At 44.9% G+C, this 121,896-nt stretch overlaps 35 protein-coding genes across 35 annotated transcripts in view; 14 read left to right on the top strand and 21 right to left on the bottom strand.

The window, feature by feature from the left end:
* Nucleotides 1-7,962: 7,962 nt before the first annotated feature.
* On the top strand, nucleotides 7,963-8,412 carry SERLADRAFT_402094 (uncharacterized protein; the record flags this gene model as incomplete). The annotated part of the gene is made up of 2 exons (XM_007323668.1): nucleotides 7,963-8,069; nucleotides 8,146-8,412. A coding segment is annotated over one exon (185 nt), but the record flags the coding sequence as incomplete, so codon positions are not given.
* A 6,921-nt stretch (nucleotides 8,413-15,333) lies between these two features.
* SERLADRAFT_402092 (uncharacterized protein) lies at nucleotides 15,334-16,187 on the bottom strand (the record flags this gene model as incomplete). Its single annotated transcript, XM_007323667.1, has 6 exons — nucleotides 15,334-15,420; nucleotides 15,486-15,497; nucleotides 15,574-15,706; nucleotides 15,763-15,920; nucleotides 15,970-16,061; nucleotides 16,121-16,187. 2 exons carry the CDS (start codon nucleotides 15,880-15,882, stop codon nucleotides 15,647-15,649), a joined length of 180 nt encoding a protein of 59 aa, XP_007323729.1.
* A 31-nt stretch (nucleotides 16,188-16,218) lies between these two features.
* Nucleotides 16,219-16,419, top strand: SERLADRAFT_402091 (uncharacterized protein; the record flags this gene model as incomplete). The annotated part of the gene is made up of 1 exon (XM_007323666.1): nucleotides 16,219-16,419. A coding segment is annotated over one exon (201 nt), but the record flags the coding sequence as incomplete, so codon positions are not given.
* Nucleotides 16,420-17,017: 598 nt separating this feature from the next.
* On the top strand, nucleotides 17,018-17,777 carry SERLADRAFT_443064 (uncharacterized protein; the record flags this gene model as incomplete). Its single annotated transcript, XM_007323665.1, has 4 exons — nucleotides 17,018-17,150; nucleotides 17,233-17,424; nucleotides 17,464-17,598; nucleotides 17,653-17,777. 4 exons carry the CDS (start codon nucleotides 17,018-17,020, stop codon nucleotides 17,775-17,777), a joined length of 585 nt encoding a protein of 194 aa, XP_007323727.1.
* A 60-nt stretch (nucleotides 17,778-17,837) lies between these two features.
* SERLADRAFT_402088 (uncharacterized protein) lies at nucleotides 17,838-18,748 on the bottom strand (the record flags this gene model as incomplete). The annotated part of the gene is made up of 1 exon (XM_007323664.1): nucleotides 17,838-18,748. One exon carries the CDS (start codon nucleotides 18,535-18,537, stop codon nucleotides 18,037-18,039), a length of 501 nt encoding a protein of 166 aa, XP_007323726.1.
* Nucleotides 18,749-21,180: 2,432 nt separating this feature from the next.
* SERLADRAFT_402086 (uncharacterized protein) lies at nucleotides 21,181-21,524 on the top strand (the record flags this gene model as incomplete). Its single annotated transcript, XM_007323663.1, has 1 exon — nucleotides 21,181-21,524. A coding segment is annotated over one exon (344 nt), but the record flags the coding sequence as incomplete, so codon positions are not given.
* A 1,483-nt stretch (nucleotides 21,525-23,007) lies between these two features.
* SERLADRAFT_479162 (uncharacterized protein) lies at nucleotides 23,008-24,873 on the top strand (the record flags this gene model as incomplete). The annotated part of the gene is made up of 9 exons (XM_007323662.1): nucleotides 23,008-23,198; nucleotides 23,275-23,285; nucleotides 23,359-23,420; nucleotides 23,521-23,646; nucleotides 23,712-23,746; nucleotides 23,811-23,935; nucleotides 23,996-24,177; nucleotides 24,238-24,420; nucleotides 24,499-24,873. 9 exons carry the CDS (start codon nucleotides 23,111-23,113, stop codon nucleotides 24,566-24,568), a joined length of 882 nt encoding a protein of 293 aa, XP_007323724.1.
* A 376-nt stretch (nucleotides 24,874-25,249) lies between these two features.
* Nucleotides 25,250-27,333, bottom strand: SERLADRAFT_358506 (uncharacterized protein; the record flags this gene model as incomplete). Its single annotated transcript, XM_007323661.1, has 5 exons — nucleotides 25,250-25,677; nucleotides 25,958-26,033; nucleotides 26,109-26,257; nucleotides 26,376-26,456; nucleotides 26,603-27,333. The coding sequence occupies 5 exons, from the start codon at nucleotides 27,236-27,238 to the stop codon at nucleotides 25,486-25,488; spliced, it is 1,134 nt and encodes a 377-aa protein (XP_007323723.1).
* Nucleotides 27,334-27,421: 88 nt separating this feature from the next.
* Nucleotides 27,422-29,359, bottom strand: SERLADRAFT_479158 (uncharacterized protein; the record flags this gene model as incomplete). The annotated part of the gene is made up of 6 exons (XM_007323660.1): nucleotides 27,422-28,104; nucleotides 28,170-28,544; nucleotides 28,602-28,712; nucleotides 28,829-28,930; nucleotides 28,992-29,074; nucleotides 29,129-29,359. 6 exons carry the CDS (start codon nucleotides 29,274-29,276, stop codon nucleotides 27,796-27,798), a joined length of 1,128 nt encoding a protein of 375 aa, XP_007323722.1.
* Nucleotides 29,360-35,565: 6,206 nt separating this feature from the next.
* SERLADRAFT_443058 (uncharacterized protein) lies at nucleotides 35,566-35,952 on the bottom strand (the record flags this gene model as incomplete). The annotated part of the gene is made up of 1 exon (XM_007323659.1): nucleotides 35,566-35,952. One exon carries the CDS (start codon nucleotides 35,950-35,952, stop codon nucleotides 35,566-35,568), a length of 387 nt encoding a protein of 128 aa, XP_007323721.1.
* Nucleotides 35,953-39,437: 3,485 nt separating this feature from the next.
* SERLADRAFT_453535 (uncharacterized protein) lies at nucleotides 39,438-42,645 on the bottom strand (the record flags this gene model as incomplete). Its single annotated transcript, XM_007323658.1, has 13 exons — nucleotides 39,438-39,757; nucleotides 39,814-40,458; nucleotides 40,513-40,564; nucleotides 40,625-40,679; nucleotides 40,743-41,044; nucleotides 41,108-41,236; nucleotides 41,291-41,317; nucleotides 41,377-41,446; nucleotides 41,508-41,557; nucleotides 41,630-42,079; nucleotides 42,162-42,326; nucleotides 42,390-42,472; nucleotides 42,549-42,645. 13 exons carry the CDS (start codon nucleotides 42,643-42,645, stop codon nucleotides 39,480-39,482), a joined length of 2,403 nt encoding a protein of 800 aa, XP_007323720.1.
* A 1,760-nt stretch (nucleotides 42,646-44,405) lies between these two features.
* Nucleotides 44,406-45,561, top strand: SERLADRAFT_402072 (uncharacterized protein; the record flags this gene model as incomplete). Its single annotated transcript, XM_007323657.1, has 3 exons — nucleotides 44,406-44,455; nucleotides 44,517-44,544; nucleotides 44,604-45,561. The coding sequence occupies one exon, from the start codon at nucleotides 44,861-44,863 to the stop codon at nucleotides 45,269-45,271; it is 411 nt and encodes a 136-aa protein (XP_007323719.1).
* Nucleotides 45,562-50,258: 4,697 nt separating this feature from the next.
* On the bottom strand, nucleotides 50,259-51,075 carry SERLADRAFT_374299 (uncharacterized protein; the record flags this gene model as incomplete). Its single annotated transcript, XM_007323656.1, has 2 exons — nucleotides 50,259-50,925; nucleotides 50,996-51,075. The coding sequence occupies 2 exons, from the start codon at nucleotides 51,073-51,075 to the stop codon at nucleotides 50,259-50,261; spliced, it is 747 nt and encodes a 248-aa protein (XP_007323718.1).
* A 1,607-nt stretch (nucleotides 51,076-52,682) lies between these two features.
* Nucleotides 52,683-53,558, top strand: SERLADRAFT_453531 (uncharacterized protein; the record flags this gene model as incomplete). Its single annotated transcript, XM_007323655.1, has 3 exons — nucleotides 52,683-52,735; nucleotides 52,791-53,386; nucleotides 53,435-53,558. The coding sequence occupies 3 exons, from the start codon at nucleotides 52,683-52,685 to the stop codon at nucleotides 53,515-53,517; spliced, it is 732 nt and encodes a 243-aa protein (XP_007323717.1).
* A 159-nt stretch (nucleotides 53,559-53,717) lies between these two features.
* Nucleotides 53,718-54,328, bottom strand: SERLADRAFT_479150 (uncharacterized protein; the record flags this gene model as incomplete). The annotated part of the gene is made up of 5 exons (XM_007323654.1): nucleotides 53,718-53,823; nucleotides 53,875-53,973; nucleotides 54,026-54,090; nucleotides 54,147-54,251; nucleotides 54,305-54,328. 5 exons carry the CDS (start codon nucleotides 54,306-54,308, stop codon nucleotides 53,806-53,808), a joined length of 291 nt encoding a protein of 96 aa, XP_007323716.1.
* Nucleotides 54,329-54,483: 155 nt separating this feature from the next.
* SERLADRAFT_443052 (uncharacterized protein) lies at nucleotides 54,484-55,009 on the bottom strand (the record flags this gene model as incomplete). The annotated part of the gene is made up of 3 exons (XM_007323653.1): nucleotides 54,484-54,655; nucleotides 54,712-54,835; nucleotides 54,898-55,009. 3 exons carry the CDS (start codon nucleotides 55,007-55,009, stop codon nucleotides 54,484-54,486), a joined length of 408 nt encoding a protein of 135 aa, XP_007323715.1.
* A 3,327-nt stretch (nucleotides 55,010-58,336) lies between these two features.
* Nucleotides 58,337-58,561, bottom strand: SERLADRAFT_402065 (uncharacterized protein; the record flags this gene model as incomplete). Its single annotated transcript, XM_007323652.1, has 1 exon — nucleotides 58,337-58,561. A coding segment is annotated over one exon (225 nt), but the record flags the coding sequence as incomplete, so codon positions are not given.
* An 817-nt stretch (nucleotides 58,562-59,378) lies between these two features.
* SERLADRAFT_443048 (uncharacterized protein) lies at nucleotides 59,379-59,768 on the bottom strand (the record flags this gene model as incomplete). The annotated part of the gene is made up of 1 exon (XM_007323651.1): nucleotides 59,379-59,768. One exon carries the CDS (start codon nucleotides 59,766-59,768, stop codon nucleotides 59,379-59,381), a length of 390 nt encoding a protein of 129 aa, XP_007323713.1.
* A 45-nt stretch (nucleotides 59,769-59,813) lies between these two features.
* SERLADRAFT_443047 (uncharacterized protein) lies at nucleotides 59,814-60,197 on the bottom strand (the record flags this gene model as incomplete). Its single annotated transcript, XM_007323650.1, has 1 exon — nucleotides 59,814-60,197. One exon carries the CDS (start codon nucleotides 60,195-60,197, stop codon nucleotides 59,814-59,816), a length of 384 nt encoding a protein of 127 aa, XP_007323712.1.
* Nucleotides 60,198-61,153: 956 nt separating this feature from the next.
* On the bottom strand, nucleotides 61,154-62,179 carry SERLADRAFT_479149 (uncharacterized protein; the record flags this gene model as incomplete). The annotated part of the gene is made up of 1 exon (XM_007323649.1): nucleotides 61,154-62,179. The coding sequence occupies one exon, from the start codon at nucleotides 62,123-62,125 to the stop codon at nucleotides 61,607-61,609; it is 519 nt and encodes a 172-aa protein (XP_007323711.1).
* A 1,383-nt stretch (nucleotides 62,180-63,562) lies between these two features.
* On the bottom strand, nucleotides 63,563-64,332 carry SERLADRAFT_402063 (uncharacterized protein; the record flags this gene model as incomplete). The annotated part of the gene is made up of 6 exons (XM_007323648.1): nucleotides 63,563-63,691; nucleotides 63,746-63,773; nucleotides 63,853-63,881; nucleotides 63,928-64,031; nucleotides 64,086-64,214; nucleotides 64,274-64,332. The coding sequence occupies 3 exons, from the start codon at nucleotides 64,206-64,208 to the stop codon at nucleotides 63,854-63,856; spliced, it is 255 nt and encodes an 84-aa protein (XP_007323710.1).
* Nucleotides 64,333-65,044: 712 nt separating this feature from the next.
* On the top strand, nucleotides 65,045-65,791 carry SERLADRAFT_479147 (uncharacterized protein; the record flags this gene model as incomplete). Its single annotated transcript, XM_007323647.1, has 3 exons — nucleotides 65,045-65,269; nucleotides 65,325-65,426; nucleotides 65,480-65,791. The coding sequence occupies 3 exons, from the start codon at nucleotides 65,110-65,112 to the stop codon at nucleotides 65,560-65,562; spliced, it is 345 nt and encodes a 114-aa protein (XP_007323709.1).
* A 132-nt stretch (nucleotides 65,792-65,923) lies between these two features.
* SERLADRAFT_418377 (uncharacterized protein) lies at nucleotides 65,924-69,124 on the bottom strand (the record flags this gene model as incomplete). The annotated part of the gene is made up of 5 exons (XM_007323646.1): nucleotides 65,924-66,467; nucleotides 66,524-66,601; nucleotides 66,656-66,763; nucleotides 66,822-68,866; nucleotides 68,922-69,124. The coding sequence occupies 4 exons, from the start codon at nucleotides 68,717-68,719 to the stop codon at nucleotides 66,407-66,409; spliced, it is 2,145 nt and encodes a 714-aa protein (XP_007323708.1).
* Nucleotides 69,125-69,776: 652 nt separating this feature from the next.
* SERLADRAFT_443044 (uncharacterized protein) lies at nucleotides 69,777-72,931 on the bottom strand (the record flags this gene model as incomplete). Its single annotated transcript, XM_007323645.1, has 7 exons — nucleotides 69,777-70,415; nucleotides 70,486-70,619; nucleotides 70,679-70,903; nucleotides 70,955-71,092; nucleotides 71,150-71,347; nucleotides 71,412-72,383; nucleotides 72,433-72,931. The coding sequence occupies 7 exons, from the start codon at nucleotides 72,929-72,931 to the stop codon at nucleotides 69,777-69,779; spliced, it is 2,805 nt and encodes a 934-aa protein (XP_007323707.1).
* Nucleotides 72,932-73,600: 669 nt separating this feature from the next.
* Nucleotides 73,601-75,046, top strand: SERLADRAFT_479136 (uncharacterized protein; the record flags this gene model as incomplete). The annotated part of the gene is made up of 7 exons (XM_007323644.1): nucleotides 73,601-73,812; nucleotides 73,877-73,955; nucleotides 74,017-74,105; nucleotides 74,160-74,362; nucleotides 74,422-74,679; nucleotides 74,745-74,813; nucleotides 74,896-75,046. 6 exons carry the CDS (start codon nucleotides 73,654-73,656, stop codon nucleotides 74,794-74,796), a joined length of 840 nt encoding a protein of 279 aa, XP_007323706.1.
* Nucleotides 75,047-78,912: 3,866 nt separating this feature from the next.
* Nucleotides 78,913-80,650, bottom strand: SERLADRAFT_443041 (uncharacterized protein; the record flags this gene model as incomplete). The annotated part of the gene is made up of 2 exons (XM_007323643.1): nucleotides 78,913-80,538; nucleotides 80,600-80,650. The coding sequence occupies 2 exons, from the start codon at nucleotides 80,648-80,650 to the stop codon at nucleotides 78,913-78,915; spliced, it is 1,677 nt and encodes a 558-aa protein (XP_007323705.1).
* A 2,441-nt stretch (nucleotides 80,651-83,091) lies between these two features.
* On the bottom strand, nucleotides 83,092-84,839 carry SERLADRAFT_418374 (uncharacterized protein; the record flags this gene model as incomplete). Its single annotated transcript, XM_007323642.1, has 2 exons — nucleotides 83,092-84,744; nucleotides 84,795-84,839. The coding sequence occupies 2 exons, from the start codon at nucleotides 84,837-84,839 to the stop codon at nucleotides 83,134-83,136; spliced, it is 1,656 nt and encodes a 551-aa protein (XP_007323704.1).
* A 1,484-nt stretch (nucleotides 84,840-86,323) lies between these two features.
* Nucleotides 86,324-88,132, bottom strand: SERLADRAFT_479133 (uncharacterized protein; the record flags this gene model as incomplete). Its single annotated transcript, XM_007323641.1, has 7 exons — nucleotides 86,324-86,895; nucleotides 86,964-87,023; nucleotides 87,082-87,146; nucleotides 87,211-87,255; nucleotides 87,310-87,378; nucleotides 87,432-87,513; nucleotides 87,567-88,132. 7 exons carry the CDS (start codon nucleotides 87,805-87,807, stop codon nucleotides 86,477-86,479), a joined length of 981 nt encoding a protein of 326 aa, XP_007323703.1.
* A 3,396-nt stretch (nucleotides 88,133-91,528) lies between these two features.
* Nucleotides 91,529-92,810, top strand: SERLADRAFT_411592 (uncharacterized protein; the record flags this gene model as incomplete). Its single annotated transcript, XM_007323640.1, has 7 exons — nucleotides 91,529-91,676; nucleotides 91,828-91,961; nucleotides 92,012-92,182; nucleotides 92,234-92,386; nucleotides 92,438-92,514; nucleotides 92,587-92,658; nucleotides 92,717-92,810. The coding sequence occupies 7 exons, from the start codon at nucleotides 91,529-91,531 to the stop codon at nucleotides 92,808-92,810; spliced, it is 849 nt and encodes a 282-aa protein (XP_007323702.1).
* A 1,135-nt stretch (nucleotides 92,811-93,945) lies between these two features.
* Nucleotides 93,946-96,934, bottom strand: SERLADRAFT_411591 (uncharacterized protein; the record flags this gene model as incomplete). Its single annotated transcript, XM_007323639.1, has 10 exons — nucleotides 93,946-94,854; nucleotides 94,908-95,030; nucleotides 95,144-95,279; nucleotides 95,445-95,509; nucleotides 95,742-95,910; nucleotides 95,979-96,022; nucleotides 96,132-96,196; nucleotides 96,280-96,325; nucleotides 96,411-96,533; nucleotides 96,725-96,934. The coding sequence occupies 10 exons, from the start codon at nucleotides 96,932-96,934 to the stop codon at nucleotides 93,946-93,948; spliced, it is 1,890 nt and encodes a 629-aa protein (XP_007323701.1).
* A 2,063-nt stretch (nucleotides 96,935-98,997) lies between these two features.
* On the top strand, nucleotides 98,998-100,133 carry SERLADRAFT_443035 (uncharacterized protein; the record flags this gene model as incomplete). Its single annotated transcript, XM_007323638.1, has 4 exons — nucleotides 98,998-99,158; nucleotides 99,214-99,383; nucleotides 99,444-99,562; nucleotides 99,849-100,133. The coding sequence occupies 4 exons, from the start codon at nucleotides 98,998-99,000 to the stop codon at nucleotides 100,131-100,133; spliced, it is 735 nt and encodes a 244-aa protein (XP_007323700.1).
* A 14,110-nt stretch (nucleotides 100,134-114,243) lies between these two features.
* SERLADRAFT_443031 (uncharacterized protein) lies at nucleotides 114,244-115,093 on the top strand (the record flags this gene model as incomplete). The annotated part of the gene is made up of 5 exons (XM_007323637.1): nucleotides 114,244-114,326; nucleotides 114,378-114,405; nucleotides 114,464-114,649; nucleotides 114,705-114,860; nucleotides 114,917-115,093. 5 exons carry the CDS (start codon nucleotides 114,244-114,246, stop codon nucleotides 115,091-115,093), a joined length of 630 nt encoding a protein of 209 aa, XP_007323699.1.
* Nucleotides 115,094-117,595: 2,502 nt separating this feature from the next.
* On the top strand, nucleotides 117,596-119,629 carry SERLADRAFT_479131 (uncharacterized protein; the record flags this gene model as incomplete). Its single annotated transcript, XM_007323636.1, has 3 exons — nucleotides 117,596-117,993; nucleotides 118,057-118,438; nucleotides 118,497-119,629. 3 exons carry the CDS (start codon nucleotides 117,754-117,756, stop codon nucleotides 119,345-119,347), a joined length of 1,473 nt encoding a protein of 490 aa, XP_007323698.1.
* Nucleotides 119,630-120,404: 775 nt separating this feature from the next.
* On the top strand, nucleotides 120,405-121,134 carry SERLADRAFT_402039 (uncharacterized protein; the record flags this gene model as incomplete). The annotated part of the gene is made up of 2 exons (XM_007323635.1): nucleotides 120,405-120,757; nucleotides 120,847-121,134. Coding segments are annotated over 2 exons (205 nt in total), but the record flags the coding sequence as incomplete, so codon positions are not given.
* A 624-nt stretch (nucleotides 121,135-121,758) lies between these two features.
* SERLADRAFT_479123 (uncharacterized protein) overlaps nucleotides 121,759-121,896 on the bottom strand; it is a gene marked incomplete at both ends in the record, with an annotated part of 1,251 nt that continues 1,113 nt past the window's right edge. Inside the window, one exon of the mRNA XM_007323634.1 lies at nucleotides 121,759-121,896. This exon is cut by the window's right edge and continues 118 nt beyond it.

Raw genomic sequence — 121,896 nt, 5'->3', positions numbered from 1 at the left:
CTATCACACAGAGAGGTTAAATGTTCTGTTCCACCGTTTTGTGAGCATGCAGATTTGTCTATTATAGTGATCAAGAATATGGTGATCAGGTCATCCACCATTTTCTGAGCTGGCAGTGATTACTGCCTGGTTGTCAGATAGGATAGAGGCTGGGAATAATTTATCCTGTTCTGTTAGTAAGGGCTAGTGTCAGTCCTACTACCTCTGCTTCAAAGATATATGCTTTTAAGACTAGCAGTGAAGTAGGGGTTTTCAGGTATTACAGTGCATCAAAGGTATACCTAAAGTTTCACATGTTTTAATTGCATAAATGTTGGACTGAAATCAATTGGATCCAATCTAGATAAGATAAAAGCTATACTAATAATCAGTTAGGTATTTGAAGGGGGGAAATATAATGGTTTTATCTTAGAACTCATAGATGAGTGTGAGGTGCTACATGGCAACCGGGCCATTTTATAAGTAAGACAGAACCAGAAATATTACTAATGGGATATATTAATGCACAGGCCATCTCAACTTATATGCCTTCCTTTCTAGGTGCTTTGTGGCTGCTTGCTTCAATCCTCTATCCTTTATGTTGATCCTCTACATCCAACACTCCCCCTTAAGCTGCATGGAGGCCAAGCTCTTGTGCAAGATACTTTGCCTTCAACAATGGCAGTGCTTTTGTTACAATCAAGGCTTTAACATGATCGTAATTTGACTCTCATTGGTATTGCCACCATCAGTTCCTGTCTTCTATTATTCCCAGGGATTATAGATAGAAGATCCTTCCCCACGACTGAGGATTGTTGTCAGGGTCAAAGATGTAGCTGCTTAGATAATAGGGCTGAGCACTCCCTTCATGATGGTAGCAAGAAAATATAGAGTAGATTCAACTTGTCCTATCCTACTGTTATACAGGGGTTTATATACTAAGTAGGTGGTGAATCTAAGCTCCTCTCTAAGCTGGGTTTATAAGTAGGAGCCAATAGCATAAAGACCTCCAGGGTCTAGGGCAAGGGTTGTAGTCCAAAAGAAGTATCCTAGGGGAAATAGTAATAATAGATCAAGAATATATGTCCATAATATAACTATAAGAAGTATCCTTGGAAGAACCATCTGTCATGGGGTATGGGGCTAAGGCTGTGTTGTCCAAGAAAGAAAGAGGAAAGATAAGATAATAGTACAAGGTTTGGAAGATAAGAGATAAGATGAGAAGATAGTGGGGGAGGATATGACAGTGATAGGGGATAATCATTGGATAAGGAAATGTAGTCCAATAAGTAGAAAGGAAATGTGAAGGAAATAAGAGGTTATGGAAATTCATAAAAGCTTGATCTTTCCTTCTTTGACTGTATAGTGTATAAATTGCAAGCATATATAAATGTTTTTGTCTGTGCATGATGCTGGCTGTCCTTGGATAGGGCTATAATCGACTGGTTATTGCAATAGGATGTGGTCGCAGGTGTTACAATTTCATCTACACCTTTTATTTCATTTCTTTCATCTTATCTTTTCTTATCTTTTACCTTCCTATTATCTTATCTTGCATTGCTATACAGACATTCTATCTTTAGATCTTCTATCCCATTGGACACTATCGTCTTATCAGCTATCTTTAGCTATTCTCCAAGGATTCTCCTATCAATATTTTTCTTAGATCATATGACCACCCATTGACCTATCTTTAGCTATTTCTCCTAGGATTCTCCTTATAGCTCATCATATGACTATATTGGCCCATTATGTTACCTCTTTTGTATTTACCCATTTCCTGTTAAACTTATCTACAAGCTGTAACAACCAAGAGTTAGTTACTCTGGCACACACAGAAACACACTATAAGGAAGATGATGAGGGAGTGGTTACCCCTTAGGCTGCAGAGAGTTTGTTGGTTAACAACAGGAGGACTCGCTGAGGAGTCTCCTGGATCTATTGGGGTATATATACTACTACAGGGTTGTTTGTACTTGTGTACTATACAGTTGATAGAAACAGTGGCTGATGATACCATGGGGCCTAGCCCGCATGGCCAGCTCCACTGTGTGAGAGAGTTGTGTCTAAAATAAGAAGAAAGGCAACACGGCGCAAGAAAGAGGGGTTTGGACAAAAGGGGAAGTGCCGCGTGGCACCATGTGCTAAAGTACAAGGTTAAAGCGGCGAAATGAAAATAAAGGAAAGGTCCGAAATTGTGTTTATCGTAACACAAGCCTCCCCTGAAGTAGACTAACAGTATATATACTGCATGTATGTAGCATAGTTCTGCATCATGAATCTACCTCATTATACCCAGTAATGCCTTGCATGAGCTAGCTCCCATATTACCTCTAGAATCCCTGACAGCTAGTGGAAGACCAACTTCTCTTCCCCAAAATGGCGCCATACACGCTTATCATCAGCTGGAAAGCGCAAGAACCTGATGCAGGCACGGGTCACATGGAGGTTCGTAACAGCAGGTGAGCCACTTATAAATACTTTGTTGACGAATATCTTTGCCCACAGGATTTCTTTTATTGCATGCATTGCAGCAATGTACTTGGCTTCTGTGGTTGATAAGGCCACAAGCTCCTGCTATTTGAAGTACCAAGATACTGACCCTCCATTCAGCATCACAGTATAACCTGAGATCACCCCACAATTCTTGTTTATGCTGCCATCAGCGCCACTATAGTCTATAAGGTTGGTTTGCTCAGGTCCATATGTTAGCCAGAGCCTGTTACATTACACAATTTTTGGACCTTCAAATTTCATTCTCCACTTTAACTTTTTTTATTTATAGTTTTCACACATTATGCCATGCGACACTTTCCATTTTATTCAAACTCCACTTTCTTGCGCTGCACTGCTTTTCTTTATTCTTAGCTATAAGCCTTTTATGCAGTGGAGCTGGTCACACAGGCTGTGTAATAATCCACAGTGGACTCAGAGAGTACAGAAAAGCAAATTGGACCAGCTGGTGATTGAACCCAGGACCTCCTGCCTATATATAGCGGTGCTCTAACCAACTGAGCTACCAGCCCTTGGATATCAACACTCAATTGCACAATGTTGTCTAACAAGGCCCAGGCTTTGACCTTGACAATTCCAACAGGCTGCGTCCAATGACATCATCAACCACTGCCTTTATCAAGCTGTATAATACACATATACAAATAGTCTGTAGTAGTATAAATACCCCAATAGATCAAGGAGACTCCTCAGCAAGTCCTCCTGTTGTTTACCCACAACAAACTTGGTCCCATCTAAAGGGGTAACCACTCTCACTCACTTCACTTTAGCTTGTCTGAGTTGTGCGCCAGAGTATACAAACTCTTGGTTGTTACAGAGCCCATGGGTCTCCTTTAGGTATTGGATTATCTACTTTATGACCTCCCAATGGGCCCTACCAGGGTTTTTTGAGACCTATCAGGAAGTAATTGCAACAGAGTAATATCAGATTGTGTCCCAATTGCAGCATACATAAGTGAGCTGACTGCTTCGTGACATGGTATATCCCTCATCTCTGTGTATTCTTCTGGGGTTTTTGGTTCTTAATCTTTGCTTAAGTACATGTTTGTGATTATAGTTATAGCTAATGTTTTCCCCTCCTCTAGGTTGAATCAAGCAATGATGGAGTTGATGTACTGTATATTTGCTGGGATAAGCTGATGGTGTGAGCATCTTAATCCCACTTTATTTCAATCCCTAACATCTAGTGTAAGTTGCCCCAATTGTTCACTTTAAAGAGGGAGCCAAGGTCAGCCTTCAAATGGGTCATTGAGGCTGTGGATGGTGTGACAAGAGTTATACCATCAACATGAACAGCTATGATGGTGGGTGTGTTATGTTCCCATCTATAGAAGACTGCATTTTGTTTGTCTCTAATTGTTTGAGGCCTATTCCCATTAGGCCATTACACAGCATTTTCTACCAGCATCTATCTGTGACAACACCAACAAGACACAGTCTTGGGGCACTGGAGCACAATGAAAACAGCACTCAAAAGAAGAGGAAGAGGTGGGAGTAGTTACCCATTTGGTAGGAACAAGTTAGTTGTTGGTAGACAACAGAAGGACTCGCTGAGTCCTTCCCCATGTATTGCTCCTGTATATATACTAAAATACATGAGGTACTGTACAGTTATAAATAAAGTTTAAAGTCCGATGTTTAGCATGTGACCGGTCACATGATGAGTCTAGACATTGGTCAGGTGTTGTGTCACATGACTGGTCATGTGACTATGAAAAAGTCGAAAATGTAAAGCGAAGTAAATGGTCACATAACTGGTCATGTGACTTGGAGAAATAAAAGTAAAAGTACGAAAAAGGTGAAGTGTACTGGTACATCAATTGTAACACTACCAGCTTGTTTCAAACCATACAAAGTCTTATTGAGCTGTAGCACCTAGGATTCTTTCCTTGGGGGAGTGTATCCAAGGGGGTGTTGCATGTATATTACTTCATTTTCTTCTAACTCCTCATTTAGATAAGCACTCTTTACATGCATCTGATGGAGTTCCCACTTATTTTGGGCAGCCATAGCCAAGATGATGTGGAGTGAGGCCATCTTCACGACTGGGGTGTATGTGTTGAAGTAGTTGATTCCTTCAACTTGGCTAAAATCTTGAGCAACTAATCTTGCTTTGTATTTGTCAACAGTTCCAAACACAGTCTTCTTGACTTTGAAGACCCATCAACTGCCAATAATGTTAATGCCTTTTGGTTTCTCAATGTATGTTTACATTCTAGCCTTATGTAGCCTTGTTAACTCCTTTTGAATAGCATCTTCCCACTTATTGTAATAACCAAAGTTTGAATACTCTGGCACACAACAAGAACAAGCAGAGAAGAGTAAATGAAGGAGAGGATAATCTCCCTTAGGGTAGGACCAAGTGTATTGTGGGTAAACAACAGGAGGACTTGCTGAGGAGTCTCCTGGATCTATTGCGGTATTTATACTACTGCAGGTTATTTGTATATATTGTACTATACAGTTGATAAAGCAGTGGCCAATGATGTCATAGGGCACAGCCCATGTGACCAGCTCCACTGCATGAGAAAGTTGTATCTAAAAATCAAGGAAAGCAGTGCAGCACAAGAAAGTGGAGTTTGAACAAAAGCAAAGTGCCGCATGGCACTGTGTGTGAAAATCAAGAAGGAAAGTTAAAGCGGAGAATGAAAATTGTTACGATACACAATTGTCAGACTTTTAATTTTCATTCTCCTCTTTAACCTTTTTCTGTAGTTTTCACATACTGTGCCATGCAGCACTTTCCCTTTTGTTCAAACTCCACTTTTTCTCGTGCTGTGCTGCCTTCCTTCTTATTTTAGCTACAAGTATCTCACGCAGTGGAGCTGGTCACACGGGCTGTGCCCATGACATCATCAGCCACTGCCTTCATCAAACTGTATAGAATATATGTACAAACAAACCTGTAGTAGTATAAATATCCCAATAGATCAAGGAGACTCCTCAATAAGTCCTCCTGTTGTATCCTCACAACTAACTTGTTGAAGCCTAAAGGGTAACCACTCCCTCATCATCCTCTCTATAGCTTGTCTGAGTTGTGTGCCAGAGTAACAAACTCTTGGTTGTTACAAAAATTAAAGGTCTGAAAAGTATGCATTGTAACACTTATTCCAATCAGGGCATCTCTGTGCCTCCCTATGGTCCGTGATTCTACACCATTAAAGCCAGCCATGTGTGCCACCATGGTAACATCTTGGGCTAGGTCCCTCAAGGCCTCTTCATCCCTCTCTTTTTCATCCATACCCTAAGGATCATTAACACCAAGCTAGATGCCTCTGGATAGGAGAAGTCCTTGATCAGTTCCAGATACTGACCCTCTCCCTTGCACATACTGTGTTGGTTGTCTGAGACAAGTGCTTTGACAAGGGGCCACTGGAGGTTGAATAGGTTGAGGTTGGTTGTTTCAGGGATCAGATGGATCAATGGGTTCTTGAGGATCAGCTGGATCATAAGGTGCATCATCTAAAATTTCAACAATCTGACTCTCTTTTAGGGCTTGATCATAGGTATTTTCCCCCTCAAGCTCAAGAGGGGTCATATTGTTTGACATTGGGGTGAGCATTGAGTCATCAAAGATGACAGTGCTCAACTATCACAGATCAATGTTCTAGTCAGTAAATCTTGTGCCCTTTGCTTTTGCTGTCAAAACCCATCCAGTGACCTTTACAAACTTATGCTTCAAGCTTAGATCCATTTGGTGAGTGTACCCATACAACCCCACTCTTTCAGGTTAGAAAGGTTAGGTTTGACACTATAGGCAGCCTTGTGGGGTGTTAGTCTATTGAGGGCCTTTCTTTGTTGTTGTGCAGTTTTTGAGCCAGACAGTGTGGCATATAGCTTCTCCCCTCAGGTACTTTGGCATTCCACTGCCATAAAGTATTGCACAGACTTGCTCAAGTAGTGTGCAATTCAGCCATTCAGCAACCCCATTCTGCTCAGGAGTATCATGAACAGTAAGTTTATCAATGATACCCTTGTCCTGTAGGTAAGCATCAAATTCAGTGCTCATGTATCAGCCACCCCAGTCACTATGAAGTATTTTTATAGCCGCTTTCACGTGGTTTCCAATCATGCATTATAGGCACAAAACTTTGCAAAGGTTTTGCTTTTCTCATGCAGGAGATGCAGGTGAGTTTCTCTGGTCTTGTCATCAGTAAATGCTACTATGTAGCATTTTCCTCCTAATGTCTCAACTGACACAGGCCCCACAGATCAGTATGCACCTCTTTGCCAAATTCCTTGGCTTGTTTGCCAGTTTTGACCTTTGGGATGGATTAGTGTATTATCTTTGCATATATGAAAGAGCAGGTGTGTGACTTGTTTGTAGATGGCATGAGTTTAATTCCATTGATCATCCCTTGGTCAACCATTTATTTTGCAGCTTCTGGGGAAATATGGCCCATTCTTCTATGAAAATCCATTACAGTGAGTTGTTCTCAGCTAATCCTTGAGACATGTAGATGCCCCCACATTTGGGATCTGTCCAATAATCCTACTGGTGGGATTTTCTATGGTTCACTCTCCTTTGTTGAAAGTTGCCTTGCATCCAGCCTGATCAATGCCAGCAATAAATGCAAGGGTGTGAGCAAGGGCTGGGGTATACAGTACGTCCCAGAGGGTAATCCTTATGGGCTTATTATTGTTACAATGGACATACCAGCACCTACTTACACTTCACTTTTTGTACTTTTGCTTTTACTTTTTCCAAGTCACATGACTAGTCATGTGACCATTTACATTACATTACATTTTCGGACTTTTAATAGTCACATGACCAGTCATGTGATACATCACCTGACCAGTGTCTAGGCTCACCATGTGACTGGTCACATGCTAAACATCAGACTTTAAACTTTATTTACAACTGTACAGTACCTCATGTATTTTAGTATATATACAGGAGCAATACATGGGGAAGGACTCAGCGAGTCCTCCTGTTGTCTACCAATAACCAACTCGGTCCTACCAAATGGGTAACCACTCCCACCTCTTCCTCTTCTTCTGAGTGTTATTTTCATTGTGCTCCAGTGCCTCAAGACTGTGTCTTGTTAGTGGGCATGCATCAGATTCAAAATCTTCGTCCTACTGGCTTCTCATTGTCTGAATTGGACTATGAATTGACATGCATGGCCATGATTAGGGCACTTCCTGATCAATATGCCCACTTCACTTCATCTCTACTACTTCTGGGCACCTTGGACAAGACCCAGCTCAGGGATGCTTTCCTTGCTGAAGAGGTCAATCACCGTTGTCGTGCTGAAGTTGATTCTGCCTTGCATTCTTCGTCTATCACTACCAATAGCACCTGCACCCATCCTAACTGCCATCATTGCAACCAATCCACCACCTCTACTCGCGTCCAGTGTGATTTCTGTGGTTTACTTGGTCATACCCAAGACAAATGCCACAGATACATTGCTAGTCGCCGACAGGCAGTGGAGGGTGCTAAGAATCGCTACAAGTGTGGCAATAAGGCTCAGGCAGGCTCCAGCAACTCTCAGAATACCTCTCAGCAGCCCAAATCTTCGCCCAACAATGCCAATTCATCTACTGTGGTCACTGAATCAGCTGGAAATGCAAGTCTTTGTTCCATTCATCCCTCTGATCCTCATTGCCCTCTCCAACTTGATGCTGACATTGATTGGAATGCAGACACAGGCGCCACTTCTCATATGACACCTCATCATCATTGGGTGTACCACTATACCCCATATCGTGTGCCAATCAAGCTGGCTGATCACACTGTTGTCTATTCAGCTGGTGTTGGTACTGTGGTGTTTAATCCTGTGATGAATGGCAAAGTGGCTAGGGCTGTGGAATTCTCTAGAGTGCTCCATGTACCAGATCTTCGAAATAATCTCCTCTCAGTCTTGTATTTAACTCGTCAAAGTGGTTTCAATGTCACTATTTCGTCTCATTCCATGTCCTTTATGCGTGACAACACTCTCTTGTTCACTGCAACTATCAATGACAACAATGCAGCATTCCTTGATGGATCTACTGCTGCTTGTGTTGAATTGGGATATTTTACTGCAACTATACCACTTGATTTGATGCTCTGGCATCGCAGATTGGCTCACCACCATCATGCTGATCTCAAGAGACTGATACAGAGAGATCTGGTCACTGGGCTTACGCTGGAATCCAAGGCTGCTCCTGATCCTGTCTGTGAACCGTGCTTGTCTGGCAAGATGCATGCCAATCCATTCCCCTCATCTGATACTCGCTCTGCTCATCCTTTGGACCTCATCCATTCTGATGTACACCAAGTCTCTTCCCCCACATTCTCTGGTTATCGCTACTGGGTCACCTTCATTGACGATCACAGTCGATTCCGTGTTGTTGTGCCTCTCAAGGCCAAGTCAGATGTCTTTGATGCTTTCAAGAGATTCAAGGCTTATGCTGAGACTCAATTGGAGCGTAAAATCAAGGCTCTGCGCGATGACAAAGGGGGAGAGTACATGTCCAAGGAATTTGAGCAATTCACAGATGACCATGGGATTGTCAGACAGCATACCACCAGGAATCGTCCTCAGCAGAATGGTGTGGCAGAGCGAGCAAACAGACTTCTGACTGAGCGTATCACTGCCATGTTATCAGAATCTGCATTGCCTAACAGCTTCTGGGGTGAATGTCTGTCCGCTTTGGTGCATGTCTGGAACAGGTGTCCCACTGATGCAGTGGCCCATGCCACTCCATTTGAGTTGTGGTATGGACGCAAGCCTGACATGTCTCACCTTCGTGTTTGGGGCTGCACTGCCTATGTGCATGTGCAAAAGGACAAAAGAGGCGTTTTTGGCTCTCATATGGAGAAATGTGTGTTCATTGGTTACCCTGAGGGGTACAAGGGATGGAAATTCTACAATCCTACCACCAAGTGCACTGTTATCTCTGAGAGAGCTGATTTTGATGAGCGCTACTTCCCTGGCTTGAAGAGGTCCTCTGACAATGTCCCGCCTCCACCTCCCACTCCACCTTCGCTATCCATGCCATTGGGCCTGATTGAGGATGTCCCTGCACCAGGTCCAGGGGGAGATATGGGCCCACCAGCTGCGCTTCAGCAGCCTCAGCCATTGCCTGACAATGGGCCTCATTTAGACCTTGATGCAAAACTATCTGTGAATCAACCTCCTGAGCTTCCAAATCACCCTCGTCATCGCTCACCTTCTCCTGACTTGCCTATTGCACTGAGACGCCCTGTAAGGGCTAGGAGACCACCTAGACCATGGTGGCTTCAACACAGACAACCTACTCCTGCCATTGAGAGTGATGACAGTGATTCTGAGGCAGTTGATGATGAAGTGGCACACTTTGGAGACTCTGCTGAGCCTAGGTCATTTGCAGATGCAATGAAGCGTCCTGATGCAGATAAATAGAGAGAGGCAGCCATGGAAGAGCTTCAAGCTCATGAGCGCAATGGTACTTGGTCACTAGTGGAACTACCTCCTGGAGTCAAGGCTATTGGTGGCAAGTGGGTCTTCAAGATCAAGCGCAACTCAGATGGCACTGTTGAGCGCTACAAGGCCAGATATGTGGCCAAAGGTTATAACCAGCGCCCTGGCTTTGATTTCCTCGAAATATTTGCACCTACTGTCCGCATATCATCCATCAGAGTTGTCCTTGCCATTGCAGCCATCCACAACCTCCATTTGCGCTCCATTGACATTTCCCATACATTCCTGAATGGAGTCATGGATGTCAAGGTCTACATGCATCAGCCAGAGGGATTCCATCAGGGTCCTCGCAATCTTGTTTGCCAGTTGGACAAGGCCATCTATGGGACAAAGCAGGGAGGCAGAATGTGGAACCAGAAGATGCACACTGTGCTTGAAAAACTCGGATTCAAGCGTACTTATTCAGACTCTGCCATCTATGTCTTTAACAGAGCTGATGTGCACATTATCCTGCCTGTCTTTGTTGATGACATGACACTGGCATCCACTTCTACTTCTGCACTTGACCAAGCTGTCAAGGACCTCTCCCTGCACTTTAAGCTTCGTGATCTTGGCCCTACTTTTTACCTACTTGGCATTTCCATCACTAGAGACCTAAGTGATCGCACCATCTCCCTCTCTCAACATCAGTACACTCTGGACATTCTGGAGCGCTTTGGCATGAAGGACTGCAAGCCTGTGTCCACTCCCATGGATCCTGGTTTGCGCCTCACCAAGGACATGTCTCCCAAAACATCCAGTGATGCTGCTTTGATGAAGGACATTCCCTACCTTGCTGCTGTTGGTGCTTTGATGTATCTGGCCACTACCACTCGTCCTGACATTGCCTACACTGTTGGAGTCCTTGCCAGATATAACTCTAATCCTGGTCTTACTCACTGGAGCGCTGTCAAGCACTTGTTCCGCTACTTGCAAGGCACCCTTGATCATTCCCTTGTCCTTGGTCCTGATCCCAATTCCACTGAACTCTTCACTACTTTCTCTGATGCTGATCATGGTGGTTACAAGGACTCTGGTCGTTCTACTGGTGCCTATATTGTCAAGATGGGATCTAGTGCTGTCTCCTGGAGCTCCAAGCTTCAGAACATTGTTGCTCTGTCCACCACTGAAGCAGAATACATTGCTGCTGTTGAGGCTGGCAAAGAGATTTGCTGGATGCAAAATTTGTTGAAGGAAATGGGCTATCCTATCACCTCTCCTTCCACCCTTCATATTGACAACCAATCTGCCATCTCTGTATCCAAGAACCCTGAGCACCATGGTCGGATGAAACACCTTGATCTACGATGGCATTGGTTGAGAGATGTTGTTGACTCTGGGCAGATTGCTCCTACCTTTGTTCCCACTGCTGAAATGCCTGCAGACTTGTTGACCAAGGCTCTTGCCAAGCCTAAAGTGGAAGTGTTCAGGAAGATGATGGGACTTATTAGATCAGGGGGGAGCTGATGCTTGGGAGGTACAGCATCAGGGGGGAGTGTTAGTTTTGGTGATTCTGCACCTTTGTGCTACCTATATATTTTTATTCCTTTCTCTATCTATTCTTCTATCATTCACTATTGATTGTGTTCTCTATTATTTTGCCTTTGTGGCTGCTTTGTTTACCTTTGTTTACAAAACTTCGGACAGTACTGCAGAGTCCAATGCTTCCTATTCTCTAGTTACTCACATTGGACTCTAGGTACTGTATACCTGTCATACTCTCTAATAATAAAGTTACTCACATTGGACTCTAGTTCCAGTCCCTGATTGCTCTCAGCAAGTGGCTAGACACTTCCTTCAAGCTTTGTTCTTAATAATACAATCATAATGGAAGACCAGATTGTAACACTGGGATTGTACATCCCAGGATGTTTTGCTCATAGTTCTCTTACTCGGACCAGGCTGCAAGAGTCTTTCGCTCTGCTGCCATTGTCAGGGTCACTGGAGGTGTTGGTGCCATACCAAGTAAGTGCTCTAATCACTCCTTATCCGCCAGTGCCCAAGCTAATCTTGTCTTATATATAATAAATCTAAATGAAACTCAGCCGCTACCTAAGAGGCTATAGAAACGACTGAGGTATTCCTATACTAAACCCCCTACTACTTATAGTCGGAGGTGCTACTCGCTACAGTATAATGACTCCTTGGAGTACAATTGTGCTCCTAGAAGAACAATGGTGACTCCATGAAGCAGCCATTATGCTCCATGGAGAACAATGGCTGCTTTAGCAGAGACCGGGTTTATCCGGTTTTGTCAATATATAGACCAGTTTGAGCTGTCAGGCTCAGGCTTTGGTATTCTGAGCAATTATTTGTTGTTGACATTGTTAACAGGGATCATAACCTGAGATTGATTGGATCCAATCCAATCTAGATAAGATAAAAGCTATACTAATGATTAGTTAGGTATTTGAAGGGGGGAAACATAAGGGTCTCACCTCAGAACTCATAGATGAGTCTGAGATGCTATGTGGCAACCAGGCCATTTTATAAGTAAGGCAGAACCAAAAATTTTACTGATGGGATATATTGGTGCACAGGCCACCTCAACTTATACACACCAACCACGCCTGATACATTCAATTCTCATATACAGATTCTCTTCTTGTTCATCCAATCCCCTCAGTTGTTCTGTGTACAACTGAGGGTATGTCTTATTTATATTTCTCCCTTGTTATCATTCCAACCAATACTCTATAATGTAGCCCTGACTGTTCCTAGTTTCTACATCTACATCCAACATGAACCATATTTCAGAGAATATACAGTAATAATATAGGACATTCAAAAAATGCATATCACACGGTTAATCAACTCCTCAGGTAAAAAAGAAATATAGATGGTAGTAGGAGTTTTGGATGGTTGGACTCCAGGATACCAGTATAGTAGCCAGGATGCGATAATTAATAAGGGAGAAGTAGAGAAATTGGAAGTGAGTGTATTGGACTTCTAAATAAACGAACGATTCCCATTTTACTACCTAGGATTTTGGATAAATTGTACCCAAGAACAATAAGCATTGACTGGTTGAATGGCCGCCATTCTAGCCATCAAGCGTAGGCCAGCTTAACACCCATCTCCATACAAGAGCGTAAAAGACAACACTCAGGGTAAATCTAGGATAGGATCCACAACAGTGTTAGATTGTAGTACTATACGATGGTGCCGCTAAGGACTGCCGAGACCGAGCGGTAACACTTGAATAGGCAGGAAGATCAAATTCGGCGGTGCCAATGGGCATGTTGCTATCTGCGGTCCTAAATGACGGTGCCACCAACGATGGTTGAAAGGAAGGTTGCGGAAATGAGTAACTGGGGGGACATGGCTCAGTTGTGCTCCCATGCCATACTTGATTTCCTGTCCTAGACAACTGCACTGCCAAAGATGATTGAGGCCTAGTTTGCATAAGCTGGTAATTGGAAGCATCTGACCCAGTGATTCTAGCCGGCCTTGGGTCGTATTCTGTTCTACGTGATGTTGACCCTGGGAATGATTGTAACAAAGGGTGCATGGGTGATGTATGGAAATTGTTAGACTCCGCCCTGCTGGAAGGCTCGGGCCTGTATGACGGTATCGCTATAAATAATCGAGGAGAAGACTGGACAGGTGCTAGAAGAGGTTCTGAAATTCCGGTAGGTCCAAGATCATCCTCTGTCCAATACAATGGTACCGTCGGGGATGGATGAGATGCAAGTTGAACAAATGAGTTATCAACAGGTTTAGCACTAGCGCGATATTCTTCGTAGTGTACCTGAGTTATCAAAGGTGACCGGAGTGTAGCATGTGCGAGTGGACCATTGATGATATTAGACTCGGCGGTGTTGATAGACATGGCAAAGTCCTCCTTCCTATCCGATGGTAGCATCGAGGACCGCCGAGGCTGAGGTTGTGACGCCAAGCTATTGTGAGAATCCAAGTTTATGCCAAAAGGTCTGGCTTGTTCTTCAATAGCTGAAAGTGCTATTGGAGATGGGCGAAGCAACAATGGAATATGTGGCCCTGAAGTCCCTATGCTATGGTAGGTAGATTCCTTCGTTGATGGAGCAATGATCTTCGCACGTCGGCGCATAAATAAAACAGCACTTAAGATGATAATTGCAAGGACGGCTGCACCCCCGGCTGCACCACCCACAATAGCACCAGTGTGGGAGCCTGAAACATCTGCCAACGTGGAAGTCGTCCTGAAAGTTGTAGTGAGTGTAAGCTGACCAACCGTGACCGAGGAGACAACAGATGTTGTGTCCATAGACTGCATTCCTGAAGAGGTAGTGGTTGTGAGCTTTCCACTCAAGACCGAGGAAAAGACAGGAGTTGTATCCATAAATGAAGTTTCTGAAGAGGTATAGATATCTGTGGACATAGAAGTGGTGCCTAGGCTTGTTGACGTAGTTGGACTTATGCTGCTTGTAGGAATATGTGAGCGGTTAGTGGCTGCAGGGTAACTGGGCTGCAGAGTAGGAATGACGAGAACAGAAGTGTTGTAGAGGCTACTGGTGGGCGTGAGTGTCGTAGTCGGGTGTATGGAAGTCAAGGATGTAGAAGGACATCCAATTCCAAGCCCAAGAAGACCACCGCATGAACTTGTAGCGGAGCTGTCGGCTCTTGCAAAATGTATAACAACTAGAGCGGGGATAGTCAGCAGTCATTAACACATAACAACTTTCAGCCACCTACCAAAATCTTGCTGTATGGTAGTAGCAGTATCGAGAGTGCTGATCTTCTGCAATAACCCATTACTTGAGATTTACATCTGGGAGTAGTGCAAGAAAATTACTTCAAGATATACCTGAGCGGATGTAATAGTCTCCCGAGGTGTGAGCTCCAGATACCTGGAAGACCTTCAGCCAAAACATTCCGCATACTAATGCTTGCACTCACTGAAAAGTAAACATTACGAGAATCCTGACTGGATAGGAAAGGCCAACATACCTGGATTGAACTCGTAGACAATGTATGTGGACCTTGCGCAGCTACCCCTAACAACGCTGCTGCAGTCACAACCCATATTTCGCAAATTTTCAGACGCATAGTAAGCTCAAGCAAGTTGGGTGGCTACTCATTCAGTCCCACCAACAGCTTTCCTTTAACCAGAGCTAACATCAGAAACAGTGCCAACGAAAAATACCAATTTGATAGATGATCATGATGAGTATTGTCGAGTTGCACATTGTTGTCACCTTCTGCACAACATCTTTATGGTAGACATCGTTTACAATATTGTTTATAAGCTGTCAATATGGCCAAAAGATATTCACTCGTACCGACAGTCTATTCCGGTGTAAAATTTTGGGAGTGCTTGTTTGAGACTTTTGCATAACATTACCGAGGTTGTCACGGTCGTTGAAACTTTGATGTGTGGCAAGTTCCACATACACAACTACTTCCTGACATCACAGTTTTAGATCTATGCTGAGAACACACACAAAGGGTTATTATTGTTAAGGCTGCGCAGATGGCCACGATCGAGGTACGAGATATGATGTTACGTCCCAAACTAGAAAGAAAATAAACATGAGGGCCACGTTCAGTAACGCAAGACTTTTCAGATCTTCGACATACCTTCCAGATATGCTATGCGTCAAACATTATAATAGAGGGCCCTGAAAGTCAGTCCGCTAGACCTTGATGATGGGAAGGCAGCTCATACCTTAAGTCGATCACGGGCAGTATGGCACATCTAATGGGATCTTTCAGCATTGTTGATCCTCCATTATAACTTCTCACGAGACACCATCAGCCATTCTTACAAGCAACTGTCCACGAAGCTGGAAGTGTCTCGTCTGCTTATTCTGAGCTTGAATCAACTCGTTTCAAGCAAGTTCCAAATTCTACATACGTCCATTAGCTTCAAGTTAGATTGAAGATGCACCGGTGGTGGACCTTGAAAGGCTTTGATCTTGGCGTATGTTGTTTTGAGCTCTTTCTCCTTTCGATGTATCCGGTCTTTCATCAACATTGTGTTTGTGTCAGAAGTTTCACTAGGCCTGTTTGAGTCTGTTGGTTTGCCGTGAGGGATAGCTCAGCATCCCAATCAAATGCTTACCAACAAGATGTATAGTCCTTTCTTCTATTCTTTCGCTTTTCTAAAGTTCTTAACAGAACTCCTCTCTGTCGATCAAGAGTAGCAGCATTTTCCTGATCATGAATAAGCTCACTGTGTACGATACTGCACCACAAAAAGGACTATTACTTACTGTATAAAAAATATAACAATAAGAATCTTAAGAGTCCGTTCCGAGTCGGTGCACAATCATGTTGCGCACAGGATTTCCAAACTTTCGTTTGCATAAGCCAAACAGTGGCTGTGCACGGTGTGGGCATGAGATTCCGGTGTTTGCAGTCGTTAACCTGGACACAGATCACATTCCCTTATGTCAACCTTGAAATGGAGCCTGATGAGCAATGTAAGCTCTATCTCAGACAGGAGATCACAATGAATCTCCGTTCAATGGTCGACGAAGCTAAAAAGAATATGCAGGACAGACTGGCGTAGGCTGTCCTAAGCAAAGAAGAGCGGGAGAGTATGAGCAAGGAGCACCACGAATCATATCGTTAAACTGGCGGAAAGCCATTCCCAAGCTGCCCTCCAGCGGGAAAGGCTGGAACGTAGATGCAACATGGACAAATGAAATGGTGAGGGAACAACAAGCACTTTGGACAATATAGAAAGAGACCGCAAAATGGAGGGGGTCCTAGGAACAAGCGGTTTGGGACAGGAAAGTGAAACAGCGGGAACAGGCTGAGGTACAACAGCCTGCTCAGCCTCACCAAACGGAGAGTCCTCAAGCTCCTACCACTGATTGGAAATCAGACGGTCTCTTGACTCCAAAGGGGACCAAGGAGACTGGACGTGAAGGCAATTACTTTGCTGATTGGAGGGACCGAGGGGGTGAACATCTTTATTGCACTGGAAGGCCTGACTGAACGAAAAGTTGTACCGGGTCCCTTAGTGGGGAAGGACTCAGAGTGGGTTCTTACAGGGCTCCTTCCATCTCGCACACGCCGGGCGAGAATATCCTGGACCAGCCTAAGATGCCTCCTTTGTATACCAGATCGAGGACACGACCAGATCATCACCTTCTCCCCCTGATATGTCAGATAGTATCAGGACGGGAAACCTTCGACACAAGGCTAGCATAAGTAACAGCAGTATACGCTCTACACCAAGTGTACCCGAGATTTGGAATCCTACACTCGCGCCTGAGAAGGATGCAGCCATGTCTCGTACGTTATTTGTATCATAGACGTAGCACCGCAAGTACCGCATCCACATTTTCATACCGACCTTCTCCTGAGCGCGACAAAGAGCGCTACGCAATTTCCCTGTCAGTATTATCAAATTCTGTGCCAAACACATCATCTGCATATTCACGCCCCGTTGATAATCCACGCTCATTCCAACCTCCTACATCAGCCAGCAGGCCTGGCATCATTAGGAACACATCTATCGACGAAGGACGCCGCATACCGCAGCAGAACTCGCGATCACAGAATAAAAGTCAATTTTAAAGTTATTAACAGTCCATTCGAACCCCAGACGATATTCCACGCAGCTGGCTTTCTTCCTACGTTCCAGGACGCTTACAACCTAAAGATATCCGCCCTGTTTATGCTCGACAGCAGGGCCCAACTCATACCTATAGGGAGGAACCAGAATCGGAGGATGAATTGAGTGAGTAAGCAGGTGGTGTCCGAGAGCAGCCTGAAATGGAGCTGAGATGTGTAGAAGAGGTGGCCAGGCGTAAGAGGAGGATAAAAGGCGCCAAGAGGAAAGGTGTGCACACGAAGCCAGATGTAAAGAACAGGAGTGATGTGTGCGTGGAGGTCATAGAGACTGAAAGGATGACCTAAAGATATTCAAAGGAAATGAAACGTGAAGTGACACAGCCGCATAATTGATTATAGTTTTGGAAGCAAGTGTACTGGGATTCTAGATAGACAGAACAATTCTCATTTTACTGGTGGGGATTTTGGATAAATAGCACGCGAGAACATTACACTTCGATCGGCAGATGGCTGCCATTTTAGCCATCAAAGGTAGGCCACCAGGCTTGACGCTCGGGGTAAAGCTGGGATGGTATCGACAAGAAAATTTGGCTCAACGACGGTGTTAACTTGAACCTGGCCTACTACTATAAGATGGTGCCGCCAAGGACTGCCGAGACTCAGCGGCAACACGAGAGTATGCAGGGAGGTCAGATCCGGTGGTACTAATGTGCATGTCACTATCTGCCGTCCTAATCGATGGTACCACCGACGATGGTAGAAGGGAAGGTTGCGAGGATATGTAACTGGGAGGACATGTATCGGTTATGCTCTCATGCCATACTTGATTGCCTGTCCTGGACAATTGTACTTCCGAAGATGATCGAGGACTAGCCTGCAAAAGCGGGTAATTGGAGGGTCGGATAAGTGATGCATTTAAAGCGTTAGACTCCGCACTGCTGGAAGGCTCGGACCTGTATGATGGTGCCGCTATGGATGATCGAGAAGAAGACTGGAGAGGTGACCGGAGTATAGTATGTGTGAGTGGATCGTTAATACTATTCGACTGGGCGGTGTTCAAGTTGGTAGGCATGGCGAAGTCTTCCTTCCTATCCGGTGGTGGCATCGAGGACGGTCGAGGCTGAGTTTGTGATACCAAGCTGTGGCGAGAATCTAGGTCTACTCCGAAGGGTCTGACATGTCCTTCAATAACTGAGGACGTTACTGGAGTTGGGCGAAGCGATGGTAAGGCATGTGGCCCTGGTGTCCTAATCACGGTGCTATGGTGTGTAGATTCATCCAATGACGGAGTAATGACTTTAGCACGTCGGCGCATAAATAAAATAGCGCATATGATAACAATTGCAATGCTAGCTACACCCCCGGCTGCACCACCCGCAATGGCACCAATGTGGGACCGTGAAGTATCCGCCAGCGTGGAAGTCGTCCTGAAAGTGGCAGTGATTGTAAACTGACCATCCACGACTGAGGAAACGACAGAAGTCGTGTCCATAAAGGAAGTTCCTGAAGAGGTATAAATATCTATGGAAGTGGATGTGGATGCGGATGCGGATGTGGGTGTGGATGTGGACGTGGTACCTACGCTTGTTGGCGTAGTTGAAGTGCGGACAGGGGGACTTTGCCAGGGAGAAATCCACTGAGAGGAATAAAGTTTTACAGTAGTGAGGCTAATGGTGGGCAAGAGTTGAACATTGCTCGTAATTGAGGATGTGACAACCGAGACTGTAGGAAGAGGAGTAAGAAAACACATAGGTGCAAGGTCGCAGACTGGTAATTGAGGTCGGGATAGTGAGCAGTCATCAACGCATGATGAAGATCTCGACCACCTACCAATGATATATTTCTGTGAGGCAGTAGCAGTATTGAGAGTGCTGGTCTTCAACAATCCATTACTTGATAGTAGTAAAAAGAACTTACGTCGAGATATACCCGAGCAGATATAGCAGTCTCCCGAGGTGTGAACTCCAAATACCTGGAAAACCTTCAGCTAAAGCATTCCACAAGCTAATGATCGCACTCACTAAAGTGTAAACGTTACAAGAATTCTGACTGGATAGAAAAACCGACGTACCTGGATCGAACTCGTAGAAAACGCACGAGAACCTTGCGCAGCTACCCCTAACAACGCCGCTGCAGTCACAACCCATATTTCGCAAATTTTCAGACGCATAGTAAGCTCAAGCAAGTTGGGTGGATACTCATTCAGTCCCACCAGCAGCCTTCCTTTAAACAGGGCTAACATCAGAAAGCGATGCCAACGAAAAAAAATACCGATTTGATAGATGATCATGACGAACATTGTGGAGTTGCACATTGTTGTCACCATCCGCATAACATCTTTACAGCAAGCATGGTTTGAAATATTGCTTATAAGTCGAAACATCAAAAGAGATTACCGACAGTCTGTTCCAACGTACGATTTGGGAGTTATTGTTTGAGGTCTTTGCACATAACGCTACTGAAGTTGTCGTGATCGTTGAAACTTTGATATGTGCGGCAAGTTCCACATAGACAACTACTTCGCAATATCACAGTTTCAGATTTCTGCTGAGAACACATATGAAGGGGTGTTGTCGTTAGGGCTGCGCCGATAGTCACGGTCAAACCACAAGATATGATGTTATGCTCCTTCTGTTTTAAAACACGAGGGCCACGTTCAGTGACGCAAGACTTTTCAGATCTTCGACATACCTTCCAGATAGGCTATGCATCAAACATTATAATAGAGGGCCCTGAAAGTCAGTCCGCTAGACCTTGATGATAGGAAGGCAGCTCATACCTTAATTCGATGACTGGGACTATCCTTGGGCACTGTTGATCCTTTCTAATAGCCTCTCACCAGAAACCATCGGTCATTCTTCCAAGTAACCCGAATCCCATCCGCTCACTCCGAACTTGAATCGAATCAAGTCGTTCCGAGCAAACTCTACATACGAGTTGTATTTAGAAAATCGTCCATCAGTTTCATGTTAGATGGAAGACGCACCAGCGATGGACCTTTAAAGGCTTCATCAGGTCTTGGAGTATGTTATTTTGAACTCTTTCTCCATTGATGTATCTGGTCTTTCTGGGCAATCAACAATATGATCGTGCCAGACGTTTCACTATGCCCATTTCAGTCTGTTAATTTGTTCTTAGGGATAGCAACGTACTCAGGCCCATCTTCAATTTAATTCCTACCAACAAGATGTCTATCCGTTCTTGTGTACTTTGGCTTTTCTTAACAGAACTTCTTTCTATCGATCAAAAAGTCGCGGCATTTTCCTGACCGTGACTAAGCTCGCCGCGTATAATACCGCATCCATTTGGTCAAGGGGCTATTCACTGTAATAAATAAAAACAGGAGTCCGTTCAGTACACAATGTTGCCAGGAAATAGGAAATTCAACCTTCGGAGGGTTTGCTTAGAGGAGACCAAGCAAAACAGTGGCACTCCGTTTCAGTTGGCACATTTTTGTGCGACTCTTCCGGTGTATGCAGTAACAGTCGCCGACCCGCACATAAACCACGTTGAATGCTGCCTGCAGGCTGGCTAACGCCCAGTCTCTGTAATATATAATAATGGAATCATGAAAGACGTCCTCTACCAGCGAGGTCCTACGCCTGACCCTATCTCACCCATCCATTTTCTCTTCTTACTCTCCAAGCGCTGAAATCTCAGGCTGTGTCTTTGCACCTGATAAGCCCTCCAGCCATATATCCACACCATCTACCACTCCCCGACCTCAGCTCCATTCCTTGCCTAAGAGATGGCAACATTGATACACAACCCTCCCGCCGACCCTCATGCTGACCTTGACACGGAACCTGACGAGCGATGGAAGCTCAATCTCAGAGATAGGATCACAGTGAACCTCAGTTCAATGGTCGATGAAGCTAGGAAGCGTATGCGGGACAGACTGGCGCAGGCTGTCGTAAGCGAAGAAGATCGGGAGAGTATAAGCAGGGAGCACCATGAGGCGATGAATAACATCCGTAAATTGGCGGAAAACCAGTTCCAAACTGCCCTCCAACAGGAGAGACAGGAACGTCGCTGGGGTGCTGGCCAGAAAGTAGATGTGACATGGTCAAATGAAATGGTGAAGGAACAACAAGCAATTTTGGACAAGATAGCAAAAGATAGGAAAATGCAGAATCAACTACAAGCGATTTGGGACAGGAAAGCGAAAGAGAGGGAACAGGCTGAGCTACAGCAACCTGCTCAGCCTCCCCGAACGGAGAGTCCTAAGACTCTTACCACAGATCGGAAATCAGACGGTCTCTTGACTCCGAAGGGGACCAAGGAGACTGGACGTGAAGGCAGTTACTTTGCTGATTGGAGGGATCGAGGGGGTGAACATCTTTATGGCGCTGGAAGGCCTGATAAAACGAAAAGTCGTTCCGGGTCCATTAGTGGAGAAGGGGTGGGTACTTACAGGGCTCCTTCCACCTTGCACACGAGCGAGAGAATCCAGGACCGGCCTAAGATGCCTCCTTTTGTACACCAGATGGAAGGGATGACCAGACTGTCTCCTCCTCCTCTGGATATGCCGGACAGTATCAGAAGAGGAAACCTTCAATACAAGGCTAGCATAAGTAGCAGCGGTATACGCTCTACGCCCGAGATTTGGAAACCCACTATCACGCCCGAGCAGGATGCGGCCATGTCAGATAATATGAGGAGAGGAAGCCTTCGAAATAAAACTAGCGTAAGCAGCAGCATAAACAGCAATATACGCTCTACGCCAAACGTACCCGAGATTTGGAAACCCACTATCACGCCCGAGCAGGATGCAGCCATGTCTCGTACGTTCGATTCGTACCATAGACGTAACGCTGCAAATAATGCACCCACCGTTTCATACCGACCTCCTCCCGTTCCTCCCGCCGTTCCTGAAAAAGAGCCCTACACGGGTCTCCCGCCTGTACCACATTCTGTGGCAATGACAGCATCTGCATATTCACGCTCATTCCAACCTCCTGCATCAGCCAGCAGGCCTGGCATTACTAGGAACCCTTCCATCGACGAAGGAAGCCGTGTACCTCAACAGAGTTCGCAGTCACAGAATAAAAACCAATTCCAAAGTTATTCACAGTCCCTTCGAACTGTAGGCGATAATCCACGCAGCTGGCAACCAGCCTACCTTCCAAGGCGCGTGTCATCTAAAGATTTGCATCCTTCGTATGCTCAACAGCAGGGCCCAATCCATACCTATAGGGAGGAATCAGAATCGGAGGATGAACTGAGTGACTAGTGGTGGTGTCTGAAAGTAGCGTGAAATGGAGGTGAAATATTTGGGTATGGCCAGGTGTAATGAGGAGCATAAAAAGCACCAAGGGGAGAGGTGTACACACGAAGGCAGGAGTAAAGAAGAGATGTGTGGGAGCACTGTGACTTTAAATACTTGTGGAAATACTCGCTGGACGGGTTTTTTTTGGATTCAAGGTGATAGATAGGTGATCATAGTCGACTATGAGATCGAAAAATTAGCATAATCATCGATAATAACAAGTGAACACCAAAACTTCAGATTGGTTCCGGTTGAAAATCACGTTGGAGGTAAAGTAGCCGACTCGGCCACATTACCGAGGCCGACCCCGGTAATAAATGAATAAAGTACCAGCCCAGAGGTCCCACTGGCAACTTCACATTCCCCACATCCTTTATCTCAACCCAAGCTCAGAAACATCACAAGCATCATGGCTGACCGCTTGGCACAAGTATCAGGACACATATCAAATGCCTACGGAAGGGGACTTCTAGCTGGGGAAGTGGCTATAATCACAGGCTAGTGACAGCACAACGTTACTTAGTACAATCAGCTAACTTGTAAATTCAAATACATCTATGGTGGGCTATGTAGGCGCTGGGCAGGTAAGAATCACTTAGATTGTCTGCTATAAAATGACGGATTGTTCATTTTGGCATATTGGACTGTGACTTGTAGGGTATCGGACGTTGCGCGGCTCTTTTGTTTGCGAAAGAAGGCGCAAAAGTCGTGGTCAGCGAGTGAGCAGTCAATTTATTCTTTCTTCCACTCAGCTCACCATGTTGAATGTCTCTGCCTCTACGTATCTCCACCTTATCAATTGATTTACACCGTGATTAGCCTTGACGCGACAAAAGCACAAGCTGTCGTCTCAGAAATAGTTGCAGCAGGCGGCGACGCAATCGCTGTTGCAGGTGATGTCGGTGCGGATGATTTCCCGAAACGAGTAGTTGGTGCTACAGTCCAGTAAGCTCTTTCCTTCCTCTAGTACACAGGCATGTCAACTCACCGCTTACCTGCGCCTTCCGTAGAAAATACGGAAAGATAAACCACATTGTAAACAACGGTATGTCTTGACAATGTATGTGCGGCGTTAACAGCTGATACCATATCACCGTCAATGCTCGTAGCTGGCTTCACATATGACAAAATGATACACACAATGCCGGACGATGTGTACGATGTGATCATGAAAATTCACGTTCGCGCTCCCTTCCGTCTCGTACGTGAAGCAGCTCCCTATTTCCGAATCAAGGTATGCCCCCTACCATCGCACATGAAGTTTGATGTTTCATTAACGGGCCAATTTCCATAGGACCAGTCAAATCGGTCCATCATCAATGTATCCTCAACTTCTGGGCTACACGGAAACGTCGGACAAGTCAACTACGCAGCTGCCAAATCCGCTGTCGTCGGCGTTACCAAAACAATCGCGAAGGAATGGGGTCCATTCGGCGTGCGCGCAAATACGATTGCTTATGGCCTCGTGCACACCAGGTGATTTACGCGTTCTTCCCTGTCTTGTCTGTCTTCGCAGGCTCAATGTCCCTCACACAGGCTAACAGCTGCCAAAGAGGGTGGCGCCTCGATCGAGATTGACGGGAAGAAAGTCGCTCTTGGAATCCCTGGTGCACGTCCGCCAGTGACGGGCGCTAGTAACCCCAACGCAGTGACGGCGTTTGCAGATATACCATTACGTCGTGGGGCAACGGCAGATGAAGCAGCTGCTGGAATGCTTTTGTAAGCCACCTCTTGACTAACTGACGCATTGACTATGTCGTTATTGGGTCCTGTATACTGACTTTGTTGTCACTGTAGCCTTGCATCACCCCTCGCATCATACGTCTCTGGACACACCCTGGAGGTTACAGGCGGGCGAGGCATCTGAGATGGTTTTTGACCGTCTGTCTTATCTAAGCTGGGATCTACTTGATTTTGATTTTTTCATACCACCCGAACTGTGAGGGAGTGGTTTACAACTGTAGGACATACCCGGAACGTAAAGATTGTCAAAGGAAGGAAGGCGTGCGGGTGTATACCTAGCGGAATGTTTTTCACAGGTCGGATTTTCTTGTCTATATCTAGTATCTATGCAGTTGACAGTTGTACTACATGTCGCTACAGTGCTGTTGTGTTATCACTGAGCTATACAGTAGATGATCTTCTTGACGTTCGGATCTTCATTCCATTATTTCCACCTCGGAGCAAGAAAGAACAAACTGTTTACCTTGGGTGAACATGGCCAAAGTTGCTATTAACTATTGGCCCCAACGTCTTGCGCATGTCAATTTGTAAAATTCTATCATTGACAGGATAAACTGTCCATTGACAAGAAATTCGAAAATGAAGAGCTGCAAGAATGTGAGGACAAGGCTTAGGGAAATACTATTGCATTTTAGTATCCTTTCCTCCATTTTGAAAGCTGTCACCTCAATCTCGCATCACGGTACCCCGTCCCTCGATGGGTAGCTAAGATCCGGAGTAACTTCTTATTTTTATTGCAATTTTGATGACAGCTCTGCTTGATAGTACTAGGATGAAATTTTCTAATGTAAAGAAGCTATTACCGCTATTGCAACAGCATTGCAAATATTTTATTCCAGATAAAACCTTGCGGTGTAATGAGTACAGGAGAAATGAGTTGGGAGGTATGGCTGTGAGCTAGTTTATCCTATAGTACATTTGAATAGATTGTACAGATACAGAAGTGAGTTGAATATATATGAAAATATCGTCGTAGAGCGTTGTCACCGTCGAACACACGCTCCTTCTCTATCCATTGGAAAATCTTGAGTGAGGTACGCATCAGGTATCTGGCACCGTCACAGCGTCATCCGACGGTCCAGGTCCACTCCCGCACCCAAACCGCGCACTCATCCCCATCTTCGCCACTCGCTCGACCTCCGCCTCAGAAAGGCCGAGACCAAGTGGGGGCGTAGCGAGAAGAAGCGCGTATTCGCCTGGAAGGGAATTGCGGAATGGAAGTGTATCGTCGGTCTGTTTAGTAAATATACAGTAGATGTATAAAGGCGTCCAGAGGTAAAAGGCATCGGATCAGGAAAAGATAAGCAAGTATGTAGAGTTAGTAACCGAGAGGGAAACCATTTGGACAGTTCGCGGAGACACGAAGTGAACCGTATCAAGCCAAACCAGAGCAGTGAAAAGGATGTAGTCAGCTGAGCATATATACCTTGAAAGCAGGAGGAGTGGGGGTGAAGAGATCGAGAGGGAGCACATAGAGAAGATAGGTATCGAGGAAGCAGGATAAACGACGTACGCAGATAGCAATGGTATGGTTATTCCGAAGGTAATGTCGAATATGGTGCTCTTCGAGTGTCGACACGGTCTTACACCTGCAGAAAGATACAACCACATCAATGAAAGTGTCACACTAAATTACGCGCATATATATGTGTTCTCCCACTTACAACAGATTAGACGTGAGACATATCTCGACGCATATATTGTCGCGCATGACTATGGCTTTGGCATCTTCGTTGAGGAAGGTGGCGTGCCCGAGTCGATCGGGGGACCATGAGAGGAAGTGGAGCGTCTCGGAGGCAGGATTCGTCACGGTCTACAGTTAGACGGGTATGTAAGCACAGACATATTTTTAAGGATAAACCAAAATCAACGAAGATCGCGTGAAGTTGTAAATCTATCAATTAGATTAACGAACGGATGTTTAGACATACCTCTGCTATGTGAAGGGTGATACCCAAGCCAGCTTCCTTTGCACGCTTGAAGTGAGGCGCAAATTCGTGCATATTGCCTGCCTTTGGATAACATGAGCACAGACCTCAATAGATACGCGTTTATCAGAAGTAAAGTACATATACTGCCCCATGTGGATGTCATAGACCATGAAGTGACCCGTCTCTACACCATGACTCAAGCGATAGTACAACCCACAGTCACTCACCAACGGATCTCCGCACAAGTCAACCCCTACCACTCTCCTTCCTTGCTCCTTCAAGTCGATCGTAAGCTTTACAATCTCCTTTACGACATCAACCGTCATCCTCCGATCAATGCTAACAATAAGCGCAGCTTTTTCGGGGGGATAGAGTTCGATCTCTGCGAGAACTACATCGAGATACGAGGCGAACGTGAGAGCTGTAGTTGCACGTGGAGTTGTTCGCAGTTCGAGGTAAGTGCATTGGGGCGACGACGGAGGAAGTTGCCCCGTCGATTCAGAAGGTGATGGTGTCGGACCAAGGAAGGAATCTAGGACAGCATGCGTGGCACGTGCAAGGGTGCGTGGTGTAGATGTGAGGAAGTATATGGCAGGGAAGAGCGGAAAGAAAGAATTGATGTCGTACAGAGTGGGACCAGACTGCAAACGCGCTAGGCCAGTTTGGATGTCGGGAGGGAGCGTGCTGGACATACCATCATCGCTATCGATGGTATACTCCTTAGCAAGCTCTTGCAATGTCTCAATCGGTATCGATCCATTCAGATGCGCGTGTAGCTCAGCTTTGGGAAGGGATTCGATAAAGGATCGCTGAGCAGTGCTTAGAGACCGTAGAGCATCAGCTGCAAAACCTGTAATCCCCATCGAAGAAGATGTAGACGGAAAAAATGTTCGACGCCGATACTATGTACTACGGTTACCATACTTATGCATGAGTCACATTAATTCGGGTGCGCGAAGAAGCCAACGTTGTTGCGATGTTACCATGCTCTAAATTATATCAATATATGGCATTTGGGAAAGGGACCACCTCAATGACTTTTCGGGAGTGTTGTACGAACGCCTGTATCTACCATCTTAGAAGATAAGATCATTAACATAAAAGCACATTACATTTAGAACCATGGAGATAAAACAGTTTTGTCAACAAAAAAAAATAAAGATGAATTAAACCAAATCGACAAGCAGATGTAGTACTTCAAGTGTCCATGCTTCATTATACTCCATGAGATGCAAGAGAAATACGCTGTGCGCCAATAAAGAAGATACGCCAGGTGCAGTACCGCATTAGGCCCCCAAAGTCCGTAGCACTGGCAATGGTCCATCGCGACCATATGTACGTACTTTCATGTATTTTCCTCGTAGACTTCTTTCTCTTCCCTGGCACTCCCCTCTCTATTTATATTACACCCTGGTAGCGCTCAGTAGCGCTCGGCATTATTAGGCGGATATCCTCTTCCGCCATATCCACCCTTGCCAGCACCAGCGCCGCTATACATCTGCGTTCCACTGAGCCCGCCTACCAGACTTGGCGATGGTCCTCCATACATACTTTGGGCATTGCCGCCGTACTGGGATCCATTGCCGTAACCACCGCCACCGTGATAAACGCTGCTCGTATTGGCGCCAAATCCAGCATCGCTCGAATCTTCGTACGATCCTGCCAGGAGAGGGTCCTTGATTTCCCATACGGCCGCTTTTGACCCGACAGAAAATTCCAAGTCTTCGCGCTGCCGGTAGTGCAAGGTTTGTTTAGACAAGGGCAAAGTGGAGGGAAAGGAGGAATATGACTAACCGTGATACTATCCCAATATTTGTAAACCATCATCACACTCAACAAGACGCACAGTTCAAAGAAGAACAGTCCGTCCAGGTAGTGTTGGATTGCATTACATATCGTGACGCTGAAAGCGAACAATAGAACCTGTGCCACCGTGTAGAACCCGATTCCAAATAGGACGTCGCCCAACGGCCATCGGTCATCCAGCGTGCGAAAGACGAGGATTAATTGCGAGAGCGTATACGTGACTACACAAATTATTGGCCATATGAGATAGATGACGAATAGCGCTGTGGGTTTGCTCGGAGAGAAAGACGCGAGCGACTTGAAGGTCGCGATCGATATGAAGAACGAAAGACCAAATATTGCCAGAGTTGACAGGCGCAGAAGCTAAACATTGCACAGGAGATTAGTGAAACGACTTATTGGACGAGATGAAAGACATACCCATAGCGACACAGGTGTGCCATCCTCTGCGAACTGGAAGCCGACGAAACCATTGATCAACAAACAACAGTAAATTGCTGACACGAGGCCCGAGTACACCGCAGCAAACCACTATGATGCAGACCGTTAGTGTGTTGACAAAAAAGAGAAGACAAGTGAGAGTAAAGTCGGCATCAAACACAATCACTCTGGGAAGAGTAACGAAAGTGAGTGAAATACGGACTTACAGGGTAGCTAACGTTTGATGTTGGTATTACTCCAGAGTCGAGGAACAACGCAAGGAATTGTATAAGCATATACATCCAAAAGAACATCACAATTTCTTTGCGACCTGTCATTGCAAACCGTCATCGTCAGCAACAGAACGGTATCCTGAGCAAAAAGGCACTTGCCGACCGCGGTGTACTTGCTACGAATGTGGTATATCATAATAGCTGTCATTATGATTGCTATTATGTGAATGAAGGACGTCGCTGAAGGTAATGTCTAGGTCAGCGGTACCTGTGATTCAGAACGTGTAGACTGACAAGGTTGAAATATAAGGGTTGACCCGATCTGCACGTTTCTGCTGTAACACGAAGGTTCGATACCCTGTGACGATGCGCCTAGCATAGGACAAATGACGAGCGCCGCCGTCGAGCATACGCTGTCGAAAGAGCCGAACTGAAGCCCCATCGTGAGCGAGGAAAGAGGATGTGAAAGGAGTGATAGGGCGTGGTGGGAAACGATTGTGAGGCCCGTTTGGCAGCCACCGTTTCAAAACGAGAGCCGTGAAAACGCTCTCGTTTTGAATGAGCTGAGAGGCAAACGGAATTTCTCACGCTATGTCACACTATGTCACGCGCTCGATTTTGAGTGTGGCGCACCTGAAATTTTTGAAACTGAGATTGCAGTACCTTATTAGAGCGTTACTTTCACATGCACATGAACTCACTCATGACAAAACTGGATAAACCCAGTCTCTGCTAAAGCAGCCATTGTTCTCCATGGAGCATAATGGCTGCTTCATGGAGTCACCATTGTTCTCCTACGAGTCATTATACTGTAGTGAGTAGCACCTCTGACTATAAGTAGTAGGGGGTTTAGTATAGGAATACCTCAGTCGTTTCTATAGCCTCTTAAGCAGCGGCTGAGGTATGTTATATTACATTTATTAGAGATCACCTTAAACTAACATCTATTGTAGTTTCACTTAGGTAAATAATTAAGTCGTGTCTATAGCCTCTTAGGCAGCAGCTGAGTTTCATTTAGATTATTAACTCAATAGTTCAGGATTTTGTGCTAGGAAAGTTGGAATAAGTTGTAAGAATACACAGGACTGCTATGGATTTAAGTCGTTAAGGAAAAATGACAGTGGAATGTATGTTTTCAGAAATGTCCTAATAGCCCCCCCCCCGTATCCAAACTGATGGTTAACAACAGTAGATAGTGGTTTTCCTTCCCCCGAACCTCCATCATGCTCACATCCTCCTCTCAAAAGAAAGCAGCTGCCTTGGCGCTCCTTAAGTCATCTCATGCTCAACAAAGGAAGGCTGCTTCCATGGCTTCAGCCACAGCTGCTGCTGCTGTATCACTGGCTTTAGTATCATCTCTTATTAAATCACCTCAGCATAATTCAATTTTAACTGGTCATGCTTGGGTTAGGGAGCTATTATGTGGACATCCTCATTGATTCCATGATATGACAGGGCTTTTCAAGCCAGTTCTCTGTAGGCTCATTCAAGAGCTCAAGGATTATGCAGGTTTTGTCACTCCAAGCATATCTCAACAGAGGAGCAGCTTGTTATCTTTCTCCAAATGTGTGACACTGGTGTGACAGATAGGGATATGCAGGAGAGGTTCCAGCACAGTGCTGATACAATTTCAAATATGCATATGTGTTTATTCTTCAACATCATTCACTGAGTATCAAACCTTGTTACTTATAGGTGTGAGGAATCAATTTTTCTCATTGCATTCCCATCATGTTGTGGTTATCCAATTCATCCCTGTCACTCCTCTCGCCCTTGGACTAGAGATTACAACTGGTGTCCTATTACTCTTATCCTTTTTCTTATTTTCCATTCACACTCACGTCTTATCGTACTTACAACAAAGGAGAACTGTTGTAGACTCTTGAGAAAAGTCTGCACCTCTTCAAAATGAATGTTCGGCAGATTAAAATGAACCAGGTTTAAAATGAGACTGGTTCCAGAAATGTTGAAGACTCTCAGTATTGCGTGACCGTAATTGATGCTGAGCTGGGGATCTGGACCATATTGGCTGTACTGTGCTGAGTTTAGCAATAGGTAGTCAGTACAATCCAAACTTTCTCCTATTTTTAATGTTTGACCCGAATTAACCACTGTGTCATAGAAATAGCCATTCCTAGTGAGAAAAGGGACATCATCCATAGCATAACTAATAGTCTTGGCATGTGAGTGTCCATTGACACCCTCCCAGATGGGTGGCTCAAGGATTAAGGGCCTTGGAGCAACATTGTTAGGGACATAGTGATCCAGCTTAATAGGCTGTAAAGTGGGATTTTCTTGTGTGGACATTTTTAAGGGGGGGGGGAATGGGAATGAGTTGATGTCTCAACATTTTGATATTTGACTCTTCTATGTTCTCCTGACTTCCCATGAGCTCAGCAGGATTATCAGGCTGTTTTGAAATTGCTTCCACAATTTTCAAACAGTCTGTCAAAATATTGCTCACACTGGACAGAAACTTTTGTGGATTATAGACCACATCCTTCTTGGGGGTGAGAGGTCTACTTTTGGTGTCTGGCTTTCCAGCTATATGATTTGCTGTTACAATTGACGTACCAGTACCTACCTACACTTCACCTTTTTCATACTTTTACTTTTATTTTTCCAAGTCATATGACCAGTCATGTGACCATTTACTTTACTTTACATTTTCGACTTTTCATAGTCACATGATCAAGCCATGTGATGCAACACCTGACCAATGTCTAGACTCATCATGTGACCGGTCACATGCTAGACATCGGACTTTAAACTCTATTTACAACTGTACAGTACCTCATGTATTTTAGTATATATACATATATACAGGAGCAATACATGGGGAAGGACTCAGCGAGTCCTCCTGTTGTCTAGCACAACAAACCCGTTGAAACCTAAGGGGTGATCCCTTTCTCTCTTCTTTTTTGCTTATCTGAGTTGTGCGCCAGAGTAAGAAACTCTTGGTCGTTACATTTGCTGGCTTTACATCTTCCATGATAACATCATCATCATGGATATTGTGTGTAGGTTTGTACACATCAATGGGAGTTGACAAGTACCCTTTGTTTGGTGTCTTCTGGGTAGACATGCCATCATTTTTAAGCTTTATAGGAGTGAGTACTTGTGGCTGTACTCTTTTAGCTGGCTGCTTTATACTCTCTTTGTTGTACTGGCAAAATTTGCATCCTCGTGCATGCAGAGACTGTAGTTTCATTATATTTCCTGTTGAGTATCCTTCCTCCGGGCATATGGATTTTCCCCAGTTATCTTTGACTAGTTGTCCTTTGCTAATCAGATCGTTGATCTGAGGGTAGTTACATAAGTTATGCCCTTGCTCTACATCCAAAATAGTTAGGTCTGCTTCTGTTTGGGTCTTGTAGAGTTGGACTACCAGACTGATTATATGGAATAGATGTTCCATTTTGTCCTGTAGTTTCTCCCATTTTGTCTCTACTGTAAATATCTTTGGAATTGATGTTGCCATTCCCTGGAGTATTCCTGAGAATGGGTAGTCTAACTACGTTCTTGACTTCTATATCAAGCTTTACTGCTCAAAAATACAGAAGTTTATAGCTAGGATCATCCAAAAACATAGAGTTGAGCTGCTTTATGAGAGATTCTACTTCATTCTGAGGGAGTTTCTGGATTTCAGCAGGTTGTTTCCATTGTATGGTCCTCCTGGTGTCTTGATGAATGGTATCTTCATCCACTTCAGTCAATCTCTTTTCATAGCCTCTTAGGTTGATCAGGTATAGTTCAATGATGTGGCTAAGAGGCTTTTATCCTGGGATTATCCCACATGCAGATAATCTATACAGGACACTCTTAAATTAAATTCATCCAAGGGGTATTTAGGAATCCTAGGACTTCAAAGTGGTGCCAGGGGTCCTTATATTGATTAAAATCTCAAAAGTTATATATCCTATATTATTACAAGGTAGGACTATTCTTGGATGTTCCAAATTCAAAAATATCTCATAATAGGTAACAAGGTGTCCTTTAGGGTTTATATATGTGGTAGTCTAAATATGTCCCAGATACTCCAATAGGATGTCCTCATTGTACACTAAATGTCCTTTAGGAGTACTTGTATACTGTCCATAACATATAATGAGACTATTTTGGGTGTTATTTATTTCCCACCAGGCATCCCAAATGCTTGAGTAGGATATCCTCATAATACTATAGATATCCTTGAGAATACCATCTATTGTCAAGAGAATTCAATAAGACTATTATTTTTACTGCTAGTGTCCCAATAGTCCTCTAGAATATCCTTGTTTATTTATAGGTGTCCTTCAAGAGTATCAGATAGTATCCAAAAACTAATAGTATATCCCTATTATGCTTCTGGATGGTTTTTTGGAGTATCTGCATAATGTTCACAACATCCAATGAGACCACTGGCTATACCAGATACTCCTTCAGGATGTCCCTATTGTACCTGGATATCTATTGCTATTACCCACAAGATTTAATAAAACACCTATTAATACTGCTGGTATTCTATTAGTCATACAAAATTATTATACTTTACCTGGATATCCTTTGGGAATACTATACAGCATCCATAAGTATGTAATATAATTACTTTAGATATTATTTTTGTAGATACTACAAATACCCCTAAAGGATATCCTTATTATAAATTAAATATCCTTTCAGTGTACCTATACCTACATAGTATTCAATAAATAAAAGCAAATGAATCTAATATTAGTATCCTAATGGCTATAAAAATATTTATATTATACCTGGATATCCCCTGGGAGTACCAAATGGTGTTGAAAGTATCTAATATAACCACGTTGGGTACTACTTATATTCCACTATATATTTAAGAATATCCAAGGAAACTAATATAAGTACTATTAGTTTCTCAATGGTTATCCAAAATGTTCCTATAGTCTATCCATATATTGTCCAGAAGACTAAATGAAATTACTTTTTGCACTATTGGTATTCCAAATAGGCACCCAGATTTTACCTAGAAATCCTATGAGAATACCAAATAGTGTTCAGAATAACCAAATAAAGCTAATATTTGTACTGTTAGTGTCCCAATGGTTATTTAAAATATCCCTTATTTCTACTGGGTATCTCAAATACTTTGGTAGGATGTCTCTATTGTATTATAGATATTCTTCAAGAATATCCACATTTTGTCCAAAAAACCCAAAGATATTATTATTTTTACTGTTGGTATTCCAGTGTATATCTATATCAACCATATTGTATCTATAAATTTTGTGAGAGTCACAAAAGCAATACCCATTTCTGACTGCACTTGCAGGGAGTAAGAGGTACAGTGAGTTTGGAGGTTGACAGATGCTGATAAATATAGCAAGTAGAGGATTTGGGATTTAAACTCAAAGGTTTCTGATGAGGAGTGAAGTGGATAATTCAAGTAATAGAAAGCTAAAGAACTATATATGAGTGTGTAGGATTTTTATAGCTAACCGTCTATCCCTCAGACCGAAAGAGGAATAAGAGAAAAGTGGTCTGAGGGGGAAACCAACCGATAAGAAAAAGGATAACTATCGTACAATTTTGAAGATTAATCAGCAGGTGAGAAAGTGTACTAATAATAAGTGTTGTCATGCATGTTCAGGAACCGTATCCTCATGATGAGGTACGATCCTGAATAAAGTGTCTATTAATATCTCCAGGCACTGATGGGGTTTGGAGCTGGTTGGTGAGATGTCTACCATCAGTCCTTACCCATTGTGCTGGCTGGCTGGGAGTGATACCCAGTCTCTGATCTGCGATACAAAGTGATAATGATGATTAAGAAAGCCTGTGAGGGCTATGAGAAACAGGATAGCAAAAGATACCTCTAGCCCTAGAGCCAGAGGTATAACAGGAAAAGTGTTCGAGAACCAAGACATGGAGTGAGAAGATAAGAAGATAATAAATGGTCCTTACACTTATTTCTCACTAGATATCCCAGTTGCTCTAGTAGAATGTCCCTAATTTACTTTTGCTGTCCTTTAATAGCATTATACATATTATCTAAAAAATCTAATGAGACTATGATTTGTACTGCTGGTATCTTAGTAAGTCCTCTAAAATATTTTAAGTTATATATGGATGTTTTTGAAAGGTACTAAATAGTGTTTAAAATATCCAAAGGAACTAACATTTGCACTGCTGGTGTCTCAATGGTTATCTAAAATATCCCTATCATATTCTGGATGTTCTTTAGGAGTATCTGTATAATGTCCACAATATCCAATAAAGACTACCCTGAATACTACTTATATCCCACTAGGTATTTCAAATAGTTTAGTAGGATATTTTTATTATATCTTGGATGTCCTTTGGGAGTACCTAATGATATTCCAAAATAGTCTCATTATATGTTATGGACAGTATACAAGTACTCCTAAAGGACATTTAGTGTACAATGAGGACATCCTATTGGAGTATCTGGGACATATTTAGACTACCACATATATAAACCCTAAAGGACACCTTGTTACCTATTATGAGATATTTTTGAATTTGGAACATCCAAGAATAGTCCTACCTTGTAATAATATAGGATATATAACTTTTGAGATTTTAATCAATATAAGGACCCCTGGCACCACTTTGAAGTCCTAGGATTCCTAAATACCCCTTGGATGAATTTAATTTAAGAGTGTCCTGTATAGATTATCTGCATGTGGGATAATCCCAGGATAAAAGCCTCTTAGCCACATCATTGAACTATACCTGATCAACCTAAGAGGCTATGAAAAGAGGTTGACTGAAGTGTCTTTATCATCAGAATCCTTGGTAATTCTCTTGCTCTTTTTCTTAGCCAGCTTCTCTGTTTTCTTCTCCAGTTTCTTCAGCTGTTGCTTGTGTGACCCAGTATCACCTTCAGATTCAGATGATTCTGAGTCACTTGACTCAGTGTCATTATCGTGGTCTGTAGAGTCAGACTTGTTGTCTTCATTGTCGGAATAAGCCGGGTTGGTGTCAAAGCAATCTCTCTGCAGTAAGGCTTCTGCAGCAGATTTTGTCTCATGCACAGTAAATGTATTGGATGGGTTTCTGACAGGGTCTTTGGCGAGAAGTCTTCCTTCAATGCGTGTACGTAGGGTACAAGCGATACCACTCCAAAGGTAGGTCATTACAATATACAATTTTTGGACCTTTAACTTTTACTCTCCGCTTTAACTTTCTTTCTTTATTTTCACACACTGTGCCATGCGGCACTTTCCTTTTGTTTAAACTCCATTTTCTCATGCTACACTGCTTTCCTTTATTTTAGATACAAGTCTCTCACGCAGTGGAGCTGGTCACACAGGCTGTACCCTATGACATCATCAACCACTGCCTTCATCAACTGTATAGTACACATGTACAAATAGTTTGGGGCACTGGAGCACAACCATAGAGGCTACAACTCAAAGGAATAGTGGTCCAACTCATCAAGAGAGGGAGGTTGTCATACTAATGTTGGTAGACACTGGAAGGTGATGTGTCACATGATTGGTCATGTGACTATGAAAAGTCCAAAATGTAAAGTAAAGTAAATGGTCACATGATTAGTCACGTGACTTGGAAAATGATAAGTAAAAGTCAGTAAAAGTAAAGTGTAAAGTAGGTGCTGGTATGTCAATTGTAACAGCAGGCATTGGGTATGTCCAAGCATTGCTGTCCCATTTGCAGAAAGTCACTGGAAATCTTGCAAGACTATCCAATATCTTCTCATGAATATGAATTCCAGGTAAATGGGTTATAATCTACAATATCTGCATGTGCACTCCCACATGAACTACCAGTAGAGATTATGAAGGCAATATTGTCCTACTTTTATGGGATTTTAATGCATTACATCAGGCATTACTTGGTGTTGTTGCCCATACAATATGATCGGGCATCATCAATGTGAAGCATGGACAGCCAACCTTTGGGTACACCTCAAAGCTCAATGAAAGAGGTCAAGCACCATATGTGTAACAACCAAAGTTTTTATACTCTGGCGCACAGAAAGAACAAGCAGAGAGGAGTGAGTGAGAGATTGGATAAACTCCCTTAGGTTTAGGACCAAGTTAGTTGTGGGTAAACAACAGGAGGACTTGCTGAGGAGTCTCCTGGATCTATTGGGTATTTATACTACTACAGTTTGTTTGTACATGTGTACTGTACAGTTTGATGAAGGCAGTGGCTGATAATATCATAGGGCACAGCCCATGTGACCAGCTCCACTGCGTGAGAGACTTGTATCTATAAATAAAGGAAAGCAGTGCAGCACGAGAAAGTGGAGTTTAAACAAAAGGAAAGTGCCATATGGCACAGTGTGTGAAAATAAAGAAAAAAAGTTTAAAGCAGAGACTTAAAGGTCCAAAAATTGTGTATTATAACAATATGACTGATATAATGTGGCTGTAGCTGATTGTTTTGAGGACAAATTTTTCTAATGGTTTACTTTATATTATAAGGAACAACATGTGAAACTAGTTTATCACTGTTTTAACACCTTTGATGATTCTATATAAGTGATAGCCCAGTTATGAAATCTGAAAAGATCTATTCCTGGTATGGTAGGCTACCAGGTCTGCCTTTTGATAAATGCCACTACTAGACTCACTAGATTTTGTGCCAGCTCTTTGCCCCAAATACCAAGTAATTAATGTTACCTATAATCTTCCTTTTTTTCTGCATTTCCATGTGCATGTCTACTCTACTTTTTAAAATGCAGAGTTCAATGTTTTAGCTTTGTTGAAACTAGGAACAGTCAGGGCCTCAGTTGTACACAGAACAATTGTATATTTGTACGTAGGAACAGTCAGGGCTACATTATAGAGTATTAGTTTGAATGATAATGAGGGGGAAATATATATAAAACATACCCTCAGTTGTACACAGAATAACTGAGGGGAATAAATGAACGAGAAGAGAATCTATATATGAGAAAGAAAAGAGTCACGTGTGGTTGGAATATATTCTGTATTGCAAACCTAAACTGTATGCTCCAACAAGCTTTCCCCATAATTTTGATTTTCTGCAGACCACAAGTTCATAACCTCTTTTTCTTTGTGCAATGTTACCCCCAACTCACTCTTTTAAAGTGTGAATGTTGCAGTAGTAGTAGGAGCATCTCCAAGAGATGGATTCTAACTCCGCCCTCGGAGTCTCATTATTACAATGCTTAGGTAATCCTCAATTTTTTTCTGATTCCTATGTTGGCCTACTCCAATGTCATCCCGTGATTTTGATCTGAACAAGCCACTAGAATTGAAGGACTTAGTTTGTGGGAATGTTGTATTGCAGTTCACTACTACAATTGAGAGTTCCATTGGCACTAGCCAATTTGCAGGGTGGGCAGCAAGCATTACCTTGCATGCATTATGTGCATTTGACTTGATCACATTGTATGTAGACTACTGTAAAGCTTGGTGTATATTGCTGTGTTGCCACTTTGATGCCAGGGGTGCCCGAAGCGCTATCACCATTGGTAATTACTGCTGGGGACATGACCAGGTATAGCTTCCGCTTCACATAGGTTACACTTTATATTGTATGGACAAATTTATGAGTCAAGCTATTGTACTCCTGACTCGAAAGACTCGAACACCCTCCTGGACCTATGTCACCCATTAGACCCATTCGTCGTCCGTCATATGCAATACTAGACTCTTGGCGGTGACAGGTGCATAGCAGCCAGCGGGGAACCTATAAACCCTTTCTGATGAATTGATTACAAACGCCTGCGCGACCAGGAATGAAATATCTATAGGACAAGACTAGCAGTCCACTTACCTCAACTAATACCACTCTGACTCCGAACAATCTGATATCATCACCGAAGATTCAATGCACGCATGGATGACCGGAATAACGGCACACATCAGCGAATTGAACAGTAGCCCTGAATGCAGTGTATTCTAGGTGAAAGAGTACTGAACAGCGGACCACCAATACCCAAAAACTCACCAATCAAAAAGTTGGTCAAGGTTCATCAGGTACTCTGCTGGGGGGGGGGGGGGGGCATCGTGCTCTCAAAAGGCAACGGCGGCTAGTTCGAGGCCATCAAACCTGGCATATGGAAGCTCGTAGCACAAGACGAATCAGCATCGATGTCGCGTTGAATCACACCTGGCCCTTTATCAAGCGACTTGTCCCTGGTAGCTGTTCTCACCTGCCCATCTGCCCTAGAAGGTGTTGACTGGGATGAAATCGGCGATGTTAGTGCTCAGCTATCCTGGACAAGGATACTGTGGCTGAATTCAGTGCCATGGAAAATGTGGGGAAAGGTCGCAATGGAGACACTCATGGACTCTGAGTGGGAGTCGGAGCCTACCGATAGCCATGGTTTCGTGGTGCCAGGAGGCATAATCAGTGAGTCAAAAGACCTGCCTAACACCATGCGTCATATTAACGATAAAGGAAAATGCAGGGAAATGATGGGGGTTATCAGATCCTTGTACGGAAGAATGATACGAAATATTGTTGAGATTAAGGTAGAGGTTGCGTAAGAGGAGACATGTCGATAACGAGGAAGACACGGGGGAAGAACTTCCACGGCCCGATGTAAACAATAAGGTCGGGCCAACTTAGCCGACCATGACCTGGAAGTGCATTGAACAAGAAGGGTCAAATTAGGGGGATTGTATTATACACATCAGAAAAATACTTTGACAATGGGGAAAAATTAGACTGTCGGTTTTGTCATTTCTGCCAGAACTGAGTGCAGAGTTGCAGTAACAGTGGGAGGCACCTTTACACATTGCCGCTTCGCGGGAGCCTCTGGCAAATCATCGTCAACGTCCATGCCGTTGTCGTTAGAGATAGCTTCATTCTTCTTTTTGCTTGCAAGGAAATGCAAGTAAGCAAGGCTATGCTTAGGTTCCGGAGGACGTGGAATGTTCATAGGGGGCGCAGAGAACCAAAATATCTCGTTCGTTTCTGGAGAACGATCGAAGTGTTTGGCTATGAAAAAAAGATCTTGTCAATTACAAATGTGCCCATACTTTCATAACGCTTACTTGTTTCTGCTGGGAGCTTCTCTATGAGAGGGGCAGCCCCCGTACTTCCAGCAGCAGCAGTTAATAGGGTCCTGTCACGACTATCGTCGGTGTTCGGTTGAGACCTATGAGGCTGAGTCTGCTGTGGCGGCGGATAGTGAAACACAGTGGTTGGGGGTGCAGTAGCTCCTTGTCCAGAAGGCGCCCCGACGTACAGGCCTTTACTCGGGCCTGCGTGATCTGGTCCTCCTCCCGCAGCGCCCCCGGCAGCTCGCCTTGGTCTTTTCCTGGCTGTTGAACTACCTTCGGCTTTCTCTGCCTCCGATTTTTCCACGTTCTCTGTGATGCCCCCTGGACCTTTCACGGCGCCCACTTTACCTCCCTTTGCTAAAAAGGGACTAGGAAACCTTCTAGGGAAAACGACACGCTCGAAAGGGTATATGGGCATGAACTCCGTGCTCTTCCGCACTTCTTCTGGGACACACGAATTCCAATTCTTAATCTTCACAAATACCCGTTCACGGTCGTTATAACGTGAATCACACACGTACAGGGGCCAGCCAGGGTACCAGAATGGGGGACGGGGGCGGCCGCGGATATGCCTCGCAGTAAACTGACAGGCTATCTTTTCTATTACGTCTTCAAGTGGGTGGTCGGCGAAGTGGCCTGAAGAAGAATTGTCAGCGGGACAGCGGCGGAACTTTAACCATCGCGGCGTACTGGTTTTGAAGACTTCGCCTTCCCAAAACAGTCTTTGAGCAAGATGGAAAGTCTTACGAATGTCCGCATATGAATTACATACATGTAATCAAATAGATAGCGATCCACACACCTGCTCAGGCCGGTAGTACCAGCAAATCGTAAGACCAGGCTGTCCCTTCTTTGTCCTTTCATGGCAAGAAAGAAGGTAATTAACGATCATGCCAAGCGGGAACGGCGCGACTACCTACGGTTCGTCAGACACCCAGCATTTGAATACCTGAGCAATAATAGGGCGACTCGGGTCGTCTGGATTAGACAAATGCAGCCAGTCTGCAAGGCGTATGCTCCAGCCCTTGTAATGTACCTCTTCAACAAAGGAGCGATCTTTTGTCGAAACGCGGAAAGTAGTAACACCAGGAACACCCTCCGAGTCCGTGGAGTGAAGGGGGCGAGCCGTTCCAGGCCCTGCACGGACAGAAGCAAAATTTGTCGTTGATGTATAGGGGGGGCCCTGTGGTGGCGAGGAGGACGTGAGGGCTTGGTACAGGCGCTGGACATGAATGCAAAAAATTTAGGAGCGGAATTCATCGGCGAAAAGGTAGATCTTTCTTACTTGAAGAAGAAGTACTCTACCGTACGGCTCACTACAAGGCTCGTGCCATCTCCTCGCCTTTTCAAACAGGCGTGCCATATCACAATCAAAATCTTTCGAAGACTCGTAGCTTTGGGAGCGAACCTGACCCTTGAATGAAGCACTTGAGAAAATAGAACTTGAAGTACAGAGAAGAGGTTCTACCTCTATCGATTTCAGGGATAACGGTGACTATGAACGAAAAGGTGATATCAGATAGTCGGAAAAAGTATAACAACGTGACTACCGACGTGGAAGGATAAATTCGTGGATGTAGACTCTTCTGGCACGGCCTCAAGGGCGACAGCAAGTCGATTTCCACTACGAAACACATCATTAAAGGAGATACGTAATCAAAGGGAAAAGCCCGAGATAAACGTACATAACATCTTTGTAAGTCTTAATCGCATATACAATTTCCAATAGGCGGTCCTAATGATTAAATCCAGAAGTTTACGTGAGTCGAGAAAAATCATGCAAGGCATACCTGAGGCCGAGACACACCTTGCTGACTTCGGACATCCATCCACTGTCTCCAAAGCCTTCCCATTTTGGCAAACCCTTCTCAAGTTGCTTGACGATTTCGTCGCTCTCAGCGTCTCTCTCCTCGCTAACTCCAGTTCCTATGTTGATATCCTCTGTCTGTCCCTCAGGTTCAGGCGACATACCGCTTACGTCTACTTCCATGTCGGGAGAAGACACTTGCTGAGGCGATTTTGAACGAGGATGGAAAGGCTTCTGAGTCCGCACTTCAGCGTTGATGCTTAAGCTGGCGGGTGCAGGTCCGACAGGCGTCGTTTTTTGGTTATTAACCGAAGACGTGATTTGTACTGTCGTAGATTCTGGAACAGGTGCGGGAATAATGCCGTGAACTTTCTGAGGAGATGACGGGGGTGGAGAATGACGTGGTATTGGTAGAATGCTGCGCTTCTGCCATTCTGCTTCCAGTATAGTCTACATCAGAAGAATGAATCCGAGTCGGTGTGCGTGAACGCTAAATAGAGAGCCGAGGAAGAGGAGGAAAAAAGACGCGTACTTTTAGTGCCTCAGCATCCATGGCAATCTGACTTGTTGGTTCGTTGTAAAACATGGCGTTCCAAAACACGAGAGAAAGGTCTGTATATGCGTGCGAGGGGTCCTTGTATCTATTCTTTTCCACACTGGCCTGGACGGCATTGATGCATCGAGGCTCTGGAATAACCTAAGTGTGTGTTGTATCAAGTCATATAATACAGGTGTTCAGAAAGCTTTCTCAGGCGCGTACCTCGTAATACTCCGGCCATTCTGTTCTATCCACTAAATCCATGAACATGGCAGATAATCGTCGTTTGCCTCGAGAAGGAGGAGCTGGAGTAGCAGAGATAATGATATTTATTATATCCTCAATAGCAGATTTCTGTGCTGTAGTTATAGCCATGATTACAAGGTGCTGAGAGAAAGACACGGGCGCGCGCGATCTCAACAGTGAACTTGAAACGCGCGGATTGCGATTGTCGCCAAAAGATGTTGTTTGCGCCCATTTGGCAGCGGCCCCGACAAGTAATAGAGCCAAACAAACACTTCCCTCTTGGATCTCCGGAATGCCACCGGTCTCCAAAGTAAACCCGCGGACAGGCTGTATAAGGTACGAAGGATGACATACAAAATTCTCATACAACGACACGTCTGATTTATTGTACGTTGCTATCACCGCTCAAAATGTGACAGGTGAGCATGGCGTGCGGTATTTAGTAATTTCTGGACCATTTCGATGCCGCTGCCAGTGGATGGTTTGTTGAAGAATGAAGAGTCGGCTATGGGCCGTAATGAGAGGATGGGACGAGGAAGACCTCGAAGAAGACCTCGAGGAAGACACACGGCCAGTATTCGAAGTTTGTTAAGACGAATATGTCTGTTTAGGCATGACGAGTGCTTGTTGAAGTGTTCACATTTAATTCCCAAGTTGCCGAGATCGTCGATAGCAGTCTGAAAGCAATTGAATCATGAAAAGGATATGAAGAACCCGACCGGTGAGCTATGTGTATGAGGCAAGCGACCTGCACTCCGAGGAGGATGCAACGAGGCCAGCATGCAGCCATTGATCCAAAGCGGGTATGCCCGATTTCTCCGTGCTGCATTGGGGCAATCTAGATGGAATCATAGACATCGATCTGTTCCCGGGAATACACTCGTTTCCTGCTACGCTCGAATCATTCCTCGTCTCAGAACTAACTAGCCGTAAGCTTATCGGGCAGGTCTTTGCACAGACAAGAACTATCGCGCGACAAGACATCCATCAGAACCGTGATTGATGAAACGATGGAAATGCTATTCCTTTTGCTGCTACTTCTTGCCAATGTTCTTGGGCTCGTGCCGGCCACCTTGAGGAATGTGAGAGCCATGGCACCGGCATTTGTCCCAGAGCTAGTGCAAGTTCGCTGAGTTGAAAGGCTAATTTTGTGTCGTAAAATAAACGATACCCAAGCGACTCAAGGCTGTTGTCTGGGCCGTCATGGAATGAACCTCGTTTTGTTATGTCTTCGCACCCTTAGGGTCGAACGCCAACCAGCAGGTAATATATAAACACCCACAGATACCGTTGCATATCCACCATTCTCAAATCTCCATCATCAATACTCGATGTCCACTTGGCCCTCCCTGATGCAGTCCACGTCGACGGCCCCGTCCCAGTATGCTGGTCCCCAACATCCGCAACAGCAGCAGCAGCAGGCCCAGCAACAGGATGAGTACCTCTACCAGCACCATATGGCGCACCCCTTCCAGCCAGATCCAGTGGCAAACTTCTTGGAAAGATCATCCATCTACAACGGATATCACCAAGACCTCTGTCACAGATATGCATTTCCAGACGAAGACCCGTCGACCTCAAGCCTTTCTGCCATGATCACCAGACCCACCATCTCCCCGTTTCCTCCTTCTTCCTATGACTTCCAGCCCGGGTCTCAAGCACCATGTGAGTGGTCGGACCATACTCCTTTCTTTTGTCGGCCGCACCTCCCGTATTCTCCATCCGATAAAAGCACACCGACATTGACGCCGACCATGAACCATATTGTGCCTTCCCTTTACATGACCCCTACCAGTTCCGACCCTTCCTCCATGACCTCAATGCCAAAGCATACCGCACCGCCACTCTCAGGTCCGTTATTGGCCCCACCTTCTACCACGATCAGTGCGGACATTCGTGCAGCACCCGCTATAGCCCCTCCGAGTCGGCATGCTGCCACAAAGGCTGAAGGCGTACTCACGTCTGGAACTCGTCCTCGCGAAAAGAAGCACGGTTGTTGGATGTGTGAAAAGTCCTTCGACAGACCATCAACTCTACGCAAGGTAAGTGGTTCGATTTATGCACACATCAATCGCTCAATTGTATCGTGCCGTAATCATTCAGCATCTCCTCGTCCACACTGGGGAGAAAGGTACGTCTTAAGTCTGTGTAGTGGCGCCGCTCAGTCTTCAGCTAATACATATGTATCAGCGTTTGTGTGCGACATTTGTGGCCGCCGTTTCGGTGTTGCATCAAACTTAAATCGTCATGTCAAACGTTGTATCCTGAAGCCCGTCAATACCGCCCACTCTGTCAAAAGCAGCACTTCGCCCTCGTCAGCAACGCCGCCTTCGTCAACTTCTGCAGCTTCTAGCATTGAATCGTCGATCTCAGCTTTGTCTAGTACTTCAAACGTCTCTGGAGATCCCCCAGCATCTTCAGAGCAAAGCAGCAATAAGCGGAAAAATATGGGTGATCCCTGTTCTTCCTCACCGTCAGGTCCCTCCTCTCCCTCTCAGTCCGCCAGCACTAAATCTCCTTCTATATCTAAAGCACCACCCAAACGCCGACGGCGAGCCCCTTCGCCCTCGCAATGGATTCCTACTTCGCTTCTCCCGTTCAAAATCTTACCTATGGAGTTCATAAAGTCTACATCCGTCCCTCTCCCACCTGTGTCGGCATACAAGGACGAAACGACAGACGAGTGGATAGAAGAACGTGACTCGTGGGACGAGAGTGTCGGTGTTACACCTTATCATCCATGTGCGTGGAAGGGTAAACTCCCAGGTCCCGGCCTCGGCTTCGGCGGGAGGGATTTGAGCAATCTGGGTTTGGTAGGTGGAAGTGGTTTTGTCATGGGGAGACTGGTAATGCTTTAGGCGGTAATCGGATAAGACGTTTGCTGAGTCCTTTGTTTGTTTTATTATTTTTTTTTTGGTTTTTCTCGGTTTATGTGTATACTTGTGGATTTTTTGTCGGTTTGGTCGAGCATGTATTACCCGCTGAGATTTCTTTGCTCCGGCCAATTTTGTTGTTACCATCATCTTGATATGTAAATTTTGGGTTTAGGTTTAGATATTCTAGGGTCGTATAGATTGCCGCTAGAATAGTCGTGGACACAGTCATCACTTCTTCGAGCACGTCACGGTACTTTACATTGTATAACGTCTGTAGCATTTTGAATCTTCTTAATGGACATCAACCAATCACTTTGTCGTTGCTCCTTCGACGGTTATTGTGTCTTACATTTCTAGGATGGGTTTTTTTATCAACATTCTTTAAAAAAAGTCCGATAACAATGCGACACTACGTTTACACTCATACAACGCCCGCGTTACTTACACCGAGACAACGTTAAGATCGTTTATATTTATTGAATAGCTTGCTACCGGCTGAGTCAAAGCTCCGGTAAGTGGATGGGGCAAGAGGTCACAACCAGGAACGTACTTTGCGCCAAAGTCTCAACACCTTTCTCAAGCTGTTTTCTTTTATCTTGGCCCGCGACTCTGTCCACGGCGCTCCATGCACGGTTGGCTAAGGCCCCACCGTTAATAGATAAAGGGGACGATTGTGCATTGGGGTAAGCCGGGCCAGGTTCCGATGGCTGTGTGGATGGCGAACTTGAGGGTCGTGGCCGCGGTGGCGGTGGGCCGTAGTTCCCTAATCACGCCAGATCAAAGTCAGGCTATCACGTAAAAACACCACATTGGAAGCACGTACGAGGGGGAGCTGAAGGAGGTTTATACATTGCTGATCCTGGCGACTGCGGCATCTGAGTTGGATCGTTTGGATTGGAGGACGTCCTTTGATGAGAAGGCCGATAAGGCTCGTAATTGACTTGTTGAAATTGCGGTACGTTAACTTGAGGAAATTGATGGCCCAATCCACTAACGGCAGGTGGATCATAGGGTGAAAGATGGGCCGGGGAATGTGGATGAGATGTGGAAGCATGGTTTTGATGAGGAGCGTGGGCTCCGAGAACTTGATGAGGTTGAGGTTGTTGAGGGGTGTAGTCACCTACGACAGTACTTGGAGATTGTGGTCCAGACACAGAAGGTTTCGTTGTAAGTGGCGGAGCAGGGGGTGGAGAGGTAGGGGTGCGTGAAGGGCTGTAGCTCATCGAGTTTGGATTATGCCCGGGATGAGAAGCTAATGGAACTGGTGGGCGCGAATGAATGTTCCATTCCTTGGGAGGCCACTCCACCTGAGACCATGCCCCTGGTGGTGACGTTTCCCAATGCGTATTGGTAGATGACATAGGGGGCGCGGGCATGGCCATCATTGGTGGGTGTGATGAAGGCCCTGGAGAATGCGGTGGCCGAGATGGGGATGAGATCATCTGCTGGCTAAAATCATCTGCAAGCATCGAAATAGCTTGAGGAGTACTTGTTGACTCGGGCTGCACAGAACTTGCTTGTCCAATAGAGCTAGGTCGTGAATGCAAGGCTACACGTGGGGGAGCTGGAGCAGTCAATGATGGTTTGCTCGACAAATTAGGCGGGGGCGCACTGTGCTGCGAGTGTGCCGGTAGAGGGGACACAAGATCAACGGCCTCTACTGAATACGGTGGGGGCGGCGGTTCGTCTTTTGATTGATTTCCGCCTTCAGCTGCCAACCAGCCTTGATAGGTCTGACTACTGCTGCTACCCCCAATGTAAGCTCCCGACCCTGAACTCTCTTCAAACCGTGGCCTTGTGGACCAATAGTCCTGGAGTTCTTTGATCGGGAAAGTATCCAGTAATACACGGTCACCGCGTAGACCCTCAGCAGCAAGACCACATATGCGCATATACCTGATAATTTTTTTAAGTGACGGTTAGCCAAATTAAGATCGAGCAAGAAAACGAACCAGTCCGAAGGAAGATCGTGACCGTCTTCATCGAGTGCCATGAACTGATACTTGTCATGGACTGGTACCATACTTTTCTTCGATACAACTGGCATGAATGCAGTTCCCTCGTCATATCTAACCATACGATTGAGCTGGATATCTGTTAATCTGACAATTATCGACGTACTCGTCCCACATTGCCCCATAAAGCGTCCTCACGCCATGACGACGTGCGTTATATATTTGTTTCCACAAAAAATGTCCTCCATTACGTTTGATACCATTGAAGCTCCACTTGCCTTGAGATAGATTATATCCCTGAAATCAGAATGATTAAAGGGGGAGCAACTGGCACAAAAGGCAGGACCCACACTGCCCCCAGGAAGGACGACGGGCATGTAATCCACCTTTCTACCAGTTTCCTGCCCCTTGCTTCTCAAAAATTCGGCGTCTGTTTTGATTTTCTCTTCCCCCCATCTGTCAGCATCGTCTTCGTTACCGTATCTACCAACCGTCCAAGGGCTGATAGCGTCGAATTCATTCAACCAAATGTCTAGAAACTCGGGATCTCGGTCGGCATCGCCCGAAGATGTGCGCCAGTGTGCTGGCGCCCCTGCGACGATATAGGCGCCACCGGGTGTAACGCTGCGCAGATATGCAATAATAGCACGAAGGACTGCGGGTGAGTGGTTGCGATTATTGAAGCCAAAACCTACACCAAGTGTTAGATATATAATCCAGGAGAGCGTGGACAAAAATTGGTGTACCCCATAAAACAACGACAGGCCTTCCTTGTTCCTTTAGATAATTAGGACTATCTAAGACGCATTTATCATGAAGAAGGTGGATCCAATCGTTCTCCAAGACACGTTGGATTCTATCTGGGGCGACTCCTGAGACATCGTACCTGTTAACAGGTCCAAGTCAGCGCCAGATCGTTGAGAAAGATATAAGGCTACATTATGGCGAAAACTCTACCCTCTTGCTCGGCTGCTTCTCTAACTCGATCACCAACCTCATCCCGACTGCGCCTAATGCCTTCGTTACCTGCCTCTAGATCACATTGTCCAAGAAATCGCTGCAAAAGAGCGCCGTCTACTCCATGAAGTGCCATCCAATGGAAATGCCTAAGATACATGTCAATTCAATGGGTAATAAGGAAACAAGAAGATAAGTACCTTTGTACCGTCTTGGGATGCCGTGATGAGAATAAAAACGCCTGGTCCCCGTTAGCATATTTGAGACCAGGAGCAGGGTATAGCTCGGATGGTGAATACTCTGATAGATCTGGCCAGAGGTCGGTATTAGGCCGACCACCATCGGGTAATGGTTTATTGAACCAGTGAAGCCAACCATGGTGTCCTGAAATGAGAACATATATCAGAAGACCAGAAACCTTGTATAAATGCCGTATTTTACCTGGACCGATTGGCTCACCATCTCCCGCACAAGTGAACCTGTACAAAGAGAAAGCGAAGGCAGTGATATTAGTGTTTGTACGAAAATAAGGGAGCGAGCCATTGAATGGTGGAATTTGCGATCCAAATGTAATGGCACATTACTGCTTTACCCATTACTCCGAATTCCCAGTCAATCAGAAGGTCATCGGTTCGTGTAGGATACAGCTCGACAGAACACCAATTGAGAAGTGGAGTAGAAAAATACTCACCATCCCTGGTATCCAACCAAGAACTTATCGTGTATTGTCTTTGAGTTTGCCCTGTGTAATTCAATGATCAGACAGGGTCATCATGACTGCCTTAATGACCTTAGTGTGTGGTGCTCACCTTCTGATAATCCTTCCCTGGTCATTTGCCATGTTAGTGGTATCAATACAAGAATAACTGCCCAAGAGTGTTGCGGCTATCGTTGACAGGGCCTGTGTAGCTTCTAGCAAGCAAAACGCTTGCCACAGGGTTGTAATCATGAAACTCTGTTCTCCTTGCACTTGTGGCTGTGCAGTGGCTGTGATATTTGGTTCGCTGGTACGGGTTAGGATTTAACATCGACCACGATACAGGGCTGAAATTTAAAACTCGTGAAATCATGAACACTGCGAATTATTGGCGTGCAAGTAGGTGTCGTATCCCACTTCAAGGATTTCCCGACCCATGTCTTTTTCCCTCTTGGATTGAGCTACAGCGATAAGTTTGCTCTCAACGGTCTTATTATCATATGCTTTAAACGCTAGGTTATCGAATTGTACATTCTTGAAGAGGGGCCGAGAAGGTCGACAGGGTGTACAGTATCACTGCAATGGATTTCGAACATGTGTTAATACATACAAGAATTCTATTCTTCTTTTCGTGATGTCTTCCATCCGCGTACTTTCCCTTAACATGCTCTCAGCATAGATCGAATTCTCAAATGCCATTTGCATATCCTCAAGCTACTTTAACACTCACCTCGTTTCTCCAACAGATCACCCACGCCCTTCCGGCGTTGCTGTGCTGCGTTGGTGATATTCTCATCTAGCTAAACTATATATTGATGCCTCGTATTTTCTCAGGTCTCGATCTCGGTCTTAAACTTTGATGTTTTCGCCCTTACAAAGCGAGCTGAAGAGCAATCAGTAGAATTTTCGCCCGTGAAACTACTTCATCATCCGAATCTACCATCACCAACATCAATAATTCAGTTTCGGCAAGACTAGGATAAAGCTAGAGCAGCATGTCGCAGCTCGCGTCCTGGGTATTACATATTTCATTCAATTTCATGTTCGTTCATGCAGCCTAAACAGGGTCCATGAGCCAACCATCTTTGCGTAGGCGCAACGCGGATGGTGCGCATCTATCGGCTCAAGCAGACACGGGGGCTACAATGCGGCAGTGTGAATATGGACAGAATAAAGGCACGAATGTATGTCCCTGCAGTCCATACGGAAAACTAAAGACTGGGATTAAACCAGGCACGCAACAGTCAGTATCCTAATGGCGCAGTCGATTCGAGCTCGTAACACCATATACATTGTACAGATCTTTGCTTCAGTAAAGTAATGTAAGAATATGGCTATTCACATTTGTAACACTCATCCATCAGTCCAGAATGGAATACTTGTTGATCTCTTCAACTATGTCGTCCCAGCGTCCGCCATTCCAAGACTTCACCTCCTCCCATTGGTCTTTATCAAAGGCAACACTGAAACACCTCATCCATGCAGCTACGAGAATATCTGCATAGGAGAACGTGTCTCCCATGATCCATTTACCACCGCTTTTTGAATACCACCCATCAATGATCCCGAAGGCCGCTTTTGTGTTTTTCCAGTCCGCGTCTCGCTTTGGGCCTACGGGTGAAATATCCTCCCATTTGACGCCAAACCTAACCTCGGCCTGTTTCTTAAAGTACTCCTCGTTCTTGGGATACAACTTTGGAGCAACCACGACGTTCATTACTGGGAACGCAGGGCCTAGGGTGTTCATGAAAGCGGATTCGAAGGCGCTGATGAGGGCTTTAGTATTGCGGGGGAAGACGGTGGGTTTGGATGGATATGTCTTCTCGAGGTATTCTGCGATGGCGAAAGAGTCGGAGACAACGGCACCCGTAGAAGGGTCCTGGATAGTAGGAAGGGTGTAGAAGTCGCCGCTTCCGTCGGGCTTACGCCCAGTGGGTTTGGCACCGATGGCCTTCATCCGCTCCTCAATATCCTGTGATTCAATCCAGACAGATTGGAATACCAAACCTTTGTAGGCAAGCGTGTACCTACAACAGCGAACGTGTAAGTCAGACGTGTCCATAACATGAAAACGATGGGTTCAACCGAGCTACTCACCTTGTTTTGAATATGTTGCCAGACAGAGCTTTTCCAGGAACTTTTCCCGGAAGATCATATAGTATAATGGGCTGAGACATGCGTAGAGAATATGAAGTGAGTGTCAATTATCTGCAGTGATTGCTGGTCGTTGAATGCAGAGAACGTCTTAAATATGTTTAGCTCGACCGAACTGCTTTGTAATGTGTTTTCCTCTCCTGCCTACAAAAGCCCATTGAGTTCGTACTTTTTAGGGAGATAACACGATAATCAATGAAGAAGTCGCGATCATCAATCAGCTGCCGTTGCTGAATCATTGTGATAACTAATGCATGTTGCTCGGGAAAAACCACTTTTACGTCGTACGCTGATTCAGCTAACTAATCCTTGTCTCCTGCGAAGTTCCAAGACCTATTCCACGGACTCTCGGTCTTCTGGGTTCGCATCAGCTTCTGGATCATACTGGATCCAAATCTTTCCAGGTCACCACTACATTTAAAATGGGGGACTCGCATCGAATTCCTTCAAAGGCAGAAATGGCAAGTTACAATACATCGATCGACTATCATCGTCACCTTCGTTGAATCAAGTCAAACAAGGGAGATTGATAGTAACTCAACGCAACGAGACACGGTATTCAAACAAAAGACACTATCTACGAGTGCGCTGATAGATGAAGAAATACTCTGCTTACTGCTTACTGCTTACTGGTTTCACGTCTATTGTGGTCATACCCCTCCCGTACGGAGGAGCTCAGCTGCAGGATTGTATACTGACGGTCAATGTAGCATTCAAAGGTCGGAATCCTACAGCTAATGTAAATCGTAAGCCGCCCTACCGTCCACCATGCCAAGACCTCATGTCCTCCCACTGGTCCTTCTCAAAAGCAACGCTTACGATGATATCTGCATAGGAGAACGGATCTCCCATTATCCATTTACCACCGCTTTGTACATACCAACCATCAGTGGCCCCAAGAAAATCCTTTGCGTTCTTCCATTGCTGTTCGCGCTGCGGACCTTCGGGTGAAATGTCCTTCGACTTGGTACCAAATCTAATCTCGGCATTTTTACAGAAGTATTCCTCGCTTTTTGGAGCTGGCAGCTACCAGCAAGAACATTGGGCTCATACTCTGCATGAAAGCGGAATCACCGGTACCCGTAGAAGGGTCCTGGATAACAGGGAGAGTATATTAATCACTTCTGTCTGGATTACGCCCAGTGGGCTTGGTATCGATAGCTTTCGTCCGCTTTTCAATATCCTGTAATTTAATCCAGACGGATTTGAAGGCAAGCCAAAATTATACCAGAGGATATCCAAAATATCAGAGACTGCGCCACATCATGCACAGCGAATTCGAGTGGATCGTCACAAGTCTTTACTCTCCACTATTTCTCAAATTCTGCTTAAGTACCACTGCATTGAGGATGCCAGGGGAAGTAGCGGAAGCATGACGCCAGAAAGTGGGATACTTATTAAATGATCGCTGCTTTTTTTATTCAAAAAATTGTTGCCGCGATGCGGGTGTATCCAAAGTGTAACCATGCATTCGGATCCACCATATTATACTTTAATACTTTTAGTATCGTGGCTTAAGCTTATACTACTGATTCTCACATGCTCAATTTAAAGCGGTCCGTGATGCCAGTATGGCCTAAAGCTTGAAGATTCTCAGGTTGCAGCCATCTTGCTTATTAGATTTTTGGATATGGAGGGAATAGCATCAGAACTGGCTAAATATCTAGTGGAATGCCTGAAACAGTATGTGTGCTCCCAATATGCAGATTTATATCGAGCTTTGACAATCAATATCTAGGACTTCGTCTAGTTCTCGTTTGCTAGTGGGAATCGCTGGCGTTCCTGCCTCTGGGAAATCATCATTGGCAAAGCTTGTAGTCGAAAAGACGAATGCTATCATCAATTCCGCATCCACAGATATCAGCGTTCGTGATACCCCCCATCCGACCGCAATTCTCGTTGGCCTTGACGGCTGGCACCTTACAAGGGCGCAACTTGACGGTTTTCCTGATCCAAAACTTGCTCACGATAAGAGAGGTGCCCACTGGACGTTTGATGGCATTTCCTATGTTGCATTTACGCGGCTCCTACGCCAAGATTTGACACCATTGACACCGATTATCCTTGCACCTTCTTTCGATCATGCTGTGAAGGATCCGACTCCTGAAGCCGTATCGATTCATCCTTATCATCGCATTGTCGTGATAGAGGGTCTTTATACGATTCTATCCATTGATCCATGGAGTGAAGGTGCTAAGCTCCTCGACGAGAGATGGTTCCTTCACGTCGATCTCAAAGAAGCGAAAATCAGGCTAGTCAAAAGACATGTTGTAACTGGCGTCGCGAAGGACTTGGAAGAAGCAATCTGGAGAGCTGAGGAAAACGACGGGCCAAGTATGCTTCACTGCGCGTTTACTTCCTCCACTAATCAAAAGTTCACAGATGGTGAATTTATTATGGCCAATATGCTGGATCCTACAAGAATAATTGAGAGTACTGACGATCCTGTATTCACGCTCCCGTAAATATGGATCAACGATATAAAGGGGTTTATCAATATGTCAACGTTTTTCCAGCAAGTATTATCACATAGGACTCAAGCAAGAAGGAAGACCCTATCTTTCGTACGGATGAGGCCCTTCGAAGAGTCAGCACGATAACGCGCAAGCTGGGTATACAGATTCACAAAAATCAAGGTATTTTAAATTGATGTGAAAGTTCCTATGCCAGTAAGTCGACAGAGGTAAATGAGAGAGGATAACAGGTGTTCATGGCCGTGTAACACATTGACTCAGTACGTCCTCAATCAGCTTTCATTTCTCATCTTGAGTCTATAAAATATGTTACACTATAAGGCGATTACTATTTTAGATAAAACTTGCCTGGACAACATTGACCTCCGCAGAGTCCTCTACGACTAATTTGTAAACAAACACCGGACGGGTCTGACCTGGACGATATATCCGACAGAATGCCTGGTCCTAGCAAAAATCAGATACATGGTACTGGCATCTGGGACTGACTGGTGCTTACCTCCAAATAGGGATTCCACCAGGGCTCAGTTATGATAGCATGATTACACGGAGTGATATCCAGACCTTTTGACCCAACCTGTCTTAATGCGAGGATGCAAACAACATCAAAATGTACGAACCTGTACCACCAGCTTTAATTGACACAATGAAAACTCTTAATTCTGGGTTTGTTCTAATTTCATGTAACGCGAAACGACGCTCATCTTCCGCCATATTGCCATGATCTACATGCACGCATGACAAACAATCGGGCTGGTAATTTTAGAAAGGAGCTTACACATTCTCACTGCAACTCCCTGTTTCTGCAGTTGTGTTTGAAGCAGGGACATCATATGCCTTGAATGGGACTGCGGCAAGTCAATCAACGAAGAAGGAACGTAGTGACTGGCGAAAGACTGACAAATATAATACATTTCTCATTGTCAGGTACGTTCTAAACAATATCTAGCACAGCTCTCATCTTGCTGGAGACGTATCCGTCACTGAATAAAGATTATGAAGTTTGAGTTCTTTGGGAACGGCATTGTCGTCAATACAAATGACACCATCGTTGTCAGAGGACTCCGAGGTGGGATTGCTCGATACCATCTCCTCCTCAGTTTGGCCGCTAGATGAACTTGTCGCATTTCTGTAGATTCGCGATTTAGACTCGGACAGGGATATTGTCATGAAAGAATGACTCACTGCTCTGCATCCATGTTTTCAGGTTGATCTAGTGGCTCATCCTGGTATGTATCAATAACTCTCTTGTCCATATCTAGCTTGTGGGACTCGACCGCTCGAGTCAATAGGTATGGATGGTCACACACTGGTAGATATTAATATCGCCGCATGTGAGCGATGGAGAGGACAATTTGATTGAGCACTCACCTTGACGTACTCGGAGCTGTGCAAAATCTTGGTTTCTCAGGTTCTTAGATGCCCAATTATAAATAAAGCATTCTTGGGCACTCAAAGAAATTTTGATAATCTTTTCTGTCATGTTGGGTAGGTCGAAATTTACAGTATCCCTTGGCCTGTATATCATGCACGTTAATAATACACTCTACTTAATGTCAGTCATAATCAACAACTAATGAACAAGAGGGATGAACAACAAGCCTTGCAACTGCTGGTCTGCAACCAGTGGTGGTCCTATATGGCCGTGTGATTGCATGATCGAACATATCACAATTATCCAGTTCATAATAGCCACCTACTCCAATGAATTTGAGTAGGGGCTGTATTTCTTTGTAAGAGTTCTGGAAGACGCGTTAACCTGTTTTTCTAAATAGAGAGAAAATCAGAAGAAACCTACATTGGGGTACCGGTGAGGCACATAATAAAACTATGTGAAACTCAGCCGCTGCCCGAGAGGCTATAGAAACGACTGAGGTATTTCTATACTAAACCCCCTACTACTTATAGTCGGAGGTGCTACTTGCTACAGTATAATGACTCCTAGGAGTACAATTGTGCTCCTAGGAGAACAATGGTGACTCCATGGAGTGGTGGCTATGCTCCATGGAGAACAATGGCTGCTTCGGCAGAGACCAGGTTTATCCGGTTTTGTCACTCCCACTTGAGTGCAACTGTAGTCCCATAGCTTTAGAGAATTTCCAGTGTTTTTCATGAGTGAGGGGTTTAGTGAGAATGTCGGCAACCATATCTCCTGTAGGAACATATCTAATTACTGCCTCTCCCTTTGATACTAAGTCATCTTGGATAAAATGATATTTCTGTTGAATGTGTTTTGTGCGAGCACGGAACTGTGGATCTTGTGTAAGAATAATAGCTGCTTGATTGTCACAGTGCAATGTTGTAGGTCCATTTTGAGCATGTCCAATTTCTTCAAAAAATGTCCGAAGCCATGCAAGGTGTTGTCCAGCATTGCTCAATCCAATGTACTCTGACTCCGTGGAGGATAAAGCTACCATGCTTTGTCTTTTGCTTGTCCAGGAGATTGCTCCTTGGATGGTGATAAAAACAAAGCCTGATGTTGATCAAGACGTGTCTGGGTCTCCAGACCAATCTGCATCTGAATATCCATAGAAATCCATGTCCATGGAGACATCTGTGCCATCATATCGTAGTTCCATGTCCCTGGTTGCTTTCAGATATTGGAGGACACATTTTGCAGCTTCCCAGTGATGGCTCCTTGGAGCTGAGTCATGTCTGCTTAGTATTCCAACAATGTAGGCAATGTCTGGGCGGGTTCCGAGCATGGCATACATCGGGGAGCCTACAATTGAGAGGTATGACACTTGACGCTCTTCAATATGCATCTCGTGTTGCACAATATCTTCCCCTGGAGCATTTGCGAGGAGTTTTGATCCATGGGCCATTGGTGTCCATACTGGCTTGCAGTTCTTCATTCCAGTACGCTCCAGGACTGTGTCAATGTATTGGCGTTGCAATAGGGATATTGTTTTGTTTGAATGATCACGTTGGATTTCTATTCTGAGGATGTATTTTGCTTCTCCAAGGTCCCACATTTTGAATATGGATTCGAGTTTAGCTTTTGTGATATCCATGAATTTTCGGGATGAAGCTCCTAGGATGAGGTCATCTACATAGACAACAACAAAGCATATTTGTTTGTTTTCCCGGAATACATAGAGACATGTTTCTGCATTTAGTCTTGTGAAACCGAGCTCCTGGAGCTTGCGATCAAAAGTTTTGTTCCATGTACGACCAGCTTGTTTTAACCCGTAGATGGATTTCTTCAATCTCCAGCAGTATCCAGGTTGGATAGGAACACCCCCTGGAGGAAGCATGTACAGTTCTTCTTCAAGTTCTCCATTGAGATAAGCTGTGGATACGTCCATTTGATCAAGTTCTAGGTCGTACTTTGCTGCCAGGGCTAGAATAATTCGGATTGACTCTAAGTTTGCAACCGGAGCAAAAACCTCCTGCTAATCAATCCCCTCCCTTTGAGCAAAACCTCGTGCAACAATCCGGAGTTTGTATCTCTCAATGTTTCCGTTTTGATCAAACTTGATCCGGAACACAGGTTTTGATGTGATGGGTTTTACTCCCTTCGGAAGTGGAACAGTGTCATATACTGCATTAGTATTGAGACTTAGGAGTTCCTCCTCCAAGGCAGACTTCCATAATTCTCCATCCGGATGTGATAAGGCTTCCTTTAGTGTCCTTGGAAGGTCTGTGTTAGATGGACCGGTACTTGCTATTCCAGCAAAGAATGTCTCCTCTGTATCAGATGTTTCCTCATGAACCTCAGGAGTGTTAGGTTTCTCCATGGAGTTGTCATGCTGCTCTTTTCGAGACTGTTCCTCATCTAGAGTCCTTTGATAATCTTGGTTTTTGTCTGCAGGACGGGTCTGGCGACTGCTTCTGCGTACTCCTAGGACTTCAGCAGGCATGACTGCTCTTTTAGGAACTTGTGCAGGTACTCCAGGGAGTAGATGCATTTGTGTATTTGTTGCCCCACTCACTCCTGAAGGTGTTGAATCACTCCTCGGAGGTGTTGGATGACTCCTTGGAGGTGTTGTATGCCTTCCAGAAGCTGATCCAATGGACAGGCTGTCTAGCTGTATTCCGACTTTTTCCACATCAGCTGGCTGTATGTTAAGGGGCTGTCCTCCCACTGACTGTAACTCTACTTTGGCTTTCCGTTCTGAAGATGGCCAGTGTTCAGGTCTTGGTTGTAGAGACTGTTGTGGAGGGTGTCTTAGCTGATCAGGTGCTCCCACTGCTCTCAGAACGTCTCCACAGATGTATTTCCCCACTGCTCTCGGAACATCTTCATGCTGATATGGTTCCATTGCTTGTGGAACATCTCCTTGGAGATGTGGTTCCATTTGCAATTCATTTGGATCTCAGATCCGAGGGTCAGGATCATCCTCCTCCAATGTTTTTTGGTCTGGATAGTGAGCATTCTCTGGAATGAGTCCCTCCCACTGATCTGTGCTAGTGTCTGTGTTCCAGGGAGCAGTGTCATCCTTTTGTACCTTTCCGGATTCATTGAATATGACATGCCAACTGGAAAACACAGTCCGTTTTTCAGTGTCTAGGAGTTTGTAGGCTTGCTTTCCATGTGTGTAGCCAATCATTATGGCTTTGCGCCCCTTGGAGTAAAACTTCCCTTGCCTTTTGTCTTTCGGAATCAAGGCATATGCTTGGCATCCAAAAGGGCGAAACAAAGTTGGATCAACTCTCCTTTTAAACAGTATTTCATATGGGGTCTTTCCATGGAGTCCTGATGCTGGGCTGCGTGCTGTGACAGCTGTTTGCATGGCATCTACCCAAAATGACTTTGGGAGCTTGGAATCATGGAGCATAGTGGTTGCTAATGTAGCCAATGTCTGATTCATGCGTTCTGCAATGCCATTTTGTTCCGGAGTATCTGCAGCTGTAGTTTCTTGGATGACACCATCTCCTCGGAGTTGATTTTTGAATGCATTGCCAGTATATTCTCCTCCCCCATCGCTCCGGAGGAATTCTGCGTATAGTGGAGTGAAGTTTTTTTCTCCCAAATGAGTCCGGAAGAATGTTTGGACATCTTGTTTCCATTGCTTGTATCATTCCAGTGCTTCACTTTTATGTTTTAGGAAATATATGCATGGAAATTTGGAGAAATCATCTACAATGATAATCCAGTACCGAAAACCCTCCCTGGAAGTTGGTTTGATTGGTCCTCCAACATCTGTGTGCACAATTTGTATGGGGCGCTTGGCTCGGTTTCCTCCAGTGGACTTGAAAGGTAATTTCTTCATCTTTCCTAAAGCACAAGGTTCACAAAACTCCGGGGTTCTGGTAAGGGTGTCTATGTCCTGGAGCTGTCTTTTTGTAACCATTCATTACAAGCGGTCCATTCCAATGTGTCCCATTCTCCTGTGCAATAAATTTACATCTACTGCTGCAAAAGCTGACTCCAGGTTGATTTCGGGTTTTGCTTGGATGTGATAAAGTCCTCGCTTGTGTAAGGCAGTGAGGATAAGTTCCTCCTTTTTCCGAACTTCACAAGTGTTTGACCCTGCTGGAAAAAGTCTTGATAACCGCGTTTTGGACAATTTGTAGACAGAGACGAGTGCTAAAGTGAAGTTTGGCACAAGTAAGACATTTGACAGTGCAATATTGTAGTTCTTATTGCCAACAGCTTGTAGGATTACTGTTCCAATGCCAATGGCATTTACAGAGGATTCATCCCCAAAACTGATTGTCCTCGGAGGATGCAGAACACGGTATGTTCCTGGCTCAAACCAGGAGCGGTGAGGGACCATGTGGGATGTTGCTCCGGAGTCAATAATAATTGTTGTTTTGGTCTTATTGGGTTCCGACACAAGGTAAGCTTGAATGTGTTTAGCAAGGGGCTTGGAAATATGTACATGTTCCAATGCAATATGACTCTGTTACTCCTCGGAGTCAGATCCAGATGATTGCTCTGCCGTATTTGCCTTTTCCTTCTCTTTTCCTTTATCCTTGTGTCTTTCCTTTCCCTTCTTCCTTTGACCTTTTCCGGCTGACTGAAGTGTTTGACACTCCGAGGTGTTGTGTGTTTTGGCTTTGTGGAAGTCACACCACTTCTCCTCGGGTTTGAGTGCTGTTTTGGAACCTCCAGGGGCCTTCCCTGACTGTTGTGCAACTTCTGCAGTGATCTGGATCTCAACTGCATCAAAGGTAAGTTTATTTTCTTCAATCGTGTTGATTACCGATGACTGAAATATTTGCCATTCAGGAGTGCATGGGAGAGATTGGAGAAGAGCAAAGGCCATGAGTTTGGTATCAACTCCTAGTTTCATTCCAGAGAGGTGTGAATCAATTGTCCGGATTTTTGCAATGTGGTCCTAGATAGGTGATGTCCCATCCCAGGACAATTTGGTGAGTTGCTGGAATGAATAGAAGGCCGAGGCAATGTTGGATGTCTGATAGAGTGAGACAAGTTTATCAAATAACTCCTTGGAGCTGGTGAGGTCTCCAGTCCTCATTAGGAGGGCATCAGAGATGTGGTCCTGGATGATTCCATGTGCCTTCTCATCCTTAAGTATCCAGGTGATCTCTGGATCCTCCGAGGAGGTAGGTTTTCCTGGTGAGGGCTTAAGCTCCTCTCCAGTAACAACCTGGAGAACTTTTTCCCGACGTAGCTTTGAGATGATCCGGAGTTTCCATATTTGAAAATTGTTGGGTCCAGTGAGAACTGGACATGCGGATGTATTGTGTGCTGTGGTCATGGTTTCGAGGTTGCCGTTTCGAATAAGAATTATTTCCTGTGTAGCTTTTGCGCACCAGGGCTTATAACCTCATAAAACTAAGTGAAACTATAATAGATGTTAGTTTAAGGTGATCTCTAATAAATGTAATGTAAAATACCTCAGCCGCTGCCCGAGAGGCTATAGAAACGACTGAGGTATTCCTATACTAAACCCCCTACTACTTATAGTCGGAGGTGCTACTTGCTACAGTATAATGACTCCTAGGAGTACAATTGTGCTCCTAGGAGAACAATGGTGACTCCATGAAGTGGTGGCTAAACTCCATGGAGAACAATGTTTGCTTTGGCAGAGACCGGGTTTATCCGGTTTTGTCACTCTCTACACGCTAGAATAGAATAAATAATGTTAATGTTTAAACTTGTATTCCTTCAGTGGTTATCACAAACTCACTTGATCCAGTGAAGTCAGGCCTTGAGATGACTCTTGTAAGGTATACGAGAGGCTGTTAGTTGACAATGGCCATCCCAGAAGATGAGCCACTCCTTGAATAAAGTTATTCATGAAGAGAAATGGTAGTTTAGCGGACAAGAACTTGAAGCAAGAGGGAAATTTACACTCTCGAGGTTTCTTTGTTATGAGAAGCAACTACACAAAGAGAGCTGATCGTCGATTATAAAGAGTCACCAGAGTTTGCCATGAGGACGAGGCCATGAGGCCCTTCGGGAGAAATGGCACTGCCAGACTTGTTCTTTCGCATGTATATCGTTACGTCTGTGTTCAAAGGCAAAGAAAATTATGCACACGATGTTACTGACCTTCGCACATAATACAATGTTACCTTTGATAAGTTCAACCTTCCGTTCGATCGACCACTGACTAGAGACACACCGAAGATGGTGCTCATTGGTTCATAGATGATGGAATAATAAGTTAGGATGATAGCGAGATGATAACATACATAAACGAGTGGCTGTGCAAGGGAGTGACACACGGAAGGCGATGTCAAGGAAAGCGATGTGTCAAGGAAGTATGCATGGAAGACAGATATGAGCTATAGCGATGACTAACCAGTAGGCTGAACGACAAAACCATGAGCTGCATCAGGAAAGAGAGAAACATGGACAATGATCAAAATTTTATGGTTGGACTCTTGAGATAGCCAGGATGCGGTAACTTGGGGGGGAGTAGACTAACTTGAAAGTGTACCGAGATTCTAGATAGACGAAACGATTCCTATTTTACTAGACGAAATCTCGTATAACACATTGGTTGGTAAGTGGCTGTTACTCTAGCCCTCTAGCAATCAAACGCGCGGATTCCCACAGGTTGGGGGTGGCCGACTGTGTGACAGAATACTAATCTCACAGTACAGTACCGCCAGGATAAAGGGCTTCCCATACGAAGCATGGAGGTACAGTGAGATTCACTTAGATGGTCTCACTGGACCACCCTATTTGACGTCCGTCTCCATAAGGAAGCGTGATAGAGGGCATTCGAGGTAAAGCTGGGACGGGATCGAGAACAAGATTCGGCTCGACGATGGTGTTAGGCCTAGTACTATACGATGGCGCCGCCGAGGACCGTCGAGACCGAGCGGCAACACTTGAATAGGCAGGGAGATCAGATTCGGTGGTACCAGCGGGCATGTCGCTCTCTGCTGTCCTAAACGATGGTACCACTGACGATGGTCGAAAGGAGGGTTGCGAAGATGAGTAATTAGGAGGACACGGCTCGGTTGTGCTCCCATGCCATACTCGATTTCCCGTCCTAGACAGTTGCAATGCCGAAGACGATAGAGGCCTAGTTCGCATAGGTGGATGGTTGGAAGTCACTGAGCCAGTGATCCCAGGCAGCCTTGGATCGCATTCCGTGCTACGTGGTGTTGACCCTGGGAATGGTCGTAACGAAGGTTGAATGAGTGATGCATTGAAAGTGCTAGACTCCATATTGCTGTAAGGCGCTGTGACTAATCGAGGAGAAGACTGGACAGGTATGTAACTCTGTAGATCAGGTTCTGCGATTCCGGCAGATCCGAAATCATACTCTGTCCTATACGATGGTACTGTCGAGGATGGCCGAGATGCAAATTGAGCACGTGAGTTATCAACAGGATCAGTACCAGCGCGGAACTCTTCGTAGTGTGCCGGAGATATCATTGACAAAGGTGACTGGAGTGTAGCCTGAGTGAGTGGATTGTTAATAATATCCGACTCGGTGGTGTTGGTAGACATGGCGAAGTGTTCCTTCCTACCCGGTGGTAGCATCGAGGATGATCGGGGTTGAGGTTGCATCGCCAAGCTATTGTGAGAATCTAGGTCTATTCCAAAGGGTCTGACATGTCCTTCAACAGCTGAAGGTGTTATTGAAGATGGGCGAAACAACGACGAAACGTGTGGCCCTAAGGTCCCTGTGCTACGATGTGCAGATTCCTCCATCAATGGATCAATGACCTTCGCACGTCGGCGCATGAATAAAATGGCACTTATGATGATGATTGCAAGGCCAGCTACACCCCCAGCTGCGCCACCCGCAATAGCATCGGTGTTGGACCGTGAAACGTCCGCCAGCGTGGAAGTCGCCCTGAAAGTCGTAGTGATTGTAAGCATGACTGAGGAAACGACAGAAGCGGTGGGGCCCGCGACAGAAGTGGTGGAGTCCGCGATGGAGTCCGCGACAAAAGCGGTGGGGTTTACAGCAGTTTCCCAACCGGAAATACTGTCACCAGCAGCATCAAAAGTGGCACTCTACAATAACCCATCACTTGAGATTAACATCTGGGAAAAGTGAAAGGAACCTACTTTGAGGTATCCCTGACTAGAAGCAGGCACTTGCTCTCGATAGCTGGAAGGCCTTTAGCTAGAACATTCCACGAGCTAATGATCGCACTCACTGAAGATTAAACGTTACAGGAATTCTGACTAGGTAGGAAAAATCAACGTACCTAGTAGCTCGAACTTGAACTCGTAGGCGTAGGAAGCACTTGCGTAGCTACCCCTAATAGCGCTACTAAATTCATAACCCATATTTCGCAGATTTTCAGATGCATAGTGAGCTCAAGTTGGGTGGCTGCTCATTCAGTCCCTCCGACCGCTTCCCTTTAACCAAAGCTATCATCAGAAACCGGTGCCACCAAAGGATACTGATTTGATAGATGATCATGATGAGCACTGTGGAAGCTGCACATTGTTGTCAGCCCGCAAAATGTCTTTATAGCAAGCTTTGTTTCCAATATAATTATAAGTTGGAAGGACGACCTAAAGATATTCACTCTCACTGACAATCTGTCCCAGTGTAAGATTCCGGGAGTGTTATTTGTTATTTGAGAGTTTTGCATAACATTATTGAGGTCGTCACGATTGCGAAACTTTGATTTGCGGCAAGTTCCGCATGCACGACTGGTTCGCAACATAGCAGTTTCAGATCTATGCCGAGAACACACATGAAGGGCTGCTATTGTTAAGGCTGCGCCGATGGCCACGATCGAACTACGAGGTATGATATTACGTCCCAAACTAAAAATAAAAAAGAGGGCCAGTAACACAATTCTTTTCAGTTTTACGACATACCTTCAAGAAGATGCTATGCTTAAGCAACCTTATGATAGACGGCCCTCAAGGTTAGCCTACTAGCTCAGACCTTGATAACGAAAGGCAGCTCAAAAGGCATTTCATACCTTAAGTATATTTATCAAGTATGACAACTCTAAAGGGGCCTTTGAGCACTGTGACCCTTTCTGATAATCTCTTACGAGACAGCATCAGCCATTCTTCCAAGTAGCCGTTCACGAAGTTGGACTAGTCTCATTTGTTCATCCTGAGCTTGGATTAACTCGATTCGAGCAAGTTCTAAATTCTGCACACGAGTTGTACTTAGAGAATAGTCCATTAGCTTAGGTTGACTACCTACCGGCGGTAGACCTTGAAAGGCTTTGACCTTGGCATATTTTACTTTGAGCTCTTTCTCTTCTCGATATATCCGGTCTTTCTGGGCAACCAATTCTGTGATCGTGACCGGAGTTTCACCAGGCATCTGAGTCTGATGGTTTGTTGTCAGGGTAGCAACATATCCACATCTTCAATCAGAAACCTACCAACAAGATATCCAGTCCTTTCCTGTATTCTTTGGCTTTCCTCATAATAACTTCCTTCTGTCTATCAAAAGTTGCGACATTTTCTCGACTAAGCTCGCCTTGTATATCATTGCGCCATCTATTATAAAAATAAAAGAAGGCACAATCAGCACGAAGAGCAGTGCAAGAGAGATGTAAAGATTACTTTTCTATGAGGGACCTTTCACGCTTTGCAGCTCTTAGATTTATGGCAAGTTCCTTTTCGGCAAAGTTGAGACGGTTGAGGGACCTTTTAAGGTCTAACTCTTCTGAAGAGAGATGTGAGATGGCAGAAGAGTAACTACGGTGGTGCATTAGAGCTGCGCCGAATTATAAAGTTGGACATCTTCCACCTTAAAAAGGAGATATCATCGAGGCCGAGGATGTCAGCAATTCTAACCAAGACACCAAGCCTTTCCTCAGCTTTCTCAGATAATGGGAAAGCCTCCCTGTGCAGATAACCCAGTCTGTCTGCATGGTAAGACGCGATAACGGAATCATAAATGGGAAAGTAAAGGAAATTGGATGTCAAAACTTTCTCACCACAACTGACAGTATCAAAATGATCACAGATATCGTTTCCTCTTTCCTGGTCGCCGCCCGAATGATCCCGCATTGTATATACAGCCACGAGACAAGGTATAGCAACAGAATGGTGGCAAATCAAGCTTAAGCCTTGAAGAGGACAACAAATCTGATGGAGAGCGGGAGGAAGATGGGACTCAGAAAGGAACGCGTGTAATCACGTGCCCAAGTAAACCGACGCGTACATAGCACCAAATACTTCCCTTCAACCATGACCTTTCCTTGCAGGAGCCCAGCATGAAAGTCAACGTCAAGCACTGGAACGCAGTCGCACAATGGCGTTGGGACACTGGGAATCCCGAGGCTGACGACGAAGGGGACGTATGTGGTATATGTCGAGTTCCTTATGAAGGTTGCTGTCCGTCCTGCAAAGTGCCAGGGGATGATTGTCCATTAAGTGAGTCTTGTCTATCGTAAAGGGGCTGTGTGGTATTGACTCATTTTATATATAGTTTGGGGTGAATGCAGTCATGTATTTCACATGCATTGCCTATTAAAGTGGATTGGAACAGCAGCATCGAAGCAGCAGTGTCCAATGGATCGTCGAACTTGGGGTAAGTTGAAGGATCATTCCAACCTTATCCACTGTGCTCATATTGGCTCCCAGTAACTGCAGAAAGAAAGGTCAACAAGGATAAACCCGAATCTACCGCTATGACTACCGACATCAGCAATCCCAGTCATCAGTAGTCAAGATTGACATTCCCCACGCCGTTTTATCAGCCAGACGCTACATTGCTGATTATCTTACAATCCTACCAACCCTATTGATGTATCGATATCCCCGTCGCCTTTCCTGTATCACCCATCTACTACATTACACATCTTCATTAAATTCAGGCTTACATATGATCGCCAGTGTGATTTAGCCTTTCCAAGTATTTTCCAAACCTGCCAATGACAGTCATTATTACCTGAAGTTCTCTTGTAAACATCAACAGCCTCCCGCACGAGGTTGAACCGTTTACAGGTGTTATCAAGACTAACAGTGAAATAAAAGTTTTTAAGTATCACACTGCGCAGAAGATGTATGTCCAAGGTTTCACTTGTCTAAATTGCATAAAGGGCGTACTATATTTCAGAGAATATACAGTAGTAATACAGGATGTACGAAAAATGCACATCACATAGTCAAATGACTCTCTTTTATCTTTATAGATGAATATTAGGTGTCGGCAGGAACAAAACGAAACAAAAAAACAGAGAAGAGTGAAGATATGGACCATCTGAAGACATTCTTAACGTACATTGCAAAAACGGTAAAAAAGAATAGAAATAATAGTTCATGCATGCATGGTTTGCTGTCACGGTAACCAGGAATCACAGGTACAAGCACAACGAATTTATGAGAAAGTGGGGAAATCTAGGCAGTGCTAGAGGTGGTAAATGTAACCCAAACACAGAACGGATATTGCATATCTAGATAAAGACGAAATGAATCGGGAAAGGCATGATAGGTCGTGTAAGGTCAGATTAAATGGCCTGTGTTGATAAAATCTTTTGTTTCCTTCCTTTATGTTCATCGATCGAGGGACTACTGTTCGTATCCGCCAGAGCCTTGAAGTGAGGCCATCCAGATCCTTGTTTTGTATAGTCTATACGGGAAAGATGGCATTAGCTATATCCTACCGACACATTATCTTCTACTTACCGGAATAGTTCTCGTACAAGCTCTCGGAAATCAATTCGCTTCTCAGCGATAAAGTAAAATGTTAATTTGCGTCGATCCCTAGATCCAAATTGATTACCAATCGTTTCGAAATGTAAGGATGGAAATACTAACCACTGATACTCAGCATCTATAACCTCCATCGGCAATTTCTTTTGTCGAACTTTACTCTGACACAACTGAAGTGCCTTGACTTCATCTTGTATTTTAGTAACCAAGTGCCTAGCGGTGGCATAATGACTTTAAGTAAAAGGGAAAATGGAAGTGAATGGATACGCACTGCGTATCATGAGGTTGCGCTTTTCCGTAGATCATTTTGGGATTGATCTCCTTTTTACCACTAGCTCCTCCCTGTGCTCCTCCAGGGCTCATCGGACCTCCATCGCCGAATCCAATCCGCTCCCTTTGCTCCCTCTGGAAGGCTTCTACTTCCTTTAACGTAATACTATCATTGACAACTTTACCCAGATCCTTTCCGCGGTCCGCCTCTACAATCACAAGGTCACCAACTCTAATGTCTAGGCTCAGGTCGGTCAAGTAAAACAGGTCAGTGCGACCAGCTTTAAATTCGACAATGTACAACGGCCAAGAAGCCGGCACGGAAGAAAGCGGCACGCCCTTACCAAGATCAGCGATATTAGCAGGGTTTGCATCCGAGGGACGTCGCTGAATCTGCTGAGGGTAAAATGGGCCCTGCTGCGGATGTATGGCTCGTCCACTAGTCGGAGAGATCGGTGAGGCCATAGAACCCGCGCCAATGGAAACATTGCGAGTCATGCCTGTGATTCCATTACCCTGCTGAGGCAGGTATTGAATGCCCTGACCGGGGATGAACCGTGCAGTCAATTGTGTCTGTTGAGCACCTGCACCAGAATTGAAGTACGATTCAGGAACCTGCTGGTCGAAATGACCTCGGGACGGGCTTCCGCCAGCGGATAACCCGCTATCACTGGGAGAGCCGTAGTGCTGACGAGAGGCAAAAGAGTTGCCTGAGGGTATGCTGAGATTGATAGATTGGTACGGGGAGATGCGATCCGAGGAGGGGGGACTGCGGGAAAGCGGGGCATAGATAGGCAGTGAAGAGGGCTGGCTAGGAGGATGAGACGAAGATGCGGGGCCATTTTCTTTCGCACTCAAGTTGAGCATATTGAGATCAGCTGCAAGATCGTCATCTGACAACATCAATCCACCTCGACCAAACGGCTGTGATTGAAACAGCGAGGGCCGACTAGGTTCGTCATCATTACCAGGTGCATTGAATCCTACTATGGTGGGCCTCCTCGGTTGCACTACACTAACACTATGCCGCCTGCTAGTGGTACCACTACCGCCACCACCATTTTCATCTCTAGGAGGATGCATGCCTGCCCACAGTTCGCGGAATGCAGAACCGTCATCCAACAAGATCTGACCAACATCTCGCACGAACGGACTCATATTTGATATGTCGATGGTTTGTCTATTAGAAAAACCATTGGCACTGCCAATGGGTGAATCAAGAGTGTTACTCAGAGGAGACCTGCCCAGAGTTCCAAGGGAACCATACCGGCTGCTGCCAGGCGGCTTGATCTCGCCATAACGTGAGCCAGGGATATTGAGCGGATTTGAAGACAGAGAAGGAGATTCAGGCCAAAGACCTTGAGGCTGCAGCGGACTTCCGATGGGTCCAGGGCGAGTAGTAGTAGCTAAAGACTGTGATCTGCTACGAGCAAGATCGGGGGCATAAGGTCTACCTCTGTTTGAAGACATCGATGGCGGGACATATCGCTCGTCATACGTGTCGGAGAGGGCCTCAGATTCGTCGTCCTCAAAGGTGGAAGCAAATGCGCGCGATTCGCGCATCGCAGATGAAAAGTGAGTTTGTTGGTTTGCAGAGAAAGAAGAACTACGTGTGGGAACAGAGGAGGGTAAAGCCGTACGGCTGTTTGGATTGAGACCGGACGCCATGCGTGAGTTTGACCAGGGCGCTCCTCCAGCTCCTCCCAGGCTTGTAGGGATTATGTGCTGAGACGAGGGAGAACTGAGAAAGGTCTGGCCGTTACTGCGGGGCGGCTGGCTGGTAGCGCGCTCTCTATGTGTTCCGGAGCCTGAATCTGGGCTTGGTGGAGTAAGGAAACGATTTTTACGGTCAAAGTCGTCAGGGAAAGGATGTTGTTGGGCACTGTTTGAGTACTGCATCGTGGCGGTAATAGGTTTGCGAAAGATATAACCGTTGAAGACGGCCACCGCTGCTTACACGTCGTGTGACTCAGGAACCAGCAATTCACTTGCTTTATGGTCTGGTTTTCTCCTTTCAGCGTACTGACTGTTGTAAAGTAGGTGACACTAGCAAGAACCTAAATTCAACGTTCCGAGGACACAAAAAAGGCTGCGCACGTACCAGGTGTCCCTCCTTTAAATTTGACTGATCTCTTGTTCCAATTGCAATAGAAAGGCAAACAGAGCAAGGAACAGCTCGGACTGGCGCCGCAGCGATAAAATAGGATAGAACTGGTCTAAACGAAGGATATGCGAATGCAGCAGGTGAGAGCAAACCAGAGAAGAGAATAGTGATGCTACGGTGTCTGTAAGGAATACCCAGCTCAGGCTTGGGCTGCCCCTCAAGCCGGTGGTAACCAAAACGAGCGCCTGAATTTCACCACCCTGTCCACCTGACAGGTCACATGGCCCACCCATTCGATCAATTACTGGCAATTTTACTGAACACCTGTCCACTGCACCAAGCTCCGCCCTTGCATTCTTTGTCCTTACTCAAAGTACCATTTGTGTCATCTATATCTCAGCTATAAACAGGTCCACAATCGCGTCATATTCGAGGTATTCCACCTCATGAGCCCCTACAAACCGTACAGTCACCGAGGCACTTCATATACGGAAATCTCATATAGCACTGCTTTCCTTCGCGATTTGGCAATTCATTGAGGTCCGCGAGTAAATCATTGAGCCTCTTTTCTTCCCCACCCCCCCTGGAGTCAATATATTGTACCAACTTAGTACACACCACTGGAATCTGAGAGCGTCCCACAATGGCCTACGTAGCCGTCATAAAAACCCCAGATGTCGGAATTTCATGTCCCCATAAAACGTGGACGCTTTGCGGTGCAATTGCCTTCGGTCCCGAGAACACCCTATTACTGTAATGACCATGTGGGGAAGACGCCACCCGCTCGAGGGGCTCAAACCAACATCGTCGCGAGAGTTGACAGTGGTAGGACCCTGTACCAGACTTTGCCTCCTACACGTCAAAGACCACGTCCATGGCTTTGAATGCTGTATTACCGGGCCACACACTTATAGGAACCTCGCACTCCACAGTCTCCACCTTTACTTCCTTCCAATCCGCTTCCTCGTCTCTTGCTACTTTCCACGCTTGCTCCTCATCAGGATCTTCGTCTCCATCGTGGTATTCTCTTTCACCCGTACCAAGGAATGACGAGACAAAATACTGTGTCCAGGTAGTTGGTTGTTGCTTAGTGTCATTGGTATCTGGCTGTGGCCGTTCGAAGGGTGCGATAGTCGCAGATGCCTTCCAAGACGTACCCCATTCCCCCTTAGGTCCATCCCTCACAAGCTGTTTGAGCCTTGCACCGTCAGGCCCCATATGCGACGTTTCTGCAGCAACCGATACCAACAGACATAGCCGGACTCTCCATTCCAGGCCACCGGTCGATCCAGATGTCTGCGAAGGGGTACCCCCAATTTTAACCTGGAACGCGGGACTGGCATCTGATGGGATATCCAATGAGAATGTAGTCCGTAATGTGGATGCCACAAAGGACGAATAGTGCTCTGCGTGCACTCGACGCATGTGTCGTGAACCACCAGCTGAAATGGAAGAAGGTAGTGATTCTTGGGCTTCCAATATCGCAGACAGCTATAATCAAGGGGTTGAAAATGAAATGTCACTGCTGGGTGTTAGCATAGTATGTCAAAATATCACGCACCGATAGTACTCGAGCACGACTTGACCGATCATTGAGCTCCACCACACCCAAGACTGTTTCGCCTAGCCTATAAGCAGATTTGGTGAAAGTTAGAACAGCCACTTTCACTCCGTCTTTGTTGACGTCGTACGAAACTAACAGCCATATGAGAAGTTGGTCAGTAAGAACGTACTACATAGATTGCACAGTCCACCTTTCTTAGAATTTCTAGTCATGATCTCCACACCCTCACTACATCCTGTCAATGCCCCTCCCTCTCTTTCCCTCTCAAGGTCTCGTTCAATATCGTTAAGCACAGGCGGTATCAAATCAGGGTTCGAACTGGCTTTATTTTGTGAATTCTCCGAATCAGGGAACGTAGAAAGCAGACGCTTTCCGTATTCTCGCAAGTCGTCGAGCGTCCCACAACCCGTGTTTTCTAATGTTGTTTTTAGAACAGTATAAGCGGGAAAAGAACTAGAACACGTACGGGAGGTCGGTGACGATTTTCTTGGTCCTTTCGATATACTCGACAAATCCTCAATAACTTTAGGTGCTACTACGGAGAGTGGATCGCGCCTTTTAGCAACAGGCCAGAGTAAGTCGTATGGCATCTGTGGCTTGCCAACTGAAAGCCAGAAGAAAGTTGAGTTTGCTGATAGTAGCAGGATATGAGAAACCATACCTGTGACATTATTGTATAGTCGAATAGGAACTTTCATGATCCTGCTGATGCCATTTGCACCCGTTGGACCCAGATTACTGGAAGATTGAGGAGATGAACCTGCACGGCAAGTACCCACGATTAACTCGTACGAGAACTTCAACGACCGGCCTTTGAAGGTCGGTGGGAGGTTCTCTGGTAGATTGATTGTATAGGTATCTTGAAACCAGAAAACAATGAGTTCATTCACCCTCATAGCATATATTCAGAATGGCTCACGTACAGCTACGAGACTCTCCCGGTGCGAGAGACAAGTCAACGGCCAGCATCGCAGGTTGCACTTCGAATGTAGGTAGAGGAGTTTCAGGGTCGATATCTTCTTCTAGACCCCCGTTCACCAATCCCAAGCCAATGCCAGCTTGTGCTTGGAACCCAGACCCGAGTGAAGATACTGATTGCGATGGACGTGTACGATTTGCGGGAGACCATGTTTGAGATGCGGGGAGGGAAGTTGATGATGAGTTTGCATAAGATGAGGGCGACAGTAGAGAGAAAATGCTGCTGGATAGCGACGAAGAGCGACTGTGGGATTTTCTGCGACCCACTATTTGTGGACGTGAATGCAACGACGAGCTGATATCCATGCTACCGCCCCCCACTACCGGGCGTTTTAGCAAACTCGTGCGAAGAGCTTTCAGTGTGTGGGTTTGCTCTGGCGACATTATCACTCCAGGTAAAGGTGAGACGGAAAGTGTGCCAACAAGCTGCACGTATGAGTAAAGTATCAATTCTGTATTTGCTCGAGGAAATGTGGATGAGAATGCAGTCCGAGGTGTTACATGTGTATGCAGTGATGCAGGTGGAGCGCCGTGACCTAGACCGACTTGCGATGGGCGACGGGCTATGGGGTTTTGGGAAGGGCGTGGAGGATAAGAATGTGAGTCAGTTTTCAATGATGATTGGATTTCGAGAGTGTCGGTAAGAGGGAGAGGAGGCGATCCTGGTAAAGGCGATGCAGGATATGGAGACTGTGCAGTCTCTGCAATGGGATCCAATGTAAGCGAAAAGGCTGAATTGGATGCACTAGATGTACTCGGGAGAGATGGTGAGTTTGGCAAAGGTTTTTGTGAGTCCTGAAACGATATTTGGCCATCAAATACTGATTGTTTTCGTGCATGGGGGTGTTTGGATGACAGTGAAAGGCCAGGTGTACGCGCCAAAACTGAAGGAGAGGGCACAAGGGTAGGGTTGGCGCCTAGAACGGAATGAGCGGCTAAAATACATACAGGGAAATCATAACTTACTGGCTGGCGAAAACTCATCATATGCTCGCACATATACTGGCTTGCTATCTTCGGCCTCCCCTGCTTTTTGCTTCCCGAGTTCATGGGATGGAATATCCACCGAGAGAGACCTCGTCTTCGCTAATAACATCTGCCTCTTTTCCTCTAATAGATCTGGCGTTCCAGCACCATTTCTTTGCGTATAATCCCGCCCAATAAGCCCTTTCCTTGCTGGCTTATCTCCATCGTTACTCAAACTGCGAGCCAACGGTCGAGGAACAACCGTTCGAGGGAGACCAGGCGAAGTTGGAGGTCTCGCTAGTGGGGCAGAGCTAATGGAATGAGCACCACGCTTATGCGTTCGCGAAGTAGAAGGCGACCGTTCAGGCGACTCTGGTGTTCGGGTGTTTGTAAATGTGATTTTAACAGAAAATGGCTCTCCAGCAAAGTACGACGATTGCGCTGGAGTGACGACGACACGTATTGCAGAGTCGACAGTGGGAACGCTGGCTGCGGACATGTTACGACGATAGAGCAAGCCACGTAGCAAAGAAAGCGAAGACCAATTTTGGTCCAGAGAAACCCAACCAGGCTAGGGTTGCCTATATATATAAGAACCGTGTTATCCCAAGGTTCCACAGTTCTGAGAACAGCCTTCAGGCAATATGATGAATGAATCTCACAGTAAAAGCCGGGGTGTAACTTTGGGCGGAACAGTCAAAGTGAACAGATGCTGACAGATGGAAAGCCTTCAAGCGGCTGATACCCAGAGCCGCACAAGCATCTAGTTCCCACAGCTGCAAACAGCGCTATTCTTACATTCGGCTAGGCTCTTAACTCGCAGGCTCACTTCCGTCAGAAATATTTACAGATATGTCACAGTTGGGCATTGACATCACTCAACCTCCCAATTGCTGGGGCAGTGATAGGAGCGTACGTTAATATTAAAAAAGGAAATTGCGCTATATAGTCCCAATGGTTCGTAACTTACGTCTGGGGATGCGTGGGTTAAACATATCGAGTAGATTACAATTACGCAGCATTCAACACCAAAAGCCAGCGATGTGATTCGGAATTTCACTGGCAATATCTTCAGGCGTTGTTTGCGGTGATATGATCATGTTTGGCAACAGCCTCTGATCCAAACATCTGCACCACCTCTCGGACAAACGCCTTCATTGCCATTCTTGGACTGAATCAATTACCCCTCGTGTATCCGTCACATTCCGCCAACCTGATAGAATGGAACTGGGGTCAAACTTTTCTGCCAAGCTAGAGCCTTTCTTGCTCATGTCTAAATCTGCAAAAGGAGCAGCAGCAGCGAAGCTGGTTCAGGATGCCACTTCAGCGCCAGGCGTATTCGTATTTGCAGAGCTACTAGAATTACCTAACATACAAGAGGTGCGTAACCTGTCTTCCCTCCGAATATGATAATGAACATGAACATTACATGTACTTCCTCCAGCTTACAAACAGTGAGCAGCATGCGCCGTATATCTCACTACTGCAACTATTCTCGTACAATACGTACCAGGACTATCTTAGTTGAGCTTACCGTGAACGATCCCCGATCATAAGCAGCTGAGCAATATCTTTACGATTTAGAACACAAAGACAATCTACCACCGTTGAATCAAGCGCAGATTACCAAACTCAAATATCTCTCGATCGTATCTCTTGCTGCCGAACGTCGGGTACGACGCTTGTATCTTGCAGTGGTTCCGACATTCTAACAACTGGAACTATAGATCCTACCATATTCCCAATTACTTGAGACTCTTCAGATGCCTACGATACGAGAGCTTGAAGACCTTATCATCGATGCTATCTACCTGGACTTACTCCGCGGAAAACTTGATCAAAAGGAGCAACAGCTTGAAGTTGAGTATACGATGGGTAGAGATGTCGAACCAGGGAAGATCGAGAGTATTTTATCGGCACTTCAGAGCTGGTCAGTTTATCCTGAGCCAGGTATCTCCCTTTCTCCGGCTGAATTTCAGTGGGCTTTAGGGCTGCAACGACTTCAGCAGTACTATCAACTTTGGACCAGAAATTGGAATACATCTCATCCCATTCTGAAGCAGTTCATGCAGAGAACGAAGAGCATGAACGCGCCTTGGCTAGTAATCTCAAAGATGTATTTGATAGACAAAAGGATAGTAAGGGCCCGAAGAGAGCACCAGGGACCAGCAGTCTAGCGGGAGGCTTGGGTGATAGCATGGACGTTGATGACCCTGTAGCCGAAAGCACGAAACTCAAGAATCGAAAGTACGCATACTATTCTATCAAATTGTCTCGAAGCTTTGCCATTCACCAGGTTTATGTTTTTGCAGAGCACCCACAGAGTCAGCGATAAAGCGACACGGAAAACGTAATCGGTTTTGAAACCTTAGGACTATAAAGTAACATAATGTGTCCTCTTATCTTTGAAGTTCTGTTGACTCGGCCATTCAACATTGTTACCTGTTCTACCATCTTTCATAGACCGCCATCATTACCACATTATTCAGTCGAGAGGGGAGAGTGCAATTCCAGCTGCAGATCGATTCCTTTCTGCTGTATATGTACAAGTATAACTGTATGAGTACACAGCTTATGTTTTCATTGATAGAATCTACAGCCAAAGGACTACAACATAAAGTGAGATCGAAGTTCCAAATCAATCACGTGATGTCCGCAGAACAGTTCAATGATATGAACTGACACCTTTTCTACAGTTTACCACCACTATCAACCGTGACTCGCTAACGCTGTTTGCTATTTGTTCTTATCTTTGGTATTACCTGAGGAGGAAAGATTCAAAGGATCAACATGATAAGGCGGGCTTTTGGATCGACCAGGTATATTTTTCTGGCATCTGGTATTATTCTAGCTTTGTGGTCCATGGTTCTTGTCATATTTCCAACATATCGGATATCTCCCGCATTTGTATCACCATGTCCTTCCTTTGATCGAATTCCACATATGAAAGCAAAGCCATTGTTGTTCGCAAGCGTCTCCGGATCGGACTTGGACGCTTATCAAGATACCACGACTATTAGGTCTTTTTCCTCGCTCGGTATTGCCTCTCAGATATATATAATATCTCTTCCTGGACGTCAAGATAGGCGTGCTCAAATGGATGTGCTGCGTTCTACAATGCAACTCGAATGGACCAATGTTGACGCTGTACACCGCGAAGGCCCTTTGGTTGACATAATTATGAACCATGTCAGGATGCAGCGCAAAAGGGCCGCATCCCTTGCATCACCTGTTATATTCCGCTGGCCTCCCGAAATAAATGCATTGTCCTTGTCACCTGAGCCTTTGGATAAATCCGGATCGGACCTGTGGACAGAATCGCCCAAATCAAGATCACGTCCGGTTGACAGGAAATCAGGTACCTCCGTAAAATCACAGTCTAAATTCTCTACTCTCGGCTGGAACCTTACCTGTGCGACTGAGGACTACTTGGTCTTACCGTTCTCGGAGTCGATTCATCCACATATGGTCCTCTCTGCTCCGAAGGTGGCCTGCTGGTATTCCCATGTCTCTGCCATCAGGAAGTTCACCGACCAGGCAAATACCAAGGACGACGATGTAGCCATCATATTGGAAGACGATATTGACATGGAAAGGGACATCCGAGTACGTTTGAGGGGAGTTTGGGACGCGCTACCTCCAGGATGGGACATCGTATTTCTAGGTGTGTGTGATATCTTCAGGTTGAATTTTTTGCTATTGCAATTTGCTTGCACGGTCTTATCCCACTTTCTGTAACAAAGGATAGGGTCTGAGATAATGCATTTGTACTAACTGGCAGGACTCATCAGGACATTGCTGGTCGAACGAATCATTTTATCCCCCTTTGCCTTTGCCCAGTTTTCGTCTCTCGGTTAATACTACCAACGCTGTAAAATATCCCCAGACCGATCGCGTAACGCGTCTCCACAACTCCTTCGCACCTAAATGCACTCACGCGTACGCGCTATCACGCTCAGGTGCTCGCCGCCTCCTCCTTCACCTTCGTTATCCTCCCTTTGCATATTCTCGAGCACTGGATCAGGCAATTTCTTGGCTGGTGGAGAGCGGAAGATTAAGGAGTTACTCGATAGTACCGAGCGTCGTTGTGCAGAGAAAGGTGGTTGGAAGCGATGTCATGGAAGGAGTCGGCAGCACTTGGAAGGAAGGCCTCGTCTATGGGGTGTTTGGTTCGTAAATTATTTGCAGCAGTACATGTACATTTGGATACTCGTATAATCTATTTTAGGAGTCTCGTGTTCGCCTAGGGCATCGGTATCATGCACGCTGCTTCGAGTTAGCGCTCAATATTATGATCAAGTACAGCTTTTGGTGGTCCAAGTTCCACGACTCTGAGTTCGACAAGCATGAATGTCATGAAAACATGATAATGACTCCTCTATAAGGAGTTAGAGAGTCCTCTTTGAGATCACTACCCGTGTTCATCGGCATTCGGCAAATGTGCGTTACGAGCTGTTACGAGGTTATTGGCATAACGAGATCCTTTCAACGTGCGATCTTTCTCGGCTGGCTCTCCAGGTAAATTGATACATTGCTGTAGGCTCTTCACCTGAAACCTTACAGAATTTTTCAAGCGATGTTTGGGGGGGAACCATATTGAAGAGCTCCAGGGGCAATCTTCCGAGTCGGGCGCAATACGTGTGCAGTGCATTCTTCATAATCTGGGCACGACACTGTGTAACGGCAGAAAGCTGTCCACTTCACAGAGATAAACCTGTGAATGATTTCTATGGCTCCATGAAAGCAATATATCCGTGTCTGTGTTGTATACTGTTGACCCGATTTTTCACGAACTTTCAAAGTGCTGTTTTTAATTCTGAAGTCCTGGCTGTATCCGCGTTTTATCCACTCAGCATTCACGAGGAGTACTCTATGGCTTTGGAATAATGATAAACCTGGTGAGCCGTACTCACCTCCATTTCCATTTTCACAAAAGCCTTCTCGTCGGTTTGTGTACAAGCTGATGAATCACCGGCTTTCATTCTGTGAAGATTTCTACGCTATCTATCCCATCGTCTATGGGCTAATATTCCCACAACTTGTGCTTGGGGCAGATGATTCGAGCATATATGTGCAGCTTCAGTAAGTGTCCCGTTTCATGCTTTGCATCTGATGGAGCTCACTGCTGTAAATCTTCAGATTTATTGAACGAGCCAGTCCAGGTCCCAGACTAAACACAAGTGTAGTTGCCATCGGTAAGTAAATCTACGGTACTCAAATCATATTAAAAATATTTGCTGTAGGGATAGTCATCGCTACTTTGAGCATTTTTGCTGTCATTATTTCCATCAAGAAATGGTGGGGCTTGAGGCACTCACGGTCGAACGATGCAAGTCAGCCTATCCTTCCAGGGATTAGTGGAATAATTCGTGGACTGTATATTATGCGTTTACCACATCATATATCTGCACAACCGTGGGTTCACCATCAGCCCTCTGTACCGCCGACGCCGCCACCAGCGTATGTTCCCTTGCGCCCATTATCGTCGTCGCCTGCTCTATATCAGTTTCCTGGCTTATTCAGAGCCTCTTTTTCCCATGATCAACCTACCCCCCGATTATCTTTGATACCACCCCAAGTCCAAATGGTTCTTTCTAATCCGACTGTGATATATCTTCCCACCAATCCTCCTCCTGCTTATTCTCCAGTCTGATGTTGGTTAGGGAGAATTCGACACTGATACCTGTCCCTAACTTCCATCGCGCGAGACTGTCTCTTATCACTTACTACCCTTTTCGGCTGGCATAGAAATACCTACTCAACAGATTCTGGCTGAATTCTTTCACCTCAGTTGGTGTCTGAGTCTAGCCCTCGCAGCTCCATCTTACCGACCCATCTTACCAGTTCTCATTTACAGAGGCGGCTCTGACTCATTTTTCAAACTACAAATATTTTCCAAGTCGAATCTTATCGAACTTTAAAATTCTATCTATGTATGATACTGGCTTGCATAACACACCCTCTTCTAAACACTGCCGCTGCAACGCAAAAGTCCCTCACTCATGCGGTCCAAGTACACTCCACTTATTTATATTCTAAACAGCATAAAGCGAGAATAAGCGAGTACAGTCGAAAGGTTGAAAGTCCTGGAGTAACGCCGAGGACTCGGACATTACTAGGGAAATGAAGACATGTGACAGATGATAGTTTTCCTCAGCATGGATGCAGTGTTGTTAGTACATACAGTCTGATGGAACACGAGCGCTATATACCAGGAACTACGCACCAAAAATGACACCGCCCAACTTGGTAGGTAATATAAACCACTGCCGGTGGTGGTCCCGCCAATTTTTTGTTTCACCCTCTGCTATTTATATGCTATACTTTAATTTAGGCCTCAACGCTTCAGCGTAGAATGTTTATGGAATTCCAGTGAGTTGCCGTACATTTTCACCATCGCTTGATACAAAAGGCAGCGCAGATAGCATGGGACCTGATAGTTAATTCTATATGATATCCATAAAAGCAAATGCTTCCTAGTTAGATATGATTCCAGATAATGTCTGCCGTCCCACCTGCGAGCGCCATTCGAAGACGAGATTTATACCGTGTCATGCGAGTCTCCATGCCTGCATCAGACGGCATCACCCTAACAAAACAGCTTCTGTATAGCACAATCGTCAAGCTCTCCAATGCAACAACTGCAGCTTCTTGATCAGAACTTTGTCGCCTACGCGCAGAGATCATCTCTAACAACGGTACGCTCTCGAATGGATCCCCAAACCCGACTTCAAGTGCCTTGAGTTTAGGACAGATGACCGGGATACCGTCTACAGGTGTCAAAGCCTGGATAATCTCGTCATCCGTCCTTAAAGCAATACTGGAGAGAAATTTCATGTACGTGAGCTGTGGCAAGATCGAACAGCATGCGAATATCTGGCTGGAGGAAACGTTCATGTATTCAAGCGTTAGAGATTGAAGTTGGCGACGAGTTCGAAGGAGGAAGGGGGAAAGTTCGAGTAGACATAAACCAGGAGGTATGTGAAGTGGCCTTGGGATAATATTGCAGCCTATATGAAGCCGCTGGAGGTGGGGAAATACGAGTGTGCTAAGGAAATGTGCGAGACGAGAATCAGGTGACTGAGTAAACATCACTACGCTGAGACGGAAATCTAACAATGACGGAATAACCAGGAGCGCTTGTGGTCTGTGGAACAAACCGTCGAAGACTCTAAGGACGCACTGTTCAACCTGGGTACAATGCTGAAGGATGGAAAAATAGTCGTTTAGAGAAAGTGAAGATTGATCTGGGTAATGATCTTGTAGGCGTAATCGAGTGAGTTGATGCCATGGTACGTTAATGTCAGCAATGCGATACAGAGGTATGCTGGTAGACAATGAATATAAACGATCGGCGTTGCAGAAGTTGATGAGGAGCAAATGACCAGGCGAAAGCGATCGGTCGGTCGGATGAAGGCTGATTTCTTCTAGTCTGGGAAGTGGCTGTACAGCTAGTTGCCTAAAGAGACTGAAGAAACTTGCGGGCATTATGACGGATAGAGTGAGGAGGCGATGACAACTAGATTCGATGCAAGCGGAAAGCATCTTGTATGGTACTGAAGAAAGCATAAATGTTTCTTGCTCTGTGGTGCTTATGGAAATCGATGGATGTGCATCGTGAGCGATGCTTAGTTTCAGAGGATGAGAGCCCAAGTGATCCAGCCAGAATGATAGGGCTGCGACATGGGAGACCAAGGTCGCATCCCAGTCACGTATTCTTGCAGGAAGGTGAAGATTAAGGGCGGACCAGAGATGTGGTGTCGAGAGAACTACTTGTCGCCAATGACTACATATCCTACTAAGTAGGAGTGGAGCGTCAGAGGTCGATGGCCGAGATCCTTCCGAGGGAAGGCAATATTTAAAGATATTGGTAATGACCTCGGGCGGCATACGTCTAGCAGGCGTAAGAAGGGCCTCGCAATCTTCGACGTATTTCCTGGCATCCGCTTCTTCGCTTTCGAGTTGTTTCAGCATCTTCCGATGACGTGCTATAGCAGCTCTTTTGGCAGATAATGAGACCCTAGACTCTGCTATTTGAGCCTTGATGTCTTTAACTTGCGAGACAGAAGGAACATAGTTGGTACCGAGTTTATCCTTGATGGAACTCTATAAAATATAAGTCAGATTAAATGTACTATGCCCAAGACACCAGGTCCTATGTACGCACTGATTTCCAGTCCTTTGGATTTGGAACGTCAAGCATTTTCTGGCTGGACATAGTGAAAATGAGACAGTAAGAGACTTGCGTGAATTGTTACTGGTAACCGATGGCTTGAAATGACTGGTGAGTTGCGAGACAAGAGTACCAGAGAGGATGAACGGATTTATAGAAAAATGGCCGATCTGTATCCTAGAAAATCATGATAGTTTTATTGATAAGGTACTGACGAGAAGAGAAACAGGTGGATAACGATAACCTGTGATTTTGTGGGAATAACATGAGGCAAAATGACCAGATACGAAACGGAGTAATTATGCCTTGCTCCTGAGACGATGCCTTTTAGTTCTTCATAATTACTTCCTTACTGGTCTATCTGGGAGAGACCACATTCTCCCTTATTCCCAGTCAAGGTCGCTGATTCCTTGTGTCTAATCTTGCCCCTTCGGGATCAGTGAACGAACTATCAGCGGTTTTTTCAAGCTCAGCTATTGCCGCGGAACTGGCATTACTGGCACAACTTTTCAGGTTAGACCTATGGAGTTAAAAACCCAGAATTGAAATGGCTAGGTAAAAGAGACTAGATCATATGTCTCAATATTGACTGTGGTGCCACATAGGTGAGTCCCAGCCTCCAGACTCTGTTACAGATGCCCATTCAGGCGCTGAAAAGACAACTCTTGAAAAAGTTTTTCCAGAATGCGAGCAACCTGAGCACGACTATTGGAAATAGTACACATTGGATATTAGGATTGGTGAGGCACCCTAACTCAGCGCTTTTCTTACGACCCTGACAATATCTAGATCCTCAGCGCGCTCCTTGAATCCTCGGCTCTCTTCAAGCTCCCGACAGAATCAAGTAAGTATAGTAACGTAGGATAGTCCGCATGGTCATTACCGATTGGCCAGAAATCGCCGCTCTGAACCAGTGGACCCTTTACACACAGTTCCGAAGAGTGCGGGTACATAAAAAAGAGGTAAGGCCATCAAGCTTTCCCAGTCCAACACCGAGTCGCAGATCGTTGGAAGGTCTGGTCAAGTCAGCATTTCGAAGAACGGCGCAATCAGATTTATTACACATCTTCCACAGCCGGCCTACAGGTACATTTGGAGTGAGCGCAGCAAGAGTTAACATAGTGTTCACATGTGTTCATACAATATGCGTTGTATGGCTGCAATTCAATTTATGAATGCACCATGGCCAATCGAATTTACTTGGTAAGTGGCTCATCGACAGTTTACCAGATCAAACGTCTGAATCATATTTACACAAAGTTTGCACCCTCCACATTTGCCTGCCGCATATGACCCGGACTGTGCACCAGCCTCTTATGAGAAGTTCTGGTATTTTGATTCACCGATACCTAAAAAAGGTTTGTGCACTCTATCTACTAGATAAGAGCTTCCTAGCTTCAGAATCGCCCCACAAGACCTAAAAGATTAGCGCCCGACCCCCACAGTACTCGTGTAAGTGACTCGGAAGAGAAGATAAGACTTCTCAACTTCTTTGCCGAGCTTCAATTCACAGTACCTAGACTGGCAGCAGCACGTTCATAACCTTTTTTAATCGTGAAGCGAGCGTGGGTTCCGCTCATTAAGACAAAACCGGACGAGCCAGAGTGTGTGCTAGGTGTTCCAAACAATAAACTCTAAAAGGCAACAGGTTGATGGTTTAACGTTGAACAACTCTGCTCATGCGTAGGAACGTCAGGAGCAGAAGCATTATTGCCGCATGATCACGACTGCTGTGCTGCAATGGTGTAATATATAGCCGCCCCATGACAATTTTCGAAGAGCTCCCGTAGGTCATTGTCGTTGTCACAGATCTGACTGGCTCTCTTCGATCCGGCTGTAAGTACTCGTGCATGTGGGCCTGTGGGATAACGATACATGCCCAATCAGATCATTGACATAAATCAGCTGCCAATCTACGCCTCGCTGTCCTCGGGGATACATACAGAACGATACCAGCACCCTGTCACCCTTTCCTCTCCCTTCCACGGGGATAACAGGCATCGCACACCTTACGGTCGGATCTTAGCAACAATCTCTTCTGGTTGCATAAAGAAGTCCAATGCCCCCCTTTCTTCGTCAGCGCAAAGTTTGACTGAAAGGTCTAGCTTGTTCCTGGTTCAGCGATGCCCTCGGGAAAGTTTCGCAATCGATCGCATCATGGTCATTTTAGTTACGTGCGTTTTGTTCATGTTTGGGACAACGCCTCTACAGTTCCAAAATGAAAAGACTGCAAAACCTTAGTTCGATATGATGGTCCAATCTGAACACACGCTTGATATCATTCAAGATCATATTTTCACCCTGCCAATATATATGTTGTGTTGAGACCTCGTAGATTCAGTCTCGTGAATTCGTCTCAATATGTATGGGCACTATACATCAAAACACAGGACTGAACATTGCACCCAGAAGTATATAGATATAAGTAGAATCTTGGGACTGAGTAAAACAAAAAGTACGACTACCATCCGAATGCACAGATCCAGCTCGGCGACGAATGCTACTTGTGAAGCTTGAGTAGTCGGGTGCTAGCCCCATATGACGTCTGCCGTTCCGTTTGTGAGTGCATACTGAAGACGTGATTTATATCTAGTCATGCGGGTCTTAGTGTCGGGCGGAGGTGAGGGAAAATGGTTCCTGTAGAGCACAATGGCCACGCTATCCAGCGCGGGGACTCCACTCTCGTCAGAAGGTAATCGTCCGTTCCGCGCAGAAACCATTTCGAGCAGTGGATCGCTCTCGAACAGAGAACCAAACCCAAGTTCGAGTGCCTTAAGCTTTGGACATAGAGCCGGTATGCCGTCTACAGGTGTCAACGCTTGTATGATCTCGCTATCTATTTTTAAAGGATACATGGGGAGAAGCTTTAAGTTTGTGACCTGGGGCGAGATCGAACAACACGCGAATATCTGACTGGATGTGATAGGCACGTCTTTTAGCGTGAGAGCTTGGAGCTGGCGACGAGTTCGGAGGAGGAAGCTGGTAAGTTCGAGTTGATATGTTCCAGGCGGTACTTGGACCGGCCTTGGTATGACCGCACAGCTGATGTGAAGCCGCTGAAGGCAAGGAAGAACGAGGGAGCTTAAAAAGTCCCCCAACCGAGAATCGCGTGACTGGAAAAACATCACTACGTGCAGTTGGAAGTCCTGCAGTGATGGGATGACCAGGGGAGATGTCGGTCTACGGAATAGACCATCGAAGATGTGGAGGGTGCATACTTCGAGATGGGTACAATGTTGAAGTATTGAGAAGTAGTCGTTTAGGGATAGCGAGAACTGGGTGGGATGCTCTTCTTTCAGTCGTAACCGAGTAAGCTGATGCCACGGGACGTGAAAGTCACCAATCCGATGGAAAGGAATGGTGGTGGATAACGAACGTAAACGATCAGCGTTGCAGAAGTTGATGATGGGCAAATGGCCAGACTGGAGGGGTATGTCGCTCGGACGAAGGCTAACCTCCTCTAGCACAGGGAGTGGCTGGCCACAAATTAGACTAAAGTGATGGAAGAAATAGATAGGCATAGTAACAGATAAAGTAAGTAGGCGATGGCAATTAGATTGGATGTGATCAAAGAGCAGCTGGTATGCCACAGAGGTAAACAAGAATCTTTCTTGATCGAAATGATTTATGAGGATAGAAGGGTGTGTGTCGTGAGAGATGGCCAGTTCCAGGGGAAGATTGCCCGAGTGATCGAGCCAGAACTGCAAGGCCTGGACATGCCTGAACAAAGCCGTATCCCATTCAAATATATTTGCAGGAAGATGAAGTCTGATCGCGGACCAGAGTTGAGGTGTCGCGAGAGCGACCTCTTGCCAATGCCTACATATCCTACTGAGCAGCAGTGGAGCTTCTGACACAGATGGTCGAGATCCTTCAGGAGGTATGCAGTATTCGAATATGTGGGACACGATCTCAGGTGGCATACGTCTGGCAAGCGTGATTAGAGCCTCACAGTCCTCGACGTATTTTTGTGTTTCTGCTTCATTGCTTTCGAGCTGGTCCAGCATGCACCTAAGGCGTGTCATGGTGGTCCTCATAGTAGAGAGCGCCACCTTTGACTCCTCTATGTGAGCTTTGATTTCCTTAGTTTGTGCGGCAGTAGGAACATAGTTGGTGCCAAGTCTACCATCAAAAGAGGACTGGAAAGAAAGGTCGAGTACAAAAGATAGATAGCATCATAGAAACATACCGAAGTCCTCTTCTTCAAAACATCAAGCATTCGGTTGCTTGACATGGGTGATTAATGGTGGCAGAAGAGTCTTACAGGTGATAGTCGTGCTTCTGACAGGTTATGGTAGCAGGGTGAAGAGGCGAGCGACGAAGAGACTGACAAAGTAAACTACTGGTAGACATTTTATATGATAGCAGCACGAAATTTTGTGGTCCAAAAGACAGAATTGGCCCATGGGTAAAGACAGCGAAGCAGAAAGCGGCGGTCAGTGGCTGTGGCATGAGGCAAAGATCAAATCCAGATCGCCAACTCGGACACTTGCTCACTGGCAAAATCCTGAATAGGCCACCACGGCCTTCTATTCCATATTCAGGATTTTGCCAGACCACTCACAGCCACCTAAGGGAATATCCGAACACAGAAACTGCTCAGAGCAGCTCTGTGTACCTCGTATTAACCTTCTGTTACTCCTCAGATAACACGACGGTGATCAAGCATTGCGATTAAGCGGTCAAAAGGCAATTATTAGTGCATTTAAGCTAGCTGGCCCCTGAGCAATAATCACTAAGAAACTTACCCACTGACACCCAGGTTTCAACTTCTCGTGGCCTTGATTCCGCATTAGTATGTACCAAGTATATACTACGATGCGGACCATGAGCCGTAGCACTCCGTCCTAGGTTAGTCCCTCAATGTCGTACCTAAGTGCTAATACTGCAGGCTCGTCACGGTATTAGTATATTTACTTTCTTTCAGCCGAAAGCATGTCCAGAGAATGTCAGATTCAGCCAGCCCTCGGCACACGATCATTTGGCCAGGTCATATATGTCACACTGCGCACTGGCACGTCGCTCGCTCGCGTATGCAAGACATGGCAAATTTATAGCTGCTAGCACTTTCAGCCTTCAAGCTTCGGGTCTTCATGCTTCAAAGTCGAACATCGGCTCGCCATTTCTGGCACAACTCCACTTGTGCCGCACAGATACAGCGCGTTTACGGCACTAGTTGTTGGCAGGTCGTTGATTGACCAGATAACATGAATGGCGGGGAACTGCTTATCACTGCAATTTAGCGTATGATGCAGCCTTGTCTTCAAGAAGACAGGATTTCCGGCGACAGGACCGTCACTGATTCGGGGACGGATCTTCAAGTTGGAGTGTAAGCCTCACGCGAATTGGGATACTTAGGCGTGCTTACTGACGCGCTGGACTTGATCAGGAACCCTAAGCGGTATATTTGAGCCGGGAATACGAATCAGGAGTCGTGACTGACCAGAAAACCCGATTGACTGTAAGCCTCGCGCGAATTGGAACACTTAGGCGTGCTTACTGACGCGTTCAACGAGCTCGATCGGAAACCCCAAGCGGTATATTTGACCCAGGAATACGAATCTGGTCCAAGTTGTGACTGACCAGAAAAAAACCATTCACTGCACTGCTACAGTGTTAGTCCACATCTTATCACCGCTATCATCCAGGTATGCAAACACGTGTGAAACGGTAACCGAAATAGAGTGGTCTTTTGCAAATTCTTTCTTTCTGACGCCCTTTTAGGAGTTCGGCTAGCAAATGTTGGTCAGACGCCTACTATGTATTGAATGTGTGTCAACATGCATAAAGGGCATCGAGAAGAATCAAACGCAAGGAATCCCAACTTTACATAATGTGCAAAATAATCTACAAGTCAATCTCCAGTCCCTATCAGACCATAGGTACATTGGGCCGAGAAACCATGCTACCGGTATACAGCGTTGGTGTCATCGCAACTGAAGAAATCCCTCCGGGTGATGCATATCGTGGACCCACCTCCTGCAACTGCATGGCAGGCGTTGTCATCAAGTAGGAATAGCTCGACGAGTCTGAAGGCGAGTGGGCGTGTGACATGTGTGCTTTTACTGCTGCTAGCCCCGTCGTACCCCGAGGCGCCATGTTTTCGTCGCCATCAAGGTCGACTGGTGACATAAGCTGTGTTGTATCCTTTTTCCGCTTGTACAATATGAAGGCAATGATGCCAACAATCACGAGGGCAGCGACGCCACCGACAACGCCGCCGACAACTGGGCCAACTATTGATGATTTGCTCGAAGTGTTCGAAGTTCCAGGTGTGAGGTCAGCTTTGTCTATAGTATTGGAGTTTCAATATTCCGTCATCATGCTGTGATACATCGACATTATACTGGAAGCTTACGTTCGTTGGCTAGTGTTTGGGCTTGGCTTGTGTTGAAAATAACGTTGGTCCAGTCACTGGCTAATATATCGATGACAATCAGAATACTTCCTTCGACCTTGGAAATCTCAGTGCTCACGGTTCATGCTAGCCCAATAAGGTATGGAAGTGTTGGTGGATATCGTATATCCAGACGGGAAATACCTGTTCCATACATAGCATGGTTGAGTTTTCAGTGTAAAAGAGCGAGGGAAAGAAGAAGACGTACGAGCTCGTGTCAGATGAAGGGCACTCGGCACTGTAGGTACCCCACCTATAAAGATATATTTAAACGTAGATAACTTGAAGCAAGTTCCTTAATACGAACACCAGAACAGACCCAGATGAACCCTGACATACTGTGCAGGCGCTATATAGGTTATAGGACGACCAAGAGCTGAATGCAAAAAATTGTCAGTCTAATGCTCAGCTTCACGAATTTGAACTAACCAAGAGCAAGGGTTTATTGTACCAGTTGTTACATTAGGCTGATCATAGTGGTGTCCGCTCAGCAAAGGGGTTATGGACCAAGCTGAACGATTATAGTCAGAGAGAATTATCACCAATGAATGAAAAAGCACTTGCAATCCTCTGCGCAAGCTGCCTGGACATAACCAACCACCAGACATGGCGATTGCCCTTCATCGTTGTTCATCCACGAGTACTCCGAAGAACATGTAACGTTCGTGGTCACATCGAGAACGGTACGTCGAGTTGAGATATGGCCACGATCCTGAGTCAGGCCATTGGCTGGACTTATAGTGTACGCGGAGAACACAAACAGAACACTGGCAATGGCTAAGAGCTGGGCTTTAGACACACTCATGGTAGAACGGCAGCTAGAGCGCAGGATGATGGGCGACGAAGTCCAAGCAATAATCGTGGGTAAGTTGAACGCAAGGAATGCATCAAGTCCAAGAGAACATCAGAGGGCGCCAGTTACAAGTATTTGGGGCGGTGCTGGCGCGTTATACCTCTGCAGTGCCATATCAGTAGTAAGTCGTACCGGCATAGGGCTATCTGGCCACATGATCAGGTCTTCTTAAGTTCTGGGGCACTAAAAGAAATAAATAACCAAGGTGTAGGCCTAGTAAGGTCACTTTGACGCTGAGGTGTCCGTAGATGGGGTGCCTGTAGATGGAATGTGTGTTGCGGTCTGAGCCCACTACTAGTACTATATCTATAACGAAGGGGACGGTGGTCCCAAAAGTCGCGTGCGGCACACGTGGGAGCACGTTTTTTCGCTTAGTTTCGCTCGCGTGGTTTTCGGTTAGCAGTAGAGGGAAGGTAGTGCAGTAGTAACGAGTGCAGTGAAAATTGCAGCCACATTGAAAATTCTCACGTTTATAAGGACAGACAGCACAAGTTCACTGACTTCTGACTAAATAAAATTTGATCACTTTACTGTATTATACAGTCAATCTATCATAATTGGGGAATAACTTGCTTTATTCACAGTGCTGAAGGTAAGGGTAAGGGAAAAACATATCTCTGTAATACGATTGCCGCTGCTGCTTGAGCAAGAGATAATCATAATGTTGCTCTATGTGTAGCATCCTCTGAGATTGAATCCCTATTCCTGTACATGAAACATCCACATGCAGGATTCCAAAAAACTCTGACCTCCATGAGGTATTGAGACATACCGGAGTTATTGTCTGGGATGAAGCACCAATGCAACACTGTCATGGGATTAAAGCATTAGATCGTACATTGCGGGACATTTTGGATAATCAACTTCCATTTGGAGGCATTACAATGGTCTTTGGAGGGGACTTCCGCCAAACAACACCTGTTGTTCCAAGAGGGTTAAGGCAACACATCATTTCTGCCTCTCTTAGAAGGTCACGACTGTGGACAAATATCCATGTCTGCTATCTCACACAGAACATGCGCCTGGACCGTACTCCAGAAAGTGAAGCCTTTGCTAGCTGGCTCCTGGATGTTGGTGGTGGTCGTGGAATTGCAGGAGATGAAACTATTGAGCTTCCCGCCAACATGCTTATGCCAGAAAACACCATAGACTCATTAGTCGACACTACCTATCCTGGAATTGCAAATGGAGACAAAGATGACCATTATTTCCTCCACCGCACCATCCTCTCCGCAAAAAATGATGCCGTTAGCAACCTTAATTCAGCAATCCTCACAAAATTCCCTGGAGAAGAGTTAGTAGCTCTGTCAATTGATAAAGTGGTTGGAGAGGGGCATGAACATTATCCTGTGGAATTCTTGAACTCCTTGCAAGTATCTGGCCTTCCTGAAGCGCACCTCAAACTTAAAGCTGGATGTCCAATTATGCTCCTCCGCAATATTGATCCCCTAAATGGACTCTGTAATAGAACACGCATGATTTTGATAGAGATGAAGAGAAGAGTATTGAAGTGCCGTATCTTGGGAGGAAAACATGCAGGAAAAATAGCTTTTATTCCATGCCTCACATTGGAACCTTCATCAGAAGAATTGCCCATCAAGCTATCACGTTGTCAATTCCCTGTCCGTGTTGCCTTTGCCATGACCATCAACAAGTCTCAAGGTCAATCAGTGACACAGGTTGGGCTGGATTTACGTGTTCCAGTGTTTTCACATGGGCAACTTTACGTTGCATTGCCTCACTGCACTTCAGGAGAGAGAATAAAAGTGCTATTTCCACATGGTTCAAATGACAGATGTACCATCAATGTGGTGTATCCCGAAATTCTGACTGGCTTTATCCGTGACTGGCAAGTAGATTTTTCCCCAATTCTCTATTAAGAACAAAGCTTGAAGGAAGTGTCTAGCCACTTGCTGAGAGCAATCAGGGACTGGAACTAGAGTCCAATGTGAGTAACTGTATTATTAGAGAGTATGACAGGTATACAGTACCTAGAGTCCAATATGAGTAACTAGAGAATAGGAAGCATTGGACTCTGCAGTACTGTCCGAAGTTTTGTAAACAAAGGTAAACAAAGCAGCCACAAAGGCGAAATAATAGAGAACACAATCAATAGTGAATGATAGAAGAATAGATAGAGAAAGGAATGAAAATATATAGTTAGCACAAAGGTGCAGAATCACCAAAACTAACATTCTCACCCTTTTTACTAAAGTGTTTTATTCTCAGATCATATTTTCATCCTTTACCATTTCTGGAGTCTCTTTTTTTATTTCTCATCAATTTATCAATGTAATACCATAGATTTTTTATGTTACAATATATGTTGATGTTTGTAAAGGTTCAATGAACTATCTACTTGAATTCAGTATACTGTGCACAAGTTTAGGGCAGGCTTATAAGGACATTCAACGACAGAACTGCAAGTCAAACATGCATCATAGGATTCAAAGACTTAACATATATTACAGACAGCATAAGTTTACTTCACATTTTGATCACTTAACAGTGATATTATTATTATTATTATTTATTATATCACAAAAACATTGCACCAGTGGCAGAGCCACGGGCTGGACCTCGTAATAGTTGATAGTAAAACGCACAACTTAAAATTATGGTCATTGACAACTCACTGGTTCCCTGCACCATCACCATGCTATTCAAATTTTCGTTATTCCTTCCTCGCCATGCGTAACATTCCTTTGTCCGACTCAAAGCAGCGTTCAATACCAGAGAGACTTTACTAAGCCTCGGACTTCACTCTCGGAAACGACACAATTTCATCAGCAAAAGTGTTGAAACGGTGTTGATCGAGTCGTTGTCATTGCAGACGACTGGTGAGCTCAGCGTCAGAGTAGTAGCACACTTCTTGAATCCATGTCGTGCTTTCTGTAGATTTACAGCTAAGTTGGTGTATATTGAAATATAAATACTTAGATAGCAACATATTACACTGTAATACATATGTGAACTTGGATATACAAAACACAAAACACAAAAAATGGAGCTCTAGGACAAAAACACTGCTCGAGAGAACAACATTGTGCCTTGTGTGTGTTGCAAAAATCGGTTTTAGTATGACCATGTCGCGGCCTTTTGCACATTTTCAGGCCTGATGGAATCCTTATTTGACCCAATCTGGCCATATTTAGTTGTGCCAGAGTACAAAAATGCATGAAAAGGTGCAAAAGGCTGCAAAAAGCCTATATATGGTAAAACTGATTTTTGCGACATCCTAAAGCGGTGCGAAACCCTCTTCATCCAGTATGTCTTCGTCTTCGAGCCCCTCCTCATCAAAAAACTCTGATATGCTCTCATCAGCATCCTCACCTTCCACCTCTTCATCCTTATCCCTCTCATCTTCTTTATCCTCGTTCACATTGATGTTTTAGTACCTGATACAATAAATACTAGGTAATTACTTCTGTAAAACTATGATTGTAAATGTAAAAGAGTTCAAACTTACCTCAGCCTTGTGATATAAAGACTGAGGTGTTAAGAAAGCGTCAAGTCCAACTTGGAGCTTGTACAGGAACAATTTTCTAAGCGCTTTAGCGAGAAATTCCGTTTTTTGATTTTCATGCCGGCATGCTGCAACACCACCCATTGGGTGGAGATGGAATCATAGAGCAGTCAAGGATGGGAGGTAGTAAACGTGTGGTGCGCAAGAATGGATGACAGCCCCATGGACGATAACCGTATCAACAACTCTAGTGATTCCTCAAGTGAATATTCTGGCGGATACCAAGGCTTGGGAAGACTTGAAATAGATGGCTTGGACAGGGAGGAAGTGCAGGTTGATATGCCTGTTGACGAGGGTAGTACTACTACCCCCGTCAACATTCTGAGACACGCCAGGCTGGCGTGTCTCAGAACGTTCTCACTTGCTGTGACTTCAACCTAAAATTTACTTACATCATGAGCGGCTGGCCCAGCCACTCATTCCTTCTACTGTGAAAGGCTTCCCAGGTACTGATGAACGAGATGAACTTGTTTGGAATGCAATCATCAAAGTTGCAAGTTCTTCTTCACTATTCAAGACTACCATAGTAGATTTGGAGAATGCAAGGAACGAGCAGAAGAAAAGTAGAATCATTGATTATGTGAGTGAGAACAATGCTTCCAATATTACTAATATCAAAATTTTAAACAGGTGTGGACGGCTGCAGCTCAGCTTAGAGGTGAAGTCAAACAAAAGGCTAGGATACTCATTCTCTCAGAATACGCCCTCAAAGACAAGCTCCCAGAGGAAGTACATACTATAGTGGAGTGGTTGTTGAGTAATGGAAAAGGTATCTTTACGTTTGGTGGTTTGGATGTTTCTGTAAGTGTTCATATGTACTCTTCTTAAACATTTTATGACTATGTATTTCAGACTTATTCATATGACAAGCAAAAACCTTTTGGACATTGTATCATCAAGCTACTAGTTCAGGTTCAGTGGTTCCATAAGAAGGGGGAGGGCGTCCTCTATCCAAGTGATTTCAAAAACTCACCTTTGCCATTAATTGCCTTGGCTGTTACAGCTGTGAGTTTGTAATGTAATATACATGAATTTTCCTCACTCTATATTTCACAGGTCAAAAACTGTCTTCATGAACTTGCAAAAGGTGTTCGCACTACCTTGAATTTCTCTGAACAGGTCTACAGGCCCAGGTAAATTCAATATCCACTCTACGTCAACCTTTACTCACAAGTTTTTATCAAATATTTATATTATCTGTCCAGGTTAGAAGAGCTACAAAGGAAAGCTCCTAGGTGGTTTTTGCAGTTTTGTAAAAACACTTACAATGATATTCTGTGAGTAGCCTACCAAATTATTTTAGAACAACACTCATAAGCATTACATTACACACAGTCAACAGTGTGATTTACAGTACTTGAATGCACAAGAGGACAACTGGGAGGATGAGGTTGATTTTGCAGCGCTTGAAGATTCAGCATCCTTATAATTGTTGATATATGCATGTCATTGTATGGTATCAGGAATATACTATAATAGATTCTCTGCATATAATCTCTGGCTAGGATGCTATAATAATAGTGAACAAAACTGAGAGAATCTGAAAACTATGATAAGCTTGTGAAACATATATAATATGACCATTCTGAAATAACCATTGATGGTTGTTATATCTATTATATTCTATGAGAGCAGCCATAGTAGAGATGGTATATATCACAGAAGTGATACTATAGCTGGTATAGCAAACATCTCAAAATAGCTCTGCTATATAGAGCTATATAATAGGGACTTGTCTAGGCATACTATAGCTACTATTTTCCCTATATAGCACTATGACAGCTATGATAGCTATAAAAAGAAACTAGGTTTTTCCTGATGGAGAGGGATTTGCTGCAGATGCAAGGCTCTTCCACAATACTCACATGCATGATCTTGCGGTGCCAGTGGGGAAATATTACCTTGCTGATGCAGGGTTTCCCTCCTGTGCCCAACTCCTCGTCCCCTATCGTGGAGTTCACTATCACTTATCTGAATTTGCTTGTGCAAACCAATGGTAAGTGTTTTATTTGTTTGCTTACAATTTTACTCGTTTTTCTCTCTAGGCCTCAAAATCCTCAAGAGCTCTTCAATCTCCGTCATGTATCTGCCCGCAACATCATCAAACAGATCTTTGGCGTGCTCAAACACTGTTTTTGAATCCTCAATGTTGCACCAGAGTACAGCATGGCAATCCAGGCCTTTATTCCCCCTGCGCTCTGTGTCATCCACAATTTCATTTAAATTCACAAGCTGAGTGAAATTGATGACTTTGAGAGCGACCTTTTGGACCCCAACCCCAGTTCTCAAATGGGAATTTTAGCAGAAGGCCCTCGGACTGAAGTGGCCAGGCTTGAAGCTAGCAATTGCTGGGGCGTGATAGCTGCAGAAATGTGGGGCAACTATCAGGCGGAATTGGTGTGCAGAGGGTTAAATTAATGTTTCCATTGTCATCAACTAGTATATTGTGTTGTGCGCTCATTCATTATATCAGCTATTTTTATGCAAACATTGATCATATTTAATTTCAAACTACAGAGCTACAAATACAAGGTATGTAGATTAACAAATGGACAGAAGGTGTCCTATACACCATAAATGAAGGATTCTAACCATAGACAACAAAGTTTGTCCCATTGTGACATTGCAAGACACAATTCCACCATGGTTGTGTCTGACTTGAACAGCTCAACAATGTGCAGGAGGACCTGCATTGGTAAGTGGCGATCATGCTTGTGCAGGTGCCAAAGTGCAAGTTGCAGACATGTAGCATTTGTGTCCGCAATCTCTGCAATGGTAGGTGTAGCAAGTGCAGCAGGTGCAGCAGTAGAGCGGGTGCTAGGGATAGATGTAGGATTGGTTCTGGGGACATTAGGAGGCAATAAGATGGGGGCAGCAGTGCTTGCATCCAACATTTCCTTAGTGTGGTTGAGCACTTGCTGCTCTTTTTTCACAGCATCACGTATATCCAAGATGGCGAGGACAATGTTTGTGAGATGGTTGTTAAGTACCCCACAGAGCTTATTCATGGCGAGGATGCGAGGATTTTTGGATGTCCAGCTTGAGATGGACATGGCGCTAGAGGTGTCCAGGCCAGTGCCTGTACTTGTAGTAACATGGCTTATACTGACTGAAACAGTGTCTGGCTGATGCTCTCTACGTTTTCCCTTGCTCCCCTTCGAAGAAACTGACATGCCCGACCGTACAGATGAGGAGGGAGGGGGTAAAATAGAGGAGGGTGAAGGGAGGTCACCAAGCCAGTCTCCGACAACATTGGGGGTATTGGATGGTATAGCAGGCCCTGCAGTGCTACCAGATGGAGTACTCAATGGTATTCTGGGTGCTATACGTGCAGTAAAATTTGAACCGGCAGATTGGCCTGACGGATGTGCAATGATGGTGGTTGAAGCAGGAGCCAAGGTGACAGAAACAGCTGCTCCTGTTGTTATGACCTCAGGTGTACGGAAAGCATGGGCAGCTACCAGCGGATATTGCTAGCATCCGTGTAAGTTAACTCACCCAGGTGATCATTATGTAGTCTGCATACCTTAACAAAATCATTCCACTGGGTCTTGCTCTCTGCTGTGATTGTGAGACCCGTTGACAAGTCATGATGTATATTGGATCCATGGTTGATCAGTCCTTTAAGGCTTTTATATGTAGTTTTGATCTACGCGATAAAAATTATGATGGGCACATTACCTTGGAAGTGTTCAGATTGTGCATTGGACTCCCCCTTCCCCATTTTTCACTGCAATGCTTCCTTGTTTTGGGTGCACCTACTATGTGGTGCGGCGCTAAATGTGCTACTACCTTGTTCCAAAAGTCTTTCTGGAGAGTTTGGCCTGGGCATACTTCTTTCCAGTTCTCTATAATATAATCTATGAGCAGGGCCTGGTCCTTGTCTGGCCACATAGCCCTGCTTGATGGGGTATCAGATGCATCTGTGGCCGCTGGGGGGGGGGATTATTGATTGCAAAGCTGATATAAGCTCCTTCAGGGCCAGATTGGGGGAGAATAGGCTGCATTTTCAGTGAGTGTCCAAAATCATTTGTGCTTAGAATGGAGATCCTGAATTGTTGACTGTGAAGATAGCTTCTTCTTCATGAGATGGGTCTGGGGCATGGTGAGGTAGATGGTGGTGTTGGTCTGAGTGCCAATGGGTGGCGTTGTGGCATGCCAGCATGAAAATTGAAAAATGGAATTTCTCGCTAAAGTGCTCGGAAAATTGTTCCTGTACAAGCTCCAAGTTTCTAAGGTACAGAAAAGTCTGATGTCCTAAGTAGTAAGTACTTTCCCAGCCACCAAATGAGATGTGGCTGGGACCAGTGGTGCGTGAGGCTCAAACAATAGAAGCTAAGTCCTTCATATGACAACACACATCTTCCTCACTGCCCTGGATGTTGTATTCCAAATCCTGCTTGTCCCCACCAGCCTTGTGCCTTGCTCGGTGGTGGGACTCCTTCTGCAGGAAAGAGTCCCACCCTCTAGTTGCCTTGTGACTGACTCCATCGCCTTGATACTGCATGAACATATTGTGATCAATGAAGCTAATAAAGTAGAAGTAGTTTATTATTATCTAAAATTATCTAAATAAAAGAAATGATAAGATACTTACATGTTAATATCACAAAAGGCCCGATCTTTACCATTTTCCTTGGGCTGTCATGTGATTGATGGTGGTAGGTAGTCTTTAGTGAGACCATACACAAAGGCTGGGATGAGGTGGACACCCCAAATCACAATGTTGGGGTCAAGGACCCAAATGCACCCGGTTCCATGCTATCCATGAAACCGAGTCAGTGTAATCATTTTGCTGCCCATCCAGTGCGTATGCTAGTGTCAAGTGCCAGCCATACTTGGCATACTCACCAGTGTGTCTCACATTTAAATGCATAATCTTGATAACCCGTGCGTACCACTAGGGATGGGGAGTGTTGTCCGGATCATTGTTGTCTGAACTGGCTAAAATCATTACATCAGCATGTGTTTGGGGACTGATGGAATCTTGCTTTTGTCTCAAGTCATAGGTTGTGTAATTAATTCATACAACATTGTGGCAGCAAATGGTATCCTTGAGTATCTGAACAGTGTTGAGTTCTTTATGAGAGAAATTGTGCTCATTGCCATTGTATTCTAGACCCAGGAGTTGGCCTAGCAAGCTGCTTTGAAGCTAAGGTAAAAAGTCCTGGAAGAAATTAATAATAAATCTCAAAAAATATGCTCAAAATATGACCTTAGTACCTAGATCATCTACATGATCTGTGAACCATGCTGTAAGGCCAGTATGATCTCACTCTGATAGAGCGTGGTAATGGACTGATGGTGATGTATATGGTAGGTCATCCTCATTAGACCACTGACAATGCGGCCTGGTTTGCCTGGTTTTTGCGAGGGCTGCTTTCTGCCACTGAGAGGTTTTGTTGATAAGTCTTTCACATGCATCCTGCTGCATTGTCTGGCCAACAAAGTTGTTCTTGCTGTTACGCTTGGAATGTACAAGCCTGGTAACAAGAGGGGTTTCTGGCAATGAAGCAGTTTCTGATAAGCCTGTAGGTAACGGGTTTGAGACATATTCTGATGAAGAAGATTTTACTGATGAATACCAAGTTGCACTGTTGAAGCGTACAATTGTATTGGAGATGTTTACTACAATACAAGTGTCTATATATACTGTCCTACTTTAGGGTAGGTGTTTGTGTTGAACAAACAATGACGGGTGAGAAACTGTAACAGGTAACTAGTGTGGGAATAAGAATGAGTAGCGGTATGTGGCTACTCAAAGAAGAAAATAAAGTCCATAAGAGACATAGTTCGTAACACTTGCTGGTCCTTGCGAATCTTCTTTTAGCTCACCTATGCTGTAGTTCGCCCTATAAGACCTGAATTTAGTGCAATATTAATGGAATTTTTATAAACTGTCATACAATTTGCGTTGAGTAGCTATCAGTGGTACCAAATTGTTGATAGCACTTGGATAGCCACCTAATGCATGATACTTGTATGTGGTAAGGTTGAGCTTCTTTTGTTTTGGACCGGATTGGACTATTTGTGCTGTCCGGTCTTGTGCAAGGCCTACAGTGGGTTTCTTGATTAAAATGGCTGCAGCTCTCCTTCCACATGCAGCCTCCTCTTGAGGGAGTCCTCTTTAACCTGGTGTGTATACATATCACTGTCTTGCATAGCACTCCTCAACCTCATTTGCTCTTTTTTTGCCCTCTTGTGAGCCTTTTTCTCCTCTTCATCTCTTGCATGCTTCCAGTCAATAATGTTTGGGTAACATTTTTTGTTGCCTGACATTGACCAGCATATAAATTAACCTTTTTTTGTGTGTCAAATGGCTTCCCACAGCCAAAGCAAGCAGGCATAACTGGCTAAAGTAATGTATTAGTTAAAAACTGATAATTTCAATACTTGCAACACTACAAGATTCAGTATGATCAGCACTATGAAACTGAAATTTATATATAATCTAAACTCCTGGATATTAGCAACCACATGAAAGCAGATCACAGTTTTGTTGCTTCCGCATTCAATTATCATTATGTCTTCAGACTGCTCAGACAGCAATACAGACTCATTTGACCCCTCAAATTCTGATACTGACTCAAACTTGGGTACGGGCAAGAAGTGTTCTCAATATGGAAAGGAGAGAGAAGAACCAAGAAAAAAAATCAGAAAATTAAAGTAAGTAAACATTATATGTGTTACAATACACAATTTTCGGTCCTTTAATTTTCATTCTCCTCTTTAACTTTCTTTTGTAGTTTTTACACACTGTGCCATGCGGTACTTTCCATTTTTGTTCAAACTCCATCTTCTCACACTACGCTGCCTTTTTCTTATTTTAGCTACAAATCTCTCACGCAGTGGAGCTGATCACACGGGCAGCACCCTCTGACATCATCAGCCACTGCTTTCATCAACTGTACAGTACATAAGTACAAATACCCTGTAGTAGTATAAATACCCAATAGATCCAGGAGGCTCCTCAGCGAGTCCTCCTGTTGTTTACCCACAACTAACTCGGTCCTACCTAAGGGGTAACCACTCCCACTCATTATTCTTTTGCTTGTCTGAGTTGTGTGCCAGAGTAATTAACTCTTGGTTGTTACAATATGCATGAATTCAGCTCAATACTACTTTATTTTCTAGAGAAAAAATGTGTATGATCTATTCAAAGATCCCACCCTCAAACCTTTTATCAAAGCAGCAAGATGGATCCCTCGGAATATTGACTTATTTTGTGACATTGAGGCCACCATACACATTGGGATATTGTCCAAAAGTTGTCAAGGTGAAAACCAAACCATGGCTGAGAACATTGCCACAGAAATGTAGGTGTCTGTGGAATGAACTGTTGATGGTCTGTTGTTTACTAATATGTATATATACTATTTCATACAGGGACCACAAGGAAAGAGAGCGTGCTTTAGCAAACTATCACAAAATACTGGACCTCATTCCAGGTATTTTTCAACTCCTCATTAATAAAAATGCAGAGAAGCTTGAATTTATCTTGAAAACAGTAAATCAATGATTTCTTGGATGCATATATTCACATATTTTTATTATTTAGATGAAAAAAAAAAATGACAAATACATGTGGGGATGACTCATCCCGTTTGAGGGCTAACATGTCAATGAATGTACCTTTCAAGCCCAAAGTCCAACTACTTGAGCCTCCAGTTCTTGTTGGGAAAAAAGGACACAGAGGGCTTGGATTTAATCATCCACAGCTTGCTATGTTTCTTTGCCCAGTGAAACATCTTGAAGATTTTATCAGAGACCCCAAAGAGTCATATTTTAACTTTTTTTTTCAAGTGTTTTCTATACACTTGCTGATATTACAGTGCTTCAAGGACACACCTAAAACTGAAAGATGGTCAAATCAAGGTCAATGCCCAAAATTTACCTGCATTTCTATATGAAGGCAAGACCCCAGGTGAACATTTCAGTCCTGATGCAATTGACAAAGGGCTGCTTAAAGGCTATTATCTCCTTTGTGTAAGTGTCTTCTGTGGTTTGCTGTACATATTAATGATAAAACATTTGTATCGGACCTACTGTCACATATTTACAGGCCCTAGAAGTGCACGCAGCAAAATAGGATCAATGAAACAAAGTACACGTGCTCACAATGTCAAGAAACATGGCATGACAAGAGTCACTCCCCAGACCATCTCATATGCTGCAGTACAGGTAAGCAATGACTATCAATTAACTACATGTAAACATTATTATTGTAGGGCCGCTTTGCACTGACATCTTAACATATGTGGAGCAGAGGTGGATTGGACTAAAAATTCAGCTACAAGGATTTTTATGACCAAATCAATGTGCTCTTGGAGGAAGACCTGGATGATCCATGGGTTCAAGAACTTCTAAAGTTCTACAACAAGTAAATTTTGATTTTTAATCTATTTTACTACTAATCTATACCTTAGGGCTGTATTAGGCCATGACAACCTTATCTCTGATGATATAGGACCCACTTGAAGAAAAGCATAATGACATATCAGCACTTAAGGCACAATGTGCTGCTCGAAAAGCCGCAGCAACAATGCAAACCCCAGAGTCTGAACCTGCCAGCACCACTCCCATCACTGCCATTGCGGAAGCTCATTCACCATCCCCTCACATAATTAACAGCCCAGTCCCTAATGATAATCCACCACCAGGACCACCTCAAATATTAGCAAACAGTGATGCAGAAGATGAAGATCTTTACCAGATGCCTCCGAGGCAGAGTGCCTTCAAGAGACCATTATAGCTGCTTGCACACTGATTGAATCTGATGCAGACAGCAGCCCTTTGTCTAGTGACAATAAGGTCTCAGCCCCAGCAAAACCATCAAAAATGGGAAAAGAAAAAGTGATGCATGACATTTTGAAACAGAAGACTTCATGTGGGAGGAAGTGAGCCCTTATGTTGATTTCTTGGCCAGTTTGATGCAGGTGTTTTTTTTATTTGTTTTTCTTCATGTTCTTGTTACATATCTATGCCATACTCTCTTATTATGGCACTAATATGATTTTTAATGACCTGCATCTTATTTATGTTGTGGAAAATACAAGCTATAGCGGCAACAAGATAGCAAGGCAAAACTAGTGTATATGGGACTCACAATTTAAGCCATTTCTTGTATGGCTCAACCATCAATCAACAAGCTCTATCATGCTGATTTGTGCATACTAGCTCGTGTTGACTTGATAGAGCTTGTCGATCATGATCAGAACGACAACTCACAATGGGTTGAAACCTTTCTTGCTATGCATTGTGTACACCTTATTTTGAGGATATGTTCAGTGGTGATAGTGCTGGCATTATTGCCTTCTATGGCATTGTCTTTTCTGGGCACTTTTGCTGATGTTGTACCAAATTACATAGATTTCTCACGAATGAACAGATTTATATCTAATTTAATCTAACCTAACCTTGAATTTTCCCCACAATTTTGACTTGTGACTTTGATAGTGGTGATTCAATCAAGGTGTGCTTTCCTGTGCACCAGACTGAGTGCACAAAACACAATGCACTATTGTGCAGTGGATGCATCACTGCGCTACACAGTAGTGCCCTCTCCCTCACCCTCCCACTATGGAAAACTCAAGCCTTTCCAACCAGCCAAGGAATTCTATTGCAATTACAATGTGCAAGGGAATCCAACACAAAGTATGTGAGAAAACATACTACTTGCACAAGGAATACTGTGGCACTGGGGTCATCTCAGAAGACCCACCACAAGAACCATGTCAGCTTGAAAGCCCCTAAAAACAGTTCACCCTCAATATTTTTATGGCACAACCAATGCTTTAGATGAGGTCTATCATCAAGTCCACAACACTTACCACTGATTGCACCCTGAGAATATAGATAGGATCCAGTTGCACTATTGAATCAAACACCATATGGCCAAATTGAGTGGTGTGAAATTATTAGTATATGACATGCACATCAACATACATCTTACATATATTGGACCCTTTGCTATATTGGACAATGTGAGGCAACCAAAACTCAAATTTTATAACAGACAACCAAATAATCAAGTGAGGGACTTGAACAGAATAATCTGCAAGCATATAGACAATTTTTGGGTGACTGAAGAGTGTGTAGTATTAAAGAAAATGGCACAAATCTCAACTAATATTTGAACTAAAGAATCTATATCGATCTAACTACCTTTTATAGTAAATTGTAATATTCCTAATTAATAATGAAATAGTAAGACCTGTCGATATTAGTAGTAGTAAGGGAATAAGTAATTATAGGAGGGATATGAGTGGCAACAATCACCTTGAGCACCAAGGCTGGCTTGGACAGACCCAAGTTTGCCGTCTAACATGTTCCTTAGACTTATCACTCCATACAAGAAACATCATACCAGCCTCCTCATCCAGCTATGCTCCCAACATATACCACTGAACCACCACCTTCATTTTCTACACTTGGCTGACTTGCCTTATTGCAGGAACTGCCCATAAACCCAAGAGACTGTTCTCCACTTTATGCTTGAATGCCCCGCCTATACAGCTGCTCATTATCAGCTGATCAAGTCACTAGGCAGAGGTGCATGCTCCCTCCCATTCCTTCTCAGTCACTCAAAAGCAATCCCAGAGGTTTTAAAATATGTCAATGTAACAACCAAGAGTTAGTTACTCTGGCGCACACAAGAACACACTATAAAGAAGATGTTGAGGGAGTGGTTACCCCTTAAGCTGCAGAGAGTTTGTTGGTATACAACAGGAGGACTCGCTGAGGAGTCTCCTGGATCTATTGGGGTATATATACTACTACAGGTTTGTTTGTACATGTGTACTATACAGTTGATGAAGGCAGTGGCTGATGATGTCATAGGGTCTAGCCCGTATGGCCAGCTCCACTGCGTGAGAGAATTAAGTCTAAAAGTAAAAGAAAGGCAACGCGGCGCGAGAAAGGGAAATGCCGCGTGGCACTTAAAGTATAAAGTTTAAAGCGGAGAATAAAAGGGAAAGGAGATGTCCGGAAATTGTGTTATCGTAACACTACCCCCCTTCTAAGGCTCGACTTCCAGGCGAGACCAAATTCCGGAGGTAGTGGTAAAATTTTCGGGCATAGGTTGAAAGAGGGAATTAAAAAGGTTTGAATCCATGCCTCTAAGCTTCCTGGGAGCTGAGGGATTCCTAGAATAAAATTTGCGAACAGCGTTGCGGGAGTTTTCCAGATGGGATTCTGGTTCCCACGTTCTGTCCTCGTCTCCATAGCCCTTCCATAGGACCAGGAACTCTAATTTTCCACGCTTCAAGCGTGCATCTACCACCTGTTCGACTTCGAACTCTTCTTCACCTTCCTGGGTGACTACTACCGGACCGGGCCGGTCTACGCGCTGTCCCGGCAGCGGTCCTTTGTAGGGTTTCACACGGCTAATGTTAACCGTGGGTACCACCCTCATTCGTTTTGGGAGTTCCAGCTCCACCGCATTAGGTTTGATTTCCTTAATCCGGTAAGGGCCAATCCACTTTTCGGTCAGTTTTCTAGACTGCCGGTCTTTTAATTTCAAGTGGTCGGTGTCTAACCAGACCAGGTCGCCGACCTTGTAATCAGGGGCCTTAGAGCGTCTTCGCTCTGCCCTGTCTTTCATCTGCTCCGCAGTTTTAAATAGCGCTTTGCGCGTTTCGTCCAAGACAGACTTCATGTCTTTTGCCATGTTCCCAGCAGCCTTGTTTTTGCTTTTGCCAGGTTCTACACCCATTCTGGGGAGGTACGATCTAGTAACCTCGAATGGTGCCTTTTCTGTAGCCGACGACTGTTTAATATTATAAGAGAACTGGGCTATCTTTAGCCACTTGGCCCAATCTGTCTGTCTGTCGTTAATAAATATCCGGAGATACTGTTTCAACTCCTGGTTGAGTCTCTCCGTTTGTCCATCGGTTTGCGGATGGAACACCGTGGATAATTTAGGTTTGATGCCCAGCATCCGGCATAATTCTTTCGTAAATTCGCTAGCGAATTGCGGTCCTCTATCGGAGATTACCGTTTCTGGTAACCCATGGATTGACCATACGAAATCCTTAAATAGGTCTGCCGTACCGGCGGCGGTGATGGTTTTGTTGGTGGGTATGAATACCACTTCTTTGGAGAAGCGGTCTACTACCACCATTACTGAACCGTACCCGTTTGACTCGGGCAGATCCGTCGTGAAGTCCACCGATATATCCTGCCAGGGGCCAGCTGGTATCGGGTTCGGCATGAGTTTACCCGCCGGCGGTTGATGGGAATTCTTGGCCATGGCGCATCTCAGACAGGATTTTACGTATTCCTGTATGTCTTTGACCATGCCCGGCCACATGTAGTTTCTGGAGATCAACTCCATTGTTCGTTGCCATCCAGGGTGCCCAGCCACTGGAGTGTCATGATGTCTATCTATTGCCTTGATCCTTGCGGACTCAGGCACATAGATTTTGTTTTTGAAATGAAAGAGCCCGTCTTTCCATGAATAGTTTTCATTGCCGTCAAGGCGCGCCTTTTCCTCTGGGGAGATGTCTTTCCTGAAGACTTCCAGGAGAGCGGAATCTTGCCCGATTCTAACATTGGCAACCCTTGATTGATCTATCAGGGTGACACCTTTGTTGTCATCTTCAATGCCGTTGGCATGATCCTCTCTTCTAGATAAAGCATCCGCTTTCCCCATTGAGCTTCCTGGCTTATGAATTAATTTATAATTGAACCTTGACAAGTACACCGCGTAGCGGGCTTGTCTCCGGTTCAGGTCTCGGGCCGTCATGAAGTACTCTAGGTTCTTATGATCGGTCCAAATTTCAAATTGGTGCCTAGCACCTTCTAAGTAGTGCCGCCAGTGCTCTAAAGCTCTAATGATGGCCAGCATCTCTTTGTCGTATATTTGATAGTTGCGCTCTGTAGGCGACAAACTATGTGATAAATAGGCACAAGGCCTCCAAAGATCATCAGGGCTTTTGATTGATAGAACAGCCCCAGTGGCGAAGTCAGAAGAGTCGGTTTCTAGCCGGAACTCTTTGTCTAATTCAGGGAATGCCAATATGGGCGCTGTTGTAAATGCCTGTTTAAGCTTATCAAAAGCTTCCTGTTCTTTGGCGCCCCACTGCCAAACAAGGTCCTTTTTGGTGAGATCGTTCAACGGTCTCGTGATTTTTGCAAAGTTTTCAATAAACCTTCGGTAGAAATTACCTAAGCCTAGGAAAGCCCTAACTCCTTTGACGCGAGTAGGTTCTGGCCATTCCAAAATAGCTTGAACTTTCTCAGGGTTCATCCTGATTCCGTTCTGGCCTATGATCATACCGAGGAAGTCTACTTCCTTCACTTTAAAATTACATTTTTCGGGTTTAACAAATAGGTCCCGTTCCTGTAAGCGTCGAAGGACTTCTTGCACGATCCTGTCATGCTCAGCCTCATCGTCCGACTTTGTAAATATTAATAAATCGTCAATGTAAATGACGACACAGTTTTCCATATCCGCAAAGATCTCGTTCATCATGCTCTGGAAGGTCGCCGGTGAATTGGTCAACCCAAAGAACATAACAAGGGGTTCGAAAGATCCTCGGTGGCACGTGAATGCGGCCTTCCAAGCATCTTCCTCTTTGATTCGTACATTGTTGTACCCCCATCTGAGATCCATCTTTGTCAGGATTTTGGCGCCAGCCAATTTGTCCACCAGCTGACTAATCAAAGGCAGCGGATACGCATTTTTAACCGTGTGCTCATTCACGTAACGATAGTCCATAATCATTCGCTTTTTACCATCCTTTTTAGGAATGAAGAACACCGGGGACGTCATAGGACTTTTGGAAGGTCTGATGTAACCCTTCCTAAGTTGTTCGTTGTCGATGATGAGAACTGTTGTTAGAAAACCACACACAAAACAAACTAACACACAATCCTCCCAGATTCCACGGAACTTGTTTATGGGCTTTGCCTCCTAGAACAGTGGAGTGGTCTGGTTGTTCGTGGGGTGGTACGTATAAAGATCCTTCAAAGTAAAACCCAGTGGTGTATGAGTGTGGGTTTTGAGGAGGAGGGATAGTTGAATTTATAGAAAGATAGGGGGTTTGTGGCGAGTATAGACGAGCACTACCTTGCTAATCGTAGCACAAGGTAGGTTTGAGAACAACGAGGATGACGAGGTGACGAGGTTCCCAGTGATAGCAGGCTCCTGACGCACAAACTGTAGTGCTCAGAAGGACTCTAATCGAAGGAGATGACAATCACTTTCAAAAGTGACGAGTGACGATGACAGCAGTTAACAGTGGTAGAAGTGGGAAGTGTTGTGACCACACTGGATCACAAGTAGCAGTAAGAAGTGGACTTAAGATTAGAGAAGAAGTCTGGAATCGAGTTCTTGTTGTTTTTTTTACAAGGTAAAATACAGGGGTTTATATAGTAAAAGAGAAGTAGGCTATGCACAGTATAGCTGTGCAAAAAGAATGAGAAAGAATATGAAGGAAGGAATGTACGCTGACGAATCCTGCATAGGTAGTACAGGATAAGATTGTCAAAAAAAGAAAAGAAAGGGATAGAACAATAAATGCTGTGAGTAATATCACAGGTTTGTACAGCCATAAAGTAAAGTCCAATAGCAAAAAGAGAGCAGGAAAATCATGATGTCATGGGAAGATGCAGAAAAAAAAGAGCAAGGCAAAACACTATCAGTATCAACACAGTTCCTTTATTGTCAGTCAGGCATTCTAAAAAAATATGTGTCCATAAAAATGATTCAAAAATCAAAAATAATCGCACTGTAAATGAATGTTCTGCTGAAAAAAAAGAAACTGGAGCCACCGGTCCACCACCTAGTCCAAATCTGACAGTTCCATGGCCTTACCAATGGACTGGTTGTGTTGGACCACCTGATCAAACGAGGGAGGGAGAGGAGTAGTTCCAATTTGGAACAAGTGAGTCCCAGGCAGCGTGTGGTAGGTGTAGCTGTAGCGAAGACGATGGACAAATGATAAGTGTACCCAAGTGAATGGGACAGCGATGAACATGGGCGACGCAAGGGGATGAACCTTCTCCAGCTCAAAAACTACCCACCCACGCTCCAACCAGGCAAGACGAGCGACCGATGTTTTGATAGTATATGATGGCAGATCGACGTCATGAAGATGGACCTGTTGCCCTATTTGGACCGGCCGCCGGGGCTTTGCTGATATCAGCAGTGGCACGTGGTAGTCAACGGATCGGCGACGGAAGCGGATAGGAAGTGGTGACATCAGAAATGGTGGGGGTGCAAAGAAGATGAGGAGGAGGAGGGTGGAGGTGACGAGGAGGTGAACTAAAATGGGGACCCAGAAACGACCGTCGGGTGAGAATAAAAAGGAGAGGAAGGGGCCCATGGTGGGGCTAGGCAAAGGAAGGGGAGTAAGGGAAACGACAAAAGCGAGGGCGCAATGCAATGTGTAGCCAGTGGCGACGCGAAAATTTGCCGAAATGCCGAAATGCGGAAAGTACCGGATGGAAAAGCAAAGGTGAGCGTGACTGGATTGCCTAATAGAGGTGGTGCTGATCAGCCACAAGTTCAAAAAGGGCAATATTAATTACTATTCCACGTGGCACTGTGCCTGTGTGGCGCAAAGGCGAGTCTTTTTGAATATTTGCTTCGTTATTGACACCTGTCCATGCTACCAATCAACTTTGGTGCATGACATCGTCTATGAAACTAGATACCTCGTCTCTTTCGGGAGTAGAGAGCGGTATCATGTGTCCCTTCCTTGGTATGAAGGTGTCTTTCAAATCTATAGCATGGTCCCAAGGCTTAGCCTCTGGGAAGCGCTCTGATTTGTGTTTCGAAAAGACTTTCCAGAAGTCGTGGTACTCGGGAGGTACCAGCCTCTTAATCTCTTCCTCAGGTTTTACCTCATCATCGTCATCGTCGATCTTTTCTAAAGATCTGAGCTCGTAAACGTGACTAGCGTTTAACTTTTCGAGACGCTCATTGTGACGGACATGATTTGGTTTACCCAAGTTTACACATTCCTGGGGACAACGTGACAATGTGACAACCCCTGTCTGCCAGTTGATCTCAGGATTGTGTTTAAATAGCCAGGTCCAGCCTAAGATTAAATTAATCTTCCCTAGTTGGGTAGCCTCGGCAGTGACTCGTTCTCTGTGTCCTTGGTATTCGACCACAAAAGAACATTTGTGTGTAATACAGCCACCTGCGTTAAGTGTACCGTCAACGTTATAGACGGGAATAGATGTTTCTAATTTTACAAGGGGGAGTCCAATTTGCTCCGCCCAGACCTGATCTATGAAGATCCCGTTAGCGCCTGAATCAAGCAGTGCGCTCGTTGAGTGTACTTTGCCCCTGGCAAGGTTTTCCACGCCAACGTCTAAACGGATCTCTTTTTGGAATAAATATGTGCGCATCAACACACGCCTTGGGATTTCGGGAAAGGGTGGCTCCGAAGAAGAAGAAGAAGAAGAAGAAGAAGAAATTTTGAATGACACATGTTTTTCTATTTTTGTTTTACCAGAATCAAGCACCCTAGTGTTTGTCTCGCCGGGGCCACGCTCCAAGGGAGACGCTGGTGCAGCGGTAGTATCATAAATATTACAGTTACATTTCTTTATACAAGTACATACTTCTGATAACAAATTAAAAAACTTATTTACAAATTGGGGAGCCATCCCCGTCATTCCGTTATTGCTCGTGCAACACCCTGGAGCAGGGGCCACTTTGTTGTGGTTTACTTCATTTTTGCCAGGAGCTAAGGTACCCAAGTGACCTAAGCCCCGAATTCTTTTCCCTGAGCCTTCATTTCGTTGACCTGTTGGTCATAGAAGAAGGCCCGGATTTCGTCGTAAGAACGACCGGCCAAAGAGTTGAGCCGATCGTCCGGTTTTTCGTTTTCTAGTTGGCGCACCTGGCGCCCTTTATTTTTTTGTTGGGCAGCCTGCGCCCCGTTTCTACAGTCTCGGGACATGTGTCCCTCTTGGCCGCAGTTGTAACAGTTGCCCTTGAATCTGCGCATTTGTCCGCCTTGGACCGCGCCGATATCCATAGGAGCACCCTGTCCTGGCTGCAGCCCGAACGGCTTGAACCCGTGAGAGTGATTATGATGTTGGTTTGATGACCCAGGGCGCCTCTGGGGTATGTTGTTTTGTTTGGTGGACCCGCCACCTTGGTGCATGGTGTAGAGCTCTATGGCTCTACCGACTCGTCGTACTTCCTCAGCCGCCAGGGCCAAGTTGTCACTTCGTGTATCCTGCAGATAGATCTGTTCGGCAATGCGAGGGTTCACATTGCGTTCTAGCAGTTCCACTGCGTGTTCATTGCCAAGACCCCCTTGGATTGAGAGGGCCAGGTACCGGGTTACGAAATCATCCGTCCTCATGTTTCCTTGTTTGAAGGAACGGATTTGCTGACGCGCCCAGTCACGCTCAGCTTGCGGTTTGAAATATTTTTCGATCTCTGTTTTGAGATCGTCCCAGGTGGGCCACACACCCGCGGTGTAGCATTTCTGGAGTCTTACTTGGGCGTATCGACCCGCCACAGGTCCTTTTAGGCGAGATAGCACCGCAGTGGCTACCTCAAAATCGTCGGCGAAAGCGTCCCAGTTCGCCTTGACCCAAATCTGGAGCTTGATCCACCATTCGGCAAATCGCGCTCTGTCTCCTTCGAAGGCGCCAGGGTCAGCGACGACTTCGACTTTCTTATTAAACTTTTTCTCTACCGAGGGGGTTGCTACAGGGGGGTTGGCCTGTATCTCGGCGAGCTGCGAGGTTAATTCAGCTATCTGCACACGCATTGCGTGCAGTAGCGCATTCATATCTTGGGATTGCGACGACATGTCGACTTGTTCTCTTTGGGTAACGTAAAAATTAGGTAACTGGGGGTCCCCGCTTGCTATCTGCGGATCAACCTCTTCCCAGCTGAGTATCGGATCTCAATCTCCGACTACCCACACTATAGTATTTGAAAATGTATATAAAATGTAAACATAATAAACCCTGGTCCGAACGGTTGTCAGGGGGTGGTCCGCTTGTTAAGCTGTCAACCCTTCTCCAGACTGGCGGAGGCAAGTGCCCGGCCTGGTCAGAGGTATTCGAAAAAGAAGTTATGTATTTTTATTCTAATCAACAGTGGTTCCACACCAGCTGCTGAGCTAAGTACTCCCCTTAACGCTGGGGGCCGCGTATCACAGGTTTTGGGTTCTTCTCCCAAAGCACTACAAGGCCGTCGCTAGGAGCGCACCTATTTGCTATACGGGATATTCCTAACCGCTAACCAATCTCCTTCACCCTGGAGTCCGGGTGCCCAAATGATGGGACTTCTGCACACACGTGCGAGAGAGTAGAAAGAGCGAGTCCTAATGTAACAACCAAGAGTTAGTTACTCTGGCACACACAAGAACACACTATAAAGAAGATGTTGAGGGAGTGGTTACCCCTTAAGCTGCAGAGAGTTTGTTGGTATACAACAGGAGGACTCGCTGAGGAGTCTCCTGGATCTATTGGGGTATATATACTACTACAGGTTTGTTTGTACATGTGTACTATACAGTTGATGAAGGCAGTGGCTGATGATGTCATAGGGTCTAGCCCGTATGGCCAGCTCCACTGCGTGAGAGAATTAAGTCTAAAAGTAAAAGAAAGGCAACGCGGCGCGAGAAAGGGAAATGCCGCATGGCACTTAAAGTATAAAGTTTAAAGCGGAGAATAAAAGGGAAAGGAGATGTCCGGAAATTGTGTTATCGTAACAGTCAAAGCAATACAACAATTTTCAGTCGCACCAGGTGATGTAATATCTCCGTAACACAGATCTTACTTAAAACTATATAGTTTACATGGGTCCATTTTACCCCCACCCGCTAAAAAGCAAAATAATTGTGGTCACACCTGTACACCACTTGCCAGCAATGGGAATGCTCACACAAGTGGATTGACGGAGACACAAGGTCATTAGAGAAGGAGGGGGGGTTTTGTCAAGGACCACACTTTTCCCCTTAAGCCAAGGGATTTTTAATGCGTCTCTACCACAAACAACTCCAACCAGCATGCAATTAGGCCCCAAATTGGATCCCCCCCCTACTTGCAGCAACCACATAGGACACTCCCCCACACCTTTCTCTTCTCTTTAAGGTCCTCTCCCATGTTGCACTAGTTGCACAGCAACCAAGTGTATGTTGTACTACTTACCATCCAACAATACCACCCCAAGATACATCCCCCTGCTTGCCTTCTACCAGTGGAGCCAAGCCCGGTCACTTCGGTGATAGGACTGATGTGAGACACACCCGTTGTGTCAGGTCATCACTGCTTGGTGAAGGTGTCCAATGCACATCCAAACACATATTAGATTACTCACTGATAGATTATACTACATATATTGTACTTTAGAGTCCATGATAGATCTGATATAGGGACGTACTGTCCCCAAGCGGACCAAATAAAAGGATTTAGAAAATAAAATAAAATAAAGTTAGGGACTAAGGTCTGCTTAAAGGCCTAGCACACAAGCTAAGCTGACTCTCAACCTCATACTCTATCCTGCTCCCACAGGACACCTCCAAACTCCAAACTCCAACAACTCCAAAGGTCAAGCTCTGACAATCTCAAAAAATGGCCAGTTTGGCCAATACCACTATCAGCTTCTCCCAGTAGGAACTTGACATTATCCTTGACTGTCTGAGAAGTGCCAGAAGCTATTAGCAACACACCGAAGAAGTGACACACCTTTCACAGATCACCACCAGGCTGCAGTATGCTCTGACAGCTGTCTCCTTTTCCCCCACCACCTACCAACCCTTGTATCAGAACATTGTGGGATTGCATAGCCAGATCCAGAAATACTGAAACCAAAGCCAAAGTGATCAAGATTGTTTGGTTCTCTGGCCTGTGGTATAGATATGACAGACTTAACTTAATGAGCCAAAGAGTTGCCAGCCTATAATGCCATATCTTGCACATGAAAAAATAGGACAAAGTCTTTGGTGCCAGCGGAAAGCAGAGTCATTGCTTTGCATATCAGCAACATTTTAATCATCACAATCTATTCCCTTTGCATGAATAAAAATAAATTTTCTAGGCCTAAGGCTGTTACTCCCTTAACAAATCTTTTAAATCATTCATTCAACCATTTTTCTGAATCAAAATTTTTTATGATGGCCAACCAAGCCCCATTAGTAATCCCACAAGGCTAATCTGACTTCAGAAGCTTAGTATTATATATAAAACATAAGCCTATATATACAGTTAACTCTTCACTTCAGTTCTGGCGGTGCATTTGCTTTTGATTATCTCCCTCTTCTGGCTCTTCTTCTTCCTTTCCTCCATACTCTTCTCCTTCCTCTTCCACCTCCTCTAATACCTCCTCTTCTACCTCTTCTACCTCTTCTTCCCCTAAACCAAATTTTCCTCCTCATATCCCTTCTTTTATCCCTATTCTCTTCTCTCCCAACCATTGGTTGAGCATTGATATACTGATCAAAGTGATAATGCACTATGCTATTATCCCCAATATCGGTGAAAATAGAGTGCCTTGCATCTGCATTCTGTGCATGGTTGAAAAATCCATGCTGTGAGTAAGGATTGGTAAATGCCTTATGGAGATTATTAATAATATATCTACTTACATGATTATACATAGGAATACACTGTAAAGTGGTTACTAAAGCAAGGTGATGACAATATAAGACAACAGAGGCTCGACAGAAAAGTGTAGCAGCAAGGGATTTTTAGAAGTAATCAAGGGAGTGGGTATCTGAAGTTTATATGATGGAAGACTGAAGAGCTTTGTACGTGAAATGGGAGGTTTTTATACTGAATTTTATAAACCCTAACCCCTTCAAAGACTACCTAAAAAGAATAAATCAGAAGTCGAACTATAGAGAGGAGAGCCAATCAGAAAAAAGAGAGAAATCGTACAACTTTGAGAATTAGTAATGAGAAAGTGAAAAATGTATGATTGGTTACTATACATAGCCTATGGATACACTATGATAAAAAGTCCAATTTGTATCTAAGAATAGGAATAGTCTATTAATGTAAGGACCGTTTTATCATTTTCTTATCTTCTCTATGTCTTGGTTCTCGAACGCTTTTCCCATTACACCTCTGGCTCTAGGGCTAGAGGTATCATTTGCCATTTTACTTCTCATAGCCCTCACAGGCTTTCTTAACTATCGCTACCACTTTATATCACAGATTAGAGACTGGGTATCACTCCCAGCCAGCCAGCACACTGAGTAGGGACTGGAAGTAGGCATCTCACCAACCAGCTCCAAGCTCCAGTAAAGCCTGGATATACTAATAAACACCTTGTTCAGGATCATACCTCATCGTGAGGATACGGTTCCTGAACACGCGTAACAAACCTCTATTATTAGTACAAGTCTCTCACCCGCTGATTAATCAAGTTAAAAGTTGTACGATAGTTGTTCTCTCTTTTTCTTATTGGCCGATTGATTCCTCAGACTACTTTTCGTATATTCTCCTTTCAGTCTGAGGAAGGAACAGTTCACTATATAAAGACTTACCTATTCATGTATAGTTCCTTAGTTTTCTATTACTGAATTTACCCGCTTTACTCCTCAACCGAAAACCCTTGAGCTTACCTCCCAAGATCCTCTACTCGCTATATTTACTAGCGTCTGTCGACCTCAAAGCTCATTGAACCCCTTACTCCCTGCAAGAGCAGAAGGAGACAGGTTTCGTTTTTTGTTATAGTTTATTGTTGCCTCACAATTAATAAGTATCAGAATTCTTCGGAGTTGCCAGAGTTGTTGGAGATTGTCAGATCTGTGCCACTGTTAGAACCGACCTTCAGAATTGTTGGAGTTTGGAGGACAGAGGTGCATGGTGGGAGCGGAACAGAGTACAAGATTGGGACTTGGCACTAGGCCCTTCCACAGGCCCTGGTCCCTAACTCAACTGAATGAACGAGGGAAGGGTAGAGGATAAAGCACGAGATGAGTAAAAAGGTGTTACAATAACACAATTTTCGGACCTTTAATTCTCATTCTCCTCTTCAACTTTCTTTTGTAGTTTTTACACCACTGTGCCATGCAGCACTTTCCATTCTTGTTCAAACTCCACTTCTCGCGCTGCGCTGCCTTTTCCATTGTTAAATACAAGTTTCTCACACAGTGGAGCTGGTCACACGGGCTGTGCCCCATGACATCATCAGCCACTACCTCCATCAACTGTACAGTACACATGTACAAACAAACTGTAGTAGTATATATACCCCAATAGATCAAGGAGACTCCTCAGCGAGTCCTCCTGTTGTTTTCCCACAACTAACTCGGTCCTATCTAAAGGGTAACCACTCCCCTCACTTCTTTATAGCCTTGTCTGAGTTGTGTGCCAGAGTATACAAACTCGTGGTTGTTACAAAAGGTGTAGGGAACTTGCTCATATTTGAACTGGTAGGATGGAGTACATGAATTATAACTTATATACTACCAGAGGGAATAGATTTTGTAAGGAGTAACTTGTAATGTAGGTACGGAGTTCTATGTGGACAATTATCTAGCGAGGGGAAATTGTACTAAGTCTATTTTTTGTCCCATCTCTGATAAAACCTACTAGGATCACTTGCAGATTTGGACCTGGCCAGTTATAGGAGTCCCAAATGCTTCGGCACTCCTATTGCATCACCATAATTTTTTCTATCAAAACTTAAAATATAATAGCCCATCAGCTCAAATCCTAACTCCCAAATTTTGACAAGGACTTCCTCTCCCATCTCACCACTAGTACCCATCTCAATGTCTGAGTCATCTCAGCCTGTTTAGTTCTCAAGTGGCCAATGGAAAAAGAAAATCAAAGAGGTATGTGATTCTTTTGAATAAGGGTTACCACATGTACTGACACTACTACAAATTGGAACTGGAGAGGCTTTGGAGAAGTTGCAGAAAAAAGCCATGAAGACCAAGAAGGCTGAAAAGACCACCTGGCAAATCAACAGGCAGATGGATGTGGAGAACCTGGATGTTACTCCGCTCCAGTACAGGGCATTACAGTAATTGCCTGTGGATGTTGACAGACTTGAACACAGTGATGTTGATGACCATGAAGACATCATGGTGCATTTAGTTCCTTGAGTATGTCTATCATGTCTACAGAGTCTGACAAGTCAATCAGTTTGATAACAGGATGGTGGTGAGCAAGCACTCTGCTTGCGTAAAAACAAAACTGCCTGTCATGCAGCAGGATGTTCTGAGTCCTCTCTTGAACATAGGGACTCCAAGCAGAAATCAGGGCCTTCACATGAAAGCCAATGTTAGAGCCAGCCTGAACCTGGCTCTAATGCCAGACATCATGAAAATCGTAAGTGGTCTTCCATTCACACAATAATAGACTGACTTGTTCCTTGACATTTCAGCTGACTAAGAGAACTTCTCATGTACATGGGGAGCGGCATACCAAAGTCCGTGGACTTACTATACTATGGGTTTTATGCAAGCTCATATCCAAAGATCATCACACAGAATTGGCACCGGGTATTGACCTCAAGGAAAATATCTTGTTTGTTTACAAGGTACTAGTAGGTTTTTATTCTGGTGATTATATTATCTTACTCATGCAGTTTCATAGGATCTGATGGGCAAGAAAGGTTTATATAAGGCCAGAAACATACAGACACTGATAGATGACATGTGGTTTGCAAACCGGAATGATAAAGGGGCTCTGTACCATGAGTACTTCAACCCCATCTCTTTGGAGATAGTGGCTCTGATTCTCACTAATCAGCGGCTCATTTTTGCATACTAGATTGAATGTGCAATTGATGAGTGGGCAACCGGAGTTCAGGAAGGAGTGACTTTTGCAGCTGCTATGCCAAAGTCTTTCACAGCCACCTAGTGTGCTTGGCACAGCTGAATATAATGTTACCGGAAGGATGCATCAGCAATGGCATGATGCTGGTTGGTAATGTATTTCAGTTTTACAGGTTACATGTAAGCTAATGTTTGCTAGTTTTTATGCAGGTGCCAAATCTCTCCGTTGTCACACAAGTCTGGCCTTGAAGGCCATTCATTTTGGAGCCACATTACAAGAATATCTTGAAGAAAGTGCCACAGAAGAGGAGGATTTAGGTAGTGATGAGGATGATAACAGCATCACTAGATGTGGGGAGAATGATGCTCTTTTGCAGTAGATAATGAGCCTCTGTTTAATGATATCAAATTTATGTCTCATGCACCATTTTCTGGCTGTCAAATATAAATATTTGTTATTATTAATGATTTTGTGGTTGGTTGTGAAACTACAGCTGATATGTAGAAGTACATCCTGCTACTGCACTACAAATACATAGCTTTACAATATAATATTGGTATTACATTGATATCTGTACAAGGCTGTAGATGTACAGATTTCTGTTGATATTACATAGTGCTATGTAAGAGGGGGAAGAGAACACAGATACAGTGTCTACATGTGCTACATAGAAGTACATCATGATATCGCTTTTTCCTGATGCTGAAAACCTGGATCCTACGGGTCCAGGAATATAAACAGCAGCAATGCTCAGCATAAACTGGAACATCCAACTGATATACTATAGTTCCTATTAGACTGATTTTCAGAGGTTACGATCCAATTTACAAGTTAGCTCAGAGTTCATTAGAATCTCTGTATTAAACAATACCTAATTCAATTTACAAGTTAGCTACCGGAGTAACAAGTCAGCTAGGTAATATAAGAACACAGTATAGTATCTCAGCTCAGAGTTCACTGGAATCTCTGAGGTGTCTCGTTGCTACTTGCTTCACTACATATAATAAAAAAAGACATTTTTCCAATGTAAAATTTCACTCAAACATGTGAATACGACTCGCTCAGCCACTCTCAGCCACATTTCTGATTGAGCTTGCACCTTCAACACTGATCTCAATCAAAATCAAGAGAAACATGGAGATATCGTGTCTCAAAATATATCTATATTGTAAGTTCTATGAAGGGTGTGAAAAATGATCATGTTTGGAAAAGGAACAGTGTTGCACTTATAAGTAGGTCTGAGTAGACACAGCTTATATCTTTGAGCCCATACGCGCCCGAAGTTTGTAGGTCTTGCCCTTATGTATTACCAACCTACCTTGCGGTATTTACGCGTCATATTTCCACTGTTAGGACCTTGGGAATTACTCAGCCATGTCTATCCATGAAATCAAATCTAGGCTGACGACCGCGCGCACAAAAAAGTTTTGAAAGCACAGGCAGATCTTAAGTCACTGATGACTTTTAGACATCCTTATCAGATCACTAGATCGAATGTGACTTTGAATTAATCGAGGCTCCACGATACTTCTGTGCCAGTTGGTGGTATTGTATCGATATTGTCGAACGCCACTGATGGCAACTTGAAACAACTACAGTGACGCTTCGAGATTCGGAAGTGTAACATTAATGGGATTTAGGCATCGTACTGAAATATCCGGCTGGGAGTCTCGTGTAAACGGAAATCAGCTTGCTCTTCAAGGCATTGAAACTCGAAACATCAAGTAGCCTGTACGACGCCAGGACGATCTTCTGAAATTGTACCTTTATTTAGACATGCGATGTGTTCGGGACATGATAAGTGGCATGCAGAGATAGTGAATGAGCCTCACATGACAACAAGGATACCAAAGTGCGACTTTTGCAGAATGCAAAAAGGTCGGACTTGCAACAAAGGAACTGCAATAGCGTTATGTGTCGTACTATACCGAACCACCCTGCGAAGTTTATGATACTATAATTGATGCGCCTAATGACATGCAGAGGTAATTGATAACACGCATCAGAAAGCGAGGAAACGACCTAGTGTTCCAGTTACATGTGTTATCAGGGCCACGTAAGTAGTCCCATTGTCTAACTCGCATAAGAGGTCCTAGGATTTGATTACGAAAAAATCGGCTACAAAAAATATTTGCTCTGCGAGCGAAAGGTTTCATGGAGGAGGGTGCTCTGTCAGAGGTCATGTATAAGAGTATGATAGGTGTGAAAGTAAAATTGGCACGAAACTGGAGAAGATGGAGCCTATCTGTCAGTGAAAGGAATAGAAGAGGAAGGAGATACTTATCGTAAACAGGCCGGAAGTAGCCGACATCACTAGCAGCAAAGGTGTGTTTTGGATTCTTAATTTCTTTACCCTGGCAGGCCATGTCCTCGTGTCCAGCATATCATCAATCTGTCACGAACCTGGAAAAGGCCAGAATGTGCTGTGCGAAATGCGAATCAGGCTAAGATATGATTATCGCCATGCATAAAAAGGCTGATCGATTGGGCGATGGCGGACACGATTGGCAGGAACATGCATCCTGCCAACGTTGTCCACCTTCTCTTGATTTTGGAGCTCGTCTGCACTTATTAAAGCACGGATAAAAGGCGTGTTCCCAGCCAAAGCCATATCGTCCCCACCAACACTCACCCACGGATCGTGTGCCCTCGTCATGCACTCCTGCCTCTGCATCACAGAAATATTGGAGGAAATATTCGAGCATGCCTTCGCCGCAAAGTACGGATCTTCAACCCTAGCCGTTCTTGCAAGGACTTGTCGCGTGTTCTCCGAACCAGCGCTCGACATTCTCTGGCGAAAACAGACGTCTCTGATACCTCTTCTCAAATGTCTACCCCAAGATCTCTGGATTCTATGTTGGGGTACCAAATACGAGAATTTTCGTGAGGCATGGGTATGATTTGCCACGTTTCTGAGTCAGGTGTCCCTCATGCATAACCTAGCTTCTATTGTATAGGCTCTGACGAGGGATATTGTCCGTGAAGATTGGGTTAGCGTGCGGCCCTATGCACGGCGCATTAAAATATTCGAACACGGTCCTCCCCGTGAATCAGACCGCTGTATGATTCAGTCCAAGACTCTTTTAAGGCTGCTGGACACGTGCCCAATGTCCCTCCTTCCAAACGTTACTCAGCTGTCATATGCCACCGCGTTTATATCTCCCTGGTGGTACGAGTACGATGCGACTTTCGTACCTTGTCTGGTCAGGCTATTAAACAAGAATTTGGCTCAAATCACCCTCGATATCCATTCCGACATCATGCGAGAAGAAGTCGATGTAATGATGGCAGATATCTGCCTACAATGTCCGCGTACGAGTATGTTCTATCTGGGCCTTGGTAACGCATCCGTCTCCACTAGTATAATCTAGGTGATCTCATAGGCTCACTCTCATAGAACGTTCTTCGCTATTTTCCATGTTCAATTTCACGGACAGACTGGGATCGCTACGCCACCTTCACACTCTAGAGATCGATTTTTTGGAGGGAAAACCAGATATTACTGCCCTTCCCAAAAACTCACAACAAGATCTCTTTCCTTCTCTACGCAAGTTCGGCCTCACTGTCAATTGTGCCGAGTATGCGTTCCCTTTGATCGAAAATATCGGCTCCAGCGATCTGGAAACGATTAACATCAATATCCGCGGGCCACTGACAGCTTTTTCTTTGCACATACTCTTCATGACCTTCCGATGTAACACTCCCTGGCTTTCGTCTCTACGATCTGTCACTCTCCATGCAAAAGAAGATACAGTCCATGATATACCACCTTCCACAACTCAGCTTCTTACCGTATTCTCGAAGCTCCGATCGGTGTGTTTCCTAAACATAGGCATCGTCTTGAACGACGATTTGGCGAGCAAAATGGCCAAAGCATGGCCCGACCTCGAGCAGCTTGCTATTCAAAATCCTCTCCAGAAACAAGACCCATCAAACCTATCTTTGACAGGTCTTGCTGCGCTGGCCGCAGGTTGCCCAAAACTATCTCTTCTGCAATTCAAACTTGACGCCAGAGATATTCCCGATTATGTCATTCCTCGAAACCCACTCGATCCAGTCGAAGTTTCGAAAGGCATAATGAGGCTTGTACTTTCCCAAGGTTCTCAGATTGATGATCAGAGTGAAGTTACGCCGTTCTTGCTGCTCCTATTCCCGAAGCTAAGGGTTTGGTATCTTGGTCTTGAAAAGGAGGAGTTGTACGCTCGCTGGTCAGATGTCACGAAGCAAACACGTTTATCCCTTACTTGACTATTTTCTGTATTCAAGTGTCGAGCTCGATTAGTGTTTGATTGGTACTATGAACTTGGTAGGCAGAAGTCACACCAATTTCTTATCTTATCTTCTCTCGAACACGCATATATATTCTAGTATACCTTACATATGGTCTATGAAGAACTCTGCAGAGTCCATTTTATATTAGCACAGCAGAAGAGTTCGATAGTATGTAACGTTCATACAATATTATGTTGCACTTTCTTAGTATTTGCGGGTCTCATAACGAATTCGGAGCGCAGCGCTGGTATTACAAGGTCAAATGGTCGCTGAGGGAAAAGATAGAAAATTTTGTCCATCGTCAGGAATCTTGTCCGCTATCCGCCGTCAATTCACTCTCGTTATAAACATCAAAAAACGCACTACATAAGGTCACAGGAAACCCAGAAAACTGGGATAAAAAAATATAATGTACAGAAAATGCTACAGAGACACGCCTAAAGGGTCTTTCTCAGGGACCCTCTTATAATCGCGATATACTCCATCCAACTCATACAGCAGGCTGATGTCTGCGATCATGACGCCGCTCCACCGTCGACCTAACACGTTGTCTTCCATCTCCCATACCATTATTCGTGCTGTCACCGGAAGGTCCTCTGCTGTGACTTCCACTCGCATCGCTGATGACAGTCTCGATTGAGCGCGCAGTGTTGATGGAACGTTTCGAAATAGAGCCCTTCCCTGCTCTCCTAAGGCTAAAACGTGAACGAGGTAAATGGCTAGTTTGGGATGTGGAAACAGGACTAGCGTCGGAAGGGGGCACATCCGAATATGCAGGTGGGTTCATTCGGCTCCTCGAAGATGGAGACGGCCCCAATTTGGCATTGTCGTGCTCTTGAGTACCATGAGAGGGTGGTGTGAGTACGCCGCCCAAGAAAGGCGTTATAATGTCTGCAGGATGTATGGTGGCAGGTACACAGACGGGTGAAGCATGACCGCGAGAAGACGCCAGTTGCGTGTTTGTTAGAGAATGGGTGCTGCCAACCGGTGAGCTCGTGCGTACACCCGAGGACAATGGTCCAGGAGAATATGGCGAAGTGAGAGTGGGTGACATGACTGAGAGAGGGATGGGATTTTGTTGCGCATGGACACCATTCATGCCAGCGGATATTGTGCGAAGGTGCCCATTAGAGTGAACATGCGCTCCCTGAGGTCTTTTAAGCGGTACATGAGAGACTTTAGGTGCTTGTTGGGTTGTTTTCCCCGAAAATTCAAGTTTACGACGTCTGCTCCGCCGAATAATGAAATACAGCGCCACTGCCCCTATGATCAGGACTGCAACAACACCGCCTACTGTTCCTCCTACAATAGTGCCAACGGGCGGCTTTGTGCTCGTGCTGGAGGAAAGTGGGTTCGAATCGAGGGCAATTCTCTCTGCGGGAGTATCTGCACAGGTGTGTGGTCAGCAATCTTTGCTCGTAAATGAGTACAAGGGCTGATCAATGTAATAACGCTTTCGGAACTCGAGTACTAACCTTCTTTCGCAACCGCAATACCTTCTTTTAAAATTGCCAGGGCTCGAGCGTTATCAATAAAAAGAAAGACGTAGAATGGCCACACACGCAAATGAAAAGCGCATTGTATAGCCATTCCCGTTGCTCTCCAGATACGTTGAATTCCGAAGAAACGTGGATAGAGTGGCTCTAAATGGGCAAGATGGTGATTATATCCAGGTCGTAGGGAGGGAAAGACCTGAGAGATTATCTGGTCACTGCTGCGGATACAAAAACACCCAGACGCTGAGCCACTCGCGCGAAAGCTTTAGCTGCAACCGAGCGCCGTTAACATCACTCATTCATCCAGATGGGAGTTATCACTGGTACAGACACGGTATAACCGTGGCCCAGTCCGGCTGAGTGGGGTACACTTACACAAATAGCTTCGAGAAGATGTCTAAAGAGGGTCCTGAATGAACTCAATGTCCGTCTTTACTGCGAGGCGTCTGATAAGTGATGTATAGATTTAGCACTGTTGAAGACATCGAAGCATGATGTTGCCGCACGCACCCGAATTTCCTGTCAATTATTCCCCCAAGAACACATGTCTGCCCACCTGATTTGGCCACATATGCCATGGCCAGCACCGGTAACTTGCAACGTGTCCTGTCTCTTTCTGTTCTTCGTTCCTCGAATTTCGACTCGCCGCAGAAATCTACATCCTACTACCCACTTCTTGTAAAGTGGTGGCAGTAGAGGGCTGTAGCGGATCCGAATTTCAGCTTAGATCATGATAATACCTGGAATGGTCGTATGTGTAGCCATGAAGGTGGATTCAGAATGCCTGCAAGTCCGATTCAGGTGAGAAGTGGTGCTACTAGTAGTTCCGAGGAAAGAGAGTGGCTTATGTAAACCACATGGTAAACCAGTTGACTGTGAAAATCTCAAGTCACTGTTTGAAATCCACCACCATGCTGCGCGCTCTGCTAATCACCAGCAGACCTCTGCTCTCCCGTTTTCGCTCAAATCCTCTGCCTTCGTTGCACCATCATTCTCATGCTCACCTCGTCGCACCTCTTTCGCAGAACC

This window comes from Serpula lacrymans, assembly GCF_000218685.1.
Source record: "Serpula lacrymans var. lacrymans S7.9 unplaced genomic scaffold SERLAscaffold_16, whole genome shotgun sequence".
In the NCBI taxonomy this organism is placed as follows: Eukaryota; Fungi; Basidiomycota; class Agaricomycetes; order Boletales; family Serpulaceae; genus Serpula; species Serpula lacrymans.
This window is presented reverse-complemented; position numbering and strand designations above follow the sequence as displayed.